Below are 144179 nucleotides of genomic sequence, written 5' to 3'. Positions count from 1 at the left end.
TTAAAAGGAAAGCTGTGTATAATTGGACCTCTGATCATATTATGTTATAATTTTACTCCACATGCAAATACATATTGTAAATTTTAATTTCTCGTACATGTTTTGATTTTTTACCTTTTGACCATTTTTCTTTATTTCAGGTCTATTTTAAATTTAAAAAAAAATCCTGGTACTCACAGTCACTGCTGGGAAGTATTTAAGACTGAATATAGATTGATAAGGAGTCAACATAACAGCCGAGTTGTTATGCAGAATCAATTGGCATTGAACAGACAGATTTTCAAATACAGATTTAACAAATTCTGGTTCAAGTGTTAATTAATAAATTAGAATGCCCTAAGCTTGTGTCTAGGTATCAAGATGGCATCACTGATGTCCGTCAATATCCAGCTTTATTGAACCCTCATGCTGCTAGCTTTTCTCCTGTGAGACTAGACATGTGTTAGACTTCACAAAATTCATTGTCAAGAGGGATCTTTTACTCTCCTGTCTGACAACCTTTTCCGGCAATATTTTGATATATGGAAGACCACTTTCAAAAGCGTAATGTCAGACCTGGAGGTCACCCCACTGGATGAAACGGACCTATTGGTTAAGTTGCTTGGCCCAGAATCATCAAAGCATGCACTCAGCATCCGCGCAGCCCGCTCTGACGATCCTAAACGAGGTCTAGGTTGCATTTGGGAGAGACTTGAGGAACGCTACGCTAGTCCTTAGATGGTGGAAGCCTGCCTTAAGGCAAAACTTGTGAACTTTCCGAAGCTCACTTCTAAGGACAATAAACGATTGTTTGACTTGTGCGACATTGTCACAGCAATAGATGCTGTCAAGAACAATGAGAAGTATCGTAACTTACTTGCCTACATTGATTCCTCATCGGGTGTCATTCCCATTGTCAATAAGCTACCCCACAACTTACAGGACAAATGGACAAATGAGGCGGTCAAATTCAAAAAGAGGAATGCCATACCTTATCCACCGTTCTCGGTATTTGCCAATTTCATCGAGGACATGGCTAAGATAAAGAACGATCATAGCTTCTCGTACGAGCACACAGTCACCACTAACAACGCAAAGATAAAAAAAAAGGATGGGGATAGCCATATACGCCCAGAACATTTCGGATCTTCGAGGAAAACGGACCTCAACACAGCTCCACTGAAGAAGCCAGGCGTCAAATTGTGCCCACTTCACAAAACCAACCACACCTTAAATAAACGTCGGACATTCGTCGAAAGCAGAGCGCAAGGAGTTTCCTTTGGCCAACGAGATATACTTTAAATGTTGTGGCCCTATTACTCACTCGGCTAAGGACTGCAAGGAGGTCGTGTGTTGTGAATTGTGTAAAAGCAGCCGCCACGCGTGCAGCCGCCACGCGTAGCCATACATGTCGACAATTCTTCCGGATCTCATCACGGAGGGGAGAAGAAAACGAGACAGTGACAGAAGAAGCAGGGTATTGTGATCTGAACAGTGACAGATGAAGCAGGTTATTGTGACCTGAACAGCGACAGATGAAGCAGGGTATTGTGACCTGAACAGTGACAGATGAAGCAGGTTATTGCGACCTGAACAGCGACAGATGAAGCAGGTTATTGTGACGTGAACAGTGACAGATGAAGCAGGTTATTGCGACCTGAACAGTGACAGATGAAGCAGGTTATTGTGACCTGAACAGCGACAGATGAAGCAGGTTATTGTGACGGGAACAGTGACAGGTGAAGCAGGGTATTGTGACGTGAACAGTGACAGATGAAGCAGGTTATTGTGATCTGTCACTGAACAGTGACAGATGAAGCAGGGTATTGGGACCTGAACAGTGACAGATGAAGCAGGTTATTGTGACCTGAACAGTGACAGATGAAGCAGGTTATTGTCGACTGAACAGTGACAGATGAAGCAGGTTATTGTGACCTGAACAGTGACAGATGAAGCAGGGTATTGGGACCTGAACAGCGACAGATGAAGCAGGTTATTGTGACCTGAACAGTGACAGATGAAGCAGGGTATTGGGACCTGAACAGCGACAGATGAAGCAGGTTATTGTGACGTGAACAGTGACAGATGAAGCAGGGTATTGTCGTCTGAACAGTGACAGATGAAGCAGGTTATTGTGACCTGAACAGTGACAGATGAAGCAGGGTATTGGGACCTGAACAGTGACAGATGAAGCAGGGTATTGTCGACTGAACAGTGACAGATGAAGCAGGGTATTGGGACCTGAACAGTGACAGATGAAGCAGGTTATTGTCGACTGAACAGTGACAGATGAAGCGGGTTATTGTGACCTGAACAGTGACAGATGAAGCAGGGTATTGGGACCTGAACAGCGACAGATGAAGCTGGTTATTGTGACCTGAACAGCGACAGATGAAGCAGGGTATTGTGACCTGAACAGTGACAGATGAAGCAGGTTATTGCGACCTGAACAGTGGCAGATGAAGCAGGGTATTGCGACCTGAACAGTGGCAGATGAAGCAGGGTATTGCGACCTGAACAGTGACAGATGAAGCAGGTTATTGCGACCTGAACAGTGACAGATGAAGCAGGTTATTGTGACCTGAACAGCGACAGATGAAGCAGGTTATTGTGACGTGAACAGTGACAGATGAAGCAGGGTATTGTGACTTGAACAGTGACAGATGAAGCAGGTTATTGTGACCTGAACAGTGACAGATGAAGCAGGGTATTGGGACCTGAACAGTGACAGATGAAGCAGGGTATTGTCGACTGAACAGTGACAGATGAAGCAGGTTATTGTGACCTGAACAGTGACAGATGAAGCAGGGTATTGTCGACCTGAACAGTGACAGATGAAGCAGGTTATTGTGACCTGAACAGTGACAGATGAAGCAGGATATTGGGACCTGAACAGCGACAGATGAAGCAGGTTATTGTGACCTGAACAGTGACAGATGAAGCAGGGTATTGGGACCTGAACAGCGACAGATGAAGCAGGTTATTGTGACGTGAACAGTGACAGATGAAGCAGGGTATTGTCGACTGAACAGTGACAGATGAAGCAGGTTATTGTGACCTGAACAGTGACAGATGAAGCAGGGTATTGTCGACTGAACAGTGACAGATGAAGCAGGTTATTGTGACCTGAACAGTGACAGATGAAGCAGGTTATTGTGACCTGAACAGTGACAGATGAAGCAGGTTATTGTCGACCTGAACAGTGACAGATGAAGCAGGGTATTGTGACCTGAACAGTGACAGATGAAGCAGGTTATTGTGACCTGAACAGTGACAGATGAAGCAGGGTATTGTCGACTGAACAGTGACAGATGAAGCAGGTTATTGTGACCTGAACAGTGACAGATGAAGCAGGTTATTGTGACCTGAACAGTGACAGATGAAGCAGGTTATTGTCGACTGAACAGTGACAGATGAAGCAGGTTATTGTGACCTGAACAGTGACAGATGAAGCAGGATATTGGGACCTGAACAGCGACAGATGAAGCAGGTTATTGTGATCTGAACAGTGACAGATGAAGCAGGGTATTGGGACCTGAACAGCGACAGATGAAGCAGGTTATTGTGACCTGAACAGTGACAGATGAAGCAGGGTATTGTCGACTGAACAGTGACAGATGAAGCAGGTTATTGTGACCTGAACAGTGACAGATGAAGCAGGATATTGGGACCTGAACAGCGACAGATGAAGCAGGTTATTGTGATCTGAACAGTGACAGATGAAGCAGGGTATTGGGACCTGAACAGCGACAGATGAAGCAGGTTATTGTGACGTGAACAGTGACAGATGAAGCAGGGTATTGTCGACTGAACAGTGACAGATGAAGCAGGTTATTGTGACCTGAACAGTGACAGATGAAGCAGGGTATTGTCGACTGAACAGTGACAGATGAAGCAGGTTATTGTGACCTGAACAGTGACAAATGAAGCAGGTTAATGTGACCTGAACAGTGACAGATGAAGCAGGTTATTGCGACCTGAACAGTAGATGATGAAGCAGGGTTTTGTGATTTGAGCAGTGATTTCTAGCAGCTGCTAATATAAACAATTATCTGAAATGTCAAAATCGGTATCGTACAAAATTGATGTTTTACTTCTGAATCTGATGCGCCTGTACTTCACAGTCACAGTTTAAATATGCTTCATGGAATTAAAAACTGAACTGAAAATCTAGAAATTTTCCATCATGTAATTAAATACAAGGGATCACCACTTAAAGCAAGACATTTGAAAATGGATTGTGCTACTGAAGCTTGTAACATAAAATTTGATCTGAGCATTGCATCTCAGAAATTGTGACAACTATAAGGAAAATTTCAGAAACACTTACTCGTCCATGGAAACACAAGGGATTTCTAATTAGCAAATACAATGGCTGACGTTCATGACTGATTTGCATTGACGCATGAGGATAATATCATGTCTTCAGTAGGTGTTAGATATTGACAAACATTAAATTTCTAAAGGAGGAGTGCATATTTGGGACCTCTAATAAACCTCTATAAATGACCGATAAGCATTATTTGCTTTATTAACAGATACCAGAGGTTCCAATGTTGCTAGAACCAAATGATATTTTTGAATAATTTATCATGAATAATTATGCATTGACATGTTGAAAATAAAACAAATTGTAAAATATAACTTACTGTTAATGCCAATTATACAAGAATACAATTCATCTGGTGCGAGAAAAAACGAGAAAAAAATTCCAGCAACTACAGGATAATTGAAGTATGGGAGAAATACTTATCGACTGGCTAACTCCTCCTATTCAGTTATCCAGTTATTCAGTTCACCAGGACACTCTACTTTACCTTGGACAAAATCACAGTTAGGTTTTTATCCTTCAAATATAGACTTATCATAAAATTCCCCAATACTTTTTAACTTTTGTGTAACTACACACTCTTGTGATAATATCAGAATTGTAATCATGTCTATGATTATGTAAGCTATCGATGAATTGATAAACCCCTGCACTCTACACTATAAAGGATTTGTGAAATGGTTAATACTGTCATCGGGATTGATAAATATATATGATTAATATGTTAACTAACTTGGAGCGACAGGCATGCACTTAATGAAACATACTATTCCGCCATAAAGCTTATTTTGCATATATACTGGTGCTCTCCTTAGAAATGCCGATATATTCTTTGTGTCTATTCAGTTTTCTAGTAGATCATATCTCCAAGCACCTAATTGTATACGGTTAACTTAAGACTAATTTCCATTTTGCAGTTAATTAAACCTAAAACATAGTCAAGGAACTTTAATTAGGAAGACGTCTGTGGACTAGAAAATCAATATCCCAGACGAAGATATAGCTAAACACTGACTAACCTCGGCAAGCTAGCGTGTTGATGGCGGGCAAATATTGTCGAATACCTACGTTCGTTCGTACATCTATTTTTGTGTTCTCTGATTCAAGGTTAACGCTCGCAGACATCACACAGAGATCTGTTTCTTTGCTTTTGTTATGCCTTTTCAACTTGGTTTTCATTGTTAATGTTTAACCTTTTCTAGGATTTCCATCGTCATCACCCCTACCTTGAGGGTGTAACAACGAAGCAGTAGTTCACGAAAAACCGTATGATTGTCCAGGGTTGGCCATTCATGAATTTCCTTTGACTTTGTCAAAAACTGAATATTCATGAATTTCCCTTGTCGAGGGTTGTTATCATTACTGCGATTAATATTACTGCGCACAATCTGCCTTACCATGCGGTTGACAGAGAAATCTGTGAATATTAATATCTTATTTAGTTTGGTCTTTGTATAACAAAATAAAGCTCAATAGAAAGCATGGTCTATAGCGTGTATGTCATAGTGATGCCATGGCCTGCCATCATATTAACTAGGGATTGTCACCACAGTGTCTAGGGCCTGCCATTATATTTTCTAGGGTCAACCATCGCATTATCTAGGGCCTATCATCATATTGCCTAGGGCCTGCCATCGCAGTGTCTGGGGCCTGCCATCACATTGTCTAGGGCCCACCATCAAATTGTCTGGGGCCTGCCTCCGCAGTGTCTAGGGCCTGCCATCACATTGTCTATGGCTTTCGCGGAGCAGACTACATTTAGTTCTACATTATGATATGTAATTTCATTTAATACGATCATACTACGCCATATCGATGATAATTCAAGAGATTTACTTTTGTGAATTATAGTCGATCAAAAATTCGCGAAAGTAAATCGCACACGAATAAATATTGTTTACAGTATATGTCCCGTTAATAAAGTTGACGATACATATGTAGACCTTGTCTAAATGTTTGGATATCTATTTATAATGATGTATTGTTAATTTAGTTTTTATCGACACTGGTTTTCAATAATGCATAACGCTAACAACTCTTACATATTTAATCTACACGCGTTGTAAATTACCGGTACTACATATGACTTAGATTACACTTAGCGAGCGAATGATTGAAATAATTAATAACATAAGTGACTGATGTAATTTTGAAGTTGTTTTTTTTTTCAAAAAAAAGAACACATTCTTTATTTCCCAGACATAACTATATCATTTGAAGGCTGCCAAGGTTGGGGCCTTGGGGTCAGCCTTCATATATAAATAATGTCCCCTCACAAGGGGGCTCTCACACATCACACATATCTTTCATCGCAATCAAAACATCCTTAGACTTAAATTTACTACATTAGTTTCATTCTATTCTTCCTTTCTAACTACTGTCAGACCTCAAATATGTATGCTTATGAAATCTACTTATGTACACATTCATTCATTCATTCATTCATTCATTCATTCATATTTTTCATATTTGATTAATGTGGTAAACATTGCATTAACCGAAATGAATTTATAATATATTGTAAATCTAGAGTATGAGGGACCCTCCCATGTATGCACTAGAGCGTTTACACCCCCATCCCCCCACACTCAAAAGATGATAATTATCATGCCTATGAATATTCAAAGTTACATATACTTAATAACAACTACAGTTTTCCCTTAAATATGCATGTTTCATAATGGAAAAACCATGTGATAAGTTCCATAGCAGTTGATCATCGTTCATGTTTTTTAACAACTACGGCGCATCTGATTGGTCAACCTCAACATATTTTGATTCCGGTTGACTTCCGGACAACTTTTCATAGCGCATTTTCTCTTTAATAGCTTTATTTTTACTTTATAACAGGTAATTGCTTATTCAACGTATTAAACAACATAACATTGGCTCTCTATTGAGGTACTATAATTTATGGCGGAATGATATCCTTACACATTGTATGGTGGCAATTTTCCCTGAATGAAGACGAGAAATTGTCGTCATGGTATAGATACAGAGCTAAAGTTATTGGATAAACAAGTTCCCCAACGCATGACTGTTGGGTATCATGTTTACTTAAACTCTCGTTAGTTAATTTTCAAATTTTTAAACGTCACACGCTAAAGTTCGTGTCTTTAAAAAATTTAAAAAAAAATAACTAACCGAAGTTTGATAAACATTATAAACAACATTCACTTGTTGGGAATCTCTATATAATAGCATTGTGTTTTGGGCAGTCCCATATCAAGTCAGTTTTGATCGTAGGTAACGTTACGTGTTAGTATTTTTTTCTGGCAATGCAGTCTCAACTTTTAATTTTAAAATAACTGAAAAGTCGACTTTTAAATGGAATGGCTTGTAATCGACAAAACACAAACAAAAGCAAAAAAAAAAAAAAAAAAAAAAAAAAAAAAAAAACACAGAGGTACATCCCATAATACACCTCATCTATTTTGCAACCATTTTTTTCTCAACACGAAAATGAAAGATATCCATTAAGGATCACCAGATATTTTAACATCCGTATATGTAGAATATTAAGTTATTACAACAGCTTTCTTCCTAGAACAATTCCTTAACTCTAAAAGTAGTGTTCAAAATCCCATAGAAACTGCCCACACCCTAATTTTCTTGAAACTTTGCATACCGAAAATGCTTCTAGTTGCCCCTTTAAAATAAGGCTACTTTTTCCTTTGTGATTTTGAAAAGGTCCAAAGGGCCTGAACTCCTGTTAATTTTCAATAAAACTATCTTCAAAATATGCCATATAGGTCATCCATTGTTAAAAAATGTACTTTTTTATTCATTAATCATTTGAGTACATTGTATATATCTTCGTCATTTTTTTCAGATTTTGAACGGAAATGATGTTTGCGGTGTTGGTATTCTTTTGAAAATCAAATGTTATTGTGTTTCGCTCTTTAATCTACATAAATCTAATTTTGAATAGTTTTTATCTAACTATGAGGGAAGGATAATCCTTATTTTTATTTTTTGAGTTTGATTTACTAGCGAAAATACATTTCTTTCAATTTATAATTTGATTTCTATTATTAAGAAAGAAACCATTTGTTTCATCCAAGAGTATTTCTAGTTGTTGGGCTTTTTTGTACTGTAAGGACCAATGCACTAATTTTATAGAATATATGTTAATTTACGAAACTCTATTATTAATTGTTGTTTAATTACGGTAATTATGGTTAATTTTGACTTTAAAATCATATAGGACAAATTTGGTATTTTTCGGAAAATCATAATTTCTCACATTCTAGCCTTTGATAAGCTATTTTTCCGGATTTGATTTTTTTAAAGTATTTGCTATAAGATTATACATATGGCATGTTCTTAAAATGATTTTAAATTGTCGACAATCTCGATAACACGCCAAATGTTGGTGCAAACCCAATACCCTTAATTTCTATTGCGTCAAAATTTTGTCAATTTTTAGGTCATCTGACCCTTCGTCATGTTTCGTCCGTCGTCGTTCGCCGTCCGCCATCCGCCGTGCGTTAACCTTTCACATTTTGAACTTTTTCTACTACTGCATTTTGGCTGAAACTGACATGGTCCCGACAAAGTGTTGTTATTTTTCGGGTCGATCCGAAATCCAAGATGGCCGCAACAGCCGCCATCTTGAAAATACGTTTTGAACTTCTTCTCAAGTTCTAACGGTGCGATTTGGCTGAAACTTGCATGAAATGATCCTGACATGGTCCTGATAAAGTGTTGTTATTTTTCGGATCGATCCGAAATCCAAGATGGCCGCAACAGCCGCCATCTTGAAAACACATTTTGAACTTCTTCTCAAGTTCTAACGGTGCGATTTGACTGAAACATGCATGAAATGATCCTGACATGGTCCCGACAAAGTGTTGTTATTTTCGGGTCGATCCGAAATCCAAGATGGCCACCACAGCCGCCCTCTTGAAAACACATTTTGAGGGACTTCTTCTCAAGATCTACCGGTGCGATTTGGCTGAAACTTGCATGAAATGATCCTGACATGGTCCTGACAAAGTGTTGTTACATCTCTGGTTGATCCCAAATCGAAGTTGGCTACCATGACACTATATCTAATTAATTTCCTATATGATTATTTCCAAGGTAGTCAGATGACCGTTAAGGCCCTTGGACCTCTTGTTGCTTGAAGAATCAATTTGTAGTCAAAAGAGTAAGTAAATATGATCATAAATGGTTATACAACTAAGAATTGTGTACATGTGTCTTTCATTTATTAACAAAAATAATAAAATAAAATATGTTCAAAAGATAGTAACAAGGGGTCCCCTTGACACATATCCAGAGTTTAAAAATGAAAAATAGGTGTAAATCACATATTAAGTAGTAAATGTACCTAGACTTTTAACATTTCAAAATTTGAAAACAAATCGGAGCCTCACCTTTTGACTGTAATGTTCATACCCCCCCCCCCAACCTTTTGACTTATTTAATGTTCATTCTATTACCCAATTCAAAACACCTCTTTTTAAAAGTAATAAAATGGAATGTAGTACAACACGGAACTTTTATAAATAAGTCACTATGAATATTATCTTGTGTCAGCTCAGAAATTCTGCTAACAACTAAAATTCTGACCTCATTCTTGATCCTTTGAAAGATTCTCCAGAATGTCCTTGTAACCTAGGTGATGAAACAACTGAGCATTATTTATTTGTACAGTATGTCCATTATTTAGTGAACTTAAAACAACACTTGAAATTAAGGTGAGTATTCCTACATGTATTATATCTGTTAAAATGCATATCAGAATATATAATTGAAACTGGAAGATTTGTATAGATTTGCAATATATAATCTTATGCTGCTGATAATATGCTTTAATTGTACCAAACCGAATTTGTTCGGAGATGGCTAAAATAGGCTTTGCCTGATGCCAAACCGTTGGCAATTTTTTTGAAGCAATTGAGTTTAATTTTATTAGTTTAACGTCCTATTAACAGCCAGGGTCATGTAAGGACATACCAAGTTTGTTGGTGGAGAAAGCCGGATTATCCGAAAAAACCGCCGATTGGGTCAGTAAACGCCCCACATGGGATTCGAACTCAGAGGTGGAGGGCTTGTGGTAATATGCCGGGACATCTTAACCACTCGGCCACCGCGGCCCCTAATTGCAATTGAAATTCCGCATATAACATTACATTCATTACAGATATCAGAAAAGTATATACATAGAGATTGGAAACTCCTTCTTTGTCTTTGTTGACGGCAGAGTGACCTCCGGTTTATAGGCATTTTTCCTTGGCTAACTATTTAAAGTGTATTCGTTTAAACACGATATCTTTTGCATTCAAAGTTAAGATATTATATCATGGTCTGTTATGACCAGGTTTTTCTGATTAATATGAATTAATTTGATTTTAAAAGCATTTTATTTTTTTGAAATCTATTTATTTATTTATAAGTTAAAGTAATATTTTTTTTCTTTCTAAATCATACTAAAGTCATATCTGAAAATAGGATTTTGTAGCATATCAAAATGATCCTTATCCATTTAACTATTTATGGGTATATCTAAAGACCCCTAGGCGCATACAGAGGTACATCTGCCTATCGTTTAAATATATGTTTTGCAGATATAATCTATATCGCTAACATTTTCTAGAAGCTTTATGTTAAATTGTCTGACAGAGTTGACAGAAAAACGAAGCATGTGTTTTACTATGAGATGTATTTGAAGGGATGGTGTCTTACAGTGTGCGACTCCAGACTTCTATAGACAGCAGTCCTTACTAGTGTTTGTGCACTGCTTCTTGATCATTCTGAAACTTCATTTAACCATTGAGAGAAACACTTCTTGATGAGGAATGTTAAAAACGAGGCCTAAAGAGCCCATATCTGTTAAATTCAGTAATAACAAACACTTCTCTGGTTCAGAACCTGCCACAACAGTTGTTATAAACAAGCTGTCCCATTGAAAAGAGCTTTAAAGCTTATCAGTTTGATATAAAGATGATACATGCATGATATCCATTCAAGTCTAGCCAAATTGATCCCGCTCCTGTGTCCCAATGGGATCAGACCAACAATTTGTACGATTCAAATCACTATATCAAAAGTACATGTATGTTACCTGCAAAATATGAGCAATATTCATTTGTTACTTTCAGCGAAGTCGTTTAAAGCAATATGGCAATATTAACCCCTTTTTTGCCGCTCCCTTAAGTCTTAAGGGGTCTATTTCAAAATTTGTAAAACTTTGAATCTTTGAATATGACATAGGTGAGGTAAAAAGAGGGCATGACAACAATATATCCATTGAAACGTTATAGTTTTAACACCTTAATTGACTACATGTGTTGAACCGCATTCCGTATAGTATATATAAAAGCAATGTATTACTTTGGGTTTGACGCACGCAGAATGTTTACATTTACACACAAGTAGTTTCGTTATCCACCTGATAAAATATTAGAGTTCAAGCAATTTTCGGTCAATGATTATCATATACTACATAGAAAAACATCTGTTTAGCTTATGATGAAGGTACATCTGATTAAGTTCATTTCCAATATTATCGTAGTGCTGTGCTATGTTATCAAAGAAAACACTCTTTATCAAAGTGAAATGCTTATGCAAACTTGAAAATTTAATCTTTTCAAAATATATTTCAAAAACATTTTATAATCCTTATTACTAAGTACTTACTTTTTTGATGAATGAAAAGTGAGTTGCATTAACGTTTCGATTTCAATAATGTGGGACCATTCATAAATCAGAAGGTTCATCAACGTTTGTCATATGGCGACCATATTGAGACTATCTATTCCCGAAGCCTAATGCCATACAGTGAAGGAAGAGAATTGATGCACTGGCATTTGACTCTCTAGACATTTTCTCTTTAACGTTATATATGTAATACTGTGTTAAGGTTTATAACTCGGCCGGCCATATAACACTACCCAATTTCAGAAAAAAGTATGATCATAAATAAACCGTATACGAAATGGCAATGGGAATACTCTCAATCGACAGTCAGATATTTTTTCTTTAATTTGGTATATGATACAATATATATCATGCCGTATAAATGTCACTAGGTATCCAGAAACATCGGAAAACAGACAAATGTCAACTGGTCGGACACTGTGAAACACACTTTAAGGCTCGTATGGGTAGCTCAAAAACCAACAGTTTCATAAGAGTGAAAACGTGGTAGACTACAAACTTACCGGTCAGATAGTTCATGTCTTAATACCATCCATTTGCCAAACGTAACCCTTTGAAATTTCCGATTGAAAAATTAATATCTCTAGCCGCCATGTAACTATGTGTGCAGTATATTTGTTTTCTCGGCATTGATTGGCTCTTGAAATTTAATTGACCAATCAACGCCGAGAAAACAAATGTACTACACACACACTAACATGGCGGCAAGAGCCAAATCAAAATTCAATCGTAAATCCCATATTGAGAAAATGGAAAGTATATAGATATACATTAACATTGTTTCCTATTTAAGTTTCATTCTTATGAAACTGAAGTGTTGACATGCAGTGGTTTTGAGCTACCCATTAGAGCCCTGGCGTGTTTATCGGAGGACACCACAGTGTCAGATCAGTTGAAATCTGGCTGTTTTTTTTTATGTTTCTGGATAACCTAATGACATTTATACTGCATGATTTATATTGTATCTTATTATACCTCAAGTGAGAATCCTGCATTCTGATTGGTCGAGAAATAGTTGGTATTATACAATTGATGCCCCAGTGATGGAGCGACATGACGATTTGACCACCGAGAATTGTTATGTCACTTTTAAATGTTGATTATATTGTATGAAATATAAATAAAAAGTTGCGTGAGTGTAAATATAGAAATTGGGATGGTTATCATAAAAGCGAAATCCAATTACTATAACAGCAACTATACATATTATACATTTACTACTAGCATAATCCAAATATACATGTATCAAGTAATAATTATTTTTCTCTTTCTTTCTGCCTTTCTGATTGGCCTATTCATTTTTTCCATTCCACGATAAAAAAATCCGAGAATGGCGCGGAAACCCGACGTTATCGTGACGTCACAATAGAAACATTGACGTTGCGTATCGATTTGAAAATTAATCCCTTGGAAAAAATCCATGGAATCGTACGTGTAAACGTATTTCATTTTAAAAGTAGCCTGGAAAATTAATTATAAGCATTGACGTCACCATTTTTTTAATTTCATCGGGTTATGAAATAAATTTTGTTTGCAAACTTTTGTGAGAATCCGCTACACGCATTTACACAGTTTGCAAACAAAATTTCTTTCATAACCCGATGAAATTAAAAAATAGTGACTTCAATGTTTAAGAGAGTAATAGTAAAAGACCATAATTAGGGCATGTAAATCAGGACCTTGTCTAAGTCATTGACAAAAGGAGTTCTATATTCATACTAATAATCTACATGTTAAACCTTTATCACCACAGCATCTTCGGGATATCGCTTTCAAACCTCTTTCTCTTTTAAGTTTTCAATTTGGGATATCTAGATGTTATTTAAATCATATTTCACTAACGTCTATGAATCGTGATTGAATAATATTGCATGTGAAGCACGTTCTATCAAATTCATTTTGTTTTTCAAGTGTGAGGCGTAAACACAGAATAAAGTAGGTTATCTTGTAATGGAAGCACCAGATGTTTTATGTAATTATAAGGCAGGTCTACACGCGGAGTTTTTATCTCTAACAGCAGTAGACATTTATAGATATGACATGTACTGTATCTCGATATTACACAAACAAGTAATGTGTATCATTGCAATGGATTATTCTTTAGTAAACATTGGGGTCTGTGTTAGACATACGTTCTAAATGTCAGAACTCTTGTCTCTTGCCAATGCATCTGGGTCGATGGTTCATAGTTTCAGCTTTGGCAGTTGCTTTAGATAATGGTTGGTGATTATCGTTGAATGGTCACAAATGGTGGAAGTAGCGCGTGTATATATATATATATAAATAGCAACTAGATAAAAAATATAACAGACCAAGAACGATGGTGTACACAGTGTATATTGTTTTCTTCTCTACTTAAGGTTACTGTTCAAAGATAACATTGCAATGAAGATATGTTGCTATGAATGTCTCTTGCGGTAGATTTGAGTGGCGTGTTGAATCATTTATTGGTGAATGGAAAAGATATAAAGTATAAATATCCTAGACACAAGTGGTCACATAATATATGTTCTAATGTAATCAGATTAAAAATCATCTGTTTAAGAATCTTGTCGTTGCGCTATCGTATATTGGAATAACTCGACAGTGTTTTGTCGACATCTAAAATTATTAACGATGATGTCACACCTGAATTCCAAAAGGTGACGCGGTTATTGGCTAATTCTGACGATGATCTTACCTTGTCTATTTTTGACACTCTCATATTTGAACGGCTACGAGTGCTATTTCCACCCTCTTTTTTAATAACAAGATGCATCGTTTTAAATGTTTTTGCTAACTTTAACGCTTCATTTATTAAGTTTTCGTATTGCACTTTAAAGCACGCTTGTCAATAGGAAAAATGCTGCTTTCAAAGAAAACAAATACAATTTAATGGAGGAGTGATCAAATTACACTTAAATATAAAAAGAGGAAATACGTTTACTCAAATAGGCAGTGCACACACTTAAAATTGGCGGCCAACTTGGTAGTGTCTTTAATCATTTAATCCATATTAAAACGTGACTTCAAAGAGGAAACCTTACATAATGTAGATAAAAAAATTCCTCAACATTACGATAGTCTTTGTGCACGTTAGTTTGTATAACAACTCGTCTACTTATTACATCGAATGGTAAACATTGCGATACAAAGGTAAGAATTTTTATCGTGAACGGTATCTCTGAGAGCACAAAGGTAAGAATATCCATTGCGAACGGTAATTGAAACTAAAACACGTTACATGTCAAAATATTTACTCCGTAAATTCTATAGTTTTTGATATTAATTGCAAATCTTATTTAACTCAATTAAAGCCAATATCTTCTGAAAACAGTCTATTTGGTTGTGCTTTACGATATTATATTTGATTTTATTGTAATGTTATTACTTTCCAGGACGGAGGACATCGTGTTGCATTCGTATTTTGCATCGCATTTACAAAACGACGTCGTATTACAATGGTATCGCAATCGCTCAGTATTTATGTGCCCTTCATTCAGTCTTCGTATCTGCATCCTTATAAAAATAACACAGATTCGCGTTGGCTTTGGGTTTGGCTCGGGTATAATAGTGTGGCCTACTTTAGGCATCATATTTCCATCGTCTATCACTTCGATCACTTCGATAAAGACTACGTTTGGGACAATTTTCGCCCGAAATTGAAAATTCCATATACAGTACATATGTCCATCGGGTATCAAAATCGGGACAGTGTGACGCGGGCATTATGGGAGAGGCGCTTATCACGACTAAAACGGTAAGTAACTTTTCATAGGAGCATGCTGATGTGTTAAGGAAATAACAATCAGTATAATATCTTACAGTATCTGAGCAAGTGGTGTTTTTTATGATACACGCGTGACATCTGTGACGGTAGTGACTTGGTGTAGAAATACTCGGTCTCAATATAAAGAAACGACGTCTGTACCGCTGTGTCTTGTGACAGTAGTCGACGAGTTTTATGACCATGGTTCGTTAGCACGGCATCAATGGTCTTTTGTTAGATCACTCCTGATATAACCCTGGGAGGCAATCACTTGTCAGCTACAGAAGATATGGTGCGATAGTTATACTATGATTTCTTTAAATTTTTTAATGAAGCGATATAATTCAGAATCGCACAAAATTGTATATTCAATAGATTTTCAGTAAAGCTTCATATCTAACCTCACAACACAAATTAGGCTAATGCTGACAGATATCAGGTATTGGTGTGGTGTGTGGCGATTAGAGAAGGTGTAGTGATGCCTTCTAGGTACAGATACCATTACAGTCGGGCGGTAATCATTACTGGAATTCCGGGAAAGATATAGGCGATGCGTGTCGCTTCAATTTCAGCTAAAGATTAATTTCCATTTCCGACAGCACCCAGGAGTTAATGATCCAGACATTAAAACCAAACCGCTAATTATTTGGAGATATTTTTGCTTGCGAAACTAATCGGTTTGATAGCTAGAAATTAATTGTTTCTTAAACCCTATCACAATTTGTTTTTTGTTCGGAAAATGGAAACTCGTTTTATCTTCATCCTTGAATTAGGCCATGTCTTGACGGGTCTGATAACAAAATCATCGAAAGACATGGCAATGCCACACGAACCCTATTGATGTATGGGCCAAGACGGTTGTTTGATGGTTTAGACAGACGTCTCGTTGTTTCTCTGCAGAATCTTGATTCCCTCATACGCGTTCTGAATTCGTTTGCGTTTCCTTCACTTAGTTTCATTTTCGCTCTGGTTCGGGTTGGTCATTAAAAAAATCTTGAAGCATGTAAACATTTTATAATGGTATACATTGTAACTCATTTATCCCTAAAATTCATAGTGAACTGTCCTAATCTTTGAATTAGAAGAATTCAAATATGTCTCCAGGGTTGAATGAGTTAAAAAAGGGATCACTTTTGAAGTGAAGAGACAGCCCTATAAACAAATGCATGACATGTTCTGCGAAGGTATGTGAATAAACATTATGACTTATTGTAATATTAAAGTTGTATGTGCCGTTATTTTCATACTCGCAAATTAAGTTTTTTCAAATTTGTTATTCATCACTAAACGTTACTAGTTACAGTACTTTCAATGCATTGTTTTTATTTATACAACTAAGAGCTGAAAATGATTTTTATGATTATTATATTTACATCTTTAGTGAAGTGAAATAAGTAGCTACGATCAGGCCATGAAGTTATAGTGTTGTCTACGATTCCATTTCACATTATTGCAGCGTTACAAGTAATTGTTAGATGGACGTGTAAGGATTTTCCATAAAAATGTACAAAGACATAAAAAGGACAATTTTGCAGTACATAATTTCTGTGTTGTATAAGGCATACCTTAATGATGAAAAATTGATATGTCAAAATTTTCGCTCAGGTACGGCACATATAACTTTAAAGATATTGAAGGTAATTGATCAATAACAGATAATAACATGAAATGAATAAATAAGATAAAAAGGGATAACTCCATACCTTGGTTAATGAAAATAAAACATCTGTATGGTGATATAAAATCATGGTTTAGCTTAAACATATTTTATTGTTTAAACAAATGGGATCAGGCAAAGGTCATTGCAACATACAAAAAATGTATCAAACACCTCTTCTACCATAAATGGACTTTATGCATTGATGTACGTGTCCGAAAATACTTTGGTTTATATGATCAGCATATAGCTCGCTACTGCACAGTGAACTTTCAAATACATCAACATTCAAGTTTCTTAACTTATCAAATACAATAATTCTGTCACTCATATCCTCATTACATTGCAAGATAAAACCTTATTACGACAGATACAATTTGAACTGTTGGTAAGGTTTACACAAGATGTAAACAGTTAACTGGCTACCATATATTATCTTAAACATAATGATAAAAATATATTATTTTCTTGAAAATTAACAAATATATTTAAAACAATAAAACAGACTGTATAAATTTACATCATAGTTTATCTTGTTTGATATTATTATTGATATGACAGATTAATCTCAGACGAGTGTTTCAATGTGTTCGACACTTTAAATGAAAGTGTACAGGAACAACGTTACTTGATTAAATACTTAAAAATCGGGGCAAGGTAATTTAAGTTAAATGTCTAATTTTGTTTTCCAATTCAAACTTTAAACAATTTATATAAAATCGGCCATCGCACCTCAATGGTTTGTTTCAGTACTTAAACAATAATACAAAAATTATCGCTCCAATAAATGTGCTATCTACAAGGTCAAGTGCAATACAATGGATGCCAAAATTTAAACGAATTGTTAACTGGGTGCATAGCTAATTTTAAAAAACAAATTAAACTTGAAATAAAAGATTTTACAAAGGATAAATCAGGCAGCACATCGTTGTGATTCATAAGGCAATAATTCTATAACAAATATTTTAAAATCTTATATTTTTATAAGATGCATTTGTAAACAATGGAAATGGAGCATCGCTAATATTTATAAAAAAAACCACAAGATTATATATCATTTAATTGTGACATACATGACATGATAAACACGATAAAAGTATATAACTATGTATCTAAAAGACCAAATTCTATGTATGTTTCCAGTACCTCTTCCTACTCTAGGTTTTACCTCTGGTCTCAGCAATTTTATTACACTTTAAACATTTTTTTTTATAAATTTGAGTTCAACCAGCTGAGGCTTTCACAATTTTTTTTACTTGCTCTAAGTATCAAGATAAACAATAACAATGAGTAATAAAAGACTTCTAGCCAGCCCAAAGCCTGAAAGATGTTACTTAGTAGTAAAGTGACTTACCTCCTCCCCCCCCCCCCAAAAAAAAATGAAAAATGAAAAAAGCCTATCTTCCAACTCTAATTTTTAGTTATGAAACCTGAGACATGCATATAATTTTAGGCCTAATATGCTATTCTTCGTCTATATCAACTTGGTTGTTTCCCGGAGTATATTTTATGCTGTTCTTTGTTTTTATCAAATTGTTTGTTAGCTCGGGGTCTGTTTTTTTGCTGATCTTTGTTTATGTCAAATTGGTTGTTTCTGTTCTCGGTTGGTTTTTTTGCTGTTCTTTGTTTTTATCAAATTGTTTGTTTGTTTGGGGTCTGTTTTTGCTGTTCTTTGTTTTTATCAAATTGTTTGTTTGTTTGGGGTCTGTTTTTGCTGTTCTTTGTTTTTATATCAAGTTGTTTGTTTGTTTGGGGTCTGTTTTATGCTGTTCTTTGTTTTTATCAAATTGTTTGTTTGTTTGGGGTCTGTTTTTGCTGTTCTTTGTTTTTATCAAATTGTTTGTTTGTTTGGGGTCTGTTTTTGCTGTTCTTTATCTGTATTGACTTGGTTGCTTCCTCGGGATCTGTTTTTTTGCAGTTCTTTTCTATATCAACTTGGTTGTTTCCTCGGGGTCTGTTTTTTGCTGCTCTTTGTACTTTTCTCCTTCACTACTGTTCCAGACACCATAACCGAAATACACGATGAATCCTGGATAAAGAAGGATTAATCTGATAATAAATTATTAACTTAACTTCAAATGGGTTTTCGTCAATTAACTACCTGACCAAAGAATTATCACAAAAAAGTCTAAATTATATTGTAAATTATAAACTACCCGAGAAAGAAGAACTCGCGTTATACAGTTATACAACACTAATTTTTGTTCAACAAAGAGCTTTATTGCTCGTTTGGCAGAAATAAGTAAAATGTCTTATGTCATATAACAAACACTTTTCTGGTTTAGAATTTGACACAACAGTGACAAGTAGTGCAATTATGATTTCGACAAATATGAAAATGCCTTGTTGAAATTAGATTTAAAGAAAAATAAGTTGGTCTACATATGACGGATGTCTATTTTGATATGTTTCAGAGATGAATAAATAACAACTGAAATGTATATGGCCAAACTGACCCAGTTTTGACCAGCCCTTTTGCTCCCCACAGAAGTTAGTTCAAATATCGTAAATTCTGGTACTCTCACCCCTTACAAACGCTTCATATAGATGTTCAGCAATTACAATTCTTTACTTTAAAAGTTGTTTTATCAATATAGGCCTCGCACATAAGGCCATTTGTTCAATTTTGCATCCCAATTCCTAGGAATGATACCAAAAAAATGATAATATGCCGGTTTTATCAACATAGGCCTCGCACATAAGGCCGAGAAAGAATTTTATCCATTCATGAGTTAGTGTAAAGAAAAATATTCCCGTTTTCAGAAAGAATTTTATTACAGATTTTAAATAAAACAGATAAAATACAAACATGTTTCCTGTAAAACGTTAAATAGCATCAGTCACCTGAACACCTACCAGGAATGAATATCATTCTTATTTCGAGGTAAGTAGATATGAGCGATACGTATCAAGGTGGAACTGCTGGTTTTCTGTAGGGTGTGTAGTAGCGGGGTGGATAGATAGTGACAACACGTGTGTTTCCTCGGTGATATGTGGTTGCGGTAGGGGCGGGAAAGGATATGGGGTTAACGGTGCATAAGACGTAAGAAGAGATAATGCTGTCAGAGCTAGGAGTAACGAGGCAGTGCTAGGATATAGTCTGCACAGATGGCGTGACCCATCAGTGTAATCATCTCATCATTATCTCCGGCGAAGGACGCCAGGCAGATAATGGTGGCCATTAGTTAATGAGCTCTCGGATATTGAGTCTAATTAAGAAATCTCATTAAAATCATCTTTCATCGTAAGATTTACTTCCATATTACCGTGACTTGTGTAATGTGATAAAATCATAACTAGTGGATTAAATCCCCTGTGACATCAGGAATATTTCGTATCCAGGTAACAGCATTTCCTCCAAAGGTGGTTTTGTATTTTAAATTTTCTTCAGATTTTTATCTTAATAGGCCAATGATGACAAGCAAAATACCAGTATTTTAAGAGGCTTTACACGATGCAAGATAATTATAAATTTTATAATTTAAAATAAAAAAGAAAAAGAAAAAAAAATATAATTTCATGTGGGCTTTGATAGGATTTACATCATTCTATAGTGTGTGTTATTCTCGTATGAACATGGTGATAGGGTGGTGTAGTAGTTAAGCCAATCGCCTTTCATCTAGTCGGCCGGATTGGATACCCGGCACGGGCGTTAAAACGTCAGGGTTCACATACCCGATTACGTAAGTTTTCTCCAGGCACTTCAGTTTCCTCCCACTTTAAGACCCTTCGTTGGCTTTTATTCGGGCCATCGGAAATAATAATAGCTTGTTTTACAATCGATGTGCGTCTTTAGATGAGTGCTACATTTAATCTTGTGTCATTTGCTGGTATTTTATTATTGTAAAACGGCAACAGACAAAGTTGACCTACATGTAAATATCTTTCCGCCGACATCGTATTCTGTCTTAGAGTACGACTACATTACATAAATATGCCTGGTCAGATGAACGCCAAACTATACAGAATAATGTAGAAGAGAAAATATATAAACAAGTTTCCTGTCAATGGTACCACACATGATATCGTTGATAAGTCATGCACGCATAAAAATGAATCTAAAAGAGACATCGGTCTACAAAGAAAATGATGTACATTCAAATAGTACTATTATTTGGAGATAAGAAATGCAAACCATCAAAACAGCCTTGACTAAAATGTTTCTGCTCTGAGACATGTTATAGTCACATAACCTTGCTCGGGATAAAACTAAATGGTAATAGCCATAAGCCTTACGTCAATTAGTGCAACATCGATTTGATTCTCTCCTCGTCAGGAAAAACTGTTACTAGGTAACCGTCGTCCTTTATTTTATCTTTAGATTTACGTAACGGAGAATAATTGTATGATATTCAATCAATGCTCCATTTCGTTACATGGGTAAATAGGACTGATAAATAGTTGAAAAGATGTATGGGTCTTCATGGCCATTTCACAAAGGGCAGATTTAAAGAAACATTTCAAATTCTAGTGTGTTTTTTTTCTTGAAAAGGAACATGCTTTTTTCAACCTAGCTATTTTGATTTACTATTTTTGTTGGAATAAGATTATAAAAACCAGTATTCTGAAGCAAAATTTGAGGACATTTTTTATTTGGAGCCTCGCCAATCAATTCTCTGTGTTGTACGCATGAGGCGGCATGGTGGACGGCGCATGCCGACGAACGGTTCTACATGTAGGTCATCCTGAGAATTTGGGTCAGATGACGTAAAAGTGCACGTTCCTTATCATTGCCTTATCAAATTTTTATCAAAACATGTAACCCGCAGGAAGTTTTGACTAGCTTTTGACATGAAACCGACTTACATTTCAGATCAATTTTAGATCAAGATATATTTCTAAATTATTACAGATCAAATACTTACTACTTATACCAAAGCATTATGGATATAGTACGTGGGTATGTCCAATGTTCGGTGGCGCATATTAAACTGAATTGAACATCCCTAAAAATGTGTGTAATGATTCTTCCATCGTAAAAAGCTATTTCCCCTCATACACATATCGGTAAAAGTTATTTCCCATTTCCTTTAAGACTAGTAGCGATTTAAAGAATTTACCTCTATTTCCCCTATTGGGCCCCGCCCCTCCTCCCCTCGAGGGTTAGAGTCAAAATTTATTCCAACTCTGTTACCCTGCCTTTGGGGGGTCAAAGCCAAACTTTATACAAAATCTGTTCCATTCGGGCCAGGTGAGCTAAAAATGAACAAAATCTAACCTAGTCATACATAACACTGTTTATTTATTGACAAAAATAACATTTTAAAACAGCAGTGAAAACAAACACAATGTAGTACCCGTAAAACATCACATTCCAACTCATTTAAAAGCATTTTTGAATCGGCTACTTTTGAAAAATGCTGGTCGTAATAGGAAACAAATATAAACTGCAATGCACATTACGTGATCTATGGTAAAAGTCACATGGCATTTCAAAGGCACCAAATAATGGATGACAAGAATTCATATGATGTATATGTACTGTGATTTATCAAAATAGAACAACAAACAAACAAAAAATAAGAGGCTCATGGACCTTAACGGTCACCTGAGTTCGGATATATGTAGAATGAAACAAAGACATATAAACACTATATACTGGCCAATTAAGTCGGTCAGTGATTTTATAGATTTGACTTTTTATTCCATGAAGAGTATTTGCTTTCATCACACCTGCGAACTCACAAATATTTTTGAAATTTTAGTCATTTTGAACCTATTTGGCCCCGCCCCTCTGGTCCCCCAGGGGGTCAGCGAGGACCGATATGGATGTTAATATGCTATCTCAGTCAAATAATTCTAATCAGGTTTGACTCATTTCCTATGAAAATTGAGCAAATAATGACCCCTACCCAGGGGGATACGTGAGACCAAAGGGTCATATAAATCACAAGTTTTATAAAACACCTTAAGACCTTTCCATATATAAAAAGTATTTGATTCTGCCATTTCCAGAATTTTAGAAGACGATTTTTGAAATTTTAGACTATTTGACACCTTTTTGGCCCCGCCCTTCTGCCCCAAGGGTGTCTGCCAGGACCAATATGGATATGATGTTAAAATATTATCTCAGGCTAATAATTCTTACCAAGTTTGACTCATTTACTATGAAAATTGATAAAAAAATGCTCATTTCCCTTTTTTCCTTCTATAATTTATAGTAAACTTGACCCCCTCCCCAGGCGAAAATATGAGACCCCAGTGTCATATAATTCACAATTTTTTAAAGGACCTGAGGACTTTTCAAACTATAAAAAGTACTTGATTTTACCATTTTCAGAATTTCAGAAGAAGTTTAAGCCTATTTGATCCCTTTTGGCCCCATCCCTAAAGCCCCTTGGGGTCAGTCATGGGAAATGTGTTAATAGGATTCAAAGGCCATCTCATACTGATAATTCCGACAACATTTGACTCATTTTCTATAACAAATCACCAAATAATGTTAAAAAATGTGTTTTGCCTATATAAACTATAGTAAACTTAACCCCCTCCCCAGGAAATTACGAGAGACCTAAGTTCCAAATAATTCACAATTTTTGTAAAGGACCTTTGGACCTTTCTATCTATGAAGAGTATTTGATTCAACCACATACGTGAGTGGAGGAGAAGATTTTTGAAATTTTAGTCAATTTTACCCCTTTTGAACCCTCGCACAGCCCCCCTGGGGGTGGAGACCATATAATTCATAATATTGATTGGCCTTATGCCTTAGAAGGTTTGTGCAAAAATTCATTGAATTTGCTTCAGACGTTTTGGAAAAGAAGTCGAGAATGTAAATTTATACGGACACACGACGGACGACGACGGACAAAAGGCGATTAGAATAGGTCACTTGAGACTTCGTCTGAGGTGACCTAAAACCGACACAAACTACGTAATTCAGCATCTAAAACAAAACTATAAAGCCTTAATTCAATATACACTGAACAGTGTATGTAAACTTCACACATGTATGAACATTATAGCAAAAATATTGGCCTTATTCATATATAATTACGGACAAAATAGGGTCTTGATATGTTTTAATAGTTTGGTCAATAATTTTCAGATGGTGTGAGCGAATGTTTGAGACGAAAAAAATATATATATAAATTTAAACTTATATATGAAATGAAAATGCAACTTAATCTAAAACTGGTCAAATCAGACCATAATGTAATGTTTAAACATCACCTTTATGCAAAAATATTATGTTGAAACTGATACATTAAAAGTAGTCAAGTCACACAAAGTATGTTTAGTCGACGAGTGGTGGACTCGTGGAACTCCCTTCAAAACTTTGTAGTAGAAGCACCTATCATAAACTCCTTTAAAAACCGACTGAATATTCACTTGAAATCAGTACCATGCAAGTTTTACCACAGTTTTCATATGACAACAATATAGTAAACAATCTAGTAAACAAACCAGCTTACTAAGGTGTCTACGAAGAGGTAACAGATAACGGTAAATCAAGGTAAAAAGGCCGAGGTCCCTCTGCCGTCAGCAAAGACAATGAAGGAGTTTATGCATGTACGTTAAAAATTAGGAATGGAAGATTTAATTGGCCATTTAATTTCTTTCCTTCACGCCTAGTGTTTTCCACACTGCTTAGCCCCTTTAGAACAGTCAATCCATATTGACCCCCTAGAGTCAACTCTTGATGCAATAAATCATATCTCAAATTCCAGAGATCGAATCAAATTGAGCTGACTTCCAATTATACAGTGTCGATGAAGTAGAAATTGTTGACGGACGGGTGCCAAATTACATTTTGAATATAAATAAAATATTGACGCTTAGGGCATTTATAATTATCGCAGTGATTATTGATATAATCCTAGCCATATAACCTAAAACACTACGTATGTTGTCAATGTTGAGGATTTTACATATTAAGGTGCAATCTAAGGCGAATGATTTTTCAAACATATTCGAAATGAAAAAACGGAGCTATATGTCCCTTGTATTATTCAATCAACGACATAAACGGCGACGACGTTTAACTGTTTGACATCATATTCATAAGCTGATTAGATGATTTCTATAAACACATGAAAAATACGAATTCTAGACATTTCGGTAACAAGTCGACTTGGGAGTAACGAAAAGTCTTGGACGTCTTTAAGAACATGTAAAAGGCATTCACAACCGCTTAAATAAATGATAACTAAACAACATAAAGTATCATTAAAGCTGACAATGCAAGTTAAAAGGCATGCATCTGTATCGCTCACCTGGTTTATTTAGTAAAAATTTTCATACAAACTCTTACAATTTGAAATAGCAAAATTTACCCTTTTGGCCCCGCCCTTAGGCCCCCGGAGGTTCAGCCCCACAGCAATCTTTGAATTCCCATCCCGTTAGGATGCTACCATTGCAATATAAGTGCTATCGAATGGTTAGTTTCTGAGAAGAAGTCGTTTTTACGGAAATAGCCAAATTGATCCTTTTCGCCCCACCCTTAGGCCCCCGGAGGGTTAGCCCCCACAATTTGTATAATTTTTAATCCCCACCCTATAAGTATCCAATGCTAAATTTCAGAAAAGAAGACGTTTATATGAAAATAGCTAATAGACACTTTTAGCCCTGCCCCGCAGGCCCCCGGAGGGTCAGCCCCACAGTTTAAAGACGCTAAAAATGCAAAATGAGTGGTATCAAATACTTACTTTTAGAGAACAAGTCGTTTTTATGGAAATAGCCAAATTGACCCTTTTGTATAATTTTGAATCTCCACCCATAAGGATGTTACCAATACAACATGAGTGTTTTCCAATTCTTTGTTTCAGAGAAGTCTTGTATATGAAAACAGACAAATTGACCCCTTTTGGCCCCACCCATCAGGCCCCCCCCCCCCCAGGGATGGGGGTGTTTCAGCTCAACCATTTGTACAAATTTCTTGTTTCAGCCCAACCATTTGTACAAATTTCTGTAAGTACCCCATAAGGGTGCTACAAGTCACGGTATCGCATAAGCTCAACTCAGCTGAAAATAAATAAATATGTTGGTCTGAATCAGACCAATGCTATAAAAGATTAAAACATCAGATCTTCTCGAAACAGCAAAATATTTGGAATCCACATTTAAACCAATATAGAATCATGTTGGCAGAGTCAATAAAATTACCTCTTAAAGACCCATTACTTGATGTACAATATATTACAGAAGCGAGCAAATGTTTATGCAAATGTACAGATTATAAACAAAATGGTCGAATTGGGAATATAATTCTTCATTTCAATAAAAGGGGAGTGATGATGTTAAAACAAATAGAATGCATTCATGAAATAGCACAAAACAATTATAAAATGATGGCAGTTTGGCTAATTATGCAATTATAAAGATTATAATATCACATGGCTTTGTTGAACACAAAACGTGTCACAAACATTGCTATCTCGATTCCCGACTCATATTTTGCAATATCTCTACTTCCTTCACAATATTATTAATTTGCTGTTTCGATTTCATCATTGAATAATACAAATACAAACAATCAGCATTCATATAAAAGAAATATTCCGGAACATGATGGAGATGATCTAGTTTAAAGTTCAATTGCAAAACGAAATTCTACGTATTGGGTGTGTTTTTATTTTGGCATCCAGACTCTTGAAAAAATTGTACAAAGCTATTAAAAAGTCTTATCTGTAAACAAACAAAAAGTCCAAGGGCCTTAACGGTCATCTGACTACCTTGGCAATAGTCAAATAGGAAATTAATTAGATATGGTGTCATGGTAGCCATCTTTGATTTAGGCTGAACCAGAAATGTGCCGAAAAATAACAACACTTGGTCGGGACCATGTCAGAAAAAATTCCAGGTACGTTTGAGCAAAATCGCACTTGAAGAACTGTAGAAGTTCAAAATGTGTTTTTAAGATGGCAGCAAAAGCTGCCATCTTAGACTTCGGATCGACCCAAAAAATGGCAACACTTGATCAAGACCATGTCAGGATAATTTCAGGCAAGTTTCAGCCAAATCGCATCTGTTGAACCTAAGAAGTTCAAAATGTGTTTAAAAGATGGCAGCTTTGGCGGCCATATTGGATTTCTGATCGACCCAAATATAACAATACTTTGTCGGAACCATGTCGGCATCATTTCAGGCAAGTTTCAGTCAAATCGCACCAGTAGAACTTGTAGAACTAAAAGGTTAAAAATGTGTTTTCAAGATTACCTCTGTGGCGGCCATCTTCGCTTTCGGATCGACTCGAAAATAATAACACTTTGTAGGGACAATGCCAGGATCATTTCACGCAAGTTTCAAATGAATTGCACTGGAAGAACTTGAGAAGAAGTTCAATATATGTTTTCAAAATGGTGGCTGTGGCAGCCATGTTAGATTTCGGATCGACCCGAAAAAAAACAATTTGTCGGGACCATGTCAGGATCATTTCATGCAAGTTGCAGCTACATCGCACTGGTAAAACTCTTCGAGGCGTTGCTAATGTTGTAAACGAAACCAAAACTTACTGAGATTTACAAAAACCTTAAGATGTTAACAAACGCTGGAGACAATACAACAAGAATATTTCACTGTATACTTATTGTGAGAATTCTTTTTTACAATGCAGTGCTAATGAGCGCTACAGGTTTCAGTATTGAAGCCGATATGTTATTTTACTGCTGACGGTGAGTTTTCGACTTCAAAATATGTAACATGTTTCTATAGATTGCAAATATCACATTCTGTAGTAAGGGAGACAACTTGATCTTCAGTGGAAGTGTAAATCACAGAAAATTTATATTATGAGTGCTACGAGGTTATCACTGTCACAACGAGGTTATCACTGTTCGCCTCGGGTGACAGTGATGTTCCGAGGGATGACACTAGGCACTGTCACCCTCTAATGCAGGTAGTATTTATTTTATTATACCAAAAGTCTAGTAATAAAACTATTTACAATCTATTGAAACATTTTACTTATTTTAGCAAAAGTCGAAAATTCACCGTCGGCAGTAAAATAACATCAGTTACCATACTGAACTTGGTAGCACTCATTACCATTGCATTGTAAAAATAATACTCACAGCAAGCATATAGTGTAATTTTCTTGCTGTCTTGTCTCCTGCGTTTGTCAAAATTTTAACGTTTTTGTAAATCTCAACGAATTTGTGTTTTGTCCCGTCGTCTGTTTTACAACATTCGCAACGTCACGAAAATGCCTGTAGTCGCATGTCCACCGTTCACCTAATCACCGACGGGATTAATAAAAACCAACATTTAGCGCTTGGACGGTAAGCGAAATTTGTGAACGGAAAGCTCCGTATTTAATTTGAAAAAATTATATTGATCAACAGAATAATTTGGCAAAACTATTACTTAATAGTTCCGGAAAAATTTTGAAGCGTCACAGATTGCGTCGAAAAAAGAAACGAGTGCGCATCTTTTTCGGCGGTTAATATTTTGCATCGTCAAAAAACCCCACTATCACCCGTTGCTAGGGGATTGCTACGAACGTGTCTATTGTCTCCTATTGTTATAATGCTAACTGCTGTGTGATAGTGTGAAATACCAAATATCTCTCGACCAATCAGAATGCAGGATTCTCACTTGAGGTATAATAATATCCCCAAGTGTAGAAAATGTGTATTTTTCATAAACCTCTCAGTGTAAGACGTTTTCATGAGTGGATTTTTCATATCAAACTTAAATACATCAATTTAAAACTAATCACCAGAGATTGGTTATGGCAAACATAAATGTCAAATAGGAAATATCAACAGCATGTCAAAATTAATTTTTAAAAATTTGCTTGTATCAAAAGCAAATATTATATCAGATAAATTTACTTTGATGCTTACAAAACATAATTATTATTATACAATGAATAATAATAAGAGGCACAATGGGCTTTAATGGTCATATGAAATTTTTTTACAAAGGACGAAAAGACAACTTACAGGATTTCATGGTCAAAATTTCAAAAACTGGACCCATCCCAAACCCTACCATGGTTGTGTTCTATGCAAATGTTTAACAGGAGTAGGAATAAAAAGCGAAATTTCAGCAATGTTGCTATTCTTAGCCCCAGGGGTCAGGCCTACTTTGTATGAACGATTTCGCCCAATTATCTCTCACACCAAATACGGAAATAATCCACTCAAGGGTTAAGAAGTAGGATTTTTTAACAAAATTTGAGCAATGTTCCCTAGTTGGGGTCCCGCCCCTCTGCCCCTGGAGGACGAACCAAACTCATTTATGTAAAATATGATTACCCCCTTACCAAGATGTTTAACACTAAAGAAGAGAGTAGGTTTTCAGTCTTATGCATGGCACACGACATTGGACGAAACACAATGACCATAGGTCATTCTGACCGTCGGTCAGATGACCACAAAATCCTAAACAAATGTCAAATCTAGCTAATTTGACACATTGGACAGGTCTTATAACGCAATAGCCAGGTGCCATGATTGTAGCACAAACAGGCTACAATGTATCACAATATGTAATGACAAATGTGTAGCACCACACAAGATCAGTTGACTTTTTGTATATTACAACTTGTAGTTTGAGTTAAACTCCTATCCAACATTGTAATGTATTTGTTTTAATGTAAAACTATTTACCAAATATTTTAAGCATATTCCTACTTCTACTCGATGTTCTCACACTGATGTCTTGTAACGTCCCAGTGCACACATTGATTTGATATATAAGGCCGACCAGCGGTCTAAATGTGTCAATATTAATTACAATCTGAAATCAGCTACACATTGAAATGTATTCGGCTTATTCCACATAAAAATAAACTAAATGCTGCATTCATATTTGGTTTAGACTAGCCACCAGAATATTAAAAACGTCACTAAAATGTGGTTTGATTATTGTTGTCTCTCCTACATGTCTGATCCTTCTAGTTCCAAACTAGAAGGAGATAATCTAGTATTACAGACCTCTGCTGAGAAAGTCTTATCAACAAGAGTATGATGGACAGTCTACATTCATTTATGTATCAGATAATGCTACTTTCTCTACATCCCGTGACCGTCGCACAGTCTCTCCATCAAACAGACTGTCGTCACTTCCAGAGAGAAGACCTGAAGTTGGGGAGGAATTGGATGGGGTGTCGGTGAGGAGGACGTATTCCTCACGTGTCGGCTCCGATCCGGTACTGTGCCATATCCCATAGGAGAAATAAATGAGAAAACCTGGAAATGGAAATATTGGACAGTGCTAGGATAGGGTATGCGTTTATACAGGGATAGGAATAAGTGCTATAATAACCTAACCTAGTCTGTACTGGAAAATTATGTTTTAACGCAAAATGACGACAATACTGGGAAAAAAAAGTTTTACCGCAAAATGAATATATCAGTAAAAGTTGACAAATGACGACAAGAGTTTGACTTTAATCAACATTCGTCTTCTGATCAGCTAATAATGCCTGTCATTATATTAACTGTAAGTTCTAATTGTCCTAAAACATATTGCTCCGGGATGGTTTATGGGAATGCTTGCTGCATTTGGATATCTACACAGTTGTGTGACATAATTTGAGTTTGCAATGATAAATTTGCTGTATAATCAATTTTCTTTAAATCTCCTTATCGCCACTCATGGATAGATTTCAATCAAATTGACAAATACAATAAAGTTTCCTTTATACAATAAACCAGATATTGTCATACAATATTACATTTTCTAGTTATAAATAAAGTAATGAACAGCATACCAGGTACTTCATTCCTATATACATTTACCAAAATGGCGAAAGGAATAAATAGGAAATTCTTATTTTTTCTGATTACAGGTAACACAAAAAAAATGAAAACGTTTTCAATAGTGAATTAATAGCATACTTTATCAGTATTTAAATTTTTATAAAATATTTTCATATTCAGTAAAGTTATAATATTGTTATATCAAGTTTTGCTAACTTAATTATGTCCCATATAACTGCATCTATATATATATATGGAAGGTGGTTCTAGCAAGGCAGTGCATATCGTGCACATGGTCCTACCTATGAACATCCATACTCCAAATCTGATCCAAGTAGCACTAGACAGCTTCAGCATCAGATAAATATTGATAAAAATACTTAACACTGGTAAGATGGGCAATAGTGGCACCTGAAAAAAAAAGATTTAAAAACATCATGAAATATTGCTCAATCACATGTAAGAATGTAAAATGCTTAAATCAAGTATAAGGAAAACAAATTAATCCAAATTTAAAGTAACTGAAAATAAAAATAGTATTGTCTAGTGGAAATGTTGAAAAAGAGGCCCATGGACCTTAATGATCATCTGATTATTGGCACAAAACATAAGTTCAAAATGGGTTTTCAAAATGGCGGCCATCTTGGATTTTGGATCGACCTGAAAAATAACAACACTTGGTCAGGACTATATCAGGATCATTTTATGCAAGTTTTAGCTAAATCACATTGGAAGAACTTGGCAGCCATCTTAATGTCGGATCGACCCAAAAAATAACAACACTTGGTCGGGACCATGTCAGGATCATTTCATGCAATTTTCAGCTAAATCGCACTGGTAGAACTTGAGGAGAAGTTCAAAATGTGTTTTCAAGATGGCGGCTGTGGCGGCCATCTTGGATTTCGGATCGACCCAATAAATAACAAAACTTGGTCGGGACCATGTCAGAATCATTTCATACAAGTTTCAGCTAAATCACACTTGTAATACTTGAGAAGAAGTGCAAAATGTGAAAAGTTTACGTACGGCGGACGACGACAGACGAAACATGACGACTATAGGTCATCTTGACCCTTCGAGTCAGATGACCTAAAAATAAAATATACTATAAGTCATCCTGACCCTTTAGATCAGATGACCTAAAATCCCATTATATTGTATTTCTTATATGACAGAAAACATGAAATGTTGTAACAATGTTCCAAAAAGTGCAATCTTCACAAAATTGCATTGCATATAAAAGTTTACAATCAACAATGCGATTCTAACTAATGCGATTTGATTATACATCAAATGAAATAACTTTACGATTTGACTGCATACATTGATATACATGTAATACAGACTGCATACATTGGTATAAGTAATACAAAGACTTACCTTGAAGCTTACTTTCTGAGTATTTTCGGGTTGTATACGTATGGAATATAGAAGAATTATAATGGACAAGACTAGAACTGCAACAATGGTAATCGCCCATCCTTCTGAATTAGCGAGGTTTTCCTCCGCAAATATCAACACAAAGCTGAGCAGGATTATAAGTATACCTAAAACAAAAAATTACACGCAATTTGTAAGTTAAAAGTGCAATGTAGTGAGATTGATTTATCATTTCTGGATTCATCATTAAAATTCCAAAGTTGCTTTCCTTGATTGAGTAGATAACTTTCTGGTCTTTTGAAGAAATACATGTATATTCATCGTTATGTTGAGACAATAGTGTGGATCTCTTAATGCGGTAGACATAAAATTAGAGAGTGTAATAGTAAGTAAAATAAGAGGCCCAAGGGCCTTAACGGTCATCTGACTTCCTTTTATATCAAATAGATATGGTGTCAAGGTGGCCATCTTGGATTTCGGATCAACCAGAGATGTAACAACACTTTCTCAAGACAGAAAGATTTGAAGTTTCAGACAAATCGCACTGGTAGTACATGAGAAAAAGTTCAAAATGTGTTTTCAAGATGACAGCCGTGGTTGCCATTTTGGATTTGGTATCGACCCGAAAAAAACCCAACTTTGTCGGGACAAAGGAACAATTCAGGCAAATTTTAGCCAAATTGCAACGGGTAGAACTTCAGAAGAAGTTCAAAATGTGTTTTCAAGGTGGCGGCTGTGGCAGCCATCTTGGATTTCGGATCGACCCGAAAAATAAAAACAATTTGTCGGGACCATGGTAGGATCTATTCAGGCAAGTTTCAGCCAAATCGCACCAGTAGAATTTGGGTCAGATGACCTAGAAATAATTCTAGAAAAGATTGTAGTACCATCATTAGAAATAAGTAAAAATACCCACATATAATGATAACATTGAACTGTGCTAACTTCTCCGTTAGCGGGGTGGGTTGGTTCTCTTCACACTTGATCATTGCTTTGAGCCAGACTTTGTAGGAAGTTCCGCTAACTAACGGGTCAGACTCCCGGACAGGTATCCGCGTCGGCGACATTACGTCACAATCGTCACTACTGCTCTGGTTTATACTACTTCTACAAAAAACACCACAATCGTCACTTTACATAGCTACTAAAAATAATGTACAATTTCTACATGTTGTTTTCAAAAGAAAACTTCTCAAGGACAAAATAATTTTAAAAGTCACTTAATAGTAGAGTTGTCAACGGTTAACTGGTTCCTCGATCGGAAGTTTGCTAACCGGTAACTGAATAATTGGACTTGTATATATATTAGACTGTTTGTGTAATGATTGACTAAGGGAAACCATGTTAACCTAAAGAGCAGTTCAACACATACACTGTACATGTTCATGCATGTATGTATATCTGTTGAACCGATACCGAGGTACAAAATGTACATTTACATGGTACATTTTGTACGCATATGGCTGAAGCATTCAGTCTGTAGTTTAAAAAATACTCGAGAACAGCGAACTATAAAGTCGTAAAATGCAGAATAATTATGGAAGTCGGTTCTTAATATATGCAAACCATTTCATACGGTGATAAAGAAAGCTGTGATGTTTATTACATAAACTATGTGTTTCCATGGAATTTGATTGTTATAATATTTTATTACACTCACTAAAGTCTGATAAGCAAACAAAAATACTTTTCAGTCTCGCTAGATAATCCGATAATTTGTGTAAAAAGCAATCATGTTCACCCATATCGGTAACCAAAGAAGACCATGCCAGACACGCGTCATACCTAGGCCTGTTATCTTGAGTTAACAGTTTCGAATTGGTTATATAACAAGAATTCTTACCAACATGCAAGCTTACAGTAAGTGTTGCAAGCGCTTGGGTATAATACACATAGATATAAAATGTCCACAGAAATTTTGAAATTCTTCGAAAGTCTGTTTCTGACAGGGGTATAAATCAAGATTGCAATTTTATGAAAATTATGGTCAGTATTTAGTGGGGATAATTGAAAATGGAGCAATTTCGACAAACACACGCAACTCTTAAATTGAGAACTATATTGAGATCATTATAAATAAATAACAAATAATTAAATGGTAACTGTTCATCGATAACTTACGTATCATCAGCATCAGACGTTGTCTTCATCACCTTGACTCTATATCTGAAAAAAACCACAAGATCTAACATGTATTATAGTCCCCTTTTATCTCAGACTGATGATAAATTGTATTTGGTAAGCTTAAAATGCTTCTTGGTACAGCTGAACAGAGGTCTTGATATGCATTATGGTTAACCATAGCTCTTATTTTCTGAATACCTTGTAACTGACAAAATATGCAAGACAATGTACGTTTAAGGAAAAACATGAAGCAGGTTCTTATCATATATCTTTTCCTAAATAACCATGCTATTAAGTTTTCTAGTGTCTGTAGCAAGTACACAAGTACTATTGACCAGATTTTACTTTACAAAAGTATACACATTGTGTCATTGACGTAGCTCTGAATGCCAGACTTCACATTTCTGACAGATTTATTTTGAACGTCATCAGAGCTACCATTCTGTCCCATTGACTGTTGCAAAATGTCCAGCTGCGAAAATAATATAATTCAAGTCTATCAACTAAATTTTCATTTAAATTCATTTAAATTCATCAACATCCAACATTTCTTACATAAACCAATTATTTATTTTCCCATCTTCATGTCTAAATCATGTTTGCATGGACATTTTAATGGCTGACACAGCTCTCTTGGCTGAGGCTGCCACAGATAGAAATATAAAGTCACAGATTTTAACTTGAATTCTAAAAATCAAACATGCCAAATAGTGTATTTGAATAGAATAACGCCAATGGGATGGATTTATACCCTGCCAGAAACAGAGTACTTTGCAAAAACGACTATGAAATGATTGTTCACAGTAATTTTAACTAATTGTTAAAATACGTTACCTCAATAGTAGAACACAGACTCCTACCAGCGTATAAGCAAGAAGAGTTCCGATCGACATCATATCCACCAACTCAGACAGGTCGAACATCATCGCCATTACACCTGGTACGATACAACACCACTACTGGTAAAATAATGCCATTCCGAATTTGCATATTACAGCGTTATCTGCACTTGCGGGTAGGTATTGATTGTGACGTCATGTGTTTGGGAGCGTAACGTCATACGTTTCGGAGAAAACGATGTGAATTGCGCTCACAAAACAATGACGTTTCTGTTATGTGCAATGACCCGCAAAACAATGACGTTTCTGTTATGTGCAATGACGGAATACATTGCAACAGAATCTGATCAAGCTTTTAATTGACTTAATGAACATATAAACTTTTGATTTACAAATGTATGTTCTATTCGTTATAATAAAACTAAGAAATTAAGCAAACTCCTACCTTTAAAATCTCTAAATACAGGTTAGATAAAGATAACAAAAAGAAATCCAACAATTACATCATTTACAATGAGAATTATTTTCATCATTGTTATTTCTATTCTAAATCTTATATTGTAACACTTTAGGTCAAAGATATCAATCTGAATTACCTGCAAATATTCCAGATATTATTGTAGCAAACAGAGGTGTTTTAAAACGTTCGTTAATGGTTGCTAGGGAACGGAAAACAATACCATCACTAGCCATAGCATATATCACTCTAGGCAGAGGAAACATGGCTCCCAGCAAACTGTGGAAAAACGATGTCATCACATCATTAAAATTTCTCTTTAGTTTTTCAACTTATCTGTTCCCGATTTTCTGTAGCGCTACTTGATGGTGTTACTCATTAAATTTATTTTTATTATTCCTCACCTCAATCATTACATTTGTTTTGAATGTTGTTTGTTGCCAGTTGTGCAGTCAGGATTATGTATATATACCTATGTTTGCAATTAAATATCAAAAATATCAACTTATGACAGGGCTTATATTTTAATAAACAAAAACTAGTCTGAAAAAGTAATCATAAGCATTGATGTCATTTGATATCACTATTTTTTTCATCGGGTTATGAAATAAGTTTTGTTTTCAAACTGTAAATCGGTGTATTTGCAACTTTTGTGAGATTACGCCTATATACAAATTCACACAGTTCTCATACCGCGATGAAATTGAAAAATAGTGACGTAAATGCTTAAATGATAAAACTATACAAACCTAGTAGACAGACCACAAATGGCACCGACAGCGATGATATATCTGGCCACCCCCCAACCCACACGGTCCCAAATACGATCCGGAAGATGGAGCATCTTCCTCACCTGTCCAGCAGATAACATACCATTTGGGGGACACATCTAATGTCATCACAGCTGATATCCCAAAGTAGGCCACAAAGATGGCGATCAGCGATATGACTATACTGATGGGAATAGCCTTCTGAGGGTTCTTCACCTCCTCACCTGTATCAAAGTACCAATCATATATATATACAAATGTAGCCAGTGGAAGGTATTTACATGAGACATTGCTATGGTACCAATAAATTGATCTGCAAAGTATTTAGAAATAGATCAAATCTATGCAAACCCTTATGGTTTTTGGTATTACAAAAATCATAACGGAGTTACTATTGAGATAAAATTCAATATGCACAACTCAGGCCCTTGGGGAACCTATATGTAAAATTTGAGAGAGATCCCTTCTGTGCTTTCTGAGTAATAGCCGTAATATAACAAACTTACAAATATTAAAATCCAAGATGGCTACTCAGTGGCCATCTTGTTAACCGATTTGTCCCAAAATGCAATATGCACAACTAGGGCCCTAGGGGAACCTACATGAACAACATTCTCAGATTTCTGAGAAATAGTAGTAATAAGAAATGTTTATGGACAGATGGACGGACGGACAACGACCACTGACAAAAAGAAATTTGAATAGCCCACCATATCTGATGATGGTGGGATAAAAATGTATGAGAATGTTGAGACAGAACAGATAGGACAGAAAGGACATCATTTGTTTTGAAATAAAGAAACCCAATACAAATTACCACAGGGACCTGGCACAATTTTTTACCAACAGTATATGTATATATATATAGTATCTAAACTATGTTATACATATAAAATATCAAAGAAACAAGATTTAACAAAGCATGACAATTAATTCACTCAATGTGCCCTTCTGTTGGAAAAATTTTTTGCTTTTGCTAGGTCCCTGTACAAATTACCAGCTGTTTAAAACTGGGAAAATTGAATAACATTTGAATGTCGAGGCAAATTGTACACAAGCTACATTATCATGGTGAGCTACATGTGCATTTATCCATTATAAGATACGGTATTCGACCCAATAAGCGCCCAGGGCGCTTAAAAAATTGATAAAAATTAAAAGGTGCTAACAAGTCGAAATTATTGCAAATCTATACCGTTTTATGTAATTTTGGTCCTTATTTATGCATGGGCAATTGAAATTGAAGCCTCAAAAGGGGGAGGGGCGCTTATAGGGACATGAGCGCTTATTGGGTCGAATACAGTAAATCACATCCATTATAAGATAAATCATTAATATGAATGTTGAATTTACCTGTTGTTGCTATACAGTCGAACCCAACAAAGGCATAAAAACATGTAGCAGCACCAGACATCATCCCGGAGAAGCCAAAAGGCATGAAGCCTCCACTTCCACTGTCTGTACCATTGCCAGGCAGCTAAACCAATCAAACAACAGCTACATACAGAAACATCAGCCAGGTATTCTACTTTTGTTATTGTTCTAACAAAAAAACCAGCTTTTGGTATTATATTGTTTTTGTTTTCATATTCATTCCATTACAAACAAAACAAGAGGCATATGGGCCGTAACAGTCATCTGACTATTGGCACAATATAGCAGCACAAAGAATATAGTAATGGCAAACAATTAAGGCAATACAAAAGAACTCTTTTATTAGAAGAAGTTCAGGTTCTGATTTATTTGCTGAAATAGACCATGAATGAAGGTCCCTTGATCCCCACCATGCTACAAATCCAATATCAAGTCTCTACTGACCTCTTCGTTATTTACAAGAAATCGTTTCAAGAATTTAGCCTATTTGATCCCTGTGACGTTGAATGAAGATCAAGGTCATTCATTTGAACAAACTTGGTAGCCCTTAAACCCAGCATGCTACATTCCAAATATCAGTACCCTGTGCCTTTCAGTTATTGAGAAAAAGTTGTTTGAATGAAAAGTTTTCGCACAGCGCACAACGATGGACGATGCATGATAAAAATAAAGCCGGGTATTGGCCTGATCAGTAATATTAGTTATCCTGATGAAAAGCAAGTCCAATGACAATTTCTAGTTTTCTGTTCTTTTTTTTCCTTTTTCTGATGGTCATCTCTATAATTGAGTAAGTAAGGACACAGAATAGGTTACTAATTTGTGATCACTACAGAACTGAAGGAGTGTCACATATTTATATACATACCTCAGAAGGCTTTAATTGCCAATTGTGAATGTCGACTTTGAAAAATCCACAGATAATTACATAGGTCACCACAAGTAAATTCACCCCCGTGAAAATGTTGTTAAAAGTTGACGACTCTTTGACACCTACTGCCAGAATAACTGTAAACAAGAATTCTTCAATTAATTTATGTGAAGACCGAGTGTCCTTTAATCCTGGCTTTAGACTTGGACATTATAATTGACATAAATATACATAGAACTGGACTTTGAGCCCTTTTTGGCCCCCAAATCCTTCAATTAATCAAAACTACTATGTAGTACATGCATGATTTAATTGTAATTATTTTCTTTTTCTAATTTTGTAGCTTTAGTTGCCATGGTTATATAATTACCATCCAAAATATGCATAAATTATATGATGTTGAAATTTTGACAATTTTGGTCATTTTTGCCAAGACCATAGAGAGAGCATTCTTGAACAAACTTGATATTAACTGAGAATAATAGCAATTTAATCACTAAATACCAATTTCGAAAATTTTAAGGTTTTTGGGGGCCAAAAAGAGTCTAAACCATACATATTCCTTTAGTAGTATAACTTCGCTGCACGTTAAGTTACGACATTTTGTGAAACTTTTCTTCGACGTAACTTATGTCTATATTTACGTCTACATGCAGACTTACAACCTAATTAGTGAAATTTAGTCCTGATCTCAGCTCAGCAAATTCAAGCTTAGGATACATTATATAACCATAGATGTGCCAATTAAATGTTATAATCATTCATATTTTTACTTATGATAGAATATCTATACATGTACCGATAACTTTTTATGTTATATACTGTGCGACATACCAGCTAACAAAAGTGTGATCCCCAGAGCAAAGAAATCTGGATAAGAAGAGAAGCCGGTTATATCCATAGGCATGTTGTCCTGGAAAAACTTCTGAATGACTTTGTCTAATGAGAGAGTCAAAATAGGAGCTCCAAGCTCGCGCCACACTAGCTGTTCCTGTGTCAAAAACTGAGAATAATAGTTTGATGAATTTAGTATTTCAAAAAGTTTTCGAAAAATTTAAGTTCATTTTTTGGGGCCATGCCAAAAAGGGGTCTAAACCATACATATTCCTTTATAGCGGTATAATTGCTGCACGTTGATCCACCATAAGTTACGACATTTTGCCTTGATTTTCATTTCATGGACGTAACTTATGCAAATATTTAGTCTACAATACAGATTACAATTAATTAGCTTGAAATTTAGTCCTGATTCAGCTCAGCAAATTCAACTTAGGATACATTATTGAGTGATATAATGCCCCATTGGCATACATCCCATGTGTGCAATTAAATGTTATAAATTCATATTTTTATTTATGCTTATACATATCTATAAATGTACCGATAACTTTTTATTTGTAATATATCATGCGACATACAGCTAACAAAAGTGTGTGATCCCCAGAGCAAAGAAATCTGGATAAGAAGAGAAGCCGGTTATATCCATAGGCATGTTGTCCTGGAAAAACTTCTGAATGACTTTGTCTATGAGAGAGTCAAAGTAGGAGCTCCAAGCCCGCGCCACACTAGCTGTTCCTGTGTCAAAACAAATCGTAAATACATTGTAGTTACATATATACCCACCATTGGGTTCTATGTACTTGGTCAATAAAACTGTGTATCAAAAGGCTGTAATTGTTATCATATCCAAGATTCATCTTAGTTATTTGTCACAATTTGTAGATGTGGACTTATATGTAACTGCAGCTGCACTTTTAACTTTTGAACATCTCACAACTTTCATATTGTCAGATGCCAATTGCAACAAAGGCCTACGTTATTCACAGGGTAAATGAACTGAAAATTACAAAACTTCATGTAATCGAAACATCCCATAGAAAAAGTGAATCAAAAACACAAAACAAATGCAGTTAGCACTGTATAATGTCACTGTTGTTAATTTATAGTATATTATCGCTGACAAGTATATCTTAATATATGTTTTTGAAAGTTTCGTGTCACTAAATCATGGCGAAATCTATTAAAGTCGGTATAAGACACTGTCTTCCGGCACCGCGTGCGCAGTTGGAATCTGCGCATAGCAGATGTACACAGACTCTACACCCGACAAGCAAAATAATAATGCGAGTACACTCGCACTAAAAATCCTTTATCACAAAGAGATTCAGTGAATTTAAGGGACAACCATAATTATGAATCGAGCACACCCGCTTACCTATGACATATTCCAGAATAAGGTTCCAGCCAATGATGAAAGCTATAAACTCTCCCACAGTAACATAACTGTACACATACGCAGAACCAGTTTTAGGTACACGAGCACCAAACTCTGCATAACACAACCCTGAAAGCAACAATTTTATATCAATTTTAATACGAAAACGAAACTGCTGTATATAAGCATCAAAGTTATGGCTATGCCATTGTATTGGTCTATCTTTAATGAAATTATTTGTCATTAGTATTTTTAATTGATGAATTGTCCTCTAGTATTATCATGGTAAAAATATGTATAGGGACACATACATTACCAATAAAATAACTGTTGATATTACTTACCTGACCCACGACACATATATCACATTATAGTTGAATGTATATAAACTGGTTTGTTTGTTGACTGTGTCAACAATGGTGACAACATTTTATAATTCTTACACATAAGTTACACTGTTTTATTTATTGATTATCTATTTCTATAGTATTATCTAAATTATTCTAATCATAATACTTATGTAATTCTACATTACTTGTTGTGTGTAATTCTACATTACCAGTTGTGTTAATTCTACATTTGCTTTTGTGTAATTCTACATAACCTGATGTGTAATTCTACATTACTTGTTGTGTAATTCTACATACCTGTTGTGTAATTCTACATTACCTGTTGTGTAATTCTACATTACCTGTTGTGTAATTCTACATTACCTGTTGTGTAATTCTACATTACCTGTTGTGCTAATTCTACATTACTTGTTGTGTAATTCTACATTACCTGTTGTGTAATTCTACATTACCTGTTGTGTAATTCTACATTACCTGTTTGTGTAATTCTACATTACCTGTTGTGTAATTCTACATTACCTGTTGTGTAATTCTACATTTAGTACCTGTTGTGTAATTCTACATTACCTGTTTTTGTAATTTTTACATTACCTGTTGTGTAATTCTACATTACCTGTTGTGTAATTCTACATTACCTGTTGTGTAATTCTACATTACATGTTTTGTATTTCTACATTACCTGTTGTGTAATTCTACATTACCTGTTGTGTAATTCTACATTACCAGTTGTGTAATTCTACATTTGCTTTTGTGTAATTCTACATAACCTGATGTGTAATTCTACATTACTTGTTGTGTAATTCTACATTACCTGTTGTGTAATTCTACATTACCTGTTTGTATTTCTACATTACCTGTTGTGTAAATTCTACATTACCTGTTGTGTAATTCTACATTACCTGTTGTGTAATTCTACATTACTTGTTGTGTAATTCTACATTACCTGTTGTGTAATTCTACATTACCTGTTTTGTATTTCTACATTACCTGTTGTGTAAATCTACATTACCTGTTGTGTAATTTCTACATTACCTGTTGTTGTAATTCTACATTAGTACTTGTTGTGTAGTTACATTACCTGTTTTGTAATTCTACATTACCTGTTGTGTATTTTTACATTACCTGTTGTTGTAATCTCCTACATTACCTGTTGTGTAATTCTACATTACCTGTTGTGTAATTCTACATGTTTTTTGTATTTCTACATTACCTGTAATTCTACATTACCTGTATGTGTTAATTCTACAATTACCTGTAAGTGTAAATTCTACATTACCTGTTTGTATTTTTACATTACCTGTTGTGTATTCATTCTACATTACCTGTTGTGTAATTCTACATGTCCGAGTTGAGTTAATTCTACATTACCTGTTTTGTAGTGTAATTCTACTGTTGTGTAATTCTACATTTCCTGTTGTGTAATTCTACATTACCTGTTGTGTAATTCTACATTACCTGTTGTGTAATTCTACATTACCTGTTGTGTAATTCTACATTACCTGTTGTGTAATTCTACATTACCTGTTGTGTAATTCTACATTATTACCTGTTGTGTAATTCTACATTACCTGTTGTGTAATTCTACATTACCTGTTGTGTAATTCTACATTACCTGTTGTGTAATTCTACATTACCTGTTGTGTAATTCTACATTACCTGTTGTGTAATTCTACATTACCTGTTGTGTAATTCTACATTACCTGTTGTGTAATTCTACATTACCTGTTGTGTAATTCTACATTACCTGTTGTGTAATTCTACATTACCTGTTGTGTAATTCTACATTACCTGTTGTGTAATTCTACATTACCTGTTTTGTAATTCTACATTACCTGTTGTGTAATTCTACATTACCTGTTTTGTAATTCTACATTACCTGTTGTGTAATTCTACATTACCTGTTGTGTAATTCTACATTACCTGTTGTGTAATTCTACATTACCTGTTGTGTAATTCTACATTACCTGTTGTGTAATTCTACATTACCTGTTGTGTAATTCTACATTACCTGTTGTGTAATTCTACATTACCTGTTGTGTAATTCTACATGTCCTGTTGTGTAATTCTACATTACTGTTGTGTAATTCTACATTACCTGTTGTGTAATTCTACATTACCTGTTGTGTAATTCTACATTACCTGTTGTGTAATTCTACATTACTTGTTGTGTAATTCTACATTACCTGTTGTGTAATTCTACATTACCTGTTTTGTATTTCTACATTACCTGTTGTGTAATTCTACATGTAACCTGTTGTGTAATTCTACATTACCTGTTTTGTAATTCTACATTACCTGTTGTGTAATTCTACATTACCTGTTGTGTAATTCTACATTACCTGTTGTGTAATTCTACATTGTTGTGTAATTCTACATTACTTGTTGTGGTAATTCTACATTTGCTGTTGTGTAATTCTACATTACCTGTTGTGTAATTCTACATTACCTGTTGTGTAATTCTACATTACTTGTTGTGTAATTCTACATTTACCTGTTGTGTAATTCTACATTACCTGTTGTGTAATTCTACATTACCTGTTGTGTAATTCTTAATTCTACATTACCTGTTGTGTAATTCTACATTACCTGTTGTGTAATTCTACATTACCTGTTGTGTAATTCTACATTACCTGTTGTGTAATTCTACATTACCTGTTGTGTAATTCTACATTACCTGTTGTGTAATTCTACATTACCTGTTGTGTAATTCTACATTACCTGTTGTGTAATTCTACATTACCTGTTGTGTAATTCTACATTACCTGTTGTGTAATTCTACATTACCTTTGTGTAATTCTACATTACCTGTTGTGTAATTCTACATTACCTGTTGTGTAATTCCATTACCTGTTGTGTAATTTCTACATTACCTGTTGTGTAATTCTACATTACTTGTTGTGTAATTCTACATTACTTGTTGTGTAATTCTACATTACCTGTTGTGTAATTCTACATTACCTGTTGTGTAATTCTACATTACCTGTTGTGTAATTCTACATTACCTGTTTTGTAATTCTACAGTACCTGTTGTGTAATTCTACATTACTTGTTGTGTAATTCTACATTACCTGTTGTGTAATTCTACATTACCTGTTGTGTAATTCTACATTACCTGTTGTGTAATTCTACATTACCTGTTGTGTAATTCTACATTACCTGTTGTGTAATTCTACATTACTTGTTGATTTACATTACCTGCTAGAACAGATGCTAGTGCTGCGATCAGAAATGAAATGGTCACTGCAGGTCCAGCCTTTTCCTTAGCAACCTGCCCAGCAACAACATATATACCAGCCCCTAAGGTACTGCCAATACCTAAAAACAACATAAATCCAAGATGACTGTCAGACATGTTAATCCTTTAAACATATTTGAGAATCATTCCCTCATCACTAGATGAATAAGATAGAAAAAATTTCAATTGAATCCATGGTGATCAAATAATATGGTTTTTTTTATTATATAAGACTGATATATGCTCACTGTGACCCATGCAGAAATTTTGTTTATTTTGACGTTTTATTTGGTGACCATGGCAACCAAATGACATCTGATGTTTTGGAAACTGCAACCATTGTATTTGTCATACAAACCCCTTCATAGCAATATACAGCTTTATCAAACAATGTCAAAATTTTGACCAATCTAAAACCTCCAATATGTTTCCATATTAACTGTTCTTAAATCATGTGATATGTGAAATAGTAACGGTTAGGTAGTATCCATAAAAGCTTGACCATATTTTAACACAAGTGATCTAAAGACAAATGGCCATTTTACAAAATTCTGGATAAAAACCTGGTTACTATATCCACCAACATTTACATTAAAGCCTTCTTGCACATCTACACATGGTCCCCAGCATACTTGAAACTGTGCCAAAGTTTAGGAGGAGTTAATTAACTTTGTTATTAGGAATTCGAAGAAGCTATATTGTTTAAAGATTTTAGCCTATTTGACTCCTGTGACCTTGAATGAAAGTCAAGGTCATTAAGTGGGTTGATAAAAATTGAGATTTCAGAAGGATGTGCAAATTTAAAGATTATGTGTTAATTCTCAATGTGCACCTTGAAGCTGCATCCTAATGGGCCTTCAAATACATCTATGTACAGAGCTAGATCTCCCTGCTCACCCACATTGTAAACATGTAAACTGAATTGTCACATTAATTCTATTAGCATTAAATTTATATCAGAAACATAACAGAATTCAAGGAAAGTTTTTTTCTCCAATACTTCATACTTTACTGTCGGTAGCGGTATTTACAAATAGCAATGGATAACATTTTATTCAGATGGTTTTCACAAATCAATACTTAAATATTATCTTAAATATTAATACGGTATATGATTTCTGTGAATAGTAACAGAATGAAAAGAATCTAAAAGTAAGTTACTCCACCTTAAAGATGCTCCATTGCCGAATTAGCATAGATGCTATTCATAATTTGAACAATAATTGGTGTATTATTGTATATATATATATGTCTAATTAACACAAAAAGTAATATAAAATAATTCATTTTGCCTTTGGTGCATGCACAATCAGTACTTCATTCCATGTAGGATATAGTGCCACGGAATTTTTTTGGGATGCAATTAATTATTTTTCATATTTTTAACTTGAAGTAAAATTAGAAGCTCATACTTTTCAATGTTGGTAATGGTGTAAAGTAGGTAACTTTTGTAACTGAAGAAAAATACTACTGGTAAATCGTCTTCTCCTAATTTTGATAGTGAAAAAATACCATTTGTAGGCGGTGGAGTATCTTTAACTTACTCCTTTTCGGAAATTAAAATGCTATAAAACATTGTTAAGACAGACTCCTAACTGATAAAACTACATGTAGATATCTCTCACCTTCTAAAAGTACAAACCTAGCGCTAGCTGTCAGATCAAGAGTTAAGTCAGACAACATGTTATACAATCATCTCTCACTTTCTAAAAGTACTAACCTAGCCCAGTTAGATCTAGAGTTGTCAGACATCGAGATCACTTGGTATTAACATGTTATAAAATCATCTCTCACTTTCTAAAAGTACTAACCTAGCCCAGTTAGATCTAGAGTTGTCAGACATCGAGATCACTTGGTATTAACATGTTATAAAATCATCTCTCACTTCCTAAAAGTACTAACCTAGCGCAGTTAGATCTAGAGTTGTCAGACATCGAGCTAACTTGGTATTTGTTACAGAAGATAAGTCCACAAACTTCCTTCGCAGCAGTTTCTGTCCAAAGCTACTCATCTTGTCAGTCACAACCAGAAAAGATCTATAATGATAAATAAATACAATGGTAACAGGTACATATATAAAACTAATTATTCTGTTATGTCATCATAAATACCATATGTTTAATGCATATATCAGCAGACTTAGGTACATTAACATTTTTGTATAATATCATGAAGTACTTAGAATATCTATGATTCAACTCTTCAACTGAAACTTAGTGAATGAGAATTTTGGGCTTTAAAGCATGTTTTTTTCTCTCTCTCTCCTTTAGCAAATGGGAATAATTCATAATGCTTGTGCAGAACTATAAGGTATCTCCAGTGATGATGGTACATATTAATTAATAGTCCAGTAAAGATTGGGTGTTACCCTAAAATAATTGCAACAGAATTTTTTCTTTGTTTTTTTCATACAGATCTGACTTTGTTTTATACAAGAAAAAAAGTGACCACAAATAAAAATAAATTGGAAAGTGTTTTTGACTGGACCCGACAAAAAATCAGACAAATATGGATATTTGCTTAAGTGTCCAACTTTGAAGTGAAATATGAACTTAAATGGTTATCATGAGATACTAGAAAATTACTGTATGGTAAGAACATTTCAAGGACAACACAGCTAGATTGCCAAAAATACGAGTTGAAATCAACACAGGGAAAAAGTATGACGATATGAAAATTGCATAATTATGTCTGTGTAACAGCCAAATAAGCTTTTGTTGGATTGTTAAGACAAGAAACTGTAATAATTAACAATACCATTGATACTCATTTTGGCGGAATCTTTTGAAATAAAATTTGTTGATTAAATGCTTCATAAGTAAACCCTTTTGCGTTCACTAGCTGAGATAACACGGTTGCTCAAAGTTGGTATGTTGGCGTTTTTCAAGTTATTTTGAAGTCCAAATTGAATAATTTGTATTTTTTATTCAAGAATTATTCAGTTAATACCGTCTGAAATGTTAAGATAGTTATTAATTCATTTTCTATGTAGGCTATTCTCACTTAAAAGTGACCACTATAGCAAGATCTACCCAAATATAATAGATGTGAGGTCGAACTAATCCTCATTTAGTGTCAATTTGACTAAGCTTCTCAAATTGGCTTAGTCCCTATGTTTAAATATTAAAAATGTGAATATCTATTTTGTGATTAATCAGATTGCAAAATCCTTTGGCAGATATATATTACCGCCATAATGGAGCGTTCTTTATAATGTGAGATTTAAGTTTCTTTTTTATCAAATATTTGAACAGGTCAGTTTTTCATTTTTCCATAGTGGAACGGGATTAATTTCAATTTTAAAGCTGAAACAGCTGATGAATTAACTGGCAAAATTTTATGAAAAACGAATAAAGCATGTTCGAAAAATAAATATGCAATACAAAATTATTAATTTTTCAAACATGTTCTATTCAATTTTCAGAACATTTTGCCAGTTAATCCATCAGAACTGTAATGATTTTCAGCTATAAAATCGAAATTAATTGAATTCTTTTATCCCATTATCTAATTGAAAAATATGTAACCCCCATCCGGTTCCACTATGGAAAAATGAAAAACTGACAGTGATGTTGCGGATGAACTTGGACTTAAGTGACTCCCTGTCTTATGTGACTTATATGTATCAGTCACTTGGAAAGTCACATAAGACAGTCTCGAGACCCTTTCAAACACCACCACCATGGGTTATTTAGTTGGGCACCAATTTTGTAACAGGAGAGGAGAAAATGTAGCGGCCAGACCGGGATTCGAACCCGGGACCCTCCAAACACTAGCCAAGTGCTCTACCGACTGAGCTACCTGGTCACCGATGATCGACCAAGTCAGTTCATAAATTCAGTGTTGTGCATACTAATGATTTCAGGCATCATACATGTTTGTTTGTCCATTCCAATGATTTTCACGGCTTATTTATCAAACTTCATGAATTTCAATACAGTACTGAAGAAAACTTAACGTGTCAAAAATTTTCACCCAATTATACCTTATATAACTTAATAAATATTATATATTTTTTTACATCTTTTGAGGCATGTATGATTATAGCTTAGATGAAAACCAATGTATCATGTTCTTCCATAACAAACTACAGTCGTGTGCCAAAAGTCTTTGTCATTTTTATTTTTCCTCATATAGTCTATGAATTTTTACATCTTTTCTTAGATTTTTCCTCATCTCATCTAGGCGCAGATTTTAATCAAATTTGGCATACTTGTAGAAAATTATCTACACTTTCAGCTCATAATAGTAACATAATTTTCCTTTATGCACTTTTTGAGAAAAACTATTTCGTTGCTATTTTGGTAAGAACAAAAAAGGAAATGACGTCATAAGTTTAAATGGTGCACAAAGAATAATATATTTTGAAAAAAAAAAAAAAATATCGCAAAATTATACAAACATTATGAGCTGAAAGTGAAGATAAAATTTTCTACAAGGATGCCAACATTGATTAAAATCCGCCAATAGAGGAGATCAGGAAAAATCAAAGAAGAAATGTAAAAATACATGGAGTATATAGGGAAAAATAAAAATTTCGATTACTTTTGGCACACGACTGTATATATAGCAGAGACATGAAAAATATTGATGTTCAGATTGGGGAGTACCTTATTTAACAAGGTTGAGTATGATACATCCAACACTTTTTCCGCCTGATTGCTGTATTATTTTTCCCTCCCAAGACACTTGTCCAATTCCTTGTAGTGGTTAGGTCCCTTGATCAATCAGTCAGTTTTAGTCAGCACAATACCACTTTAATTGTCCAGCAGAATATTCTCATATATCAGTAAATCTGCTGATGAAATAAATGGAGTCATTATGAAAAGGAAGACCTATTTCATACAATGATGCAACATACTACATGGTATCATCAAACTGATGACTTGGTTTGACAGCTATGCCTGATGGTTTGACCTCATTTCATGCAAGATGATATGGAACTCGTATCAGTGATGTCTAGACAAGTCACAGGTCCATCGAACCTTTATCATCCTGCTCTGAAGGTGAGAAATCAATGACAGTTTAGAGAATATTTCAGGGTTCATACTGTGGACATTTCAGGGTTCATACTGTGGACATGTCGGGGTTCATACTGTGGACACTTCAGATTCATACTGTGGACACTTCAGTGTTCATACTGTGGACATTTCAGGGTTCATACTGTGGACATTTCAGGGTTCATACTGTGGACATTTAAGGGTTCATACTTGGTCAACTCAGGGAGTTCATACTGTTGACATTTCAGATTCATACTGTGGACATCTCAGGGTTCATACTGTGGACATTTCAGGGTTCATACTGTGGACATTTCAGGGTTCATACTGTGGACATTTCAGGGTTCATACTGTGGACATGTCAGGGGTTCATACTGTGGACATTTCAGTGTTCATACTGTGGACATTTCCAGGGTTCATACTGTGGACATTTCAGGGTTCATACTGTGGACATTTCAGTGTTCATACTGTGGACATTTCAGGGTTCATACTGTGGACATTTCAGGGTTCATACTGTGGACATTTCAGGGTTCATACTGTGGACATTTCAGGGTTCATACTGTGGACATTTCAGGGTTCATACTGTGGACATTTCAGGGTTCATACTGTGGACATTTCAGGGTTCATACTGTGGACATTTCAGGGTTCATACTGTGGACATTTCAGGGTTCATACTGTGGACATTTCAGGGTTCATACTGTGGACATTTCAGGATTCATACGTGTGGACATCAGGGTTCATACTGTGGACATTTCAGGGTTCAGGTATGACATTTCATTGTTGACATTTCAGGGTTCATACAGTGGACATTTCAGGAGTTTCTTACTGGGTGACACGTCAGGTTCATACAGTGGAACATTTCAGGGTTCATACTGGGACATTTTCAGGGTTCATACATGTGGAACACTTCAGGGTTCATACTGTGGACTTTTCAGGGTTCATACTGTGGACATCTCAGGGTTCATACTTTGGACATTTCAGGGTTCATATTGTGGTTCATTCAGGTGTCACACTGTGTTATCTCAGGGTTCAAATACTTGGACATTTCAGGGTTCATACTTGTAGGACATTCTCATGATTTCATACTGTTGCAGACACTTTCAGGGCCGTCATACTGTGGACACTTCAGGATTCATACTGTGAATATTTTCAGGGTTCATACTGTGGACACTTCAGGTTCATACTGTACATTTAAGATTCATACTGCAGGACACTTTCAGGGGTTCATACTGTGGACACTTCAGGTTCATACTGTGGACACTATTTAATAATTCATACTGTGCACATCCTAAGTCAGCTTCAGTTCATTCTGTGAGGACATTTCTACACTGTTCATACAATGTGCATACATTTTTAAGGATCAACAGGGTTCATACTTGACATGTTACATAGTTGGCAACAGGTTGGACTTGCAGACTCATACTGTTTATGTCTATACTATTTAAAGAGACAACAGAGGATGATATGTTCTAATGTTATTGTACCTTACAGTGAGATATACATGAATACTGTGGATCATTACAGTCGAATATTTTACATAGAGGAGGAATGTTTTCATGGTTATAACTCGCTTTGGGATATATGTTGATTGATATGTTTTACATAGCTGGTAATCTATCCATATAACATGTATTGCTTGACTCTCCTAATGTACTAGGATTCATTTTTTGCGACTATTCTTTATCTATATCTTTACCTTCACATATAAAAAGATTTCAATTTTTGTAAATTTGTTCGATTTTGTTGGCTTGACAATGAATTAGTTATTTGTCAACAAGATTCATTGAACTTACAAACATGCTGGTAATTGTTGTGCAAACCTAGGTATATCAATTTGCTTGACCTCTCCTAGAATGCTATGTTTCATCCATAACTTATCTTTAATCTATCATATAAGCTTTTTCCTCTGCGTAACCCGTTAAAGTTGGGATAAGCAAAAATCTCTGGATAGGTATCAGTTACAACCACTAGACCTTTTCCAACAATATAACGTTTTGGCCTTCTGAATCAAATCACAGTTTTCTTGAGAAATAAACATACCATTATAGGTATTAAAGGGTATTAAATACAAAAAAACTTTTATATATCAGTAGTCTAGAATAATACAGACATATTTATTTGAAGCATTATATGTACATTTGTTTAACAACAGGCCCACATGGTTTATGTAAGAAATTTTCACAAAAAACTCTTACAAATCGAATTAGGAAAGTTTTGGCGGCATCCCTCAGACTATTGGGGCTCACCATTGGTACAATTTTGAGTCCTGATTTGGTGCGCAATCTGTGACTGTGTCTCCTCTGTAGACATATATCAGCTTTTGTTTTTTAATTGTATGCAAACAGGCATCACAATGGTACACATATTTTCATGTGGAGGTATATTTCCATTTTTTTCTCCCATACTTGATAGGGTTATCCTGCGGTTGCTAGGGAAAAGATAACTCTGTCTGTTACCGGGGTAGGGAAAGGACAACTCACACGTGCTAGGCAATGAATTGATGTCATCATTACATGATGCATTGCGACATTCCTATGAATGCTTTGGCGCTTTGGAAATGTTTCTCTATAATTGTATTTTCATCATGTTTCGGTAAAGTATGAGAGAAAAAGAATCTAACATTAGTCTGTCATGTGGACAGGGATATCTCAACCCTCCTGAAAAGATTTTGGCTGTCAACCTTCGGCAAGCCTCAGGTTCAGACCAGCCAAAATCTCTCCTAACCTCTCCTCAAAAACCCACCTAACCAATCCTCAATTTTCTGTAAATAAAACCCACTACTCTCAATTTTTTTGTATAATAACCCCCTCCCCATTTTTCTGTATAATAACCCCCTCACCCAGTTTTTCTGTATAATAACCTCTTTCCCGATTTTCTGTATATAATAACCCCCTCACCCATTTTTTTTTTCTGTATAATAAATCCTCACCCAGTTTTTTCTGTATAATAACCTCTTCCTCAATTTTCTGTATAATAACCCCCTCAACCATTTTTTCTGTATAACCCCCCTCAACCATTTTTTCTGTATGATAACCCCCTCACCCAGTTTTTCTGTATAATAAAAACCCTCGTCCATTTTTCCTGTATAATAACCTCTTCCCCAGATTTCCTGTATAATAACCCCCTCACTCATTTACTACATATAATAAACCCCCTCACCCAGTTTTCTGTATAATAACCCCCTCACCCAGTTTTCTGTATAATAACCCCCTCACTCATTTACTAACATATAATAACCCCCTCACCCAGTTTTCTGTATAATAACCCCCTCACTCATTTACTACATATAATAACCCCCTCACCCAGTTTTCCGTATGATAACCCCCTCACCCAGTTTTCTGTATAATAACCCCCTCACTCATTTACTACATATAATAACCCCCTCACCCAGTTTTCCGTATGATAACCCCCTCACCCAGTTTTCTGTATAATAACCCCCTCACTCATTTACTACATATAATAACCCCCTCACCCAGTTTTCTGTATAATAACCCCTCACCCATTTTTCTGTATAATAACCCCTCACCCATTTTTCTGTATAATAACCCCTCACCCATTTTTCTGTATAATAACCCCCTCACCCAGTTTTTCTGTATAATAACCCCCTCACTCATTTACTACATATAATAACCCCCTCAACCATTTTTCTGTATGAATACCCCCTCACCCAGTTTTCTGTATGATAACCCCCTCACCCAGTTTTCTGTATGATATTAAATAACCCCTCACCCATTTTTCTCTCTATAATATCCCTCAATGAGCCTAATTTAATATGAAGAATATCAATGATGAAAAAGGAAACTACAGAACTGACTTAGAAGATAATGTTAAAGATCAAATTAAAGATATCTCACTCAAACTGATACTTAATTTGGTCTCAAATCTGTTGGAGTCTGTACAAGTGGTACTGTCAAATGTACCAACCACACATCCAGATCAAGGATAATGCATGAACATGATGTGTAATGTACTAAAACAAAGCTAAGTGACCAGGTATCTAGGCCAGGTAAGGTAATGGTGTATGTATGATCATAGAGATGGGTTTTATATATCACTTATCATAATACCACCACATGATAAGTACACTTGAACCTGAGGAGTGCAGATATATATAAATATACACATATAGTGTTAATTGGTGTTAGGAATTAATCAGGCAAACAGGGTCGGTCTGGTTACCAGAAACACAAACATTTGTTTGTATGGCCTTACCTTTGTTAAATTTCAATTTCTGAATATATTTGTAGGTATGAGATATTTTCATGAATCAACATATAACATTACCACATATATTTAAATCAGATGTCAACAGGTCCAGCATATTTGGCCTATACAGGTGTCTAGTTTATAGAGCTTGGTACTTTCGTTAACATTCAAAAATACACTGTATTGTCATGAATTTTTTTAACCAAAACTATGCATTCTAAATTTGTAGCAGTGCTGGAGATATTTATTTGTCCCCTTGCCCACACGAGTGGATTAAATTTGGCCATCGGAGGAGAGAATCGATGTTGACAGCACACTTGTTCGTCAGATGACTAAAATAAAATTCTGATTATGACCTGGACCTTACATAATATTATACAATGTATGTCTTAATTGTTTTATCGTTCATTGAATACGTGACAATCAACTGAATACAGCTAACACAACACATAATATACAACAATGTATATATATATAGTCACATATGCTTGATTATCTAATGTTGAAAAGGTAACCCTCAGCATCCTGTAAATTGCCTATCAGAAGTTAGAGGTTTAACCATCCTCAATTAACTCCAGGGATAATTATCCACCCCTGGACCATCTCATAGTAAAACTGGGACCAGTTTCATGAACATTCCTTAAAATTTAAGGAATCTCATAACTTAAAATTCCCCATAGGACAGCATTTCAGATTTTAAAGAAGGCTTCTTTACATAAGATATTTTCCTTAAAGATGCTCCACCGCAGACAGAGCATAACTGATGTTTAATTGTGCATCTATGTGTCTAAATATCAACGCAAAAATAATATAAAATAATTTTGTTTTGCCTTTGGTGTATGCACAATCTGTTAGTGAGTACCTCATTCCATAGAGGACATTTTTTTGGGACACAATTAATTATTTTTTCCTATTTTTATCTTAAAGTTAACTTAAAAGCTGTCAACCTTTTCATTGGTGGTAATGGTGTAAAGTAAGTAACTTTTGTAACTGAAGAAAAATATAATTTGTCTGCTCTTGTTTTTGATAGAGAAAAAATACCATTAGTCGGCGGTGGAGCATCTTTAACTGTTTGTAATACTTTTCTATGATGAAATTTAAATTTAATTGATTTAATTGAAGTTAATGGACGTAGGCTAGAAGCCTCTATGTCCATATCATAAAACATCAAAATATACATGACAATTGTGTCAATGGTACAGGTATTTGTTAGCTCATATATCAATAATTATTATAAATGTTGTCCTTTAAGTAGTTATCTAAGAGGATTTCGAAGTCTTTTGTGGTTTCAGCGTTCACGACTATTTCTGGTAAATTGTTCCAACTATCCACTACTCTGAAGGTAAACGAATTTCTCCTCAGTTCAGTACAGCATTAAGTACAGCATTAAGTCTAGGAATTTCTTAAAGTTAAGGAATGTTCATGAGACTGAGTCCAGGAGTTAGTTCAGGAGAAAAAAGTGATCAATCACATGCTTTCAGAGACTTCCTTTGAAGATTAAAGAGAGAGAGAGATGTTGAATGTTAAAGCTACATGGTCAACCACAGCGTACTGTTATACAATTCATTTGACATATATCAAAAGATCAAATTACCTGTGTCTTCTATATAATGCCTCAAGTTTCACTATGACATACAGTTGTATTCCAGGGGTGGGTATAACGTCAGTGATAGTAACCCCTGAGCATCAAGGATGAAATTAGATACAATGACACGAAATGGTTGAAAATTGTCACATCGTACTTTAAGTCTAATACAATCTAGAAACAATAATATTGTTGGAGAAGTTTATTTATCATAAATATACAGCTGTTACTATCATTCATACATCCAGTATACACGTATTGTATCCTGTTTAATAAACATTGTTTTAAGATATTATGGAGTACATATAAACATCTCTTACCTGTAGCAGCAAACCAATGTGCGCAGAAAAGTTATGGTCGTTCACTATTCCCCGAAAGACATAAATGAAAAAGGCGTGTTACATCCGGTTGTAAACACACGTTGACAGGTCTGCCATTTTGTACAGCGTACGTGTTGCAATAACACTCACATGATCGAGATCACGTGACAGCAATATATATATATAACCGGGTGATTAAGTACAAGATCGTCGCTTTTATACGCTCGTGGAAACGCTCCTTTTTACATAAAAAAATGTCGTTTAGAGGAGCGTTACGTGATATAAATTTGCTCGCTATTCAACTCACGGCTAAGAATCCAAAAATACAAGTTGCCCACGGAACAGTAGAGTGTTTCAACAATGCGTAGAAGAAAAAATGGTGTTTTATGATTTTAGACTTTGTCCTTTATAGACAGGTATGTCATATCATGGTTGAAAACTATATTTTCTAAATTACGCATGCGAAAACGCTGGTATAGATGTACGTACATATGGAACACTTGAAACAATATGCAAGGCAGTAGATATTAGTTCTTAAAATATATAATTTCTTCAGTCAAAAGCCATTTCCATGACAACACAACATATATGTACACGTATACACGCGATATTTCAATAGTTTAATTGTTCGAATCTAATTAAAATTTTCTTATGGAAACGGACCAAGTTCGCTTAATTTTGATAGTCCCAAAAATTCCTACCAGCATGTCCCAGTTAGAGAAACGTTTCTGCTCAAAGATCCTGTCGACGCTCCGTCAAATATTGAACACGACGTTCCGTTGGAACGCAACCGGTTCGTCTTGTATGTCTCGTTATATTTTAAAAATAATGCATTCTTAGCATATGATTAGTTCACAAGTATAAACTAGATTGTTCCCCAACATTTTAATTTCGCTGTTTATCGGATTAGGTCACATGATATCAATCATGCAATAGGGGCAGAAAGTACTATTCTACTGAGAAAAAAACCCGAAGAAATGATATAGGTAATAATATGTATCTACTGCCTAGCTTGTAAGTTGTTTAGTGTACATGTACATACCGGTTACCGTTTTCGCATGCGTAATTTTGAAAATAGGTCTAGTCATAACTGTAAAATTCAACAAAAAGGGTTACCTAATCATTGAAATCTGTGATGATTTATCAACCGAATCAAGTTTTATCTCTGATTCTCGTTTATATATATATCTGTTTTCAATTCGTTTTCCTTATTTTATACCATCCACTATTCTTACGAGTGGTGGTTACTGCTAATTAATTGTATACTCTAATATATTATACAATATTTTACACTAGCCTAAATCTGTATAAACGTCATGCAGTACTTTCATTCTGCAACATGAAAAATGTCCTACATTTTATTGTGCCAACAGTCCGAAGATAAGAGCTAGTACGTGTGTACATGTATATTATATACACGTATAATGTTCTCTTGATTAGAAAGGCAATCTTGGCACCATTTATAAATACGGACTTTCGACAGAAATTCTATAATGTATAAATGTAATCATAACCCTATCACGACAGCATGACTTACACCAGTCTTTGATCATCACCCGGAGCCTGGACAATCATGCCTTGTTTCTGCGAATAGTGCACACCACATTTTTTTCACTTGATAATTTATCAAAAAAAGTCCGCATTATACGCGCAAAAATACGGTATATTCACATTCGTTTTCAACACAAGAGGATATGAATAACTTTAAAATGTTTTTTATAAGATGACGTACGACTGGGGAAAATCTGAAAAGTCAAATATTGTATGGGCCATTATTTTACGTGTGTATGTGTTGCAGATGTTTTACTAATTGATATGAGGATCATGCAAACTATATTGGAACATGCTATATAAAGTATTCGGGATCGATTGATAACTATTTAATTTTCTACCCCTTTAGCCAATCATTAGGTTTAAAGTTCGTCTACAGTGTTACATTAAATATTCGATTATGAACGTTGTATTCCCATATCATGATATTACGATACTTTACTAGGATTTACTTATAAATGTACATATGTATACAATGTAGTTGCTCCATCTTCATAGACCTTGACCTTTGACAAACATGGTTTTTGTCAATGTTCTTTTTGATTCCCGTTGTAAACTCGAATGTAAATTGCTTTATGCAGATTCATATACTTTCAAATACATGGTCTTCTAAAAGCCTTCTGTGTTTTAATGTAGGTAACTTCAGGATCCTCAGTACATTTTCTATCTCGTTTATTTGTGTTTGTAAGTACGGGTTCCATATGCAGGCGCCATATTCCAAATGTGGTCTGACAAGTGCTTTATATAGTAGGGCGCACAGATGTTGTTGTTCTAGCTGTTTGAACTCCTGTACAGGCACCTAATAGTAAATGTTTCCATTATCAAGATTTGTTTTAACCCATAATTGTTCATTTAATATTTTGTTGATTGACATTTCCGTGGGTCCTAGTTTGTGTGTCGTGTATATGATAATTCCTTTCAATCTATTTTTTTTTTGCTCTATCTCTCCGGAAAAAGCTTCAAATCCATCAATATTTGGTATCTGGAAATTTTAGGAAAAGCTTCGAAAACTCCATTGATATCTAACTTTTCATGATTTATTAAAGATTTTAATTTCCTCGATTTTGTTGGTGAGAACTAAGTTTTGACTAAATGTAATAATTGTCAAACAATTTTCAAAATACAGCTGTTTTTGGCGTTTATTTGCATTCAGCATTTATATTAAAGATGATCCACCGCTGACAAATGGTATTTTTTCACTATCAAAAACAAAAGGAGACGATTTAGTATTTTTCTTCAGTTACAAAAGTTTCTTACTTTACACTATTACCAACATTGAAAAGTTTGAGCTTCTAATTTTACTTCAAGTTAAAAATCTAAAAAATAATTGCATCCCGAAAAAATTCCGTGGCACTATATCTTATATTGAATGAAGTACTGATTACCCATGCACCAAATGCAAAACAAATTATTTTATATTATTTTTTTGTGTTTACTAGACAGATATATACACAATTAAACACCAGTTATGCTCTGTCGGCGGTGGAGCATCTTTAAAAGATGGTAACAGATTAGCATACTATCTGATAGGCACAAACAACAGAGTACCACAATAACATTCACCTTTTTATTTGAAACCATATACTGACAATATATAGCTGCCCGTCGAAGGGGATTGTTTACTATAAAATAAACATTAATGTCATCTGTGAATTTTCACAATCTAACAGTATCTTAATACATACATCTGGATTGTCACTTAATAATTCAATTTTTATTGTAATGAGCATTTCCATTCAGATATAGAATTATACATTTTGTAGCAATAGCACTAAATGTACCAGCCCTTACCAGATTTTTTTTAATCTAATTGTATTTTACAATTTTTATGTAACAAAACTACATAACAATAGGCTTACTTAATTAAGAAGGTGTCCTGTTTTGAAGAAAAAATCAATTAGAGGTATGACATTTTTTTAGAATGTGATAGAAAATATTAAGTTTAGTCATTGATATACAAAAATGTACAATTAAAATTATAGAACTAATGATAATTAAACTGGTAATTATATATATATCTAAATAGCCAATTGAGTATAAGAAAAATACCGAAGTTGAAGATTTTTACCAAATGCCTGTATATTGCAAACAATAAATCAACTTTGTAAAGATTAACATTATATGAATGTATCAGAATTTGCTTATTATATCTTACACGTATCACATGATATAATTTATTTTTCTTTAATTCTTTTTTTTTTTAATACCATATGAGTTGTATAATATTATTTTTTTAATTTTTATTCATGTTTCCATAATATATTTACGAAAAAAAAAAAAATAAAAAAAATAATAATAATGCCATTTGCTCTAAGAAACGAACCCCGGCCACCTAATGGAGCTAGAATTTAAACTTGTCATCACTGTGGAAATTTAACAATCTGTAGATAACTGATGTTGGTTACTTTTTATCTTCATTTTTGTCGATTTGATTTTTTTAATGCTATAATGTTTCAAGATAAGTTTACACAATTATTCTAAACTATGATCTGTTTTTATATATAATCTGTGTGTACTGTCATTGTAAACTGCTTCACAGTATATTTAGAGTACAAACAGATTTTTGTGTTCTATCTCCATCTAAAAAAATCTATTAAAGTTAATCCTTAAAATAAGTTACAATTTTTTTGTATCAATGTTACAAAAATTTGTATTGAGGAAAATCCCCCACCCTCATCCGAGCTTTATTGATGGATGAGGAGTATCAGCTAGAAGGCTAAGGGGGTTAGGTAATTACATGTACATTTCTGCGCCTATGTTGAACATCACCGATTTGAAGATTAAAGTTAGTCTGGAAGGGCCTTTGTCTGGAGTGGTGTTTGTCTTACACTTCATTTTTCAAGCCAGGAAAGAATTGATGTAGGTTCTCATGATGCTGTGAATATATTGGTCAGTTTTATATAACTGAGAAGGTACAGTATGTACAGACAAATCAAATAATACTTATAGACATTCACGCAAGTTGCTTTATCACAGAGCAGCAATGCAAAGGGAGACAAAATGATGGCAAAAATAAAATACAATGCATTGTAATGAACAAAGTTTGGAGGTCAAATCCACATACATCCATAATTTCACAATTCATATAAGATTCCATACAAATTTTTGATTAAACGAGATAGTCCAGTCCACTACACTGCTTAACAATCAAAATACTCATCATATTAATTCGGCCAAAAAAAAAAAAAACTGAACAAAGTTCAGGATACATTTTACAGATAATAGACATAAGTGATAAAATATGATAAATAATTAAGCACTGTACAGTTATAATAAAAAGGCAAGTTACGTATACATTAACATTCCCATGTACAGGAACAAAAGAAAGAAAAGCTAAAAAGAAAGAATTTCTACTGTATCAAATTACCAGTATCTTAAAAAGGTTCCACAATGAACAATGTGATATCTTAAAAGAAAAATATCATATTTTAGATGTAAAATTTGAAAGGAATGAATAGGTAATAGCACTATTACAGTAAAAAATACCATTACATCAGATTGATAAATCTAAATAAAATTGTACGGGTAGGTGTAAAATATTTCACAGTAAAACAATTTTGTAAAATACTGAATGATTGCGTGCGTTTTTAAAAAAAGAAGTCTTTAACCCATTTAATTTAAAAAATCAGTTAGCAGACTGTTTAATATATTAAACATTTTGTTAAATTAAAAATACAATATCTATTTCATTAAAATGAATATTCCAGATAATTAAAGAGTTTTTAGACATACAACTATATAATCAGCTGGTAGTAGCTATAGTGCTAGATCCACTGGTATTTATACAGTGCCAGATCCAGAACATTTCTGTATGGCTTCCATGAGGGTAAAAAATGAGAAAAACGTTGAGAAAAAAACACATGAATTTAAAAGAAAACAAGCAAGTTCATGGAATTTATATCCCCTGTTTTCATTAATCAAAGGCCCATAACTCTGTCAAATAGGGCCCAATGAAAGTGCCCAGCGAACTTGGCCAAGGCCCTGAGACATTTAACCATGTTAGTAACTTTCGAGACAATCTGGTAATATTTGCAAGAGTTATTAAAACGAAACAATCGAAAATGCCATTTTTTGTTAATCAAAGGGCCATAATTCCGCCAAATATGGTCAGATAAAAATGACAGACAAACTCATCTGAGACCTTGGAACATTTAACCATGTGACCAAGTTACAAAATAATCACTATGATTTGTGACAGTTATTGCACAGAAACCAAAGCATTACAGACGGACAGACAGATGGACAAACCCAATTTAATATCCCCCATTTCGGTGAAAGCGAGGGATAATCATCAGGGTTGATACCGAAGACCCCCCCAAAAACATCTGGATCCTCCACTGCTATACAGCACTCAAAACAATACTCCCATTTGGCATCCCATAAATCTAAATGTAGATAAGACTCAAATGAACAAGTCATAGTTAAAGCCTCGAACATGAGAGAGTTATATTGCTATAGTAGTTATATGGCAATTTAATTGGGCCCACGATTTTGATTAAAAATGAAAAAAAGAAGAAAAAACAATAATTATATCAAAGTAATGAGACGTATGCTATACACCACTTTGTTTTTAGTGAAATACAAATTTTTGTGCAATTTCTCACGACCACTCAAATACAAATTTCGCAAATAACTCAATATCTACAGGCATATTCACATTGCTCCTTACTATCGACAAATCTTGATGATCATTTACTACCTATTTACACGATATAGTATTACAAGTTTTAATCTGAAGCTTGCAGTGTTGCCACCAAAAAACTTTTTTGATGTTTAAATGTTTGTAAGTATAGGTTACACCTGAGCAAAGTAAGCTTACAATATGATCCGAATGATGGGTGAAATTGATCTGCATGTCATATTCAGTATTTGCATACATGCATTACAGAGTTATCTTCCCTTGCGGGTAGGTATTGTGACGTCATGTGTTTGCAAGCGTAACGTCATACTTTTGGGATTTAACGACGTAAATTGCTCTCGCGAAATAATGATGTAATAATCGATACCTATCCGCAAGGGAGCTAACTCTGTAATATGCAAAGACAGAATACTGGAACACAAGGTATCGTGGACGGAAAGTGTCAATGGTTCTTTGATGTTTATAACACATATCAACATGGTAAACAAGATGTTTTTGTGAAATTAACTACTGAACAACATTTGGCCATGCAGTACCTACTCACGAAAAGCTGATAATGATGATGACGTGAATAACTTAAGTGGTTTACAATTTATAAGTTGATATGAATAATCAAAATGTAACACAAAATTGTAGATTGATTTCTGGTATCTACATGCATTTAAAATATTCACCAAAGGACTGTAATGGCCAAAATGATTTAATTGCTGAATTTCAAATATATTAAGTACATCCGTGATGCAATAGGTATGATGATGTGTCTATCATTGGGGCTGAAGTTGTTATGGTAACCGTTGTAAACAGGTATCGATCATGCAAAGTTTTTCATCTAGACACCAGAGTGCATCATTAATTTAATTTCTTCTAGAGATGTATCTAAGCTTAAAGGTGCTTTACATATTTTCAGTGAATATTTGTTCTTCTAGAGATGTATCTAAGGTGCTTTACATATTCTCAGTCATTATTTGTTTGTTCATGATTGCATTTTATTGTTTCTTAGACAAAATTATCAAAAATAGGCAAAAAACGAGAAAATATTCAAATTAGCAGATAATTTATGCATATTTAAATGGTTACCATGTCATATAATGCTGCAAAATGAGAAATATGCCACTAAAATTGAATCAGGGATGTACTAAATATTTTAAATATAACAATTAACTTAATTTCTTAAAACTTACTTCAAAAAATTGATGGATCTGGGGGCTAAAAATGGACTAAACCATACACATATTCCCATGCACTGCTCTACTTCTAGTGCCAAAATGGAGCAATATCATGAAGCTAACATCAACAGCTGTCAACATATATATAGATAGATCAAGTGATAAAATTCTTGCTTCAACATATTAATTTTCATAGCAATAATTTACCAGTACATCATTTTTGTCTCATATTTCATGCAAGAGTAAGCACAAAAATAATCTTACTTATCATACCAGCAAAGTTTAAATACAATATATAATTCAACATCAGACGATCATCAGGATAATTTTGCGAATATTTCATCTTTTGCTTCTTCAAACTTGGGATACAAATCTGCAATGTCGTGGTTGGCATCAATAATCTAAAATAGAGAAAAAGTTATTTAATAGTGAATACAAACCTGCTGTCAGAAAGGAACCACCTTAGACTTATATATAGGGCTGAAACGATTAGTCGAATAATCGGAGGCGATTAGATTAATGAAGCTAATCGCTGATAATCGATTAAAGATTAACATGCATAGCCAGTGCATTGTAAGCTGACTAAACACGTTGACAGATCATGGATTTCTGAGTAAGCCATTCAGACTGGAGTTTCATCTCTTTATGTACATGTTTTGAACTCAACAAAGAATATATGATGTGAGAAATACTTGTTAAATTACGTCTCTGTGGAAGTTAAAAGTCATTAATCAATGAAATAGTGGATGTCATTGAGAAAGCTTGCAACACGCAGTTCGCCAATTTTCACTAGCGATCGACTCCATGTCGTTATGTCACGGAGGCCTAATCACCACCGGGACGCTCGGGAGCGGAAGGAGCAGTAATCTTAAACATTTAAATTTTTGCATGTGTTTATCATATAAAGTTTTTTTTTATCATAATCTAATTGAAGATAAGAGTTGTTGATTTATTTTATTTTTTTTGATCACGGAAATAAAAAAGTTCATTGACGAAAATTTGGTCATGTCGCTCCGTGGCGATCCAGATTTGGTTGATTAGTCGTACGTGTGAAGGTCACGTCAAAATAGCAGACTTCATTTAAACAATGTGACGGAAGACGATACAGGAACGGAATTCAGAGCTTATTTGGGATAAAATATGTATGTTTTGTCAATAAATCTATTTTTTTTGTTGGTAGGCTTATATTATATAAGGCATGTCCTCTGTCATATTATACAGTAGGTATTATTATTAGTTGATAACAAAACATGGCGGACGTTTTCATTGGTCAGTAGTGAAACAATATAGTTGCCTTCAATTCAAACGATTAATCGATTAGTAATCGATTACATGTGACCGAATAATCGAATACAAAAATTACTAATCGTTTCAGCCCTACTTATATATACATTGTATAATATATATTAGTTAATATTTAACTATATCTAATTGTGACGGGTGCTGTCACATAAAGTTACCTCAAGAGTGACCTCCCCTGAATGATGACATGACATTGTTTTACCCGTAAATGAATTTTATTTCGCAAAAAAAAAAAAAAAAAAAAAAAGGACCTTGACACTTTTGATGAAGTAAAAATTGCAGGAAATCTGAATCATTTTAGTTGTTTTTCTTGTAGTTACCACAGTATCATTTTATTTATTCATTGCAAAGGTACTTTTGACAAATTTGATAAATTTGTTAGATTGTTAATGACAAGTGTAATTCAATTGGTTTTAATCAGAGATATTCCGATACGTTTGTTTTCGCGGAAAATTTGAATATTAAAACGTATCGGAATACCTCTGACTTAACCCATTGAATGACATTGCAGGGGAAGTCACTCTAATCGCTCTTCACTAGGACGTTGCTTTCGATGTCACAAGTCAGAAAGCGCCGGTAATTTTGGATTAAAATATTGCGTTTGACTATATAGGCATCGTTTATATGCCTTTGCATGGTTTGTGTGTGATTATGGATTATCGGAGGACTGATGCGTGATTATGACTCTAGGAAAAAAGGTATACTATTGTGAAAAAATTAACTTTAATCGAGGTGGGGGTAAAAAATCCAATATGGCGACTGTCGTCCCTTTCTCTGTTTTATAGTAAATATATCCCGATTTTTAAATAATTTTTTCAAATCTCGTATTTTTTGAAAAAAAATCACATGACTGTCATATATACTCATCAGTCCATCCTCCAAATACAAAAAAAAAATGTATGACAACATCCATTTTCATTGAGTTGGCCCCCTGTGATATTTCTTTCAATATTATGCCACTAGCAAATTTAAACCAATAGAGGAACCAGGGAATTTTTTTCATTGAGTTTAATTCACTGACAATGGAGAACACCCACCATTATAGGAAGCAGAACTTCTGAGAAAAGAAAACCAACTGGCACGTGCTCCTGGCCATGGGACCCTGATAATCATCACCCCTATTTGGTCATAGAAGCTTTGGTTAGTATGGGACTTACCAAGAGGGGGGCAGGAAGCTTGAATTTGTTCTCCTCTATGAGCCAGTCTTCATGTAAAGAGTGCAGTGACTTCAGGTAATCCTAAAATGGAAAATACGGCTTATAAAATTTGAATTTGTTTTTGCCTTCTGGATCAGACTGTCCTCATGTACATAATTCTAGAGCTTTTTTAGAATGATTTGGAGTGAATTTCGGCCCCATTATTCCAAATGGCAAATAAAAGGGAAATATTGAGAGGTAAGTATCACAAGATGAGTGAAGTAAAATCAATGAAGAAATAAAAATATAAGCAAGAGATCCCAGAGGGATATTGCGACCAAGAATTATCTATATCTGATAATGGAAAAGAGGGACCTTTTCTCTGCTTTTTTAACTTTAACTATCAAAATCCAAAATGGCCGCATGTCCATGTAAGCCATCTTGTTGACCAATTAATTCCAAACTGCAATATGCGCAACTAGGGCCTCAAGAGAACCTACATATGAAATGGACAATGAAAAGAGGGATCTTTTCTCTGCTTTTTTAACTTTAACTATCAAAATCCAAAATGGCGGCACGTCAGCCATCTTGTTGACCGATTAATCTCAAAATGCAATATGCATATCTAGGGTACCAAGAGAACCTACATATGAAATTTGAGACAGATCCCTTCAGTACTTTCAGAGAAATAACAAACTTCAACTATCAAAATCCAAGATGGCTGTCTGTCGGCCATCTTGATGACTGATCGGTCCTTAAATGTGACATGAACAACAAGACCCCTAGAGGAACCTACATATGACGTTTGAGAAATATCTCTTCAGTACTTTCTGAAAAATAGTGATAACAAAATTTAACTATCAAAATCCACAATGATGGTTTGTCAGCCATGCATCTGGTCGACCTAAACTAATTAAAATTAGACCTGTAATTCCGCTCCACTACGATACTCTACGTTACGCTCCAATCCAAGATCTAACGATGCCCGGTTCGGGGTGACCTCAGCACGACCCCTATGGTTAGCCAATCAGCGGGTCACCTACGGAATCTTCGGTGTGGTTGATTCATTCGGAAGTGTAAACGGATAATAGTATGTCCCGAGATGTTCCGATTCTAGGCCAGAGGTCATACTGAGGTGACCTCGAACGGGACATCGTTAGATCTTGTATTGGAGCATATAACGTAGAGTATTGTAGTGGAGCGGAATTACAAGCCTAATTTTAATTAGATTGCTGGTCGACTGATTGTTTGCAAAATGTAATATGCACAACTAGAGACATAGAGAAAGCTACATATGAAAGTTGAGACAAATTAACCCAAAACTAAATTAGTCATTGGCCATTTTACAAATCCAGTGTATAGTGACCTAGTTATCAAGTGTATAAAAATATAATATCAATCTTACAATAGGAACTCCCTTTTCTTCGGCTCTGTTCCGCATTCGGATCCTGTTCTGACACACTTCTGGTTTTGCACGCAGATACACTGAAATAAAGTGTGGCATAATTGTGTTTCACTTTCAAAATGTTAAAGGGACAAATCAAATTAAGGCTTATTCTGTTACATAACCACTAAGAAAATTATGGCACGAATGTATTGTTCTACATTTCTTATGAAACATATAAACCTAAAATATTGAAAAAGAAATCCATGACATTGTGTCAAAGTATTTTAATAGAAACAGTTGAAATTCAAAATTATGTAACAATACCATTCAGTAGGTACAATATGTACACTGAACTTGTACCCGAGCAAATGTTACATAGTTAAACAAATGCAATACATAACTATCAAGGAGTTGATGAAATTGTTTTTTTAAACAGGAGCATGCACATAATACGGTTAACACAAAACTGTATGAGCGATTTGATTGGTTCAAGACATAAATTATTTTACTCCATTAGCAACGGTCAGAGTTTGGTATACAAGACATCTGACCACAATGTGTAATGGCTGACAGCAAGCAAGTTTGTATACCGTAATACGTACATTTCACACACATTTCAACACGTGTGCTTTTCTGGCATATCACAGTAAAATCAATTAATGTCACTTTCATTACAACTGTTTTGTTTTCAATATACATTTGTATGTGCAAATTTTAATGTAATAGACTGAATTGCCCCCTTAAACTTTTGGTGTATAAGATATGGCAACATTATTTTGGATTCTGAAATGATAAAAAGAAAAAAATATTTGTTTCTGTTAAAAAGTACTGTCAGATATTTTATTGTAACCATTTTTTTTTTTTTTTTTTTTTTTTTTTTAAAAGATAATTGTCTCATCAAGAGGAAATTATAAAGACCCTATGAAATGATTCAAAGTTATTAGTCCCTTAAAGTCAAGGTCATTCATTTGAACAAACTTGGAAGCACTTCATTCAACCATGCTACAGGCCCAATATGGGTACCACGGTACAATCGGTTATTCAGAAGAAGTTGTCTGAATGAATGAAATGTTACTGATGTGTACAACAGCGGATGAAGCACGATGGCTATTTATATAGGTCAGATGACCTAAATTGAAAAACATTACATGGCAAAGTCACTGCATATCAGGCTGATTATGTGACACAATATTGAACACTTCACATACCAATCAAATCTATATTTGTGTCCTCGTTCTCCGTTATCCAGCCATAAAACTCTGACAGGATGGCGTAGTCGACCTCTGGCATCAGACCACTACAGATCAAATCTTAAATGTTACACTCATTCTTTATCAGCCCAAGAAAGAGCCTTAACAGTCAAAATTATATAGACAAATAAATTACAGATTTAACAGACAGAACGAATTAAACTGAAATTTAAATTATAGAATCTTATGTATAAACATTGTCAACAATTACCTGCAGAAACAAGAGACATTTTGTGTAGATTCTGAGTTTTGAGTTTACTTTCAAACTTATTTCAAAGTAACATGAGCAAGGAGAAAACCAAAAAATTAAATACCCTTTGTAGAGATTTTCAACAAAGCAGTTTCTCGCACTGAACAGTGACCTTTCCATCATCTTGACACTTTTGTTCTAAAGAAAATTAAGAAACACAATGAATAAATTTAAAAGCTACAAACATAGTACCTACCAAAGTGTTTCAATGCAGTTGATGTTTACATTAATTTTCACTATTATAAAGATAATTTGCCGTATCCACATAATACTAGTGTAATTCTCAAAAACAGTTTAGGCACAGTGATTGTAAGACTTCATAACCTGCCGCTATTTTCATACACTTACAAAGCAACTGCAGGCTGACTAGTTAATTTTGATTTATCCATAACAACAGAAGCAAATCACGTCTTATGGTGAATTGCCAGTTTACATGAATTCAATTTTGACTCTCTTAACCTCTCTTCCGATCACATACTACCGGCGGGTGAGTTATGAAATGTGAATGCATTTTCAAACATCCAGACCAAGAAATCTTTTGATTTGTTTCACAATGTTTCAAAAATGAACTTCAGGGGTTTCAACATCAGGCCAATATTAGGCTAAATTACATTAGATAGCTGCATACAGATGGTATAGAAAAGTACCCCCTGAAATTGCAATTTGTACCGCCTCTCCTGAAAGATAAAGAAACCCCTGAACTTACAACACCGATGGCCGTATACGTGTATTTGATATGGTTTATCTGACAAACTTTTGAGTTCAAAAATGTGTTCTATGAAATGCTTCCCACACCCTCCACCCCCCCACCATTTACGAAAATTCCATTAGAAAAAATACGGTTTAAGGAAGGACAGAAAACAAAAGGTCCCCAATCTAATTACCTTATACAATCATGCAATGGGAATGTAATTCTAATGGGGGTGATCACCTACCATAGAAGTTTTTTTCCTGTTAGTCTACATGTATATATATAATGTAAAATACCAAAGAAACACAATTTAACAAAGCATGACAATTTATTGACTCGTGCCCTATCCGGGCCTCGAAATCACGATCTACGGCACCCAATCGCCTAGCCAAACATACCTGCGCCTACAGTGGATGTTGCGCAGTGGTAGAAGGCGCAGCTATGTTTGGCTAAAAACGGATAGGGCACGAGTCAATAAATTGTCATGCTTTGTTAAAATTGTGTTTCTTTGATATGTTGTGTATATAATTCATACTAAAGACTCGAAGTGAGCTGAGTATCTAATCTGGGATAGCTTATCAAATTTAAACAGTGAAAAGGATTTAAGAGCAAACCCCTAAATTGATGGATCCCAGACAGAGATATACAGATATAAACAGTACGGATATATTTGAAACAGACCTTATTTTTTTTTATGTCCCTCTGCCATTGTGAGTTGTACATAGGACTGGAATGCCAGGCTCCAGCGGGAAGCATCTTTATACATCAGATCCTACATAGAAATTACAAATGGTTAAACATCAGATCCTACATAGAAATTACAAATGATTGAACATCAGATCCTACATAGAAATTACAAATGATTAAACATCAGATCCTACATAGAAATTACAAATGATTAAACATCAGATCCTACATAGAAATTACAAATGGTTAAACATCAGATCCTACATAGAAATTACAAATGATTAAACATCAGATCCTACATAGAAATTACAAATGATTAAACATCAGATCCTACATAGAAATTACAAATGATTAAACATCAGATCCTACATAGAAATTACAAATGATTAAACATCAGATCCTACATAGAAATTACAAATGATTAAACATCAGATCCTACATAGAAATTACAAATGATTAAACATCAGATCCTACATAGAAATTACAAATGATTAAACATCAGATCCTACATAGAAATTACAAATGATTAAACATCAGATCCTACATAGAAATTACAAATGATTAAACATCAGATCCTACATAGAAATTACAAATGAAATTAAACATCAGATCCTACGTAGAAATTACAAATGATTAAACATCAGATCCTACATAGAAATTACAAATGGTTAAACATCAGATCCTACATAGAAATTACAAATTACAATATCGCACCACTTCAATAGTGCCCGCCTGTGTGTAGCCAATCAGAATCCTGTATTCTTTCACGTGATGTACTAATTTGGTTTATTTGGTGTTTGCCATGAAAGTGCCAAAGATTAACACACCAAAATTGACCACACAGTTGGCCCAGCGACAATCTTTCAAAATTTTTATCAAATTGATCAGCATCCCTGAGACCACAGAGCCACAAATATTGAAGAGGGCCTTGAGACCTTTTAAAATATAGAGAGTATTTGGTTCCATCATATCTTTGAATTCATTTGAATTTATGGCCCCGCCCCACTGGTTCCTGGGGGTCAGCTAGGACCTAGATGGATTTAATGTTAAACTGCTATCTTAGGCCAATAACTCTAACCAAGTTTGACTCATTTCCTATGAAAATTGAGCAAATAATGCTCATGAATTTGGTTTTTTTCTCTATATAAACTATAGTAAATTTGACCCCTCCCCAGGGAAAAAATCTGAGACCCCCAGGCTATGAAATTCAAAATTTTTGTAGAAGGCCTTATTTAATTGGGACCTTTCAATCTATGAAGACTATTTGATTCTACCACATCTGCGAGTGGAGAAGATTTTTGAAATTTTAGCCCTTTTGGCCCCTCCCATAGCCCCTTGGGGGGTGGGGGCTATATAATTCACAATTTTGATTGGCCTTATGCCTTAGAAGGTTTGTGCAAAATTTCATTGAATTTGCTTCAGCAGTTTTGGAGAAGTTGGAAATGTAAATTGTTTACTGACACACGACGCATGACAACAAAAGGCGATTAGAATAGGTCATTTGAGACTTCGTCTCAGGTGACCTAATAAAAACACTAAATTTTCCGACGTTAAAATATCTCAGTTTACGATATTCTCACCAGTGTATTGAAGCCATCCACATCCTTCCACTTGTTGACTGGTTCAGGTATTACCTGATGATAAAAGGCAATCACAATCAAAGTACAGTTATAAATGATTGCTTTATATTTTATTTTGTTAAGAGCTACTGTAAACTAGATTAAGTTTAATGATATAACTATAACTAACTTAAAATCCCATTTTACTTTTGACCGGAATTTGATTGATCAGCAAAGGTAGGACAAAATCTCAACTAATCCGAGCTGATAACCTTTCACTCCGGTTTGATTGTTTAAAATTTTTAGTCTTTAACTTAAACAAGAGGCCCAGAGTGCCTGTATCGGTCACCTGGTATGTAATGCCAAGTAATGTTCTAAATACAGTTTCATTGTTTCTTTTCTGAAGTAAATTCGAATATTTACCTCTTATTTCCCTATTGGGGCTCCCCCCCGCCCCCCTGCTCCCCCGGGGTGTCATAGCCAAACTTTAGTACACTAATGTTCTGTTCCCTTTCCCCAAACGATGTTTGTGGTCCAAATTTGGTTACAATCCATGCAGAACTCCAGTAGGAAAGTAGGATTTACTTCTATTTTCACTTTTGGGCCCTAGCTCCTCGATCCTGCCCCCGGGTGTCAGAAAAAAAAAAGCCAAACTTTATACAAGTTTCTGTTCCTCCTTCCCCAAACGATGTTTGTGTGGGGCCAAATTTTGGTTACAAACCATATGCAGTAGACCCTACGAAGTAGCGATTTAATAGTATTTACCTATATTTTCCCCAATTGGGCCCCGCCCTCCCCTGCCCCCGGGGTCAGAGCCAAACTTATACACAAGTTCTGTTCCCCTTCCCCATGGATGTTTGTGGCCAAATTGGTCACAATCCATGCAGAACTCTAGGACAAGTAGCGATTTATAGGATTTAACCTCTATTTCCCCTATTGGTTCCCCGCCCCTCCTGCCCCGGGGTGTCAAAGCCAAAATTTATACAAGTTTCTGATCCCCTTCTCCCAAGGATGAAGTCTTGTGTGCCAAATTTGGTTACAATCCCAGCAGAACTATGAGACAAGTTAGCGATATTATTAGGATTTACCTCTATGTTGCCCTATTGGGCCCTCAGGGCCCCGCCCCTACCCTGCCCCCAGGGGTCAGAGCCAAACTTTATACAAGTTCTGTTCCTTCTTTGCCCCATATGGTGTTTGTGGCCAAATTTGGTCACAATCCATGCAGAACTGTATGACAAAGTAGTGATTTATAGGATTTTACCGTCTATTTCCCCTATTGGGCCCCGCCCCTCCTGTCCCCTGGGGGGTCAGAGTCAAAAATTTATACAAGTTCTGTTCCCCGTCCCCCATGGATATTTGTGTGCCAAATTTAGGTTACAATCCATGTAGAAAACTCTAGGACACAGTAGTGTATTTATAGGATTTACCTCTATTTCCTCTATTGGGCCCCGCCCTCTCCTTCCCCGCTGGGTGTCAGAGCAATAGCAATTTAAAGGAAATTTTGACGACAGAAGACGATGCCGTGCCATGACATAAGCTCACCAAGGGCCAGGTGAGCTAAAAAGTAACAGTTATGCCTATTTCCACTTTTTAATATAAAAACATTTATATTTATTACACTTATAATGTTTCGACTAATTATTAAACTCAACTTCAAGGGAATTTTTTTGAAGAACGTCAGGAAAGACTAGATTTTCCACTCCCAAATATTACCTTGCGACTGCCACCTACAAAAATGTACAGATTCTTCAGCATGACATAAGCAATATACATTATCACATAGCCTCTGATAATAATTATTAATTTGTTATTCATATACATTTAATATTCCACTTTTAAATATTGACAATCCATTTCCACTTTTAAATATATATTCGGCCATTAAAGTTTCTTGTATCTGAAAACAGGATTTTTGCAAGCTATTTTGGAAAAGGACCCTCACCTGAGCAATGTAAATTGAATATTGGAAAATTATTAATCAGTTTTTTTTAAAGAAAATGGGAAAATATCACCATCATATTAAATTTATCAGTGTTCAGAAATAAACAAGAGGCCCAAAGGCCTATTATATTGCTCTCAGACCTGTAGTTTTTTTTAGTAATTATCACAAAGCACTCTTACAATTAAGCCTATGAAAAAAATTAGCAAAAATAAAAAGATGCGCGACCCCATGATGTCATTGAGAAAAGTTAAAATTTTGAATCTCTGTGCAAACAAATAATGATGCATTTTATACCAAAGGGCCTTTATTGTCTGCATGCATCAAAACTTTTACAATTAGCAATTCAATGTACGCGACCCATAGGATATTGCTGTGGATTAATTTTTCTTTTAAAACAACGTTAATTAAAAAAAAAAACAAAAAAAAAAAAAAACGTCTACTCGTCTAATACATTATCCATTATTACATATTGAATGGTAATGTATGCTTACAGTTGATGGAAGTACCTTTAGTTTGAAGTAGTTTCTTGAACAATTGCATGCATCTCACCCGTGTCCGGTTATTTCTACAAAAATCCAAAAATAACAACATTGAGCAAAGGTTTTTAATCTGTAATTTTTTCCAAATCAAATATTGTGTACTAGCCTATATAACATTTTTCGGTAATTTTCTTTCAAAATCATTCAAAAAACTCAGCGCTCGGCGAGCTAATATATTCAGTATTTACTGTAAGATTTGTGAAATGTCAGCAATACCATAAATGTTGACATTTAATTTTTAAGTCAAACTAAATGCCGCTGCAATTTCGACATAGGCCTAGTCCTAACATATATAAAATCAACTAAGATACATTCAGTATGAAAAAGTTATGCTTTCTCACACCCAAAATTAATGTTGCAGAATGCCAATCATCGATTCTAGAAAAAGGGTTTTTCTGTTGATGCCGACTATGACCTAGAGGTCTTCCACACTCTAGGCGCAAAATTGTGAGTATCATTCACAAACCTCCCTGCATTAATTATTTCAACCAATCAGAGTACCAGTTCAACAATTTACTTCCCGTTCACTAACATAGTTTCTCTTTCCGTTGGAAACAATACTATAATGGATGACCGTAAGTACACATGATTAACAACAGGTTTGCAAGCACTTGGCAAGAGAAACTGGTCGGAACAGGTACTTTAAGGTTCATGTAATGGCTTTACCCAGTGATATGTTTGCCAAGTCCTATAACTCATTACTGTTGCTGAAAAAGCAATTGTAACAAAACTAATTTCATAAATTGTTTTGTATATACCTGCTTAACTGTCAGTCCTCACTGGTGTATATTTAAGTTAGTTAAGCTGCGTTGTAAATTTCAGTAAAATAAGGCCCAAAAATGTATATTTTGCTCACATGTACTTTTGTGAATTGCATTGATGGCACCAAATAAGCATGCTTATCGTGTTCAGTAGTGAATTATGCCACGGTACTCCAACAGTTTGTTTAATTTCGAAACCACGAATAGCGCAGGATGCCTATTGTACCGTAAATGCAAATGGCTACTTAAAAAAATGGCGGATCACAAATATAGCATATAAGAAGACATTTTAATTGATACAAGTGCTCTTATATACACTATAAGGTACTCTGAACATGACAAGAAGACTATTTACGAAACAAATAGTTAAAATGTGGACTTTGAGGTCTTTTCGGAAATTTGCATTTTTGGCCGAAAACATATCGGTCAACTATATTTTTTCTGTAAGTTTCTTTCATATTACAAGACCTTATGCGTGTCTATAAGAACATTTGTATCATTTGAGATTTACTGCTTACTTTATGCGATATTTGTTCCGAATTTATAGCATTATTTGCATTTACTAAATAGGCTCCTGCGCTATTTCGCATGGTCCTATTTTCAACTAAGATACATTTCATTTTGTAAATGTATGCTTTCCTCACCCAAATTTAGTTGCTGAATGCCAATAATGATTTCTAGATCGGGTTTTCGTTGATGCCCGTCTAGGTCTAGTAAGGCTCCACACTCTTGGCGCTAAAGAGAGGCAATCATTCACAACTCCCGCATGTATTATTTCAACAATCAGAGTCGTTATCTATTTCTACTCCGTCACTATCTTGTTTCCCTTCCGTTAATGACGTAAGTACACATGATTACACAGTTTGGCAAGCACTTGGCAAGAGAAATGTCGGACAGGTTAATAGTTAAAAGTGAATCGGCTAACCTACATGTACTAAAACACTTTCACGTACATAATGAATCACTACTATTTTCGAATTTATTGATAGTTGCAATATACTGAAACAGTACCTGGACATAAGTATTTGTACGCCTCTTATTCATTAACAATGTTACATGCTTCAGTACTGATACCATGTTAGACTATCTTATCGCGTTTTTTTCTTTGACGAATTTTCTCTGATCTAATTTCCGGTAGTGATTTATCAGTGATTACCAGATGGATTTTGAGCCAATTTTGGCATACCTTGATAGAAAATTATTTATACACTTTCAGCCGCATAATATTTTCACTAAAGTTTTCCTGATGATTTCGTTTTTCAAATAGGCCCATCGCACTATTTCTGAGCACACCGCTTCAAATTTTTGATGTTCTATTTGTCATTTAAATACCCGTTTTCTGGAATACAACATTAGCTGTGCCTTCAATATTGCAGGATTCGTACCATTGGTATTCCATACGAATTCGAATCTACTGTATTTGTGCCTTTTACTAAAAATCAGCTTCACCTTCCCCCACCTCCTTCCTCACCTCCCCAATTGGAGCCTCCTTCACCTCCCCCAGCCCACCTTTACAGCCCCCCCCCACCAGCCCCAGCCTCCTTTATCTCCCCCATGGATCTCTCCTTTACCTCCCCCACCTCCCATCTCCTCCATGGAGTCCTCCTTAACTCCCCGCAGACCACCTCCCCCAACGGGAGCCTCCTTCACCTCCCCCCCGCCATCCTTCACCTCCCCCCATCCATCCATGGAGCTCCTTCACCTCCCCCAACCTCCTTCACCTTTCCCACCGCCTCCATCCCTCCTTCCTCACTTTCCCACAGCCTCCTTCACCTCCCCAAGCGTCCTTCACCTCCCCCAAGCCCTCCTCACCTCCCCCAACCTCCTTCACCTCCCCCACAGCCTCCCTTCAACCTCCCCAACCTCCTTCACCTTCCCACAGCCTCCTTCACCTTCTCCTCAGCCTCCTTAAACCTTCCCCAGCAGCCTCCTTAGCACCTCTCCCCCTTCAGCTTGTTACCTCATCAACCAAGCGACCTTCTACATTCCCCCCAGCCTCCTTTACCTCCCCCAGCCCTCCTTCATACTCCCCCGTCCAGCCTCCTTCACCTCTCCCATCATGTTACCAAGAACCTCCTTTCACCCTCTCCCCAGCCTCCTTCACCTCTCCCAAGCGTCCTTCACCTCCCCCAAGCAGAGCCTCCTTCTCAACACCTCCCCCAGCCGTCCTTCACGGTCACGTCCCCCAGCCCCCTTCGTCCTTCCACCATATCCCCTCCTCTCCCTGTCACCTTCCCCAGCCTCCTTCACCTCCCCAGCCTCCTTCACCTCCCTCCCAGCCTCCCCCTCATCCTCCCCCCCAGTGTCCTTCACCTCCCCCAAGTCCTCCTTCACCTCCCCCATTCTCTTCTTCACCTCCCCAAGCCTCCTTCACCTCCCCAGTCTCTTAGCACCTCCCCTGCACCCCTGTCCATCACCTCCCCCATTGTCCTTCATCTCCCAAGCCTCCTTCCACTCCCCTGTTTGGGGGTTGCTATGATCGTGTATGCCTGTCTCCAATTGTTCTAAACTGCTTTATGCAGTGAAATTTGAAAGTGCTAAATACCTTTCATTTTAATTCTGAATGCATGCAGGATTCTCACTTGAGTTATAATAATTCCAAAATATTCACTTAATGTTTAATTAGTAAGCCCAAAATCACCAACACATATTAATTTTTTCATTTTTTTTAATGCTCTGGTTTCTTACAACATTAGTAACAAGGTGATTTATGTTGTGTAGTGTGTCCATTCAATGCAGAGAGTGCTGTTAGTGGGGACAAACAGGCAGTAACACCGGGTTTATCATCAGCCGTGTCACTCCCCTGGCCATAGTGTCCCTGCGGAGCTTACAAGCATCTACAGCAACAGAGGAAGTTCCAGGGCCCTACCAATGAACTTCCAGAGGTGTGTATGTTGTAGGATAATATGTATACTATTGTCATTAAAATTTAAGTTAACAAGGTAATAACCCTTAGCAAAGAATAACTGTTTACTGTGAATTTATGTGTTTACTGTAAAAATACACTTTTTTCCGGCAGACCTTGTTTTAACGGCTGAAAAAAAAATAAAGATAAACTGACTGGAATTTTTTCACTGTATCAAAATTCCAGTTATTTCAGTTTTATTCTGAAGCAGTTCTTGCAAATAACTGTTTCTAATATTTCTGCTTTGTAACCAGTTATCTTTATTTGTCTTTATTTGCTACCAGTCGTAGCAACAGTACTAGTCTACATAGCCATAGCACAACATAAGTCAAGCCCACAGGAAGAATGTGAAAGGAGTGGGGGATATAGAAGAGGGAGGAAATTTGGACCAAATCTTAATATTCTATATTTGCATATTACCGTATTATCAGCCCTTGCGGGTAGTATTGATTATGACGTCATGTGCCGTTGCGAGGGTAACGTCATAAGTTTCGGATAGAAAATGACGTAAATCCCACAAACACAAAATAATGATGTAACAATTGTGATACCCTACCCGCAAGGGGAGCTAACTCTGTAAACAATTTTAATCAGAGTGATGGAAAACAACTTCCCCACATTTGAATGTTAGTATGCTTGTGGCTGCATGTACAGGTGATGTATGATGGACCGTTTCATCTGCAACATATTCGTCAGGTAATTGAAATTTGTGTATCAAGAAATATAAGCTGCTTTTGATTAAACGCTGACAATGCAAGTTAAAAAGTAACAATTATTGTTCACGGAGAGATGAGTATCGTTTATCTGCTTCTGATCGGGCGGGTGAAGCATAAGGTTTTGCTGTGATACATTGTGAAGTGTTTTTTTATGGATTATGGATTGTTAAGTTTTGTGGAAGCAATCACCTCTTATTTTGAAACAACGGAAAGTAAATTATCATGTGTCATTATATTTGGTAATGGAGCATTATAAATCACCATCGATAAAGAACACAAAATACTGCAGTTACTGTATAACAAATGATGTTATAAAAATAATTGATGTGTCACAATCAATTCCTTTGAGGTAATATTTAACTTGAGTCTATCAGGCTCTTTGTTTCATGCAATTACTGCTGATTAGCACAAAATTCATTGATGCATGTCCAATATTTAATATTTTTTTTTCAATACTTTTTTGTGTTAGACAGATGAGTAATATAATCATGAACATTTTTTTGTAATAGAATATATAATTGCAATACAATATGATCAATGTATCGTGATATGTATTATATCATTTTGTTAACATTTAGTTGATGACGTGAAATTACATTGTGTATGAATGTAAATCTTTTGGTTAGAAAATGAGAAAGCTACCGAGATGACGTAGGTTGAATGTAATAAATGACTCGCCAACGACAATATTGGTAAATATGAAGGGCAAATATTTACATATTAAATTTTGAATCTACTAAAATAATATGGAAGAATTCAGCATGCACACTTATATGTTATATATATGAAGCTTATGTTAATGGGGCCGGTGCGTCCGATTTGTCCAGCTTTGGCGTCGCTGTTGTCTGTCGTTTGTCAACGTTTTCACAAAAATCACACTACTAGGCATAAACGTCCTGAATGGGGATTTTCACCAAATTTGAGTCTGCAAGCTTCCATTGTGTGAAGAGGAACCAAATCTTGTATGAACGGTGACGCCTGGCCCCCAGGGGCCTGAGGGATCATGGGCCCAATTAACATCTAGTAGGATGAAATGATTAGCAAATTGCTTTAAAATCCTTGTCTTCTTCTGTAGAGAATTGAAGGATTTAGTTCTAATTTGGTTCTGAAGCTTCTTTGGGTGAAGGAAACCATCTTGTATAAAAATGGTGACCCTGGATCGGCCCCCCAGGGGCCTGGAGGGCGGGGCCCATTATGGGAAAATATAGCAAATTTCTTAAAAATCCATTCTTCTTCCTGTAGAAATGAAGGTGATTTAGTTCTAATTTTGGTCTGTCTGAAGCTTCCTTGGGAGAAGTGAAACCAATCTTTGTATAAATGGTGATCCTAGCCCGCCCATTTGCCCAGTGAGAAATGTGTGGCCCAAATAAGGAGCAATATTAGAAAAATTCGTTAAAATACCTATCTTCACCTGTAGAAATGGAAGGGATAGTAATTCTAAATTTTGGGTCTGAAAGCTTCGTAGAGTGGAAGGGGATCCACATTGATATAAACGTTGGTCCTGAATCTCCTATGGGCCTTGAGGGCGGGCCCAATACGGAAATTAATAGCAAATACTTTACTGCTGTGTAAGAATGAAGGAATTTAGCTTCTAAGTTAGTCCTGTCGCTGGTCCCTATAGTGGAAGTGGATCCAATATCATACTTTGATTTTGTTCTGTCAGTTTGTTTTTGAAATAGGTTCCAATATACTTTCATAATTTCTTCTAGGTTCAAAGTTAACAAATAAGTACACATATATCATTTACATCTGGTTCAATGCAGAAGATCCCTAAAATCATGAGGGTAAAACACTTATCAAATGTGTTTTTTTTAATTTTCAGCTGCCAATCTCATAGGTTCCAGTATTCAGTTTGGCATGATCTTCGTTCGGTCAGCTTAAAGGGGACACAACTCAAAGCTCCTCGCGTCAGAGAAGGTAAAAGTGTTGTAAATTGATAAATAAAAATAAATCTTAAAGGGGACACCACATAATTAAGCTCTATTATCGACTGTTAGAGAGATTTGAGGTAATGTTAGGACAAAAACAAATATGGATTTATATATGTAATGTATGTTCCTTAGTACTTATGATAGCAGGTCATAGATATGATTTATGATAAAAAAAAAATCTCAAAAGCACATCAGGATTAATGTTACACCGTCCCCATATCATTTTTAAACACAGAAAATAAAAAGATCCCATTTTACTAAGTCATCTGACCCGAAGGTTCAGGATGACCTATAGTCATGCACCGTCAGCCATTGTCCGCTGTGCGTAAACTTTTCATTCAAACGACTTCTTCTCAATAACCATAAAGCCCAAAGTATTTGGCCTGTGGCATGCTGGAATGAAGGGCTACCAAGGTTGTGAAAATAAACGACATTGACCTACTTTCAAGGTCACCAGTGTCAAATAGGCTAAAATCTTTGAACGAGTTCTTCTCAATAACCGTAAGGCCCTGAGAACATGTACTCATATTTGGCCTGTAGCATGCTGGGATGAAGGGCTACCAAAGGTGTGAAAATGAATGACCTTGGCTTACTTTCAAGGTCACGGGGGTCAAATATTCTGAAATCTTGAATTTTGAACGTCTTCTCAAGTTTTACAAGTGTGATTTAGCTGAAACTTGCCTGAAATGATCCTGACATGGTCCTGACAATGCGTTTTATTCATTCTGCAATCCGAAATCAAAGATGGCTGCCACAGTCGCCATCTTGAAAACACACTCTGAACTTCTTCTTAAGTTCTTTACCATTGCGATTTGGCTTACAAGGTCCAAACCAGGTGTTGTGGTTTTTTGAGTCGATCCGAAATCCAAGATGGCCACCACAGCCATCATCTTGAAGACTTATTTTGAACTTCTTCTACAGTTTCTACGGGTGGGATTTGGCTCAAACTTGCCTTAAATTATCCTGATACTGTCCTGACAAAGTGTTATGATTTTTCGGGTTGATCCAAAATACGAGATGGCCACCACAGTCACCATCTTGAAAACACATTTTCAAATTAGCTTCATGGTTAGTAATAAGTGATTATTATTATATACTTTGTCTGCATGCTTAGAGAGATAATTTTGTTGTATGATTTTGAATGTTTTGATTTCTCTTAGGTCCAGCAGAGAAAGAGAAAGCTTTTTACTTGTTAAAAGATGAAGATAATAAGAATATACACCATTCCCTACATGGACGCCAGCGAGTACAACATCGAACAACTCTGGAAGACTGGAATGCAGCTACAGTATGTAACTTCCTGATTATCATCATCTGCAATTGTTCATTTTTCGTAGAAAAGTGGAAAAAAAATTAGGGTCAGGGGTAAAAAATTAGGGTCGGTCGGGTAACCCTAAACAGATTTTTTTTTTTGGCCTGACGTATGGGAGTTAATGCTGCCCACCATTCTGTAGCCATTGGCAAAAGATACAATGTTGTACAATGTTATACATTGTTGAAATCGAACATCCCAATGACATCTGGTCACAGTGTTTAAAGAACCTGGTTGTATTTGTACTGGTTCACACAATGTGTGTGTACATATAAGGCCAAACAAAAAAAAATATGTCTGTTTAGGGTTACCCGACCGGCCCTAATTTTTTACCCCCGACCCTATTTTTTTCCACTTCTCTACGAGAAAAAAAAATCAAAGTTGCGATTTCGATCTTGGACTTCAGTTCTGGCCATTATTTTAGAGTGAAAGACACTAAAAAAAAATAATAAAAAAAAACATGCTGACCTACCGACCCCTTTTTTTTGCCAATGTGACCCTTTTATTTTTTTTGGCCTAATATATATTTTCAATGATCAACATGGATATATTATGGAACAATATTTGTTTTAAGAAGAGCTTTCAGCAATACTAGTATTACAAAAAAATCATAAACTTCATATCAGAATATAACTTTCTCAGTTTCACTTTCGATTTCATTAAATACTGTTCTTTAAAAGAATATTACTGTGTTCAAAAGTATATAGCTTATGGTAAAGGAGAAAAAAAATTAATATAGATTCAATAATGATAGGCAAAAAATGGATAGTTGAACTTGCAAACCCCTAACAGTTTGTCCACATTTTAAATTGAAATGAAATAGCTACTTATACATATCTTGTTTTTCCATGTGTCATGCTTGCACTATGTGTATCTGTGAACTGATATCCAATTTTGTCCCTTTTTTAGGTCATCTGACCCAAAGGGTCCAGGATGACCTATAGTCATCATTGTTCGTCCGTCAACGTCCGCTGTGCGCCGTCTGCCGTGCGCCGTGCGTTAACTTTTCACATTTTGAACTTCTTCTCAAGTTCTCTAACGGTGCGATTTGACTGAAACTTGCATGAAATGATCCTGACATGGTCCCGACAAAGTGTTGTTAATTTTTCGGGTTCGATCCAAAATCCAAGATGGCCGCCACAGCCGCCATCTTGAAAACACATTTTGAACTTCTTCTCAAGTTCTACCAGTGCGATTTGACTGAAACTTGCATGAAATGATCCTGACATGGTCCTGAAAAAGTGTTGTTATTTTTCGGGTCGATCCGAAATCCAAGATGGCCGCCACAGCCGCCATCTTGAAAACACATTTTGAACTTCTTCTCAAGTTGTACCGGTGCGATTTGGCTGAAACTTGCATGAAATGATCCTGACATGGTCCCGACAAAGTGTTGTTATTTTTCGGGTCGATCCGAAATCCAAGATGGCCGCCACAGCCGCCATCTTGAAAACACATTTTGAACTTCTTCTCAAGTTCTACCAGTGCGATTTGACTGAAACTTGCATGATATGATCCTGACATGGTCCCGACAAAGTGTTGTTAATTTTTTCGGGTCGATCCAAAATGCAAGACGGGCCGCCACAGCCGCCATCTTGAAAACACATTTTGAACTTCTTCTCAATCACAGCCGCCAAACTATCTTCTCAAGATGAAACTTGAGGAAAATGCAACTTTTATCGTATTTTTCGGGTTGATGTACCACGCAAATGTAGTTTTGCGATTTGTTAAAATGATCATGGTCCCACGTTTGGCAAAATAAAAAATAAAAAAAAAGGCCCTTGCGGCCTCTTGTTTGAAATAAAAAAATTATCCTGTATGGTGGCAGCTCCAAGGTAGTCTTTGAACCTGTTTTTGAATTATTTATTTTTATTAGTTATATTACCTTTAACCCACTTTGATCCCCCATGCCCCCATTTTCATTAATAATAATAAAAAACAATGTCTAGCCAGCCATGTGTTACCAGAACTGTTTTTTGAACTTTGAATCATCACCAAGGAACTATCAGAAAGACAACTTTTAACTCGTATCCTTGGCAACCTGAAGAGCATGGAACAACTATACCTCGTCGACAACAACATCACAACTCTTTCTTCTTACAGCTTCCCAAAGTAAGATTACAGCTCATCACTAAAATGGTCGAGTTTGTTGGAATATAATCATTTAGGACTTCACAATTAAAATCTCATGAAATTCAAAAGATACAATGTAATTGTCTGGATTTGTCTCAGTGCTCAGTCTTAATCCTAAGTTTTTTCATCTGAAATGAATTTATTCTTTTGAAATATTTTTATTATTTTTTTTCCTTTTTCTCCCTTTCTAAACAAAACAGGTGTACAGTGTTGAATTTGAACAAGAATTTTATCTCATCGTTTAAGGTAAGCTTTAAGTTATATGTGCAATATTTTTTTTACCCACAAACCAAGAAGAGCTTTTGATACATGTATTCATATACCACCAAATGTAATCATCATTTTGAGACTTACATACATACAATGCATTAATTTTATAAAGTCAGATAAAATTTCAAAATGAATTTTGGCAGTTCTGCCAAAAATGATGATATTAGTGCACACTGCAGTGAAATGACTACACATGGTCAAACCAAGATGACAAGTTGTGGTCAACAATTCCATTTTACATGTTTACAATGATATTTGTACATTATATAGTTACTTCTTCAGATATGTGTTCATCCTAAACATAAATTAAGCATAAAAACTATTGCATTACATAAAATATGAATGTGTTGATGCAAAATGACTGTACAGCATCATATGTGTTTCCCAATGTGAACGATTTTCACAACTTAATTCATCTAATCTGATGGTTTTCAAGAGATAACTGAAGTTAAAATTACATGTCAAAATTGTTGCGCAGTTACAGCACATACAATGTATATCTTTAAAATATATTTCACAAACTGGCTCTATGCAATGTTTAACTTTACAATACAATATACAAACTGGCTCTATACAATGTATAACTTTAAAATACATTTCACAAACTGGCTCTATACAATGTATAACTTTAAAATACATTATACAAACTGACTCTATACAATGTATAACTTTAAAATACATTTCACAAACTGGCTCTATACAATGTATAACTTTAAAATACATTATACAAACTGACTCTATACAATGTATAACTTTAAAATACATTTCACAAACTGGCTCTATACAATGTATAACTTTAAAAATACATTATACAAACTGGCTCTATGCAATGTATAACTTTTTAAAATACATTTCACAAACTGGCTCTATACAATGTATATAAAACTTTAAAATACATTTTCACAAACTGACTCTATACAATGTATAACTTTAAAAAATACATTTTACAAACTGGCTCTATACAATGTATAACTTTAAAATACATTTCACAAACTGCCTCAATACAACTTGAAACTAACAATTTTACAAACTGCCACTATACAAATGTATACTTTAAATACAATTTCACAAATCTGGAATAAATCGTATCTTTTAAATACATTTCATGTCTATAAATGTATGCTTTAAAAAACTAGTTTCACAAACTGGTCTATACAATGGTATAACTTTGACTTACAAACTGAACATACAATGTAATAACTTTTAAGTTACAATTTATACAAACTGGCTATATACAATATAAACTTTAAAATACTTTTCACAAACTGGATCTATACACGTATCTATAATTTTATCAAACTGGCATTGTATAACAAAATTACATTTATTCAAACTGACTCTATAACAAATGTATAGACTTTTAAAATACATTTTACAAATGGCTCCAGTTCTAAAAACACCAAAAAATCTCCGTGGAAATCCCATTCACATTTGAAGTCAACTACAGACCTCAGTAAGTTTCCCTCGTATAGGTGTCACTGTAAAGACCATAAGTATATTACAAGATGTTGATAGTAATTCGTAGAGATCAAATCTATTTTGCGAAAATACTATGCGATTGCAAAAATTGGGTGAATTAGGTGTGAAGTAAATTGCAAGTTAGAAAGTGATTTCAATATTCTATAACAGGAATGTAAGATAATGCATGGCTGCATTGTGGACTTTCTACATGTCTAATAGCTAACTACATAGCTAACCTACATGTCTAGTTCCTTTACTACATGCCCTAACTAGCTAAACTACATGCCCCAACTAGCTAAACTACCTCGGCTAATAGCTAACTACATGTATAACCTAAGTAGTTACATGTTGTATAGCTAACTACATGGTACAGACGACTAACTACATGGCTTTCTGGCTATAGGTGTGGACTAACTAGACTTAACTACAGGATCACTAGCTATAGTGTCAACATGGCCTACGTAGATTCTGTTATAATGGATTCGGATTTCTTTCCCTAAGTAAATGACTTCAGACCTAAGTAAGTTTCAACAACGTACAACTACAGACCTAAGTAAGTTCCCTTGTATAGGTTGTCAACTACAGACCTAAGTAAAGTTTAACCTTGTATAGGTGTCAACTACAGACCTAAGTAAGTTCCCTTGTATAGGTGTCAACTACAGACCTAAGTAAGTTCTGTTGTATAGGTGTCAACTACAGACCTAAGTAAGTTCCATTGTATAGGTGTCAACTATAGACCTAAGTAAGTTCCCTTGTATAGGTGTCAACTACAGACCTAAGTAAGTTCCCATTGTATAGGTGTCAACTACAGACCTAAGTAAGTTCCACTTTGTATAGGTGTCAAACTACAGACCTAAGTAGTTCCCATTGTATAGGTGTCTAACCATACAGACAACTACAGACCTAAGTAAGTTCTGTTGTATAGGTGTCAACTACAGACCTAAGTAAGTTCCTCTTGTATAGGTGTCAACTACAGACCTAAGTAAGTTTCCATTGTATAGGTGTTCAAACTACAGACCTAAGTAAGTTCTGGTTGTATAGGTGTCATACTACAGACCTAAGTAAGTTCCCTTGTATAGGTGTCAACTACAGACCTAAGTAAGTTCTGTTGTATAGGTGTCAACTACAGACCTAAGTAAGTTCCCTTGTATAGGTGTCAACTACAGACCTAAGTAAGTTCCATTGTATAGGTGTCAACTACAGACCTAAGTAAGTTCCATTGTATAGGTGTCAACTATAGACCTAAGTAAGTTCTGTTGTATAGGTGTCAACTACAGACCTAAGTAAGTTCCCTTGTATAGGTGTCAACTACAGACCTAAGTAAGTTCCCTTGTATAGGTGTCAACTACAGACCTAAGTAAGTTCCCATTGTATAGGTGTCAACTACAGACCTAAGTAAGTTCCCCTTGTATTAGGTGTCAACTATAGACCCATAAGTAAGTTCCTGTTGTATAGGTGTCAACTACAGACCTAAGTAAGTTCCCTTGTATAGGTGTCAACTACAGACCTAAGTAAGTTCCCTTGTATAGGTGTCAACTACAGACCTAAGTAGTTCCTTGTATAGGTGTCAACTACAGGACCTAAGTAAGTTCCTTGTATAGGTGTCCAACTACAGACCTAAGTAAGTTCCCTTGTATAGGTTGTCAAACTACAGACCTAAGTAAGTTCCCTTGTATAGGTGTCAACTACAGACCTAAGTAAGTTCCGTTGTATAGGTGTCAACTACAGACCTAAGTAAGTTCCCTTGTATAGGTGTCAACTACAGACCTAAGTAAGTTCCATTGTATAGGTGTCAACTACAGACCTAAGTAAGTTCTGTTGTATAGGTGTCAACTACAGACCTAAGTAAGTTCTGTTGTATAGGTGTTTTTCAACTATAGGACCTAAGTAAGTTCCCTTGTAATAGGTGTCAACACTACAGACCTAAGTAAGTTTCTGTTGTATAGGTGTCAACTACAGACCCTAAGTAAGTTCCCTTAGTATAGGTGTCAACTACAGACCTAAGTAAGTTCCCTTGTATAGGTGTCAACTACAGACCTAAGTAAGTTCCTTGTATAGGTGTCAACTACAGACCTAAGTAAGTTCTCAACTTGTATAGGTGTCAACTACAGACCTAAAGTAAGTTTCTGTTGTATAGGTGTCAACTACAGACCTAAGTAAGTTCCCTTGTTGTATAGGTGTCAACTACAGAAGGATGTCCTAAGTATAAGTTCTGTTGTATAGGTGTCAACTACAGACCTAAGTAAGTTCCATTTGTATAGGTGTCAACTACAGACCTAAGTAAGTTCTGTTGTATAGGTGTCAACTAGAGACCTAAGTAAGTTTCCCTTGTATAGGTGTCAACTACAGACCTAAGTAAGTTCCCTTGTATAGGTGTCAACTACAGACCTAAGTAAGTTAAGTAACTTGTATAGGTGTCAACTACAGACCCTAAGTAAGTTCCTTGTATAGGTGTCAACTACAGACCTAAGTAAGTTCCCTTGTATAGTTCTGTCAACTACAGACCTAAGTAAGTTCCCTTGTATAGGTGTCAACTACAGACCTAAGTAAGTTCCCTTGTATAGGTGTCAACTACAGACCTAAGTAAGTTCTGTTGTATAGGTTGTCAACTACAGACCTAAGTAAGTTCCATTGTATAGGTGTCAACTACAGACCTAAGTAAGTTCTGTTGTATAGGTGTCAACTACAGACCTAAGTAAGTTCTGTTGTATAGGTGTCAAACTACAGACCTAAGTAAGTTCCCTTGTATAGGTGTCAACTACAGACCTAAGTAAGTTCCCTTGTATAGGTGTCAACTACAGACCTAAGTAAGTTCCATTGTATAGGTGTCAACTATAGACCTAAGTAAGTTCCATTGTATAGGTGTCAACTACAGACCTAAGTAAGTTCCTTGTATAGGTGTCAACTACAGACCTAAGTAAGTTCCATTGTATAGGTGTCAACTACAGACCTAAGTAAGTTCTGTTGTATAGGTGTGTCAACTACAGACCTAAGTAAGTTCCCTTGTATAGGTGTCAACTACAGACCTAAGTAAGTTCCGCTGTGTATAGGTGTCAACTACAGACCTAAGTAAGTTCCCCTTGTATAGGTGTCAACTACAGACCTAAGTAAGTTCCCTTGTATAGGTGTCAACTACAGACCTAAGTAAGTTCCCTTGTATAGGTGTCAACTACAGACCTAAGTAAGTTCCCTTGTATAGGTGTCAACTACAGACCTAAGTAAGTTCTGTTGTATAGGTGTCAACTACAGACCTAAGTAAGTTCCCTTGTATAGGTGTCAACTATAGACCTAAGTAAGTTCTGTTGTATAGGTGTCAACTACAGACCTAAGTAAGTTCCCTTGTATAGGTGTCAACTACAGACCTAAGTAAGTTCCCTTGTATAGGTGTCAACTACAGACCTAAGTAAGTTCTGTTGTATAGGTGTCAACTACAGACCTAAGTAAGTTCCCTTGTATAGGTGTCAACTACAGACCTAAGTAAGTTCCCTTGTATAGGTGTCAACTACAGACCTAAGTAAGTTCCCTTGTATAGGTGTCAACTATAGACCTAAGTAAGTTCTGTTGTATAGGTGTCAACTACAGACCTAAGTAAGTTCCCTTGTATAGGTGTCAACTATAGACCTAAGTAAGTTCCCTTGTATAGGTGTCAACTACAGACCTAAGTAAGTTCCCTTGTATAGGTGTCAACTACAGACCTAAGTAAGTTCCATTGTATAGGTGTCAACTACAGACCTAAGTAAGTTCCCTTGTATAGGTGTCAACTACAGACCTAAGTAAGTTCCCTTGTATAGGTGTCAACTACAGACCTAAGTAAGTTCCCTTGTATAGGTGTCAACTACAGACCTAAGTAAGTTCCATTGTATAGGTGTCAACTACAGACCTAAGTAAGTTCCCTTGTATAGGTGTCAACTACAGACCTAAGTAAGTTCCCTTGTATAGGTGTCAACTACAGACCTAAGTAAGTTCCATTGTATAGGTGTCAACTACAGACCTAAGTAAGTTCCCTTGTATAGGTGTCAACTATAGACCTAAGTAAGTTCCCTTGTATAGGTGTCAACTACAGACCTAAGTAAGTTCCCTTGTATAGGTGTCAACTACAGACCTAAGTAAGTTCCCTTGTATAGGTGTCAACTACAGACCTATGGTGTCAACTACAGACCTAAGTAAGTTCCATTGTATAGGTGTCAACTACAGACCTAAGTAAGTTCTGTTGTATAGGTGTCAAACTACAGACCTAAGTAAGTTCCCTTGTATAGGTGTCAACTACCAGACCTAAGTAAGTTCCCTTGTATAGGTGTCAACTACAGACCTAAGTAAGTTCCATTGTATAGGTGTCACTACAGGACCTAAGTAAGTTCCCGTGTAAAATAGGTGTCAACTACAGACCGTAAAGTAAGTTCCATTGTATAGACGTGTCAACTACAGACCTAAGTACAGTTACCTTGTATAGGTGAGTCAACTACAGACCTAAGTAAGTTTCCATTGTATAGGTGTCAACTACAGACCTAAGTAAGTTCCATTGTATAGGTGTCAACAGACCTAAGTAAGTTCCCTTGTATAGAGGCTGTCAACTACAGACCTAAGTAAGTTCCATTGTATAGGGTGTCAACTCACAGACCTAAGTAAGTTTCCATTGTATAGGTGTCAACTACAGACCTAAGTAAGTTCCCTTGTATAGGTGTCAACTACAGACCTAAGTAAGTTCCCTTGTATAGGTGTTCAACTACAGACCTAAGTAAGTTCTGTTGTATAGGTGTCAACTACAGACCTAAGTAAGTTCCTTCTTGTATAGGTGTCAACATACAGACCTAAGTAAGTTCTGCCCTTGTAAAAGGTGGTCAATCCTACAGACCTAAGTTAAGTTCCCTTGTATAGTGTCAACTACAGACCCTAAGTAAGTTCTGTTGTATGGTGTCCAACTACAGACCTAAGTAAGTTCCATGTGTATAGTTTAGTCCCAACTACAGACCTAAGTTAGTTCCCTTGTATAGGGGTGTCAACTACAGACGTTCTATAGGTAAGTTCCCTTGTATAGGTGTCAACTACAGACCAAAGTAAGTTATCTCTTGTGTATAGGTGTCAACTACAGACCCTAAGTAAGTTCCCTTGTATAGTGTGTCAACTACAGACCGAAGTAAGTTCCCTTGTATAGGTGTCAACTTACAGACCTAAGTAAGTTCCCTTGTATAGGTGTTTCAACTACAGACCTAAGTAAGCGTTCCCTTGTATAGGTGTACGTACAACCTAAGTAAGTTCCATTGTAAGTTCAACTTGACCTAAAGCTAGATTTTAAGCTTTTCAATATTATATGTAAACAATTTTCACCTATTGAAAAAAATATCCAAGTGGAATGTAGCATAGCGTATCGGAAACCACTCTGGAATTCAAAACAACCTCGGCAGCTTCCGGTTTAGCATCATATGAACTGGCGCGGTTTTCAAAAGTATGGACCTACCTTAATGATATGTGATTATCTCCGTGATTTTCATCCATGTAATTCGAGTTTCATTGGCTATGAATGCTTAATACCAGGTATTTTACTCGAAGGAAAATACATGTTTGAGATAATATTGCATGTCATAATCTGTCTATTTTCAGGGTGTTCAAAATTCTGCCTCACCTGCAAGTGTTGGATGGAATTCCAAAGTTAGAGGATGATGATGAGTTTGTAGATGAAGAGGATATTCCTGATCAAGAACCTAGCCGCTGTGTTATTGCTTAAAATTATACCTTTATGGTAGCAGAGTACAGCAGATTTGAAAAATTCTGTAAAATAAAGTGTAGGCTTTGATTATGTACACGATAGTTTTTTATCTTAGATAACACCAATACAAAAGTATAAATATTTTTATCTACACAACATTTGTAATTGTTATGTGCAGTGTTCATTTTTGGACAAGTCAGATATTTGTGGTTTTGTGAGCCTGTGAAAAACAATGCTAACCAAATTTGTTTTTTACTGCTATATATCTTGGGAGTATGGCTCATTGTGTTAGCACTATAATGTGACCAGATGGGGTGTACTACTCTGTATCTTTGGGAGTATGGCTCATTGTGTTAGCACTATAATGTGACCAGATGGGGTGTACTACTCTGTATCTTTGGGAGTATGGCTCATTGTGTTAGCACTATAATGTGACCAGATGGGGTGTACTACTCTGTATCTTTGGGAGTATGGCTCATTGTGTTAGCACTATAATGTGACCAGATGGGGTGTACTACTCTGTATCTTTGGGAGTATAATGTGACCAGATGGGGTGTACTACTCTGTATCTTTGGGAGTATGGCTCATTGTGTTAGCACTATAATGTGACTGGATAGGGAGTACTGCTCTGTATTTTTCGGAGTATATGTCATTGTTTTACAATGACTAGAATATTTTTCTATAAAACTCAAACGTATTCTATTATGGGACTATTATTTTCAATTGATGCCTATGTAATTCACACTTTAATTTTTGTACGATAAACATGCAGGACATGTTTCATACATATATGTATCACCGTTATCAGAAGTGATGCAATGTTGATTTGTTTTGTACTCTCATTTATTGTAAATATATACCGATGATATGCATGCTTAAGTAGTCAAATCGTAAACGCTTTTAGTATACTTACTATTAGCATTGGATTAACCTTCAGATAATTATATTACTTATATAATAATTATAAAGATATATTCAAATCACAGCATCCATCCATTGTCATCCATCAGCATTTCCTTTAATTCACTACAACTCATCAATTCATAACGTTTTCATAGATCTACCTTTACTTTGAATTCCTTATACTATTCTTTAGTAAAAACACAATATTTCAGATGTTTGCTCCTGAGAACTGCTGACAGTGTTGACTGTTTACGTTATGATGACATCACAATTCAATAGTATTCTGTACTAATTACTCAGCAACTTACTTCAATAAGTAAACCAATTGTGGCACTCGTTACTTCTCGGCAGATACCATACACAGGATGGAATTAGTCTGTAGAGAGAATCACAATCACTTTTTTTATCAATTTTCTATCATTCGGTTTACTGTGGAATAGTTCACAAGTTCATTATTCCATTCTTGTTAAGAATTTAATTTCAAAACTAAAATGGCTGTGTTAAATTCCTTTATTACCATTAATTATAATTATACATGTACTAATGTAATGAATGAAATTATTTAATATTTAAACGCATGATAGAGGTAACACAAAACATTTGTAAAATGAGTTTTCGATGAGTATGTACGTGTCATGTTGAAGTCTTGGAAGGAACTGTTTGGTCCTCTAGTTCAGCATAGCACATGTTGACCTCAAACCCGGTCAACAAATGTATATTGTAACCAACTTTTAGTCTGAAACATCCTTGGGAGACTTGGTACCACATTGGTCTGGCCGGGTGAGCTTACTGGTATGTTGTACCATGGTGCCGTCCATTCCATCCATCTGTCCATCAACAATCAACTTCTTCTTCATAACTGCTGGTCAGACTTGAAATTGTACAAATGGCCATGCTGACCTCATGGAGGCCTGAGGAATGGGGTCAAAAGGGGTCAATTTGCCTGTTTCCATACAAAAAAAAACCATGGAGGTGTATTGAAAGAAGAAACACCATTGATCTGCAGCCAATTCCTGGCAACTGCCCCACATGGTCTGGAGGAGGAGGACTTGTGGCAATATGTTAAGACATATTAACCACTCAGTCACTGTGACCCCTGTAGATGAAATTTATTTTCAAAAAACGTTAAATTCTCAGGTTCTATTTCTCCGTTTTACGATATACATTCATATACAGTGTTTTTTTCTCTATGCAAGTTCATCTAAAAATAAATCTCAAATTGTGAATTAAGCTTAAATAATCCGTCCACATTTTATTGTTAATATGCATCTTGATACTTTTTCAATTTTGTTTGACTTTTACATAACTATGACATGCAGGAAATGTCAAGTACATTTTGTATTGAAAATGTTGATTAATATAATAAATAGAATATTAATTTTAACATTTGTTTTGTATGTTGTATTTTTTTCTTTTCTATCAAAGTAATTTTTTGTTTCTATTCTTGACTGTTAATTCTGGAGTGGGATAAACTGTCAGCAAAAGGATTAGAAGCATAAAGGGCCATTTTTGGACCAAGCTTGGATTTTCTTTATTTTCACACCATGATAACCTGAATATACAACGTTTATGAAAACTGCATTATGAATGAATTCTGAAGTTGTGTCTGGCAAGTCCATTTTTTACAATGGGCCTTGCAACATACCTAACATTTTTTCTTACACATTCATGTAATCTAAGGTTTCTTTGGTCACATACATGATACTGAAATATACACTTTCTTGTTTTTACTAGCACTATAATTTGATGATGGAGTGTGCTGCTCAAGCACTGTGTAGCCCAGTGTGCTGATATTGGGCCTGTAGCATTCTGGGATGAAGGGTTACCAAGTTTGTTCAAATGAGTGACCTTGACCTTCATTCAAGGTCAGAGGGGTCTAAAACGCCAAAATCTGTAAACATACAAGTTACTGTGTAATTATAATTCAATTCTACCATATATTGTGTTAACAGAGACAACAATAAGGCCCATTGTTTTTTAATGTGACCGTGTGGTATTGGCACATTGTGGTAGTTCAATAGTAATCTCAATTTATTTCAAGTTGTCTTCTAGCTTTCTTTGTAAGCTATTACAAATAAAACATATTTCTTAATTAAAGGAAGAGGGTAAAGTAGTAGTGATAAATAAAAAAAAAAAATTTTATCATGTGTAGCTTATTTCAAAGACATTAAATTAAAGATGCTCCACCGCTGACAGAGCATAAATGATACCCATCATTTGAGCAATGATTGGTGTTTAATTGTGTATATACTATGTCAAATCAACACAAAAAGTGATTTAAAATAATTTATTTTGCTTTTGGTGCATGCACAATCGGTACTGTATTCCATATAGGACATTTTTTAATTAAGTGCCACGGTTTTTTTTCGGGATGCAATTAATTATTTTTGATATTTTTATTTTGAAGTAAAATAAGAAGGTATTTTTTTTCGATAGTGGTAATGGTGTAAAGTAAGTAACTTTTTATTATTGAAGAAAAATACTAAATCGTCTGCTCCTGTTTTTGATAGAGAAAAATTACCATTTGTCAGCGGTGGAGCATCTTTAAACATAGATTTCATTTGTGTATTGGGTATTGTATGGACCTAATGGGTCGCTTTGTACAGTCATTCCCCCGGCACGAACACCAATAAATGGTACGCTATATAGAAAACTTACTATTGTGACAATATACGTGCATAAATATACCCAACACAATCAAAATATGAAAGGCTTTCCTGATGTAAGTGTCGTATTGTTATTATTCTGTTTAGGTGTTAAAAAGAACACACTTTGAGTATCTCGCTAACTAAGGTACCTTTGTATGTCATTAGGATCAAAATGGTTTTTAACAATCCGTATTGGTCAGAAAAATGATCACACAATAGAAAATAAAGTTTAACAAAACACAAATATTGATCCTAAGTGAGGACAGGGATATTTTTTCTTTTTTTTTTATTTATTAAAATGATAGTTACGTCCATTGATCTTACCGTTACAACATTTTTTTAAATTATAAAATCACAAAAGAACTGTATTATGGCACTTAATGGTTGTGTCTGATTTCAAATCAATACACAGCCATTTTTTTGTGTAGCTTTGAAAGCCCATAATGAAATCGATATTTACATGTGACTACATGTACCTGTAGCCTCATCCGATTTACAGTTATTATGTTATCAAGTTATTTTGCCAATACTGAATTTTAAGCCCACCATCATCAGATGGTTGGCTATTCAAGTCGCTTTTCGTCCGTGGTCCAACGTCCGTCCTTCCATCCGTTCTTCCGTCCTTTAACATTGCTTGTTACCACTATTTCTCAGAAAGGGCTTAAGGGATCTTATTTCATGTAGGTTATCCTTCTCAAATTTCACATGTAGGTACCCCTAGGGCCTTAGTTATACACATTGCATTTTGGGATCAATCGGACAAGAATATAGATCTCATAAAATACTTAAGCAATTTGTCTCAAATTGTATATGTGGGTACCCCCTAGGGGTCTTATTGTGCATTTTGCATTTTTTGGAACCAATCTGTCAAAATCTATCTAAAAGTATTGGGAACTAATATACATGTATAAAAACTGTATATTGTTTTACCTGTAATATTCGCGACTAGCCTAGCTCGCATCCGTATGAACAGCAAAGAAATAGCGTAATGTTATGTCAAAAAGCTACTTTGGTGAGATTACATGGAGTTCCCTCATCACCTCATGATTAGAATTTTTAGGAAGGTAATGGGTTTTTTGGCCTGAGAGGAACTTTAATTTGATTCTAGGCATTTCAGGTTTGGAAGTCGTGGATTAGAGATCATTGTATGGACTCACAGAACATACATGTAAGCAATGACGTATATTCTCACTTATAAATCCTTGATGTAAGTGTTTGAGTTTTGACGTGGTGATGCTCACTCTGTATATGGATAAGACCGATTCATCTGTTTCTTTAATATGCATGATTGTAGATCACGCAAAAACTGTCAAAAGCGACCAAATGGCACCATTTGAAATCTAAATTTATATTTTTTTCCCGGGAACTCCCCCGGGCCACCTTCCAAGCTTCTTCCTGCGCCTGCGGCGCTCGCCTCTAAGAAGTGCTTACACGGCCAACATCCTTCAGCTACATGTACGCACCTGAGAGTAGATATTAGATTTGTGATTAATTTTCTGCTACTCTCATTGACTAATACATGGTCCCGTGAAGTTCCATATATAAAATATTTACTCGTGTACCTTCAGGGTGACAGCCTATGACCATCGTTCTTCTTATAATTTGCATTTATTTGATATTTGTAAAAGGAACTACTACATATCTTGTTTGATACGGTTCATCAAGTGTTGGTAGGATGTAAATAAAGAAGTCGATTTACGTCATCGGTTGAGCTAGGTTTACACTATGTTCCCGGCAGCCACGGCAGCCCCGTTTCAGGCTACCCAATCGCGACACCTCGGAGTAATTTCCGTGAATCTTCGGAAATATATTGTTATATTTCCGAAGGTTACCGGAAATTTCTCCGAGGGTATCCGATTGGCAGGCTACCTTGAACAAAATATTGTGACCGCGAGACAACGTGAGACAACGCAGAAAAACGTGATAGACAGACGTGAGCGACCGTGAATCTGATTACCGTGGGTGCCGTGCCAGATTTTCAAACTGTCAAAAAATTTGCCACGGCAGTCACGGTACAGATGGTGAACGCCACAGGACGTAATAAAACGGGATTAACGTAACAAAACGTAACAGTGCGTACGAGGACGTAACAAAACTTCCAGACGATCCGTGGTGGAACGGGCAGCAAGCACGTTCCCCGGAATCTCACGATGAATTTGTTCAGTTTTTGTCACGTTCTGTTGCGTTTTTCCTACGTTTTATCACGGTTGGTGCAGATTTGCTGCACGTTTTGGTAGGCTATAAAAAGTCCACAGTTGTATATGTTTTAATAGTAACGGCGAAATCCATATACAGATGTACGATAAACTTTTTATAGCCGACCAATGAGATTGCAGCCGAAGCCTCGCTGATGCATATTATATCAGCCACACCGCCTCTTGCATTTGTAATTAGCTGATGTTCAAGATGTTTGTCATAGTGGGGCTTATGTCGTCTTAATGAAGGTACTTTGTATAGATGTGTAGGATGAATTTGAACGGAAAATTATCGCTCTTTCCAACGGTAGTAACCGTTTTTATGACGATGTATTAGAAATGTGTTTTTATAGCCGCTAAAGTTGAGCGGGTTAGAAATGGAGTCCTAAGGCTTTCCACCCTATATAGTACCATGTAGAATATGTTTTTTATCGTTTTTTATCTAGACCTCTAAAACGTCTAAAAATGGTCTTAGGGCAATCTGGTGGGTCCAAGATTATATAATCTGTTACTAATTCTCAGATCCCTGTGATCAGTTTCACATACAAAACATTATATATACGTGAAATTTTGACAGACACACACACACTTAAGCTCTCATACATTTACACACAAAATATATGTATATAAAGCAAGGTTGGTTGGATGTAAGATCAATGATAGTAACCCCTGGAGCATCGAAAATGTTGGTTCAGTTGCTATCCCCGAACCACATATTATGTCGAAGTTCAGCAGCCACTATTTGATGCGTCGTCGTTATTTTATGTATATTTGTGTGTCTGTGTTCTATTTTTCACTAAATCAATAATACACGTACATGGCTAGAAATTAGGAAATACTGAATATTTGTGTTTTGTGTGAAAGCCCCATGGTTCAAGGAAGTCACGTGTGACATAGCTTTAGTATAGTAGTATTTTAGATCGATTCCATGTTTTGTGCTGAGTAGTGTGGTTAGTATCTTGTCAACAGACACTGACTATGTCAACAAATACCAATGCAAAATCTACCACTATTATTGTGGTAGACAGCTGGCTAGCCACCAGACCCTAAGTTGTAGATGAGACTTTCTCAAAAGTTCTTTACTAGATTATCTCCCCTAGTTTGAAACTCTAGAATTAGGCATGTAGTAGAAACAAAAATAATCAAGCCAAATTTTCGGGTTTTTTTTTTTTTTTTTTTTTTTTAAATTTTTTTTTTTTAAATATTCTGGAGACTGGTGGCCAGTCTCATATTGGGGATATATGTATAGTTACATATTCCCTGGAATAACTGTCTAAGTCAAAACCGTCGACATTTATACTTATCGCAAACATGTGAATTAGGTGCTAGGTTAAAAAAATAGTACAGAAGAGGTAATTGGCCATTTGGAGCACTGTTGGCGAAAAGAATTATACAGATACAGAAGCTTTATTAAATGTCGAATATAGTAAACATACAATATAAGTTCAGAAGAGCTTGTATTTCGACAAACTAATGTCTAAAAAACAAGTTATAACAACAATACTTTGTTTGTTTGATTAGTTTAACGTCCTATTAACAGCCAGGGTCATTTAAGGACGTGCCAGGTTTGTTGGTGGAGAAAAGCCGGAGTACACGGAGAAAAACCACCGACCAGCGGCCAGTACCTGGCAACTGCCCCACATGGGATTCGAACTCGTGACCCAGAGGTGGAGGGCATGTGGTAATATGTCGGTACATCTTAACCACTCGGCCACCGCGGCCCCAACAATAATACAATGAACACATATATTACAACAGCATATACATGAGTATCCAGCTGATTTGGCAATACTATCAAAGACAAAGAATAGAAAATCGATGTTAACAAATTTATTTAATTAATATACTGATCAAACTTATGTGTATTATTTCGCTAAATTCCAGTGCCACGTGACAAAAATAGCGGCCGATTAAATTCGCAAAATGAAATGGCACCAGATCACAAGAAATCTTACATTTATTTGGCGTAACTTAAATCACGGATGTTCTAATATTATACAGGTAAATGTTATTGATAAGCGTTTGATTTTGGATTTTCGCAAACGTTTGTTGAAGTTAACTACTGTTGCAGCTGACTGCTATATAAGGTATTAACAGGACCAGATCATTGTCGTGTGGATTACACTGTAATTCTACACCAATCATCTGTGTAAACATTTACGAGTGCAACGTGAAAGATGCCGTTTGATATTTCAACAAATTGATTTTTTAATTGAAAGATCACCAAATACCACTGTCAGCTTTATTGACTTTTCTCATGCTGTACCGAATTGAAGTGTGTGGCTTCTCTTAGCGTACTTATTCTTAAAATAGAAAATCAATCAGTTGCAGTGATAAAACTGAAAACAAATGATTTCAAATAATTTACCTGTTCGAAATCCTTGACAAAAGAAATCCCGATTTTGGATAGCATTTATTGGGGACAAGTACGAGCTGCTTTATAACCATTGGATCTACTAGCTCGACTGTAGTGTCGTTGATAGGTTGTAGGAATCACGATCTAGAACTCTGCGATGACGTAGCTCTGAACGACGGACGGACGATTTCTGAGATACCGGGAACGGAGTGGAGGCAGGGTATGCTGATTCGTTCTAGTATCACTCTGGAGCTCTGGAAAAGCCCTTAGTTACAACACAAGAAATGAATTCTTCCCCGTTATCGCAGGTAAGCATTCTCTTTTTTCTCTGAAATCATCAAAAACACAACACCTCGCTATTACCTTATTTAGACCGTGATACATGTATATCAAAAACGTTGCCTCCAATGACGTAGTGTAAATTAGTTGGAATATAAATTTTACATTATCCGTATTTATGATACATACTTGGAATTCAAAAAACAATTATTTTTTTCCTTATAACAGATCAATTCTGCATTATCAAGTACTTTTATTTTTAGAGATATAACCAATTCTCTAAACGATAATCCTGCCTCATCCCTACGCTTTATTGCGGACGGCGTAGTCTAGGCTATTTTATTTAGAAGTTAACTAGTTCATAATGTGTCGGGATCAAAGTTGTAAAACTCTCAGGAAGTCTCGGGTTTTACTACATTTTGTGACCCTCTCTATCCTTTTTATCCACATATAAAAGAGTTATAAAAAAGCTTTATATCCATGACCGTATTTTCCCCATACCATATTAATATCCAGGACAAGCGAATTATTTTGCTTGTGACCATCATGCATTCGTCTAAGAAAAACACATTTCTTTGAGGAAAACGCATTTTGATCTGTTGTAGATGATTTGTATTCTTAAATGCCCCGTTAAAATTTCTTATTGTATCCATTCAAGTCTACTATATATATGTAAATATGTATGTATTCGTATTTTGGTGTTGTAGCTTTTCATGCTGTTCATCAGTTCCTGGTTGTTTCAAAAAGGTAAGTTGGTTAAATGTGGGACTGAATATGGGTATATTATTGAATATGTGGATGGATATATGTAAGGATATGGATGAATGAATATGTGAATGGATAGTTAAGGATGTAAATGAGTGAATATGTGGATGGATGTGTAAGGATATGGATGAATGAATATGTGGATGGAATATGTAAGGATATGGATGAGTGAATATGTGGATGGATGTGTAAGGATATGGATGAGTGAATACGTGAATGGGTATATGTAAGGATATAGATGAGTGGATATGTGGATGGATATATGTAAGGATATGGATGAGTGAATATATGGATGGATGTGTAAGGATATGGATGAGTGAAAACGTGGATGGGTATATGTAAGGACATGGATGAGTGAATATGTTGATGGGTATGTTGGGATTTGGATGAGTGAAAACGTGGATGGTTATGTAAGGATATAGATGAGTGAATATGTGGATGGATATATGTAAGGATATGGATTAGTGAATATATGGATGGGTATTTAAAGATATGGATGAGTAAACATTTGGGTGAATATATGTAAGAATATGGATGAGTGAATATGTTGATGGGTATGTTGGGATATGGATGAGTGAAAACGTGGATGGTGATGTAAGGATATGGATGAGTGAATATGTGGATGGATATATGTAAGGATATGGATTAGTGAATATATGGATGGATATATGTAAGGATATGGATGAGTGAATATATGTGATAGATATATATGTAAATGAATGAATATAACATGAAAATCACCTCCCAGTACCACACTCTGTATCCCTTCACATGGATGTCATCTCCCAGTACCACACTCTGTACCCCTTCACATGGATGTCATCTCCCAGTACCACACTCTGAATCCCTTCACATGAAAAATCACCTCCCAGTACCACACTCTCTGTATCCCTTCACATGGATGTCATCTCCCAGTACCACACTCTGTATCCCTTCACATGGATGTCAACTCCCAGTACCACACTCTGTATCCCTTCACATGGATGTCATCTCCCAGTACCACACTCTGTATCCCTTCACATGGATGTCACATCCCAGTACCACATCACCGTGGATGTCATCTCCCAGTACCACACTCTGTATCCCTTCACATGGATGTCATCTCCCAGTACCACACTCTGTATCCCTTCACATGGATGTCACCTCCCAGTACCACACTCTGTATCCCTTCACATGGATGTCATCTCCCAGTACCACACTCTGTATCCCTTCACATGGATGTCATCTCCCAGTACCACACTCTGTACCCCTTCACATGGATGTCATCTCCCAGTACCACACTCTGTATCCCTTCACATGGATGTCATCTCCCAGTACCACACTCTGTATCCCTTCACATGGATGTCATCTCCCAGTACCACACTCTGTATCCCTTCACATGGATGTCATCTCCCAGTACCACACTCTGTATCCCTTCACATGGATGTCATCTCCCAGTACCACACTCTGAATCCCTTCACATGGATGTCACCTCCCAGTACCACACTCTGTATCCCTTCACATGGATGTCATCTCCCAGTACCACACTCTGTATCCCTTCACATGGATGTCATCTCCCAGTACCACACTCTGTATCCCTTCACATGGATGTCATCTCCCAGTACCACACTCTGTATCCCTTCACATGGATGTCATCTCCCAGTACCACACTCTGTATCCCTTCACATGGATGTCACCTCCCAGTACCACACTCTGTACCCCTTCACATGGATGTCATCTCCCAGTACCACACTCTGTACCCCTTCACATGGATGTCATCTCCCAGTACCACACTCTGTAATCCCTTCACATGGATGTCATCTCCCAGTACCACACTCTGTATCCCTTCACATGGATGTCACCTCCCAGTACCACACTCTGTATCCCTTCACATGGATGTCATCTCCCAGTACCACACTCTGAATCCCTTCACATGGATGTCATCTCCCAGTACCACACACTGTATCCCGTCACATGGATGTCATCTCCCAGTACCACACTCTGTATCCCTTCACATGGATGTCACCTCCCAGTACCACACTCTGTATCCCACTTCACATGGATGTCATCTCCCAGTACCACACTCTGTATCCCTTCACATGGATGTCACCTCCCAGTACCACACTCTGAATCCCTTCACATGGATGTCATCTCCCAGTACCACACTCTGTACCCCTTCACATGGATGTCACCTCCCAGTACCACACGCTATATCCTTTCACATGGATGTAACCTCCAAGTACCACACGCTATATTCAATTCTAGAAATACCATTATATCGTTTTAGCATGATCCTCTATTATAGGATGTCCACGATGTCGTTTTTGCCAGATCATCTTTGAAGATCTCAATATAGTTGAAGGCAGATCCTTTAACATCGGATGTTCTCTCAATATCATTTTAGCCAGATCCTCTATTATCGGATGCCCTCTCGATGTGTCAGCTAGACCCTCTAATATCGAATGTCCTCCCGATATATCGTTTTTACCATATACTCTAATATCGCATGTTTTCTCGATATCGTTTTAGCCAGATTCTGTAATATCGAATGTCCTCTCGGTATCGTTTTTGCCATAAGCTCTATATGGCTTGCCTTTCGATATCTTTTATGCCATATTCTCTAATATCGCATGTCCTCTCGATGCCTTTTTAGCCAGATCCTCAATATCGCATGTTTTCTCGATGTCGTTTTAGCCAGATCCTGTAATATTGCATGTCCTCTCGATGTCTTTTTAGCCAGATCCTCAATATCGCATGTTTTCTCGATATCGTTTTAGCCAGATCCTGTAATGTTGCATGTCCTCTCAATGTCTTTTTAGCCAGATCATCAATATCGCATGTTTTCTCGATATCGTTTTAGCCAGATCCTGTAATATCGCATGTCCTCTCGATGTCTTTTTAGCCAGATCCTCAATATCTTCTCGATATCGTTTTTGCCATATACTCTAATATGGCTTGCCTCTCGATATCTTTAATGCCATATTCTCTAATATTTCAAGTCCTTTCGATGTCGTTTTAGCCAGATCCTCTAATATAGCATGTTTTCTCGATATCGTTTTAGCCAGATCCTCTATTATCGCATGTTTTCTCGATATCGTTTTAGCCAGATCCTCTATTATCGGATGCCCTGATGTCACACCATCCCCAGTTTCCTATATAGACAACAGTGGCCTCACGTGGTGTTACTGGCTGAAAAGTACTGGCCAATCGTCAAACTTTCAGGCGATCATGTGTGCTCAGAACGGCGGTACACTTGCCAGTCTACCATCAGCAGAGCACGAGACGGTTGTTAAGACGGCACTAGGATCAACATGGAGGTGTGTATTAATGTCCCTTCAGGCGATATATCATTAAACCAGGATTTATAGTAAAATCATTTTATCAACTAGAAATTGCCATTGGGCAATTTGACAGGCTTTTCTCTTGACAAACGTGTTAGTCCTTTATATCCGCACGCACAGTCCCAATATCAGATCATTAGACCATCCAGAACTTGACAAGATGTTGTTTAAAGATTTAAGGTTATTTGACCCATTTGACCCATTTGACCTTCAATGAAGAAAAACAAAAAAACAGAACAAAAACAGGTCTTTTCACCCATAGGCGAAAAGCTCTAATAAAATGATGATATGTTGTAAAGAAGTCATCAGACTTTTTTTTTTACAGTTTTTTGCTTTTAATTTTTTACTTTTTAATTATAGTTTTTACAGAATTAAAACTGTCATGCGCAATAGGAAGATCGGATGTCTGCAACGCTCTGGCATTTATGTTGACATAGATGCTATATCAATATTCATTTACATGTAGTTGCATACTTCCTGAAACCAAGAAAACATTTTAACATAATATCGGCGATTTAATTCGTAAGATATACCAATTTTCAGCTTTGTTCGAACAACGATCAAAATTCGACCGATCAGAGGCTTCCAATTGAATTTGTTAACATGGCATTTCATCTTTTAAAAATTTGTTATGTTGTTCGGAATCCTATAGACCTGAATATACCAATTGTCAACAAAAGAGACCGAAATACAAAAACAGTAAATACATCCAGGAGGCCATCTTCCGCCAATTAGTTTGTGAGAAAAGCTCCTGAAGCCTTCACTGTGGTAGAAAGTGGAAGAAATAACAATCGCGTGCAAAACATTTGGTCGCCTAACTTCGTTTGGAAGACATATAAAATCATCATCATTAATATGTCTTACTTAATTACAGTGTTTCGGAAAACGTTTATATAGGAGTAAGGGATATAACTAATACAGGGAATTTCCAGACATGGTCAGGTGGAGTTCTGACCTACGCAAACTGGGCAACCGCGGAACCACAGTCCTTCAAGTACTGTGTCTACATGCATCCAGTCAGTTATGAATGGTACACCACACATTGTAACGACCACATTCCCGCCGTCTGCTTCTGTGTCATCGGTAAGAATAACACAGTTTTAACAAGATAAACTACAAAAACTCTTAACCACACTCTTGTGGGCAAAATAACTTTTAAGAGTATAATTTTTTATCAATTTTATTTTTTGATAAAATAATAAGCGTTTGGTGGTTTTTTTTGACGACCTGTGTGTTCAGATATTTTTTTGACGACCTTTGTGTTCATATGTTTTTATTTTGACGATCTGTGTGTTCATATGTTTTTATTTTGACGATCTGTGCGTTCAGAAGTTTTTTGACGACCTGTGTGTTCCGATATTTTTTGACGACCTGTGTGTTCCGATGTTTTTTGACGACCTGTGTATTCCGATGTTTTTTTGACGACCTTTGTGTTCATATGTTTTTATTTTGAGGACCTGTGTGTTCAGATGTTTTATATTTACATTCTGAGTGTTTCGTCACTATATGAATCAACCAACTGACGAAAACAAACTTTCTCTATGAAAACACTATGAATACACTATGAATACAACAATTCTCGTGCATCGATCAGCTGATTTCGAACAATGCGCCAGTTTTATATCAATAAAAATAGTCCCCCACAATATTTCAATGTATAATATCTAATGTGGTGTTTCTAGATATAGAATCAACTAATCTTTTTACTGTAATATGTCAATCAAATCTTATTTTAACTATATTTCTTGTTTATCGTTTGTCATTTGCAAAAAAAAGTCGACCGGAAGGCGGATACTTTTGATTCATAGTTTTGGAAAATTAACTTTGAATATATATATATATATATATATATATGTGGTGTGTCACTGTGCCTACTATATTGATATCCTACTGAAACATATACTCTGACATGTCTGGATATTTAATGAGTTTACGTCTTTTATTATTACATTTACAGATCCTTTGGATTCCAATACATGTTCTGGCGCTGTGATCTCTGGTGGAGTCGCTAGCGCCGACACGACAGTTCCACAAACTATAACTTCAAATGCCAACACGACAGTTCCACAAACCATAACTACAAATACCAACACGACAGTTCCACAAACCATAACTACAAATACCATCACGACAGTTCCAAGTTCGAACACGGTATATACCACATCTGTGAGTGTAATGACTACAAACAGTAATGCTTGCTATCCACATAGACTTTCGAGTTGTCTCTCCTGTTGTTATGCTCATCAAAATGCCACCACAACAAGAAGCTCTGTTGGGACGTCTTTTAATGATGTTGTAGCAGACTTGAAAATTGATGTTAAACAAACAAATAAGTTTCAGCGGAGGTTACATAGTATTGCAGATCATAGGCCTTTGTCTGTCAGTATAGGAACTGTGGCGCTTCTTACTCTGATAGCAGTAATCGCAGTGATTATTACATGTGACTTCCCAGTCTTATGTGCCCAATGGAAAATGCTGAAGCGATTTGTGCGCCACCAACTGTGTAAGCGCCCGAGGTCACGTGTGGCGCGAAATTCGAGAAGCATATTTCCGGAAGAATCTGGCGAAATGACTTTACCTACAGTGTCCACATCTTAGCTTCAAATGCCATGTTACCACAAAACCATAACTACAAATACCAACACGACAGTTCCACAAACCATAACTACAAATACCATCACGACAGTTCCAAGTTCGAACACGGTATATACCACATCTGTGAGTGTAATGACTACAAACAGTAATGCTTGCTATCCACATAGACTTTCGAGTTGTCTCTCCTGTTGTTATGCTCATCAAAATGCCACCACAACAAGAAGCTCTGTTGGGACGTCTTTTAATGATGTTGTAGCAGACTTGAAAATTGATGTTAAACAAACAAATAAGTTTCAGCGGAGGTTACATAGTATTGCAGATCATAGGCCTTTGTCTGTCAGTATAGGAACTGTGGCGCTTCTTACACTGATAGCAGTAATCGCAGTGATTATTACATGTGACTTCCCAGTCTTATGTGCCCAATGGAAAATGCTGAAGCGATTTGTGCGCCACCAACTGTGTAAGCGCCCGAGGTCACGTGTGGCGCGAAATTCGAGAAGCATACTTCCGGAAGAATCTGGCGAAATGACTTTACCTACAGTGTCCACATCTTAGCTTTATGTCCCTGACGTTAAGAATGCGCTTGTTATTGAAGTAGTTTTGCATCTACTGTATACTGTGTATATAATGACTTTATTTTTAGTACGGAGACAATGCACAATGATGTCTAACTTATTAACAGTAGCATCTCCACAAAATGCGAAATAGTAAGCAAACTTATTATCAAATGTTTCTAAAACAGTTTGATGTTACATCTGTTATAGGCTTGCTCCTCCAAGGTCGGCCGCTGGCTGGGGAGTGCTCGAATGACCGATAGACTTACCAATTGGTTGTCTTTTCTCTCCAGCTTGCACATATTGCATATGAGTGAGTTTCCATTATTATGTTGCTAGCCGTTTCTGTGGCCGTTCTCAGTTCTTGGAACAAAATCTCACACCACCTCCAAAGCATGAGCAAGAAAACAAACAAGAACAAAACATGGCGGTAAAGTAGTGGTTGGCCTTTCGCTTCAATTTTAAGTGATTATAGGTCGTAAAATGATATGAAGTTTGTTTATTGACGAATTTCCAATTTTATATTTACATGTACATGTATATTGACCTAACGTCGCCGTAAACGCCACGTGTTTAGAAATGCGAGAAACACCGGCACGAGTGTCAATTATGTATTAGACATAAAAATATTGACTGATAAGATTACATTAATAAAGTGAAATTTATTTTATTGAATCTGAATTTTTTTTTAATAATCAGAATTAAAAGGTGTGGGTTTTTTTCAGGATTGTAAATGTGTATTAAGTGGTCTCTCCGAATCGGTTTCATCAATGTTTATAAGATCATCTATAAAGTGATAAACTGATAATGTTTCCAAGTTCCCTACTCCGGCAATCGCCATATTTGTTCTTAGGATATGTTCACGTTGTTTGGGCGAGAATTCATTAGAACATGATAGGAAAAGAGTGGCTCGCCCAAAGACACTCCAGGGGTGGATATAACGACATTGAAAGTAACCACTGGAGTACCAAGGATGAAAAGCCTAGCTAAAAGTGTTAAAAATCATAATCTTATCCCTGATTCCCAGATATTTCACATTCAAGCCTAATTTGGTCATATCGGACCATGTCATAATGTCTATATAACCGAAGATGGATCATCTCGTTGAAAAGTAAGAATTTGAAATAGTGTTATTTGAATTAAAAAAATAAATGTTTTTGTTTGTTTTGTTCAAACCGTAAATCTATTCCAGCGGAGCTAATCATACGGTACGCTATTTACGCTCGAGGAAATTTGTTTTTATTGCATGGTGAGCGTTTAGGTACGTAACGAATCCATCCGGACATTAAGTACTAGTACTAATACAAGACATAACTTGACTTCAAAACAATGAGTATTATCGCGTTTGTTCTTACAAGTTCTCAGGCACTTTTACTACTTTGACATGACTGGGTATGGGAACTCATTTAAGTTTAAGAATTACTTTTAGTGTGTATCCCATCAGAAACATACATGTATATTACAGAGATTGGCAACTCCGCCATTTTGTACTTAGGTATTTTAGATACAGGTTTTTTTTTTGTTTGTTTGTTGTTGTTTTTTTTAATATCCAGTTAAATGCAGGAGGATAACTTTGATTAAAAAAAAAACAGTATTTTAAAATATATACTTATAAAATCATAACACATTTCCAGTTTTGGAAGTCTGGTTTTGAAGAAGAAAAAAAAAAAAAAAAAGATAGGTATCATTGCTATTTTTCATGCATTCCAAATCCAATGTTCATTTTCCTCAAATCATAGTAATCGGGGAAACTTCTCATATCAAGCCATGATATAATAGTTTACCTTTTGCATTGATGCAATTTAAAACATTATGTTTAAAAGAGAATACACTTAAAAGTAGTTAATTTCCAGATTTTTATTATTTCGCTCAGAAACATGAATATACGTTACAAGAGGACACAATAGACATATGCATGACAAGATCGATACACAATCTACAAGGTATAAAAATACAGAAAGTTATAATTGTATAGTGTTCAATAAAATGTAATATAATTATTTTTCTTCGAAAAATTGCCAAATTGTTTATAATTGGATATTGCGAACATTCATTTGACGCTCAAAAATTAAAAATAAAAAGTAGAATATTTGGTATAGTACTGAGCAAAATGTTTTTCTCCTATAGCTTTAATATTTGTCTTGTCTCGCTATTTTAATGTCTTGATGGAATCAACGGCAGTACAATTTGTCAACACATTTGTATCAAGAACAATTATATCGCCACTTTTGTCCTAGAATGGATTAAACATTTCTGTAACAGTCGACCATACGGAAGGCACATGACGAAGAAACGTTTCCTGGCTTCCTGAATGACTAATTTGTCAAGAAAAAAAAGAATAAAACCTAGTCTTTGATTTACTTGGATACTTTTCTACATTCTTATCATTAAATCATTTCTGCTTTCTCGAGACTAAGTGTATTTAAATACTTACCTGCACTATCCTCATGGTGTCCTGTCTGTATGTGAGTCGATATGTCATCCAGTGGGTCTAGAAACTCCGTCACCACATACGCCATCTGCGGATCTGCAATCATCCATCGCAGAAGAGCAGCTGGTTTTTTCTGTTAGACATATAGCCCCACCCACGTCTTTAGCGCATGCGTTGTTTTGTTCATGACTTTCATCCAATGACATGCTAGGCAATGGTCGATTTAATCTTTAACCCCATGTGAAGTTTCACTTACAATTTTTTCCACGCAGATTTCAGGATGCTGCCCTTCCAATGTCAGCAGGTCACGGAGGTGAACCCCGATTGCTTTGGCATAATTCAATTGGTCTAAAAAGCATGGAAGATCCACTGAAGAAAAGAAAGTGTTTTTACATACAAGGGAAAGTTCCCTTCGTGGATTGCGCTGTCCCATACCAGGATGGTTAGTTCAGTTTCACGGAATAGTTCCCAAAATCGAAATTGAGGAATATGACTTCTATACGGTGTTTTGACCACTCGGTTTTGGACAGATCTGTTCCTGAACAAGAGTATGTATCCTGGTGTAGCTTGAATAATGCACACGCATTTACCTGGTTGGCTTTAGCTTCTTTCTTAACAATGGACGCTTACAGAAAACCCATCTGTTGTCTGCTGTCGTTATGGCTACTTTCGGTATATAGCCGATGTCCATCCTGTTCCATCCAAACGGTCACCTAAGCAATGTTATCTTGATGTATAGACCACCTAACATTACCACAAAACAATTTTCACCATGAGTGTCTGGCCACGTCCATTCGATGTCCTTAGCAATTTTGTATAGTGGCCGATCACATGCTATCACAGGGACTTGGTCTTTATTAGGATGATCTTACCATATCCATCGAATGTTTTATCAAAGCCATATATTTTGAGTCATCCGGAAAAGAGGTGGGAGTGTACTAATTGCAGTGTTACCAGTAAATCTGCCTTGTTGGTTGTCTGAGTTGTAGGCAGCCCATGACAGATGATCTGTCCTTCGGTTTCATTCGGGTTTTCTGCTTTACGTTTTAGAGTTTCTCTAACTGCATCAGAAACGTAATGACACCAATGCGTTTCTGCAATCAGGTCGGCTGTGTAATCAGGTCGCTGTCAAGAAGTTATTTCAGGAACAAATGAAGACATTATTACTCCAACTGCTGGGACAGATATGTAGTGATTTGGTAGTTTGTGTAGTTGTCGTCGGGATCGAGACAGAGGAACTTTTTTTCAGTTTCCCGATTGCTTTCATCTGGTTAATGAAAAACAGAACTAGAAATTGTCATAGACAATTTGGCAGGCTTTTCACTATATTTAGTTTACAATACCGTCATGTCAGGTAAGTTAAGAACTAGGTAATGCATGGGTTTTGAAGTTGTAACCAATAAATGACCTTGTCTTTCAGCCCTGAATAAAAGTGTTTTAGTGAAGATCTGCATGAAGTTTGATCAGCCGAAGAGAACTCTCATCTTAATCCAATTCAAATTTCCAAATTCGTTCGGGCAAATGATAACGAGATCGAATGCGCCTTAACGTCATCTTGGATTTTGTCATTTGAAGTTTCTTATCGCTATTTCTCAGAAAGTACTAAAGGGATCTTTCTGAAATTTCATGTGTAGGTTTCCCTTGGTCCCTAGTTATGCATATTGCATTTTGGGACCAATCGGAAATCAACATGGCCGACAGGTGGAGGAAGCAGGGAAAGAAGGAAAAGCAGAGGAGAAAAGATCAGTCTTATAAAGATCCAATAAAGTTCACTCAATGGTTGGCGCCAAAATCCATCTGGGATCTCGTTGTAAAAGCAACGATAAGTTAGTTATGACCATTTAAACAATTTATTTATGATATGTGTATTTGACCCCTGGGAACTTGAATATGGGTCAAGGTCTTTCCTAGTATCTGACTTTATAGCCCATCCCCTGGACATGTTATATATGAAATATGAAGATCCTAGACCTTACAGAACTTCAGGAGAAAAGTTTTCAAGTTTATTGTTAAAAACAGGACCTTTAACATTTGACCCTTACCGAAAACCGGAAGTTGCCATTTTTTGTAATAACATGTAGAGAGAAAAAGTTTACGCTTAAGATTATCTGCAAAAAATATAATTGGATGAAATCTGTGAAAAGATCTGTTAGTGAGATATAAGCGTTTTTAAATTTTAAGATATGACGTCATAGCGGCCATTTTGTTTTTTGATGAAGATGAAAATCACATCAAACGTTAGAGAACATTAGAGGGGTCTTTTCTATAGCAATTGCAGACTATATTAGTCATTCAGTTCGACAATATATAATGTTAAACATTTTGGCGGGAATTTAGCAAAGATCAAAGGATTGTTTTTCAAAATGGCATACAGCATTAAACGGAAGTGCTACCGAAAATTAAAAGACACCAAATTCATCAGAATGACATTTTGCATCGATATGTAAAAAGAAATTTCGCAAAATCAAAAAAAAAAATAAAAATCGTGAACTTTGACCCCATTTAGTCTTTTATACGATCTACATAAAACATCAAAAATATTTGCTGTATCTTAAACGGTTTTTGAGTTATGGCTGTTTTAAACTTTTTAGGTATGACGTCATGCCGGCCATCTTGGATTTTTGACCTACTTAAAAATGTTGCGGTCACCCCTTCAACTCATGCCATACAATATAACAATAAGGCCATTGGCATACCTCTTACCATTTTGAAGATCTTTTGGACACAAAAAGTGTAGAATAATAATAATAATAATAAACAGAACAAAAACAATAGGTCTTTTCACCACATGGTGAAAATCCCTAAAAACAGAACAATAACAATAGGTCTTTTCACCACATGGTGAAAATCCCTAAAAACAGAACAATAACAATAGGTCTTTTCACCACATGGTGAAAATCCCTAAAACAGAAATCCCACACATGGTAAAATCCTAAAAACAGAACAATAACAATAGGTCTTTTCACCACATGGTGAAAACCTAAAAACAAACAAAAAAGGTCTTTTCACCACATGGTGAAAATCCCTAAAAACAGAACAATAACAATAGGTCTTTTCACCACATGGTGAAAAGCCCTAAAAACAGAACAAAAACAATAGGGTGAAAAGCCCTAATTATGACTCGAGATATCAAAATATGACCAAAAAAGCTATAACAAACCAATTGTGCTGAAATTCCCACCGGGAATCGAACCCGGGTCTCCTGCCACATAGTGACAAGTGTGATAACCACTTCACCAGGATAGGAATTGCTTTCAACACTACATGGTGTTTCACAATGTTTGTTGATTTTTTTCAAATGAAAAGAAAAAAATATGGAAATTTCACATAAAATTACACAATTTAATTTGTAAAATGAACCAAAAAGGAAAATTTCATATACAATTACACAATTTAATTCGCAACATGAACCAAGAATTTTATCTTTGAATGATCCTTCATATGATTATGACTCGAGATATCAAAATATGACAAAAAAAGCTGTAACAAACCAATTGTGCTGAAATTCCCACCAGGAATCGAACCCGGGTCTTAGTTAATTGTGATAGCCACTTCATCATAGGAATTGCTATCGACACTACACGATTTATCACAGTGTTTGTTGGGTTTTTTTTTCTTCAGTGAATACAAATATTTCCCCTCTGCTTTTTCAAGGGCTTGGGACCTTCTAGCAATGTTGCTAGGCAGCATTAAAATATTTATATCCCCCCCCTTGTGCCTTGTTGTCCAGCACTTGGTATATGTAAACGGAGATCAGGGATCCCTAAATCTTGGGATTTCTCTGGTGGTGTAGCTTCTAGCCTTCATCGTCTCTGTTCATTCTTCAAATGATAATATTGCAGTCCTCACAACCCTGCCTTTCTCGACCTCTTCGTTTTGATGTTTGTAGTATGAGTTGCTGCTTCGCGATGGGCCAGGGCTGGATGGTGACGGACGAAGTGGTGATGGTAGACGCGACATCGTGGATTCCTGTGGTACAATCGAGCCAAACTGCTGTGATGGAGTGGTGCTTTGAGGAACCACTGTGGCAGGACTTGGTAGAGGAGGGAATGGCAGTATCTGTATAGGGACGAACTGCTGAGTCGGAATGGTGCCTTAAGGAACCACCTGAACAGGACTTCGTAGAGAGCATGGCAGTATCTGTATAGGGACGAACTGCTGAATCGGAATGGCGCTTTGAGGAACCACCTGAACAGGACTTTGTTGAGGCGGAGATGGCTGTATTGGTATCGGAACAAACTGCTGACCTGGACTAGGTATCTGTAACAGAAGAGGAAGAGTCATCGAAGGCGCAGACCCAAAGTATATCTGGTATGGCCCTTGAGGAATCGTGTCAAAGGGAGCCGGAACAGAAGTAACAGAAACCGGCGCAGAGACAACGGTCGCGGCAACCGAATGTAACTGGCGTGGCGCTGCTCGTTGGCAATATGAACTTCTGACGACATTTCCGTGTTGGTGACTGACCTGTGGTGTTGGATGACGAATCAAACTGGTGTTGCTGGCTTTGGGATACCCTGACCGGTGAGGTTGCATGTTCAAACGACGTGGGACAGGAGCTTTCAGCTCTCCTCCGAAATCTCGATCTGTAACCCTTGCTTCAACGCACTGTGATCATGTCTCTTCTATCTTCTGTTGAACCTGTAAAATACCGGAATGAAACATCAAATTGTTTTCATTGTATGCAATAGTTTCACAATAAGCCAAAACAATTACTTTTTACATTTCCACCTTTCTATATTCTTTGTAGCATTTTACATACACAATATATATACATATATTACTTACCACTGGTGACACAAGCTGAATCTGCGACATGACCTGCTGGTTGTCAAGGAACTTGTCGCGGATCGCCTTATACCTGCATCACCATGGTCCACTTGGTACAAGAGGCTCCCTGCTTCTTCACTGGTGACGAGAAATCCCTGCATAGGCGTATGATGATTGCCTCCACGTTAAGAGTCGGGCCACTGTGCAGGTCCTGCGTTCTGACCGAGGAAGTATTGTTTGGTTGACTCCACTCCAAGGGCCACCCTCTCTTCGACGCCTCGAATCGGGCGACTGCCCTACTTCGGTGACGAGAGGGGAAGGTGGTAAGACTCCTGTCAAAGGGATGAAGGCCGCTCCACAGGGGAACGATGGTGATCACCTGTCGTCTGGCCAGGGCTGTCATCTGATCCCTCAGGGACACAAGGTTATCTGCTAGGGCCTCCACCGCTCCATAGCCCCCCATTCCATTAGGTCCGTCTGACTCCTGTAACAGAGAAAATACATACAATTGGTAACATACTGTCTGTATGCAAACAAGAAAGGTAGCACGCCCATATAATCAATCAATGAAGTGTACTCACATCTTGATCGTCTGAGGTGTCGTATGTTGTCTGTATTTCGGGAGCACTTGGTGGTGTCAAGGAACTGTCCTCGGACCTATCCTCACTGGCATGTTTTGTAACAGTTGCAGAAAGTCTGCTTCTCCGAAAACTTAACTGGCGCCGAGTTGTTGCAAGGGTTGGGGGGTGAATCTGTAACACACAGAATAGGGCTCGAAGGTTAAAACCAAGTACATTTTAGAACCAGACAAGCCACTCATAGATGCTGTGAATGAAGGACTCAAACAAAGGAATAAAGAAATTGGCTTATCATTTATATTGAATTTAGTATACCTGTAGTATATTTTGTACAATGTTGAATGTTAGAGTTAAACAAACGATATTAATTTATTTTTGATATTTAAAGTTGATTCAAGATCAATAAGTTGAATAACGTATTCTCCTGAAATAACTGAAATACATTTATTTTAAATTTCTTATTTCTGAAATAACAATTTCAACACTAATAAATCCGGTAAAAATCTAAGTGCCGTTTCTTAATCAAAATAATCATTTCTATATTCATATATTAATTACTAAAATTACCAATGTCTCTTCAAAGAAAAAAATAAAATAAAAATGTAAATATATCCATATCTTAATGTTTACTTAATTTGAGAATATTTTCGAAAAAAATAACATTAAAAGTATTACCATTTCCGGATTATGTGTTGGTTACCATTTCCGGATTATGTGTTGGTTTCCTTTTTAGAAAACCAACATGGCTGCTTACATGTGTACCGGTATCTCTTTGATTTGCCGTTTTTTGACTTGTAAATCATAGCCATGACTAGAGATTGACATCTTTTTATGTATACTTTCTATATGTATTGGTTTGAAAATGATATATGATTAAAAGGTAGCTAAAAATAATATATCCCTAGTATGAAGGAGGCAACTCATTATGGTATCAAAGGCTTCGTGTTTGTTATTTTTTCTTCCCTCGAGTCTTCATGTCTTCTCCATTGTTACAGGCTACATGCTTGTCTTCTCTGCAATCCGATAACCATACCGTCCTTGTGGAGGTGGCCATATCTTTGCCAAACAGTTAATTGAGAACTTTGAGAAGGTCTCCTCACAAGATGTAGGCCCAGATATTTTGCTGTAAAAAGTTGTTTAAATACAATGAGGTTGTGTCGATGTTGCTGGGTAAATTCGCCATTGTTTTATAGTTGCTGCTGATGCTACTGTTGTTTACAATTCGTCATTTAGAGTCTGCATCAAAACATGTTACTTGTAACCATCTTAATGTCTGTGTCCGAGATGCCGCTTTAAATCAAATGGCCACATTGTTCTCTGAAGCAAGGATGACATTGATGCTTCTTCCGTTAGACAGGTGGCTTCTTCTTAGTCTAGGGGTGTTGATAAAGGATTTGAACATTCCTACTTGATTATGGCTCTTCTTGTGACGTAGATACTTCTCATCGAATAAATCTTGTCTTGCAATTTTTGCATCTGAATTGTCCGCTTCATTTAGCACTGGAAGCCGACTCATGCCGACGTACCAGCCTTGACTTGTGGACTTTGGCAACAGGTGCCCCAATGATAATTTAGGTGGGCTTTCTGTGACGGCAGTTCCATTTTCTGATTGAATGACGAATGTTCTACAGCAATCGCACAGTCAATTCAATGCAGTTATCCCCGACAGCACAGCACTACCCTGAAAGTGTCCACATGAACTATAAGTCGGAAAGGTTGCCGATAATTACGGGGACAGATTACTTATTTTCTTTCTTTCCGTCTAGAAAAGTAATCCCGCCCTAAACCGGTACACCCTAGTTCATGGGGACGCTTTTGGAGTGGTGCATCGCAGTTGATGACAAAAGCGATGAAATTTACTGTGCGATTGACATAAAACCGTTCTTCAATCAAATGAAACAACCATCAAAAAGTCCGACTGGATTATCGTTGTGACAATGATAATTCAGGTGGGCTTTCTGTGATGGCGATTCAATTTTCTACTTGAAGAACGGACGTTCTACAGCAATTGCACAGTCAATTCAATGCAGTTGTTCCCAACAGCACAGCACTACCCTGAAAGTGTCCACATGAACTATAAGTCGGAAAGGTTGCCGATAATTACGGGGACGGATTACTTATTTTCTTTCTTTCCGTCTAGAAAAGTAATCCCGCCCTAAATCGGTACACCCTAGTTCATGTGGACGCTTTTGAAGTGGTGCATCGCAGTTGATGACAAAAACAATAAAATTGACTGAGCAATTATTACGTAGAATGTCCGTTCTTCGATCAGAAATTTGAACTGCCATCGCAGAGCCCGCCTGGATTAGCGTTGTGGCACCTGTGACCAAAGCTTTAGTCACAAATCAAGCCTAATGGCCAATCTAAGCGGAAAATAATGATGCAAAAATGGCACCAAAACATTTACTTGATGAGATAAGTACCTGCTTCACAAGAAGAAGCATAATCAGGTAGGATGTTCAAATCCTATACCAACACCCCTAGTCGAAGAAGAAGTCCCCTGTCTAACGGAAGAAGCACCAATGTCATCTTTGCTTGAGAGAATATATGTGGCTTTATGATTTAAAGCGACATCTTAAGACACAAACATTAAGATGGTGACAAGTTACATGGTTTGAAGCAGACGGTATACAATGAATTCAACAAGCACCAGCAATAGCAACAGTTATAAAACAATGATGAATTTACACAGCAACATTAGCACCACCCTTATGTATTAAACCCTCTCACTGAAAATATATCTGGACCTGCATCTTGTGTGAAGACCTACTTCAGAAGTTCCGTACAAAACTGTTTCACAGATACTGTCACCTCCAAAGGGTCGTTATGGTTATCTACCCTGTGAATTGAAAATTTTAAAGATTGGTAATCTTGTTTAGAACTTTTACATGGCAGCTGCCATAAGACCGGATGCGATAGTGCGACAATACCCTATGCGACAAACACATTGTCACATGGCGCATGGTCGAGTTGTCGCACGGCTTAAAGTCGATCAAATTGATAAAAATGATTATTTAGAAGTTTCATTACAATTAACTTAGCATTAAATTAACTTAAAGTATACTTACCAAAGTGCAGTTGGTAGTTTTTCAAGATACCAGCTTACCATTCATTGAGGTTAACCATGAGTCCACATCAAAGGATGCTTACCATGTTGCCCTTCCTGTCGTCACTCGGGTTTCGGAAAACTGAAACATAGTCTCCAAAAACGGCCACCTCTCGTGGTTTCCATTTGAAAGAGAAAGAAGTATATATAATCAGTGTGATAGCAGTATATATTGATATGCTTATTTCGAAACGTCAATGAATACGACAATGGGTCATGCGACAGTACGTCAATATGCCATGCGATAGTGCAACAAAATGTCATGCGACAATACGTCAATGCGATATGCAACAAACACACAGTCGCATGGCGCATTGTGGAGTTGTCGCATGACGTATAGTCGCACAAATTTATACAAATTCATTATTTAGAACACTGCCTTTACAATTAAACTGAGCAGGTATTCTGGATATACGTTGTTCACGTTTTTATACTTACCTAAATGCAGTTTGTAGTTTGTGACGATTCATGGAGGTAAACCATCCGTCGCCTCCAAGGATGCTTACCATGTTGCCATTCCTGTCGTCACTCGTGTCTCGGAAAACTGAAACATATGGTCTCCAAAAACGGCCAACTCACGTGGTTACCATTTGTGAAAGAAAGAAGTGTATAATTAGTGTGATAGCAGTATGTATGATGTGCTTATTTCGAGATATCAATCAATACAACAATGCGCCATGCGACATTGCAACATTATGCCATGCAACAGTACGACAATGCACTATGCGACAAAAACATTGTCACATGGCGCATTGTCGAGTTATCGCATGGCGTGTAGTTGCACAAATTGATAAACATTCATTATTTAGAATAGTTTCTTAACAAATACTAAAAACAAAGTATACCTACCTAAATGTAGTTGGTAGTTTTTCATGACTCCAGTTTACCATTCATGGAGGTTAACCATGAGTCGACATCTAAGGATGCTTACCATGTTGCCCTCTCTGTCGTCGCTCGGGTCTCAAAAAACTGAAACATATAGTCTCTAAAAACGGCCACCGTACGTGGTTACCATTAGCAAGAAAAAGAAGTATATAATTAGTGTGATAGCAGTGTATATGACGTGCTTATTTCAAAACGTCAATGAATACGACAATGTGTCATGCGATAGTGCGACAATATGCTATGCGAAAACACGACAATGCGCTATGCAACAAACAAACTGTCGCATGGCGCATTGTCGAGTTGTCGCATGGCGTGTAGTTGCACAAATTGATAAACATTCATTATTTAGAATGATTTTTTAAGTAAGTTTTTACGTAAGTTAAAGTATACTTACCTAAATGCAGTTGGTAGTTTTTCATGACTCCAGTTTACCATTCATGGAGGTTAACCACGAGTCGACATCTAAGAATGCTTACCATGTTCCCCTTTCTGTCGTCACTCGGGTCTCGGAAAACTGAAACATATAGTCTTCAAAAATGGCCACCCCACGTGGTTACCATTTGCAGAGAAAGAAGTATATAATTATTGTAATAACAGTATATATGACTTGCTTATTTCGAAACGTCAATGAACACGACAATGTGTCATGCGACAGTGCGATAATGGGTCATGCGATAGTGCGACAATATGCTATGCGAAAACACGACAATGCGCTATGCAACAAACTGTCGCATGGCGCATTTTCGAGTTGTCGCATGGCGTGTAGTTGCACAAATTGATAAACATTCATTATTTAGAATAATTTCTTTACAATTACGTTATTTAAAGTTTACTTACCTAAATGCAGTTGGTAGTTTTTCATGACTCCAGTTTACCATTCATGGAGGTTAACCGTGAGTCGACATCTAAGGATGCTTACCATGTTCCCCTTTCTGTCGTCACTCGGGTCTCGGAAAACTGAAACATACAGTCTCTAAAAACGGCCCCCGTACGCGGTTACCATTTGCAAGAAAAAGAAGTATATAATTAGTGTGATAGCAGTGCTTATTTCGAAACGTCAATGAATACGACAATGTGTCATGCGATAGTGCGAAAATATGCTATGCGAAAACAAGACAATGCGCTATGCAACAAACAAACAAACTGTCGCATGGCGCATTGTCGAGTTGTCGCATGGCGTGTAGTTGCACAAATTGATAAGCATTCATTATTTAGAATGATTTCTTTGGAATTACGTAAGTTAAAGTATACTTACCTAAATGCAGTTGGTAGTTTTTCATGACTCCAGTTTACCATTCATGGAGGTTAACCGTGGGTCGACATCTAAGGATGCTTACCATGTTCCCCTTTCTGTCGTCAATCGGGTCTCGGAAAACTGAAACATATAGTCTTCAAAAATGGCCACCCCATGTGGTTACCATTTGCAGAGAAAGAAGTATATAATTATTGTAATAACAGTATATATATATGACTTGCTTATTTCAAAACGTCAATGAACACGACAATGTGTCATGCGACAGTGCGATAATTGATCATGCGATAGTGCGACAATGCGCTATGCAACAAACTGTCGCATGGCACATTTTCGAGTTGTCGCATGGCGTGTAGTTGCACAAATTGATAAACATTCATTATTTAGAATAATTTCTTTACAATTACGTAAGTTAAAGTTTACTTACCTAAATGCAGTTGGTAGTTTTTCATGACTCCAGTTTACCATTCATGGAGGTTAACCATGAGTCGACATCTAAGAATGCTTACCATGTTCCCCTTTCTGTCGTCACTCGGGTCTCGGAAAACTGAAACATATAGTCTTCAAAAATGGCCACCCCACGTGGTTACCATTTGCAGAGAAAGAAGTTTATAATTATTGTAATAACAGTATATATGACTTGCTTATTTCGAAACATCAATGAATACGACAATGACTCATGCGACAGTGCGCCAATATGTCATGCGACAGTGAGACAAATTCAATCTTTATAACAGTGTCTTTACAATTAATATGAGCAGATATTCTGGATATATGTTTGTCAAGTTTTTATACTTACAGTTTGTAGTTCGTGACGATTTCAGTTTACCATTCATGGAGGTCATCCGTCGTCATCCAAGGATGCTTACCATGTTGCCTTTCCTGTCGTCACTCGGGTCTCGAAAACTAAAACATATGGTACGGCCACCTCTCGTGGTTACCATTTGCGAGAAAAAGCAGTGTATAATTAGTGTGATAGCAGTAAGTATGATGTGCTTTTTTCGAGACATCAATCAATACTACAATGCGCCATGCGACAGTGCAACATTATGCCATGCGACAGTCCGACAATGCGCTATGCGACAAACACATTGTCACATGGCGCATTGTCGAGTTGTCGCATGCCGTATAGTCGATCAAATTGATAAAAATTCATTATTTTAGAATAGTTTCTTTACAAATACGTAAATCAAGTCCTAATCTGATAGTTGCCACTATCCTGATGGTTGTCACTATTCTGATGTTCGTCACTATCCTGATGGTTGTCACTCTGGGAGAAATATTGATATCATTAATATAGTGGAAAATACATGAATAAAACCAACCAATCCATTGCCTATCTTTATTAGTTAAAGTTGCTTATCAAAATTGTAAAAAAATCTTCTTTTTTTCTTTTCAAATACATGTACTTTACGAAACCTATTCTTTCGCTTTCGATATTCAAGATCTAATTGCAAATTTTCTTGTATTTATTTTATTTTCCAAAAAGTTTTTTTCCAAACAAGTACAGAAATAACACAAAACGTTCATTTCTATAAAACATATTATATCTGGGAAAGTACCAATTTTAATTTAGTCACTCTCCAGGAATGTCTGCCATCTGATGGTCGTCGCTATCCCGATGGTTGTCATTATCCTGATGGTCGTCACTATCCTGATGGATGTCATTATCCTGATGGTCGTCTGATTGGCTATGAATGCCAACTGAAAGGTATTCATTACAATGATTCCAACATCAATGACTTCTGTTACATCATCTATGACTTTTTCGTGTATTGAATAATTTTGTAACTGAAGAATGTATCTGATAATTGGACTTCAACTTTGCATCAAACATGTTCATTTCCACAAGTTTCATGTTCCCTCCATTTTCACCAGTACCTTGTTTCTCTGATATTCCTTCATTATCGTAATTTCCATAGTTCCTAACCCGTTCCTCATCGTTGTAGCAGATCTGCTTTACCTCATTATGGTATCAAAGTCTTCGTGTTTGTTATTTTTTTCTTCCTCGAGTCTTCATGTCTTCTCCATTGCTACAGGCTACATGCTTGTCTTCTCCGCAATCCGATAACCACACCGTCCTTGTGGAGGTGGCCATATCTTTGCCAAACAGTTAATTGAGAACTTAGAAGGTCTCCTCACAAGATGTAGGCCCAGATATTTTGCTGTAAAAAGTTGTTTAAATACAATGAGGTGGTGTCGATGTTGCTGGGTAAATTCACCATTGTTTTATAGTTGCTGCTGATGCTACTGTTGTTTACAATTCGTCATATAGAGTCTGCATCAAAGCATGTAACTTGTAACCATCTTAATGTCTGTGTCCGAGATGCCGCTTTAAATCAAATGGCCACATTGTTCTCTGAAGCAAGGATGACATTGATGATTCTTCCGTTAGACAGGTGGCTTCTTCTTAGTCTAGGGGTGTTGATATAGGATTTGAATATTCCTACTTGATTATGGCTATTCTTGTGACGTAGATACTTCTCATCGAATAAATGTTGTGTTGCAATTTTTGCATCTGAATTGTCTGCTTCATTTAGCACTGGAAGCCGACTCATGCCGACGTTCCAGCCTTGACTTGTGGACTTTGGGCACAGGTGCCCCAATGATAATTTAGGTGGGCTTTCTGTGACGGCAGTTCCATTTTCCGATTGAATGACGAATGTTCTACAGCAATCGCACAGTCAATTCAATGCAGTTATCCCCGACAGCACAGCACTACCCTTAAAGTGTCCACATGAACTATAAGTCGGAAAGGTTGCCGATAATTACGGGGACAGATTACTTATTTTCTTTCTTTCCGTCTAGAAAAGTAATCTCGCCCTAAACCGGTACACCCTAGTTCATGGGGACGCTTTTGGAGTGGTGCATCGCAGCTGATGACAAAAGCGATGAAATTTACTGTGCGATTGACATAAAACCGTTCTTCAATCAAATGAAACAACCATCAAAAAGTCCGACTGGATTATCGTTGTGACAATGATAATTCAGGTGGGCTTTCTATGATGGCGATTCAATTTTCTACTTGAAGAACGGACGTTCTACAGCAATTGCACAGTCAATTCAATGCAGTTGTTCCCAACAGTACAGCACTACCCTTAAAGTGTCCACATGAACTATAAGTCGGAAAGGTTGCCGATAATTACGGGGACAGATTACTTATTTTCTTTCTTTCCGTCTAGAAAAGTAATCCCGCCCTAAATCGGTACACCCTAGTTCATGTGGACGCTTTTGGAGTGGTGCATCGCAGTTGATGACAAAAACAATAAAATTGACTGTGCAATTATTACGTAGAATGTCCGCTCTTCGATCAGAAATTTGAACTGCCATCGCAGAGCCCGCCTGAATTAGCGTTGTGGCACATGTGACCAAAGCTTTAGTCACAAATCAAGCCTAATGGCCAATCTAAGCGGAAAATAATGATGCAAAAATGGCAGCAAAACATTTACTCGATGAGATAAGTACCTACTTCACAAGAAGAAACATAATCAGGTAGGATGTTTAAATCCTATACCAACACCCCTAGTCGAAGAAGAAGTCCCCTGTCTAACGGAAGAAGCACCAATATCATCTTTGCTTGAGAGAAAATATGTGGCTTTATGATTTAAAGCGACATCTTAAGACACAAACATTAAGATGGTGACAAGTTACATGGTTTGAAGCAGACGGTATACAATGAATTCAACAAGCACCAGCAATAGCAACAGCTATAAAACAATGATGAATTTACACAGCAACATTAGCACCACCCTTATGTATTAAACCCTCTCACTGAAAATATATCTGGACCTGCATCTTGTGTGAAGACCTACTTCAGAAGTTCCGTACAAAACTGTTTCACAGATACTGTCACCTCCAAAGGGTCGTTATGGTTATCTACCCTGTGAATTGAAAATTTTAAAGATCATAATCTTGTTTAGAACTTTTACATGGCAGCTGCCATAAGACCGGATGCGATAGTGCTACAATACCCTATGCGACAAACACATTGTCACATGGCGTATGGTCGAGTTGTCGCACGGCTTAAAGTCGACCAAATTGATAAAAATGATTATTTAGAAAAGTTTCATTACAATTAACTTAGCATTAAATTAACTTAAAGTATACTTACCAAAGTGCAGTTGGTAGTTTTTCAAGATACCAGCTTACCATTCATTGAGGTTAACCATGAGTCCACATCAAAGGATGCTTACCATGTTGCCCTTCCTTTCGTCACTCGGGTTTCGGAAAACTGAAACATAGTCTCCAAAAACGGCCACCTCTCGTGGTTACCATTTGCAAGAGAAAGAAGTATATAATTAGTGTGATAGCAGTATATATTGATATGCTTATTTCGAAACGTCAATGAATACGACAATGGGTCATGCGACAATACGTCAATGCGATATGCAACAAACACACTGTCGCATGGCGCATTGTCGAGTTGTCGCATGACGTATAGTCGCACAAATTGATACAAATTCATTATTAAGAACACTGACTTTACAATTAAACTGAGCAGGTATTCTGGATATACGTTGTTCACGTTTTTATACTTACCTAAATGCAGTTTGTAGTTTGTGACGATTCATGGAGGTGAACCATCCGTCGCCTCCAAGAATGCTTACCATGTTGGCATTCCTGTCGTCACTCGGGTCTCGGAAAACTGAAAAACATATGGTTTCCAATTAAACGGCAACCTCACGTGGTTTACCATTTGCAAGAGAAAGATGTATATAATTTGTGTTTTATTGCGAGTATATATGATGTGATTTTGTTCGTGGGGACATCATTCAATACTCATCAACTGGCGCCATGACACAGGACTGGTGCGACATTATGCCCATGCAACAGTACGGACAAAGCACTATGCGACTAATAATCATAGTCACTATGGCGTCATTGTCAGAAGTTATAGCATGGCAGTAAAGTCGTTATAAATTGATATAAATTTAATTTATTTAGAGTTGTTTCTTATCAAAAATCTTTAAATTCTAAGTATACACTTACTAAATGCAGTTGGTTAGTTTTTTCATCGGAACTCCAGTTTACCATTCATGTAGGTATAACCGCAGTCGAAATCTAAGGTCTGCTTACCTTGGTGCCATCCTCTTGTTGTCACATAGGGTGCTCTGATAAACTGTATACATATAGTCTTCTGAATACAGGCCACCGTAATTGGTTAAAAATTTGCGAGCAAAATAGAATGTATTTATTTAGTGTTGATAGTAGTGTTTATGCACAGTGCTTATTTCGAACGTCATTGAATACGAAAATGCGTCATGCGTCAGTGCGTACATTATTGGTATGAGATAGTGCAGACAATCCTAAATATGTCTAAGCCCGTCAACTCGTCAATTGCGCTATGCATCAAAACATTTCTGTTCGCATGGCGCATTTGTCGACTTGTCGCATGACGTATGTAGTCGCACAAAAATTGCACTGAAAATTCTTTAGTTTAGAACAAGTGTACTTTACAATTTTAAACTGAGCTAGTAAAGGTCGATATTTAGACCCTTCACGTTTTTATACTTAATTTAATGCCTGTAGACTAGTTCTGTAGTTGGTGACGTGTCATGGTGGTGTACAGCCGAGTCGATCATCTAAGGATGGCTTTCCTTGTTGCCATTCCTGTCGTCACTGGGATCTCGGAAAACTGGATAAACATATAGTCTTCAAAAATGGCCACCCCACGTGGTTACCATTTGCAGAGAAGGAAGTATATAATTATTGTAATAACAGTATATATGACTTGCTTATTTCGAAACGTCAATGAATACGGCAATGAATCATGCGACAGTGCGCCAATATGTCATGCGATAGTGAGACAAATTCAATCTTTATAACAGTGTCTTAATATGGGCAGATATTCTGGATATATGTTTATCACGTTTTTATACTTACTTAAATGCAGTTTGTAGTTCGTGACGATTTCAGTTTACCATTCATGGAGGTGAACCATCCGTCGTCATCAAAGGATGCTTACCATGTTGCCTTTCCTGTCGTCACTCGGATCTCGGAAAACTAAAACATATGGTACGGCCACCTCTCGTGGTTACCATTTTAGAGTGAGAAAGCAGTATATAATTAGTGTGATAGCAGTATATATGATGTGTGCTTATTTCTAGACATCAATCAATACTACAATGCGCCATGCGACAGTGCAAACATTATGCCATGCGACAGTACGACAATGCGCTATGCGACAAACACATTGTCACATGGCGCATTGTCGAGTTGTCGCATGCCGTATAGTCGATCAAATTGACAAAATTCATTATATAGAATAGTTTCTTTACAAAAACGTAAGTTAAAGTATACTTACCTATATACAGTTGGTAGTTTTTCACGACTCTTTTTTACCATTCATGATGGCGAACCATCCGTCGTCATTCAAGGATGTTTACCATGTTGCCCTTCTTGTCGCCACTCCGGGCTCGAAAAACTGAAAACATAGTCTCCAACAACGGCCATGTCTCGTTGTTACCATTTGCGAGAGAAAGAAGTATATAATTAGCGTGATAGCAGTATATATCACGTGCTTATTTCGAAACGTCAATGAATACGACAATGGGTCATGCAACAGTGCGCCAATATGCCATGCGATAGTGCGACAATATGTCATTTGACAAGTACGACAATGCGCTATGCAACAAACACACTGTCGCATGGCGCATGTCGAGTTGTCGAATGACGTATAATTGCACAAAATGATAAACATTCATTAATTAGAATAATTTCTTTACAATTACGTAAGTTGAAGTATACTTACCTATATGCAGTTGGTAGTTTTTCACGACTCTTTTTTACCATTCATGAAGGAGAACCATCCGTTGTCATCCAAGGATGCTTACCATGTTGCCCTTCCTGTCGTCACTCGGGTCTCGGAAAACTGAAAGATATAGTCTCCAACAAGGGCCACGTTTCGTGGTTACCATTTGCGTGGGAAGAAAATATATAATTATTGTAATGGCAATATAGATATGAAGTGCTTATTTTAACACGTCAATCAACATGACCGGCTTCCCCTTCTATTTGATAAGTCGAAAGTAAGATATTTCTAATTTCTATGGTGACTGATTTAGGCTTTGTCGCACTGTCGCATGGGTGACAATGCGACATTGGAACAATGAGCCATGTGACAAACACAATGTCGCATGGCACATTATCTCACTGTCGCATGGCACATTTGCATAGAAATTGATGAAAATGCATTAACCTGGCAGATATACCAGGTGTTGTCACAGTGAGAGTATAAATCATCACAAACCAAAACTGAGACTGTTAATTGAAGTTAGCGCAAAGAAACCAAGTGAGAATTGTAAAACAAAGGACAAGCCTTCATATTGCAATACTAACTAAATCTGTAAATTAAATTTTATAATTTCTGTTTTAAATGTATGACATAGGGTGTGGGATACAGTAATATATTGTGCTATTGGATTTATTGTTTTATATATTAATTATTTAATGTAAATGGTATATGCGATTTTGAAAGTTATCGAAATTATTAAAGATGCTCCACCGCCGACAGACCAAAAATGATATTCATCATTTGAACAATAATTGGTGTTTAATCGTGTATATGATAGTCTAATTAACACAAAACATAATATAAAATAATTTATTTTGCCTTTGGTACATGCGCATTCAGTAGTTCATTTCATATAGGATATAGTGGTACGATTTTTTTTCGGGATGCAATTTATTATTTTTCATATTTTAAACTTGAAGTAAAATTAGAAGCTCAAACTTTTCGATGATGGTAATGGTGTAAAGTAAGAAAAATACTAAATCGTCTGCTCCTGTTTTTACTGAAAAAGCTTGCTTTTCCAGTATTGCTACGGCCCGGATGACCCACTAATTTAAATGCGATTGACCTCTCATTTGCATGCGATTTTTTTCTATTTTCCTCTTTCTATAACAAATATGCTGCCATAGTGCAGTTAAACAACTTCTATGGTATTTCATTAAATAGAATAGTTTCAAACATGTCTACAAAAACTATAGCATGAACGTCTATAATTGAAAAATAGTAAGGATAATTTGCATCAGTGGTAGCGATCGGCAGCATTTGCATATAATTATGTAAACATCCGGTTTGGGTAACACTAAATAAAGGAATTGTCAGGATTTTGGTATGTAAGTATCTAATTGTAGTTTGATGTGTACATTCATAATCTATTATATAATGACAATTTTTTAATTCATCCCGACGTAAGAAAGATACAAAAGTTGTTTGTTTTTACATGTATTATATTGATAGTCATTTTGGAGAACAGGTACGTTCGTATTGTGATCATGTCATTACGATGGCCCACTGAATTTAACCAAGTCTCACTCAAACAGACGCTTGTTAACTACGTACGCGTCAAGCGTCTGGGTGATCTATGCAGAAGCTAACAAACACGATAAATTCTGAGTTACGCTGGTTCCTTATCATTTCGCACGGATTGTCAACTAACGCATCCTTTCATTAACGAGGGAATATTTAATACACGGATACAGATACAATGAAATATCGTGACACTCAGCAATAGTGTAAACGGCCGAATGTAAGCAAAGACGTCATCACGCAAAGCGGACCTGTGATGTAAACTTGCAAGTCAAGAAATATTTTCCATTTAATTATCGAGCGTAATAAGTGCATTCTCATATCTGAAAAACACCGAAGAATATTTGAACACTGCATGTTGCAATGCATGTTGCAAGCCACTTTGCTAGTAAACTACGGAATTCTTTTCGTATTTGGAGACAGAAGCAGTGAAAATCGTAAGTTTCATTTCGTTTTGCTTCTTTGCCTATCATGCCTTATAATGGGTCGGTATATTATTATATGAACTATTTGACAGACATCGGCACATGAAGTGAACTTACAACATCATGAGTATGTGTGAATTCCTGCTAACATCCATATAATCGACGTTTTACTTTATTACTACGCAACAAAATTGAATATCACTTTAAATTTGAAGTAGTTTGTTGTTACAGTATATAATTAGCAGTTGACCAGATTCATTTTTGGTATTATTTTCTAATGCGATGACATCAAATTTAATATTAATGCATAGAGTCAATTTACCAGATTGTCAATATGTCTATAAACATCACAAAGCATGTGTTTTATTTGTAGGCAAAACAATGCATGATATAGATCCATACACAATACGTACATATGTGTGTAATACACATGTGAATACAGAATTTATTTAGATAAATAGAAGAATAGTAATGCTAGATTTATTTAAGACAATTAATATCTGGGATTTCGAAATTGGCGGTATGAACTTAAAACATCGATTAAACAGTCACTACATATATAACTTCATGGATTCAGAGAATTTATAATAACACTTACCAAAATAAACAATAACCTGTGCACTGTAATATATCATACATGGTAAATTTACACTTGCTCAATATTACAGTATTTTGTTTAAAGTAAGTTTTGCTAGCAGAAAAAAACATTGTATTTTATCAATGTGTATCAGGTATAGGAGACAAATTAATTATGATGCTAATATATTAAAGATGCTTCACCGCTGACAAATGGTATTTTTTCACTATCAAAAACGGCAGCAGACAATTTAGTAGTTTTCTTCAGTTACAAAAGTTACTTACTTTACACCATTAACGCCGTTGAAACGTTTGAGCTCCGATTTCACTTAAAGTTAAAAATATAAATAAAATAATAAATTGCATCCCGAAAAAATTCTGTAGCACTATATCCTATATGGAATGAAGTACTGATTGCCCTTGACCCAAAGGCAAAATTAATTATTTTATATTATTTTTTTGTGTTAATTAGACTTATGCATACACGATTAAAACACTAATTATTGTTCAAATGATGAATATCATTTATACTCTGTCGGCGGTGGAGCATCTTTAACTCAAAGTACTTGTGTACACGAGTCCAATTTCTTCCTTTTGTCATTGTAAGATGATTTCTGTAACTTTTTTATTACAAATTAAGAATATTGATATATATGTTAAATTTTATAATTACAGGACTCATTGGCTAGTCATCTGAAGCAGATTCATAATTGTTGAAGACTGGAGATTATCAGGATTACTTTGGAAGCAGTAAAATGATTCTAAGGATGACTACCAGGCATATATTAAACTAGCTGCGACAACATACATGTAGCTCTGGACAACAAGCATATGGATTGGCGCTTCTCATTCGCATTGTTTCGTAATGCCAATTAAAACACAAAAATACAAAAAAGTAAATCCAGTATATTTGCAACTTTTGCAAAGAGTTGTCACCATTTGACATACTGCCGATTGTTATCAATCTGTGGAGAGATAGAAGGTGTTTAAACTTTTAACTTCACAGACTGACTCACATGTTAGTCTTTCTGTTTTGTTGTAAAATTCATACAAACAAAAAGAGTTTTCTTGGCTTGAATGAAACACACTATATATGTTCTGACAGACGGTCATTATCACAACTACAATTCTGTCCCATTGACTGTAATGTTGCAAAACATCAAGTGATGACAATTAGCGAGTGTCGAGTAACTTTGCATTTAGATATATATAGAAATATCCTACATTTATAATATAAACTGATAATTTATTTACCCATCATCACGCCTGAATTATCATTACTACAATGTATATTTCAATGATTCACATCTGTGACACGGCCATATAAGTACATTGTATATGGAATGACATTCATTTATTTGCTACAACAGAAACATATTAAACAGTTTTACTTGTTGACTTTGTGCAGCGTGTTCACCAAAATGACACAAATTTTAACGCTTCTGGTGACATAGCCCATTGGTTGTTCCCATTAGTTGATGCCTCTATCAAATGTTTTTACAACTGTTTCTGATCTTGTTACCAATACATGTATAAACAGTTGTAAGTAATGTGACATTAACAACAAGTTGCCAATAATGTGTGATTACATGTACGTTAATTTCATATTCATAACATAATTAAATGGGAAAAAAACCTTTAAAACATAACAAAAAAAGTATTTATTTTAGTACATAAACATAAAAACCGATCATTGATTTACAAGGTCAAGGGGAGTAACTTGTACATGACAATTTCAAAATTGACTAGGGTACATGAAATTCGGCATTCCGGAAAATTTGTAATCTGGACGGTTTAGGCTGGGAACAAAGGTGTCCAGATTATCGAGGGTCCAATGTACATGTCAATGTATACAAATAACACACTGATTTTGAGAATGGTTGTTTTAATATGCTGTTAAGAATTCTCGGTGTCCATTTTATGCATTATATAGAGACAGTATCATACTGAATCTAACTTTGATATGACTTTTCTTCAATATTGCAGCAAAGTATCAAGAACTGCTCTTTACTTACTAATATGCCTGAATACATTGTGTGTATCACAGAAGAGAACTAGAAAAAATAATGTATTGTGATGTTATTTCATGTTTGTATTAAAGTATTTTTGAATAAACATAAATCAAAACAATTCAGTTTTGATTTTGATACAGTAACCAATTATTTAAATGAACATTTGAACCATAGTTTTTGTCATTTCATTTCTTCTCTTGAAAATTATCTAATTAATTGCCTTTTGCCCTTTCCTCCTGTAACAGATCTGTACCACATAGTTCATCGGAAAAAAATACTTGTATATTATATGCATTGCACATAGTTCCTTATAAATGAGGTCTGTAAACAACATTTGCAGCATAAGCCATGAACTTTGTAAAAATGCCATCAAGGGATATCCATGTGTCAGATTATACTTTCTTCTTAATGGAGTCTTAATGTTTCCCTTGTTGTCATTTTACTGCAGATTGTTATTAGCTGTAGGTCTGTCACATGACACTGACTGTAAATATTTGTTGAATTCAAGATAGGTTCAAAGTTCAAATCTAAAGGAAATTTTCTAGCATTTTCTTAAAATCTTCTCATAATTTTTAAATTCATCTTTTGATATGAGGAGGAATGGTTGTCTGCAATCTCAACAATTTATCCAAAATTAATTAAATGAATACTTGGAAGATAAATAACCCAACTTGATAATGACATGGGACTTGCAAGAAAATACACACCCTAAAATGTTACTAATGACATATTTGCCTTCTTTGAACTAAAATTTTGTTACATCAATGCTTTTTCAGTTCAGTACTTACAGTACTTTGATTAATAGTGAAAAATACCATTTGTCAGCGGTGGAGCATCTCTAAACGAAGACTTGGGTTTCAAATACCATAGTAAGATGACGATAAGCCCTACCTCCACTGATCGTGACGTCATATAATTAATGATACTGAGTGACGTCACATGAACACCTGAATATGGGACTAATGGTATTCAAACGACGTCATTTCATTATATCAACAATGCCGAATAGGCTTCAGGACAGCCATTTTGTCTCCCATTTCCGCTATTTGGGCTTTTGTCCTTTGACACCTCATTCGGCTGTCATAATCTAGTACACATTATATGTGGGTCATTTTTATAAACTTTCACATAATGCATGTGTACAGTGATATACCATAGACACCATGACCTGACCGATAAATGTCAGAGCAGATGCGACCCGGCACTTTCGTCATGTAGCTAGGTGGCATTGACGGACATAGGACTAGGATTGGTGTCAGAAGATAAAATATGTCTGGTAAATACTATATAATTACTGTGTAAGAGGAAGTTCTAGAAGTACTGACCGAACTATCAACTACTTATAGATACCTATAAAACTGTACATCTTTACACCGACACAATGACCCAATCAGCATGAAATATATTTACTATATGTCAAAGACCACATGCATTTTTTGAGTATCATAGTAAAACCCTTAATATTTTTATGCCATTCAAATTTTTTTCTTACAAAAGGAATTCAAAATCGTAAAACTTTATACCATTCAAATTGTTCTAAATTCTGACGCAATAATTGTAAATGACCATATTAACCCGGTGAAAGAAAATCGACACTTTTCCTTAAATGGGTGAGAAATGGTGCTCAAAGACAAAGAAAATAAAAAAAAGTGCTTTCACTTGTAATAACTAAATTGAATTCAAACGGGTGACCGTTGCTTTGTGAAATTAAGAAAGACGTTTTAAATAAACTTTATGCAGGTAACAAAACTACATAATATCTTCTTAATCTTAATCTTCTTATTCTTCTAATATAGATGTGAAGGTAACTACAAGCATTTAAATATTAAGCAATCTATTCATCTTACACACAATTGGCGCAAATCTGACTTCTAGCAAAGCAGTTATTGTCTTGCAATTATCATTATGAGCAAACAGAGCCAAAAACATATATTATGAAAATTTGTTATCTCGAAAATCGCAAAAAAGACAAGTAATAGCTGGAACATGTATCATTAATGTAGTCTATGAAAGTGATAAGTGACTTTAGAGTGTACAAAATCTGTCCCTTAAGTATCCCTAAAAAGTATGGCTTATGAAACCTTGATCCCTACTTATCGTCATTGAGTGTGTATTGTTTCGTACCTGTATGGTATCCCGGTTGTAGATTGCAGTACATCCAAATTGCTTCCTACCAGTAGCCTGATTTCCTAACGCGTTAGGTCGCGGTATGGTAAACACACATGTCAATAATGGTGTCGATGATGCATCGAGGAACGATGACTGGTATGCTAATAATGTTTACAACTATCAGTCCTCTCACTAATCATCTTAGTATGATGTACTCATTATGAAATGAAATTTATGCGCACTTGATCGTAAATTTGAATCTAGGCAAAGGCTTGGAGTAATACTTTCCAAACTCTATGATCCTCAGTCTTATTCTTCAGAAATTCTTTTCATTGTTACAATGTTTGTTTATTCAATTGCTGACATACAAATCGCAAACATGTTATCATGCTGGTCCTAAACGAAGGTCAACGTTTAGCCAAGAAACAACTTTAAATGCGCAGTTTCCTCCATATATTTCATATTAATGTGCACGTGTTCTGAGTTGATTGGTTTCATTATATATGTCATGACAGATTCTTTGCTCCATCACCACCCAATAAGCCAAATATAGAAATAATAATTTCGTGTAAAAATGAACCAGATGTTTCGAGGGGGAGTAATGACTGTTGATACTTGTTATAAAACTAGGACACAACTTTATATAGTACTATAAAAAAGGGCACAACTAGGGCGCGAAGGGAACCTACATATTAAATTTGATTAAAATTCGTTCTGATAAATAACGGTTACAGACTTTACTATCAAAATCCGATATGCCTGGCGGCCATCTTATCGACTGGTCAGTCCCAAAATGCACAACTAGGGCTCTGTTGGATCTCTTCAGCACTTTATAAGAAATTGTTTGTTTGAGTTTTACGGCCAATCGACAACTACTGCAAGGCAGGCATTAGTAATAGGATATAAACAAGGGCTGTATCTAAAAGATAAGAATAAGAAAAAGGCAAGTAAAATCTAAAACAAAATTGTAAATGTTGATTTAATAAAAAGAGAGTTACATAGAATAAAATAGTTTTGCCTAAAACACACGAGAAAACTCATGCACAATGTTGATGAAACGTTGAGTGTTGCGTTATTATGAATAAAAGATAAGATGGGAAAACGTTCAAATTTTGTTAAAAAAGCCGATCTCTTTTAGATAGTTGAAAATACGGTTATGTCTCACGGCATGGAACAAAGTGTACATGTCGGAGACATCATAATACTTATCTCGTATGTGTTTAAAATTAATACAATGCAATAAAAACATGCTCCACTGTGAGAAGAGAATCACATGCATGGCATGTAGGAGGATCCTCCCCTCTCAATAGATAGGAATGTGTAAAATATGTGTGTGTCCAGTTCGGAGCCGCGAGAGAGAACAATTTCCTCTCTGCGGTCTCTCCGACTGGAAAGTTTAGGATTTAGTGTAGGTTGTATTTTAAACAGTTAATTGTTTGTCTCGGTAGACCACCTTTGTTTGCGAATGGTGTTTAATGGCTGACTGAATTGAAGATTTGATGTCATTGTAAGGTAGTTTCAAATCTGTTTGTGCTAGGCGAAGAACAGTCTTAGCTGCTTTATCGGCCTTTTCATTCCCCTTTATACCCACATGGCTGCGAATCCAGATATGAGTAATTTGAGTTTTAGAATACAATCAAAATGTTCTAATCAAAAAGAGTTTGGATAACGTGTTTCTAGGGTTTCTTAATTTCAAAGCCTGCAGGACCGAAAAGAGTCGGAGCAGATGGTTGCCGTTTCAATGCGGTGATCTTCGATATGGGCAAGCGCAAGACCGATAGCACATGCTTCCGCAGATAAAATGGAGACAACATCCGGGAGTCGGATAGAGGAACAGTGATTAGATGAACAGCATGCTGCCGCAACGTTGTCACGATCTTTTGAGCCGTCATTGTAGATCTGAACATGATCAGGGAAAGCCCTAATGCACTCCCGAAAGGAGGATTTGTGGTCTTCGGGTAATGCACTAGACTTTGCCCTCTTATGTAGAGATAAATTGATATCAGGTGTCTGAATGAGCCATGGTGGTACATCCGATACGGTGTACTCGTCAATGGTTTCGAAGTTTATATTTAGTTCCTGCAAACATTTTGAAATTCTGATGCCAAATGTTGGTATCAGCTTTTAGTTTTGTGTAAATATTTTTCTTGATGCTGTGGGTTAAAAACAAGATTAAATGCGGGGTTTTTTAAGATTAGATTTGTGTTGAGCAGCATACTGTAAGGATAAGTGCGAGACGCAGTCCCTGATTCTGGATAGGGTCAAGCATCTGTAGATAGGAGCTGCGAGCCGATCTATAGACAATCGAGTCGTAGTCAAGTTTTGCTCTAATAAGTGCCCGGTAGATACGCAGAAGCATTTCACGGTCTGTACCCCAATCAGAATGTGAAAGAACACGTAAAAATGTTCAGCTCCTTCGGACACTGTTTTATATATGGAACAAAGGACAGTTTCGAATCAAATATTAGTCCAAAAAATTTAAGCTTTAGTTCAACTACTGGAATTTAAATGCCATTGAGTGTGAGGTCTGGATACTTGTGTGGTTTTCATTTTTGACAGAAATGCATGCATACAGTTTTTGATCTTGAAAATCTAAAGCCATTTTCGTCAGTCCAAATTTTGTAATTTGTCTACTAAACATTGTTGTAGTTGTCGTTCTATAGTGTGCATAGTATTAAACTAATATAGTATTTATCATACGTTCTAGAGTTTTTACAAATGCAGCTCGTCAATGAAATAGGACGATAGTTATTTGCATCTGTAGCATCCTTTTCGGGGTTCGGGAGGGGTATAATAGTAGATTTCTTCCAAGACTCGGGAATTTTGCCAGAAGAATAAACTTGGTTAAATATAGTTAAAAGACATTTTAGTAAAGAGTCTGGTAATTGTTTTAAAAACGTATATGGAATTTCGTCAGGTCCAGCTGCCGAGTCCTTTGATTTCTCAAGGGACTTGATCAATTCTGGTATTTCTAAGGGCCGATTATAACTTTCAGTATTGGAGGATTTAAAATTATGACGTCTCTTTTCCTTTCCTTTTTTTTTTAATTTTTTTTTTTTAAATTTTTTTTGAATGATTTTCGACGGATGAATTTTAAGCAAATTTTTTGGCAAAGGCGTCAGCTATATCAGATTTTGAAGAGAATATTTAATTTTTGTTAATGAGGTGGGAGGATGGTGTTGTTTTTCTTTTCCCACTGATTTTACCAATCATTTCCCAAACTTTCTTCGAAGATGTATTGGAATTAGTTTTTTGAGAAGTACTCTTTCCTATACTTTTCTTGTCGGATTTGATAGACCTTCAAGCTTTTGCCTGAAATTGTTATAGTTTGAGACGGTTTGCGAAGCCAAGTACCGCCTCAGAGCTGCATTTCTACCAGATCTATTGATGAATGAATCGTTTGAGAGAAGGAACTTTGTAGGTTTTGGCACGGATTTTGGTATGGTTTTTGTAGCGATAGAAGTGAGCGCTTCTGTGAAAATTTTTAATGGGGTCATCAAGTGTTGAAAAATTATTCCTCAATTGAGCTCCTCTGCGCACACGGTTTTTTGAATTGAACCCAGTCCGTTCTTATGTAGATTCCAACGAGGAATAGGCTCCTCAAGATTTTTTTTGGCGACCCTATGCTTTTTTTAGTAAAATTGGAATTAAGTGATCGCTCCCACAAAAGATCGTCGTTGACCCTACAATCATTTATCCACTTAAGAACTAATGGATGGGCACAACGATAGATCAATGTGGGTTAAGCGAGCCAGAGGCAGGGTGTAAATATATTGGGGCATTGGTGTTATAAAGACATTAAGCTGTTTTTATTAATAAACTCTTTCGATAACGTCTACCTCTAACGTCAGAGCTGGAGCCCCAGAGGCATATTATGACCGTTAAAGTCACATATGATAATATATGGCACTGGTAGTTTGCGATAACTCTCGATGTTACTAAGTTGATCGAAACAACTAAATGGGAGTATTGAGGTAATGTATAGAGAACCCTCGGTGAAGATTGCAACAATAGCGCTGTAATGTGGTGTTTAGCTGGATGTGTCTGTGGGGGACGTTTTTATGTACCGCCACCGCCACACCACCTGATGCACGGCCGTCTGTTGTTAGGCTTCCATTGCAAGGCTTCAGCAGGCATTGGAGAATACAATACAATTAGGGCATGAGTTCCTTAAGGTTAAAATGATCAATATGAAAACCAACATGCAGTGTGGGGTAAATCTGTATTCTACCAGCCAATCAGATCAGAGTTGAAGTTAGAAGATTGCAATACACCAACCGATTGGCTGTTCAAATTTAAAACCAGAGTGATAGTAGACTTTTAAGAAATTAATTTTTATTTATCATTCATTCATAAGATACAATTGTTTTTGTTGTTATTATGTTTTGCAATGAAGGAAGTTGTGTTTTGTGAGGTGACAAAACATGCTATTACATACTTGAAAGTATTAGCTTTTTTACTGTTAACGATCATGCATACATTGTGTTGGCCCCTACTACAACACCAGGGCACCTGTTGTGATATTGTACGACACTAAGCATTGGACGAGCTATACTGTTAATTCACGCCTTGTGTTAATCAAGTCTTGTGCCATTCTGCATGCTGATCGTTCATCCGTGAAAATATCATCCAAAATGTGTACTTGTTGTGGTATTCCACTGATACAACACTACACTACAATAACAACCAAAAATTAGGCTTCCATTGCTTTCCCTTTGGGGTCCAGATCTCCGTTAAATTTATATCAATTTTAAAACCATTTCAATAATTTTCAGTTGTTTATGTACTTTAATCTCTTTCCATTCTAGCTGTTTCCGAATTTTGTGAAAATAACCCATACCTAAAAATACAAAACACTAGATTTATACAACATACAAAGTGTAACATCAGTAATATTTCTTTCATTTTAATATCATACTTCTTGATTAAAATTTGTCAGCTTTCATCAAAGGGGAAAACAAATTATAATAACAAGGATATGGAGAAAAAAAATGGATTTCATATTTTGTTTTCATAATATCAGCTTTCATCCAAGATCTTCAGGTTGTGCAATACTTTACATATGAGAGGAGATGGGGAGCAGCCTTCGGTCTGGTTATAATGGAGGAACCATTATTGATTTGTTCGCGCGACTGTCGGCAGACGCTCATACAAGGTTCCCTGGATCAATAACGGCTGCAGCGTTGGTACAAGACTTGTAATAATTCAGAGCTGTGAAGCTTTTGTTTTTTATTATTGTATATCTTAAAGTGCTTGTTGTGAGGGCATGAAAGCCCACCATATTATATATATATTATATATAACTCATCTGTAGTGAAGAGTTCCAGTTCCATAATATGTAGATATAGTTATGTAATCACATCATTATCATCATCATCATCATCATCATCATCATATACTATTTGTCTTAGTGATCACTGATCAGCAGGTTTCAGTGTATATTCAAAATGGGGAAAAACCCACTGGTAACAGTTTACCAATTGATATTTAAAGTAAACAAAATTCATTTTGAAGTGAATGCATATATCATTTTCCTGCTCCAGATCAAATTTAACTTGGACATATCTTAGCACTGAATCACATCCAAGTCTTCATGGAAACAATGAAAAACACACTATATTATTATACAATATAGTCAAGATTTTAAAGATTTTGATTTTGTTTTTGGATAAATTATTGGCATTTTGTTACTAGAAACCAAATCAAAAGATTATCCCCAACACTAAATATGATTTGCATATTTTGAAAAAAAAAAAAAAAATGAAATGATTGCTTCATCTTGAAATCAACACCATATACAATATCTGAGATGTTGGTCAAGGACGGGGGCAATCATAGATATATATAGGGCATTTTTCCAGTCATACATTGCTGTTTAAAGTCTTGTAGATTATACTATACAGGTAGTTGAAAGTTGATTACGATGTGTAAATCTGTCGCTTGTTGCTTCTTATTTAGGTTCTTGACATAACATGTACAGGGTTTGTTTTTGTTATTTTGGACATTCTTTATCAATCTATAATACTTTTGTTCTATCAATACTAACATACTTAAATTATGTTACACTGTAACTTGCCAAACCATATGTCAATTGGACTATCATATTTGGTCAGTATAGCCATGTCCTGAATAACACAGGCTTTATTTGCATGTATTCCTTATTTGCATATTACAGAGTTATCTGCCCTTTTGGGTAAGTATCGATTGTGACATCATGTGGTTGTGAGCGTAACGTCATACTTTTCGGAGAAAACGACGTGAATTGCGCTCATAAAATAATGACCTAACAATCAATACCTACCTGCAAGGGAGCTAACTCTGTAATATGCTAAGGCGGAATAAGTAAGAAATGCCATACAATTACATGGCAATGAATAGATAGGATTAGACCCGTGCCCGTTTTGACACGTTATACTGTATACCTGTTCTGTTAACGTTTTATCCAAAAATGTTTGATTTATGAAGTTGCGTGAAATAGCTTTAACGATGATGATTCACTGCTGAGACTTAAGATTTTGGTGTATCTACACTTAAACTTGAGGTGTTATGTACATAGTTCTATGTGATGTTGGCTATGGGGTCAGACTTGTGTGGCCAGAGACTAGGGGTTAGACTTGTGTGGCCAGAGTGTAAGGGTCAGACTTGTATGGCCAGAGAGTAGGGGGCCAGACTTGTGTGGCCAGAGAGTACAGGGTCGGACTTGTATAGCCAGAGAGTAGGGGGTCAGACTTGTGTGGCCAGATATGTGTTAAGCCAATATTTTACTGGAAATTTTCAGAAAACATATTTGACAAACATAGATTCTATGCTTCTTTTCAAAAAGAAAAGAAAGGGGAAATTATCAGTATAAATAATGTTCAATTTTAAGAAAATGTATAATTAATTTTAAACGAATGTGTGAAGCTATTATATTTGAATGTAAAAAGAAAAGATAAATCATCGATGTAATGTACCATAAAGTGCAAAGCACTTATCTGTCTATATTTTGCCAGCTGATGGATTTTTATCTAATCATCAAATATGACATTAAAATACTTTTGTTTAGCTATGTATATCAAGCTAAGTTTTCTAATCAATTATACCAAAAATCATTCAGACTTCCATTGTAATAAATAACTTGATCTTTCCTATTTTGAAAAAAAACCATTTGTTGTACTATTAATTTATGTTGTTCTATTACTGTAATTTATTTGGTTAAAAAACATTAATGTCTAAAATTGAATCATCGTCAAACCTGGTATATTCACACCATAGACTAAATATCAACTTGTATGCTGATGACTTGATCTCTGCTTAATTATGTGTGTTTTAGAAATGTTGGTATTATTTTGAGTTACTGATGTAGACGTATAATGCACTATCAATTGCTTGATGCACTGTTTATGCTTTTTATAGGTGGTCTTCACCATTGATATATTTATCATGATGTAAACGATAAGTAGCTCCCACCAGCACTGAGGATTATTGGTAAACTGTCAGATTTGGTGAAAAATGAAATCTTGTCTGAATCTTTATGTGTGTGTGTGTGTGTGTGTGGGTGTGGGTGTGTGTGTGTGTGTGTGATAGCAATTAATAAAGAAGAAATTATCAATTAGTTATTGCAAAAGGGGTTTTGCTGAAAAATTAGATATAAAATATCAGTATATTAATGTCAAAATTATCAATGTGGCTAGTTAATCTGTTCACAAACACGGGCCAAAGTGGCAAATTGCATTCTTTTCAAATGTTACGAATGCCATGCTGTTTGAATGGTTGAGTGCATGTGTACTGTATATATTTGTTGTAGGTGTGTGAAAAACCATTCTTATCAGAAAGTTGTGGCAGAGAGTTGGACAGAATATCTTCCTCACAAAAAGGCCCTTTATTTAGCATAGGGACCTGTCATATCCTGTTAACTATGGATTGTCTGCTATAACAAAAGTACATATATACTAAGCAGTAGGCCCATAGAAGGACATATTGTGACAGGTTCCTGTGATATTTGTGTTTCCCGGTATAACAATTAGTGCCATGTTTTCTGTTCAGATTGAGGCTTCCCGTGATGCCTGTTGTATCTCTATAAAGTTAGGTAGAATAGGGCCTGCTCTTTCCGGTGACACCACTTTGTTAAATATTTATTTTGAATACTTTTTTCATTTCTTTGTAGTAAGATTTTGTTTGTTTGACTCCATGACTTTGGACTAGCCAATGACAATGATTGAGGTGTCGTCATGGTTACAAGCTGATAGCAAGCATAGCTGCTCCCCGGTGTTGTTCCTGTATATATAACATTTTTTTTTTTTTTTTTCTTTGCAAACAAGTTATGAGCATCTTACATTGAAAGCACAGCTTGCACACTATCTCCTTTGTATATTTACAACCCTATAGACTCATGTTAATGTTTGTAGATTGTTACCGTGGTTACATGTCTTTCCTCTGTTACTATAGCGATATACCTCCACCTTAGGTTACCTTAATTGTGATTCCCCTAGGCAGTTCTAATGTCTCCTTTGTTTGTTTTTCCTCTTGTATGTGATTACCTCATTGGATCAGTATGGAATTAAAGTTTTCCAAAAAAAAGAAGAAAGAAAAAATCTTTATGGTGCACTTGAAATTATTGTCATTCTAACCATACATTTATATATATATATATGAATTTTAAAGAGGTTGAAAGTGTTGTGACAATAAATTTCATTATTTTTCAGTAAATGTTTACATGCTGTCGTTCTGACATTCAGCCTCTTGTATAAGGCAGTGCAATATTAATATATATTGTGTTGTACAAAATATGAGGAAGGTCCTATCCTATTATGTATATTAAAACTTTACTCCAAAAACCTAATGAAAGTTAGATATAAGGTTGATTTCAATTAGTTCTCCTTTTTAGGTGATTATTGTTTTTAAGTATATTACATGTATTCGGTACTGTTTAGTAACACTGTGTCAAAATAGACTAAACATACCTGTGCATGTCCCAAGACAGTGCTCTTTATATTTAGTTATTAGTTTTGTTTTAATATGTTACATCCCTTAAAAACCAAGAAAAAAAAACTAACAAAAAAATGAAATTTTCATTTGCAGATGAATTTAGATTTTTCTTAATCTTGTTAGCAGACTGTCTGTACATGTTAGGTATAGTTCCCTAGCCATGGAAATGCTGTCACTGTGTTTCATGTTCCATGTTAAAGAGGTGTATTTCGTTTGATTTGTTAAAACTGGTATATGGACGCCATGTTTTCCACGAAAACTGACATTATTTTAAATAAATTGCCTGTTATGAAAAATACAGTTTGTGTTGTTTTTACTTACAGAAAAAATGATTCTACAAAATCATTTGGGTCATGTAATCCATTAAAACCTTAAGTGATCTAGTGTTATCGTCTTCGGTTTGTCATGCATCAGGTGTTAACAATTTACATTTTTTACTTCTTCAGAACTATGAGTAAAATCATTACAACTACATATGCACAAAACCTCTCTGTGCTAAGCCCTAGTCATGACAATGTAAGTAATATGTATATATTTATTACATAATTTGTTAAAGTGAAGGACGAACACGACCAATGTATTGGATTTAAAGGCTGCATACAGGTCTAAAAATTTAAATGAATGCAACACGACATGAACAGTGGAGTTATGAAGTAACGGGCCTAAATGCCAATCTTCAATATGATTAGAAGGTTTTCCCGTCCAGTAAGATTTTGATCTGTGATTTTGGAATTCATTAAAATTCAACTGAAAAAACTGGTTATTAATTGATTATGTAATGAAAATAATATTTCATGGGTTACTGTGCTCTAGTTCATATTATTTATCCCTCGGTGATGGTAATCAACAAATGTTATATTGCACTCGGTCTTTAATTGGCCTTGTGCAATATAACATTTGTTGATTACCATCACCGAGGGATAAATATTATGAACTAGAGCACAGTAACCCATGAAATATTTGTATAATACATATGGTCCACCCCAATAGCCATACTGCTAACGTTTATAAGTGATATATGTAGTAGCTATTAACGTGGAAGTGCGGAGGGATATTCAAATCGCTTTTTGTCTGTGGTCCGTTGTCTGTCCTTCCGTCCGTTAACATTACTTGTTGCCGCTATTGCTCAGAAAGAGATGAAGGGATCTTTCTCAAGTTTTATATGTAGTTTCCCCTAGGACCTGCGTTGTGCATATTTCATTTTGGGATTGATCGGTCAACAAGGCCGCCAGGCAGCCATCTTGGATTTTAACAATTGAAGTTTGTTGCGGCAATTTCTCAGAAAGTACTAAAGCGATCTTTCTCAAATTTCATGTGCAAGTTCCCCTAGGAAGGGATCTTTCTCATATTTGATATGTAATAATATGTAGTAAAAGTTTGAAAAGCAGAGAAAAGATCCCTCTTTCCATTGTCAGATGTAGATCATTCTTTGGTGGGCGCCAAGATCCTTCTGGGATCTCTTTATTATCAAAACGTGCAGCGCGTTATTTCGTAACTTCTCTAAGTTTCATCTACAAAAATGGCAGCCATCTTGAAAAATACTGAAAGTAGATACCCTTTTCAATGGCTTCCTGTTTGATTCCTATTTTTGATTGTCTTAGCTACTCACATACCAACTTTCATGCTTTTATCAAAAGGTACAGCTTATTATTTCATTAGTTTTCTAAGTTTCACCACGAAAATGGTGGCCATTTTGAAAAATACCGGAAGTAGGCTCCCACCTTTATTCTCTTTTAAATAGTCATAACTACTTGCATGCCAAGTTTCGTGCTTGAATCATAGAAATGGTCTATTTTTCCATTTTTTGGCCATATGCTACTCTACTATAAATCTATGTTGAGGACAAAATAGGCCAAATTGAAAAATAACGTATTCTTTATAAATGGAAGTCTCCATATTATTTTATTTTTACAAGATTTGAAATATGATGGATTGATCAAAAAGAAGTGATCCATATTTCTAATTGAAGTTTTATATATTTAATTTTAACATAATTTATTTGTTTTATATATTTAATTTTAACAAAGTTCATTTGAAGGACCAGATAAGTTTTCAGTCACGTCTATTCATAAATTCATTGTATATAAGAATGTTCCAACACC

The 144179-nt window shown here is 35.9% G+C and overlaps 5 protein-coding genes, 1 long non-coding RNA gene and 1 pseudogene across 6 annotated transcripts in view; 4 read left to right on the top strand and 3 right to left on the bottom strand.

The window, feature by feature from the left end:
* Nucleotides 1-26510: 26510 nt before the first annotated feature.
* Nucleotides 26511-55889, bottom strand: LOC138317659 (high affinity cationic amino acid transporter 1-like). Its single transcript, XM_069259474.1, is given in 19 exon segments — nt 26511-30518; nt 31334-31442; nt 32412-32578; nt 33328-33518; nt 34533-34577; nt 35370-35472; nt 35971-36110; nt 36581-36666; nt 36668-36825; nt 37955-38078; nt 38841-38980; nt 39678-39765; nt 39824; nt 40352-40418; nt 41059-41187; nt 44604-44723; nt 46546-46679; nt 49254-49441; nt 55752-55889. Coding segments are annotated over 17 exon segments (1980 nt in total). The 5' UTR covers nt 46655-46679; nt 49254-49441; nt 55752-55889; the 3' UTR covers nt 26511-30315.
* Nucleotides 55890-58855: 2966 nt separating this feature from the next.
* LOC138308120 (thymidine kinase 2, mitochondrial-like) lies at nt 58856-71440 on the bottom strand. Its single transcript, XM_069249068.1, has 7 exons — nt 71391-71440; nt 69818-69895; nt 68497-68570; nt 68141-68229; nt 66951-67030; nt 65567-65647; nt 58856-63508 (listed from the first exon to the last, which is right to left on the bottom strand). Exons 2-7 carry the CDS (start codon nt 69887-69889, stop codon nt 63425-63427), a joined length of 480 nt encoding a protein of 159 aa, XP_069105169.1. The 5' UTR covers nt 69890-69895; nt 71391-71440; the 3' UTR covers nt 58856-63424.
* Nucleotides 71441-74415: 2975 nt separating this feature from the next.
* LOC138304588 (uncharacterized) lies at nt 74416-77001 on the top strand. The gene is made up of 2 exons (XM_069245152.1): nt 74416-74425; nt 76232-77001. The coding sequence occupies exons 1-2, from the start codon at nt 74416-74418 to the stop codon at nt 76999-77001; spliced, it is 780 nt and encodes a 259-aa protein (XP_069101253.1).
* Nucleotides 77002-77086: 85 nt separating this feature from the next.
* LOC138336186 (uncharacterized) lies at nt 77087-91058 on the top strand (annotated as a pseudogene).
* An 8113-nt stretch (nt 91059-99171) lies between these two features.
* On the top strand, nt 99172-106104 carry LOC138309552 (uncharacterized). The gene is made up of 5 exons (XM_069250789.1): nt 99172-99450; nt 100129-100168; nt 103269-103482; nt 104381-104589; nt 105464-106104. Exons 1-5 carry the CDS (start codon nt 99427-99429, stop codon nt 106102-106104), a joined length of 1128 nt encoding a protein of 375 aa, XP_069106890.1. The 5' UTR covers nt 99172-99426.
* Nucleotides 106105-127723: 21619 nt separating this feature from the next.
* On the top strand, nt 127724-131679 carry LOC138317653 (uncharacterized). The gene is made up of 2 exons (XR_011207787.1): nt 127724-128425; nt 129665-131679. It is a non-coding gene; the product is annotated as an uncharacterized lncRNA (long non-coding RNA).
* A 12178-nt stretch (nt 131680-143857) lies between these two features.
* The window catches only part of LOC138317646 (uncharacterized), an 8578-nt gene continuing 8256 nt past the window's right edge, over nt 143858-144179 (bottom strand). The window contains exon 4 of the mRNA XM_069259458.1: nt 143858-144179. This exon is cut by the window's right edge and continues 107 nt beyond it. The gene's annotated coding sequence lies outside the window, so the exon portion shown is untranslated.

Source organism: Argopecten irradians, chromosome 1 (assembly GCF_041381155.1).
Source record: "Argopecten irradians isolate NY chromosome 1, Ai_NY, whole genome shotgun sequence".
Classification (NCBI taxonomy): Eukaryota; Metazoa; Mollusca; class Bivalvia; order Pectinida; family Pectinidae; genus Argopecten; species Argopecten irradians.
The sequence above is the reverse complement of the archived record's forward strand: the minus strand, read 5'-3'. Positions and strand labels throughout refer to the sequence as shown.

Bases quoted from the DNA above. Each gene is read 5' to 3' on its own strand.
- LOC138308120 (XM_069249068.1), bottom strand. From the start codon at position 69,889: ATGTATAAAGATGCTTCCCGCTGGAGCCTGGCATTCCAGTCCTATGTA. The intron at 68,571-69,817 runs AAAAAAAAATAA...AATTTTCTTTAG, and splicing joins TCACAATGGCAGAGGGACAT to AACAAAAGTGTCAAGATGAT. The intron at 67,031-68,140 runs GTATGTGAAGTG...ACTTTATTTCAG, and splicing joins CACAAATATAGATTTGATTG to TGTATCTGCGTGCAAAACCA.
- LOC138309552 (XM_069250789.1), top strand. From the start codon at position 99,427: ATGAATTCTTCCCCGTTATCGCAG. The intron at 99,451-100,128 runs GTAAGCATTCTC...TTGGTGTTGTAG, and splicing joins ATTCTTCCCCGTTATCGCAG to CTTTTCATGCTGTTCATCAG. The intron at 104,590-105,463 runs GTAAGAATAACA...TTACATTTACAG, and splicing joins CGTCTGCTTCTGTGTCATCG to ATCCTTTGGATTCCAATACA.